Below are 144179 nucleotides of genomic sequence, written 5' to 3'. Positions count from 1 at the left end.
TTGAGTAGCTGGGAATACAGGCATGCACCACCATGCCCGGCTAATTTTGTATTTTTAGTAGAGACGGTGTTTCTCTATGTTAGTCAGGTTGGTCTCAAACTCCCGACCTCAGGTGATCCACCCGCCTGGGCCTCCCAAAGTGCTGGGATTACAGGCATGAGACAACGTGCCTGGCCTAATACATTATTATTAATTACAGTCTATATTCAGATTTCCTTTGGTTTTACCTAGTATCCTTTTTGTGTTCTAGGATTCCATCAAGAGGACCACATTATGTTTGGTCATCATGTCTTGGCTCCTCTTGGCTGTGACAGTTTCTTAGACTTTTCTTGTTTTTGATGATCTTGACAGTTTTCAGGAGTGCCGGTCAGGTATGTTGTAGAATCTTGCTCTACTGGGATTTGTTTGATGATTTTTCGGTTATTAAACTGGAGTTGTGTGTGTTTTTGGAGGAAGACCACTAAGGTAAAATGCTATTCTTATCATATCAAGGACGCATTTATACTGCTGATGTTAATCTTGATCACCTGGCTGAGGTAGTGTTTGTCAGGTTTCCCCACTGTAAAGTACTCTTTTTCCCCTTTCCATACTGTATTTTTTGGAAGGAAGTCACTCTGCACAGCCCACACATAAGGAGTGATATGTTATGCTTCACCTCCTTGAGGACAGAATATCTACATAACTTATTTGGAATTCTTCTGCATGGAAGATATTCTTCTTCCCCATTTATTCATTTATTTTTATGAGTTTAAACTCATACCTTGCTTTATCCTTTAGTACTATATTTTGTTGAAATTGTTCCAGTTTTAGACATTGGTAGCTTTTTCAGTAAACTCCTGTGTCCCTTTGACATATTCCCATCATTGTCATTGTGGGTTTTCTATTTTTATTTTATTTTATATATTTTATTTATTTTATATTTTATTTTATTTTATTATTTTTATTTTTTATTTTATAATTTTACTTTATTTTATTTTATTTTATTTATTTTATTTTATTTTATTTTTGAGCACTTCCTTCCTGGCACTACGAAGATGTTCCGGGCTTGTGTTGTATATTTCCTTCCCCAGTCCTGGAATCTGCCATTTCTCCAAGGAACCTGGTTCCTTTTATTGAAGAATGGTATTATAAACCAAGGTCTGGCCACTAGGTTCACTCATTGCTACTGACGTTTCATTGCCTCTAGGCCTTTTCAGCAGACAGATCAAGGAAATACATATGTTCATACTAACCTGTGCATTTATGCCTAAGTGTAAATATGTAACATCTGTATTTCTATTAAATGAAACATGAGTTCATACTGATGTTCAATCCATTACCACATAGATCATTCTAACATCTTCCCTTTGCATATCTGTAAACCTCCATTCCAACTGAGAAACCCGACTCCCACCATCCGCTCTCTTCTTGCTTCAGTTGTTTAATTACAGTATACATATAAACTGGCTTCAGAATTGTTAACCCTTTCCCCCACAAGAAACAACTAGAGCACAGTGATTATGTGGCTTTATTGGTTGTTCATTTGCCGCCATTAGTTTCACAGACTACTCATTTTGAAAGTTACTTAGGTCAGCACCTTTTCCCTCACCTCCTTCGGTGAGATTGTTTCATAAATTTGTGATAAACTTAGATTGTTTTGTCACATTCTACGTTCTATTTTGGTATCCCCCTGACCTCCCAAATGGTTTTTTTAAATGTGTGTACATTAAGGTTCACTTTTTGCTTTTGGAAGTTCAGTGGGTTTTGATGGATTCATAATGTTATGTATCCACAATTGCATTATCATATAGAATAGTTTCACAGCCATAAGAATCCCTGTGCTTCACATATTTATCCCTCCCGCCCCTTCTCCTGAGCCTCTGTTAACCACTGATCTTTTTAGTGTCTCTATAGTTTTGCCTTTTCCAGAATGTCATGTGGTTGGAATCATGCAGTATGTAGTCTTTTTAGACTGGCTTCTTTCACTTAGCAATATGCATTCAGGCTTCCTCCATTTCTTTCTGTGGTTTGATAATTCATTTCTTCTTATCTCTGAATAATAGTTTTTATTGTATGAATGTTCCCACACTGTGTTTATCCATTCACCTATTGAAGGACATCTTGGTTGCTATGGATAGTGCCAGGAAGTTAAGAGGTAGTTTTGTTGTATATTATCTTTTATGAGCTCAATTTTTCAGGTCTGAGATTTCTGTCTGGTTTATCATTTTACTTTATGAAATAATAATTTCCTAGAAACTGCAGAGTACAGTGATGTCCCTGTGGGGGTGATGAAATGCATCTGTTTTGCAGCTCAACCATTTAATTTGCAAGTTTCAGAAATCATGACATCATGTGAGATTTTTTTATGTGAAACCACTTAATTTGGTTTCCAGATGCTACGTCATTTGCGATGTCCATGAGGAGAAGATGGAAGTGGTCAAACTCCACCTGATGATTCCTTGTCAAAATCTGCTCCACCAGAGGTTATGAACATTGCAGGATATGGTATTCTACCCAACTAATTGAATTATCTGTTTAATGAATTAACTAGTCTCAGCAAATATAGGCTGATTCAGAAAGCTGGTAGTAGTGTGCACTTTTCGGTCTTATGTGTGCTTGCACCCTCAATTATCTCTGTATTTGCTAGAGGGTATCTTTCCATGAGAATTCATTTTTCATTAAATTTTTAAATTGTGGGAAAAATACATGGCATACAATTTAACATCGTAACCATTTTTAAGTGTGCAGTTCAGTAGTGTTAAGTATATTAACATTGTTGTGAAACAGATCTCCAGAAATTTTTCAACTTGCAAATCTGAAACTTTACCCATTAGAAAAAAAAAAAAAAGATTTACCCCTCCCCTAACCCCTAGCAACCACTGTTCTACTTTCCGTCTCTATGGATTTAACTAATTTAGGCTGGGTGCAGTGGTTCACACCTGTAATCCCAGCACTTTGGGAGGCCAAGGTGGGCAGATCACTTGAGGTCTGGAGTTGGAGACCAGCTTGACCAACATGGTGAAACCTTGTCTCTACCAAAAATACAAAAAACTTAGCCAGGTGTGGTGGTGGGTGCCTGTGATCCCAGCTACTCAGGAGGCTGAAGCACAAGGATCGCTTGAACCCGGGAGGCAGAAGTTGCAGTGAGCCGAGATTGCATCACTGCACTCCAGCCTGGGTGACAGAGTGAGACTCTGTCTTAAAAAAAAAAAAAAATTAGCTAGTTTATAAACCTCATGTAAGTGGAATCATATAATATTTATCTTTTTGTGACTGACTCATTTCCCTTAGCAAAATGTCCTCAGTGTTCATCCATGTTGTAGTCTGTGACAAGATTTCCTTCCTTTTTAAGGCTAAATAATATTCTCTATGTGTATACTGCATTTCATTTATCCATTCCTCTGCTGATGGACATTTGGGATGCTTCCACGTCTTGGCTGCTGTGAATAATGCTGCTATGAACATGGGTATGCAAATATTTCTTTGAGATCCAGTTTCAATTCCTTTGGATATATATCCAAGTGGGATTGCTGCATCATATGGTAGTTTTATTTCATTTTTTGAGGAACCTTCATAATATTTTACACAGCCACTGCATCAATTCTATCCACAGTGCAGAGCTGTTCTAATTTTTCCACATCCTTAGCAGCACTTGTTATAGCCATGCTAATGGGGGTGAGGTTTTCATTGTGGTTTTGATTTGCATTTCTTTGATGATTAGTGATGTTGAGCATCTTTTCATATACTTGTTAAGTATTTATATATCATCTTTGGAGATATGCAGATATGTTTATTCAAGTCATTTGTTTGTGCTACCCTAGAACATGTGAAACTTTCCCCCACTTTTAACTTAAGTTATTTTATTTTATTGTTACTGTTGCGATGCAGTGGCAAGATCTTGGCTCGTGGCTACCTCCACCTCCTGGGTTCAAGCGATTCTCCTGCCTCAGCATCCTGAGTAGCTAGGACTACAGCCTCGCAACACCACTTCCGGATAAGGAGCTCTTTACATATTCTGGATATTAACCCCTTATTAGATATATAATTTGCCAATGTTTTCCCTCATTTCATAGGTTGCCTTTACATTCTGTTGATTATGTCCTTTGATGCACAAAACTTTTTCAGTTCATGTAGTCCCATTTGTCTATTTTTGCTTTTGGTGTTGTATTCAAGAAATCATTGCCAAGTCCAATATCGTGAAGCTTTTCCTGTATGTTTTCTTCTGGGAGTTTTATAGTTTTAGGTCTTACATTTAGGTCTTTAATCCTTTTTGAGTTGATTTTTGTATAATTTTTGTATATGGTGTAAGGTCCAACTTCAATAGTGAGGGGTGACACTTTCATTTCCACACCTTGATTGCAGGAACTGTGAATGCAAGCTATGGGAGAAACAGCACCATATATCTATGCATATAAATGCTTGGATAGAGCATTACCATCTTCTAAAGGCTGTTGCCTCTCAAGTTATTGCCACCTAACCAAAAACATAACTGAGTCTTCCAAAGGTCATTACGCTTCAGGATGAGGGGAAGCATAATAAGACCAGTGAGTTCTATGAGTATTGCTCCATTGCCACACTCATTTTCTGTGAGGTGAGTTCCTTGTTTAGAAGTGATGCTGTGTGGAATATCATGATGGTGGATAAGATATTTTTCAAATCCAAAATATTGGTTTTCTCAAAAGCACTGCAAGTGGGAAGGAAAATCCATATCTAGACTAAATGTCTGTTCAGGTAAGAAGAAAGCACTTCTCTTTTTATAATAGAAGTGATCCACTGTAATCCACATACCAACTAGTGGCTGGCAGATCATTCTGGAGTCTGGGGCCAAATTGAGGGCTTAGTGTTGGTCTCCATTCCTGGAAGATTGTTCACTCAGCAATGACCGTAGCCAGGTTTGAAATGGTGAGTGGAAGTCCATGCTACTGCGCATAATCTCCATCCCTGCCAGTTTGACCACTTTGTTTGTTGAGCCCATAAGATTGTGACACAGGTGTTGGGGAAAGGGGCTGATTAATATCTAGATAATAAGTACCTTATCCATCCAATTATTAAAATTCTGCTCTGCTGAGGATACCCTTTGCTGAGAACTCTCATGAGACCCCGATATCTTCACATTGTATGTCCGTTTGGAAAGGTCTGTCCACATATGTTTTTTTCTCAGACCTCCTTGTCACAAATTTTTAATCATGTGTCCTCAAAGTCCCTGACAAATCAGCTAATAAGTGGGACACAGCCTATGCATGATACATACTTACACGTTTGGATATGTCTCCGCCAAGAAGGTGCACTGCTCAAAGTTCTTCCCTCTGGGAGGATGTCCCATCACCACTGTCCTTCAGGGCTGTCCCAGTCAGGACTGTCATATGCAGCTGTCCACTTGTGGCTTGTGTGGTAGGCAGGATTTTAATTATGCCCCTCCAAGAATCCAGTCTCATGGTTATTCAATCAAATACGCATATGAGTACTGCTGTGGTGGGATTTTTTAATGCAAAAAAGAGTATTTTATTTTGGTAGCACTAGAATAAACAAACAAAACAACTGTGTTCCTACATCGAAGTGAAAACAATGTTTAAGCTTCCTTGTCAATCAAATATATTCCAAAAGAAAATATGTTCTGTGAAGGTTCTGCAGCACAGGCAAATATTAACACGATAGGCTAGGAAGCTGTAATACTGAAAATGACTCTCTTCTGACAGGGTACTTAACGAACATAACTTTTTAATTTTAATTTTAATTAATTTATTTATTTTGAGATGGAGTCTCCCTTTGTCACCCAGGCTGGAGTGCAGTGACGCAATCTCTGCTCACTGAAGCTTGCACCTCCCAGGTTCAAGCGATTCTTCTGCCTCTGCCTCCTGAGTAGCTGGGATTACAGGTGCCCACCACCATGCCTGGCTATATTTTTTAATTTTAATCTTAATTTTTTTATAAACATAACTTTGAATTACAAAACCAGTGAAATAATCCCTTCTAAATAATTGTGTCAAGAGTGAAACTGCTTGTTCCATTAAAACTCTAAAAATTTTGCTGTAATATTTTTTACCACTATGAACATTTCAGGTAAATTTTGCTGCACTTAAAATAAGTTGTGAAAGTGGAAAAATGGGCTGGGCACGGTGGCTCACACCTGTAATCCCAGCATTTTGGGAGGCCAAGGCAGACGAATCACTTGAAGTCAGGAGTTTGAGACCAGCCTGGCCAACATGGTGAAGCACCGTCTCTATTAAAAATACAAAAATTAGCCAGGCATGATGGTGCACACCTATAATCCCAGCTTCTCGGGAGGCTGAGGCAGGAGAATTGCTTGAACCTGGGAAGTGGAGGTTGCAGTGAGCCAAGATCATGCCACTGCACTCCAGCCTGGGTGACAGAGCCAGACTCTGTCTCAAAAAAATTTTTTAAAAAAGTGGAAAAATATACAAAGTTCCAGATTAAAATGATTAATAGGTGTAATATAATAAGGTTTCCCCTCCTTTCTTTTTTTCTGTCTTTTTGTTTTGTTTTGTTTTTTAGACAGTCTCACTCTGTCACCCAGGCTGTAGTGCAGTGGTGTGATCAAAGCTCAATGCAGCCTCAACCTCCTGGTCTCAAGCCTCCCAAGTAGCTGGGACCACAGGTACACACTCAGCTAATTTTTGTATTTAGTGTAGAGAGGGGGTTTCACCATGCTGCCCAGGCTGCTCTTGAACTCCTGAGCCCAAGGAATCCACCCACCTTGACCTCCCAAAATGCTGGGATTACAGGCATGAGCCACCGCACTGGGGCCCTCATTTTTCTTATCAATTAACAATAATGATTACCTTTAACAGATAGAGGTTGACTTTATTTATTTTTATTTATTTATTTATTTTTATTTTTAGACAGAGTCTCACTCTGTTGCCCAGGCTGGAGTGCAGTGGCTGATCTCAGCTCACTGCAAACTCCGACTCCCTGGTTCAAAATTTCTCCTGCCTCAGCCTCCCAAGTAGCTGGTGGGACTACGGGTGCGCGCCACCATGCCAGGCTAATTTTCTGTATTTTTAGTAGACACGGGATTCACCATGTTGGCCAGGCTGGTCTCGAACTCCTGATCTCAGGTGGTCCAGCCGCTTTGTCCTCCCAATGTGCTGAGATTACAGGCGTGAGCCACTTGCCTGGTCGGGGTTGACTTTAAAACACAACTCCCTCAAATGCAAATTTCAGTTTGTTGTTGTTTTTTCTTTTTTTTTTTTCTTTTTCTTTTTTTCTTTTTTTTAAGATGGAGTCTCCTCTATCGCCTGGACTGGAGTGCAGTAGCGCGATCTCGGCTCACTACTACCTCCGCCTCCCGAGTTCAAGCGATCCTCCCACCTCAACTTCCCAAGTAGTTGGGACCACAGGCGCGCGCCACCATGCCCGGCTGATTTTTGTGTTTTTCTTTTTCTTTCTTTTTTTTTTTTTTTTTTAGGTTGGTTGGTTGCTTTGCAGAGTCGGGGTCTCACTATGTTACCCAGGCGATTTCAACCCGCTGTGTGAGAAGATTCTGCGTTTCTCCGCTTATGTTGCTGTGCAGTTGTTACTGAAGGTGGCCTGTAGAGGGCGCCAGAGTCAGCGAAGGGGAGGGCTGCGCTTCCTGGTTCTCTGGGGCATGAGGCTTCTCCTCAGGACTCTGGCGCCCCCAACAGGTTCCCAGTGTTCGGCTGGGGCAGGCACGCTGTGGCTGGTTATTTCCCCTCCTTCTATCCCCCTTGGGCCGAACGGAATCGATGCTTCTGGTGAGACGCCTCGCCATGCACATCACTCCCAGGTGCCCTAGGGGGCACATTTCCCACAACTCCCAGAGGGCAAGTTTCTAGAAACTGCCACCACTAGGGAGGCGCCACAGCTTCACTGCCATTTTGTGAGGTGCCGCCGTCACTCCTCCAGCGAGGTCAGGACTTCAGGACTGTGAGTGGGCTGTTTTTCCCTGGATGCTTTAATTTCACCCCGGAAAGCGTCCTTTTTCCTCGGAAAGCGTCTTTTCTGTGGCGTTCTCTGTCCGGTGTGTGGTAGGGCTCCCTTGGGAAAGTGGCTCCGCTCTGGGGACACCGCCATGGGCACCTGTGTTAGCCATGGGGGAGCGTTTTCCTTGGGCACCCCGTCTCGGCTATGTTGTGGGGCCAGGGGGCTTTTCTTGGGGACTCCCTCTCGGTGATGTGAGGGACTTTTCCTACTGAAATGACCTAAGCCCAGGGGTGGGGGGCATGCCTTGGTTGCCTGTGTTGGCCTCGGGTGCGGCGGTGTTTCTTTCCTGCTCAGTTGCAGGCCTGAGGGGGGACTCTGCCTTGGGGACCCTGTCTCTGCTCATGGAACGTGGTGGGGGTGGCTGTGCCTCGGACGCATGATCTCAGCCCTGTGGGGTCACTGTTGGGGGCTTTATCTCGACCCCCGAGGGACTCTTCCTTGGGTGCTGATGTTGGCCGTGAGGCACATTTGTCCTTGGATGTCGCTCGCTCTCAGCTATAATGTGTTGGCTTTTCTTTGGTTCTACTTATCCCCATGTAGATGCTTACCGGATGCTTTCTCTTGATGCTGGGTTTTTAAAATTATTATTTGTGGGTGCTCTCTCCCGGTGTCCCGGGCGAATGGGGATTCCTTGGATTCTCTAAGCCTATGGTGGGACTCAGGGAGTGTCAGCCATGAGGGAGGCCACGTGACCTTGGGAACTCGGTCTCGCCCCGGGTTGGGATGCTTTTCCTCGGTTGGTTGATCTCGATTCTGAAGGAACTCTTTCCCAGGATTCTGTCTGACCTTTCGGTCACAGCCTCAGGTGTCTGTGTGGGAATGGGGGTCCAGAAATATTCGAAGGTTCCAGCTGTGCCACATTCGAACACTTGCTGTACAGTTAGTCTTTCATTCCAGGCACTCTGATGGCTGTGCAGTGATCCCTCCTTATGTCTAGACTCGCATTTTTCTGCTGATTAATGAGCTTGAGCACCTTTTTTAATATTGTTTTTATTTATTGATTTTTGTTTGTCTTTTGAAACAGGGTCTCCGTCTGTCGCCCAGGCTGGCTTGCAGTGCCACCACACCCAGCTATTTATCGTTTTTTTTTTTTTTTTTTCCACCATTTTATGTGTTTATTGGTCATTTAACTTTGTCTTTTATGAAGTTCCTTTTCAGGTATTTTTCCCCAGCTTTTACTAAGATGTTTGCATTTCAAAAATGGATTTGTAGTTTCCATATAATCTGTATTTGAGTTATACACCCATGCACACAGGCATATATGTACATATATAAAAATGCATGTACAATTTTAGTATCTTCTATAAATATTTTTTGCTTTTACAAGATCTCAATAATGTGTTTTAGATGAACAGATTCTCTTAATTTTATTAATCAGTGTATTATTTATGGCTAGTGCTTTTTATTTTTTTAAGAAATATCTTTGCTTCACCCGATGCCATTATGATCATATTTTTTTATTATTATTGTACTTTAAGTTCTGGGATACATGTGCCGAATGTGCAGGTTTGTTACATAGGTAGACACAAGTCATGGTGGTTTGCTGCACCCATCAACCTGTCAGCTACGTTAGGTATTTCTCTAATGCTATCCCTCCCCTCCCCCCTCCCGACCCCTGTCAGGCCCGGCTGTGTGATGTTCTCCTCCCTATGTCCATGTGTTCTCACTGTTCAATTCCCACTTATGAGTGAGAACATGTGGTGTTTGGTTTTCTGTTCCTGTGTTAGCTTGCTGACACCGGTACCTTCAAAGGACATGAACTCATTCTTTTTTATGGCTGCATAGTATTTCATGGTGTATATGTGCCACATTTTCTTTATCCAGTCTATCACTGTTGGGCATTTGGGTTGGTTCCAAGTCTTTGCTGTTGTGAATAGTGCTATAATAAACATACTTGTGCATGTGTCTTTATAGTCGAATGATTTATAATCCTTTGGGTATATACCCAGTGATGGGATTGCTGGGTCAGATGGTATTTCTGGTTCTAGATCCTTGAGGAGTCACCACACTGTCTTCCACAATGGTTGAACTAATTTACACTCATGATGATAATATTCTAAGTTTTCTTCTAGATCTTCTAATCATCTGAAATAAATTCTCATGAAATGGAGTAAAGTCATAGACCAGGTATATTCGATGTGCTTATTAGCCATTTGAGTATGACTCCTATGAAGTGCATATTCAGCTTTTCCCCCAAATTTTATTGGGATGTTTGTTTTTTAGAAATTGATTTGTAGTTCTGGATATATTCTGGATTCCACTCATTTGTTGCCAGATATATATGTATATATGTGTGTAACTACTATATATTTTTATGTATAACCTATACTATATACTACATAATGTATAATCTACAAACATGCTTTGGTTTTTCAGTCTCTTAATAGTGTCTTTGAGAAACGGAAGTTTTCCATTTAATTATGTCTAATTAAACAATTCATTCTTTATGGTTAGTGCTTGTTTATCCTCATTAAAAACATCTTTGTCTATTCTATAGTTGTGAAGACAATATCTTAAGTGTTTACTAGATTGTCTATTCATCTTTAGTAAAGTTTTATGGAGTGGGAAGAGGTAAGAGTCAAGGTTTGTATTTTCCTTGCATTTATCAAGTGCATTTATTAAAAGCACTGTCCTTTCCACAATGATTTACAGCTCTTCTGTATTTTGTATTTCCATATTGTTTCTGGCCTCTGTGTCCTCTTCCCTTGGTGTATTTGCCTGTCATTGCTCCAATACCACACTGTTTTAATTATTCTACCTTTATAGTAAATTTCCTATATAGTAGTACATTTCTACTAACTTAGTTCTTTTCTTTAAAAAAAAATTGTCTTTCCCTTGGCTTAAAAAACTTGGCTTTTCCAAATCTTTAATTTGCATATACTTACAAAATGATCTGCTTGTCAATTTTCAGAAAAGCTTTTGTTAACATGGTGGAATTTTAAATATGATTGCTATGATCATTCTGAGAGACTTGACAATAATGTCTCTTAATAATGTCTTCTGGCCGGGTGTGGTGGCTCACGCCTGTATTCCCAGCACTTTGGGAGACCGAGGTGGGCAGATCACTTGAGGTCAGGAGTTTGAGACTAGTATGGCTAACAAAGTGAAACCCCTTCTCTACTAAAAATACAAAACATTAGCCAGGCATCATGGCAGGCGCCTGTAATCTCAGCTACTTGGGAGGCTGAGGCAGGAGAATCGTTTGAATCCTCCAGGAGGTGGAGGTCGCAGTGAGCAGAGACTGTGCCACTCCACTCCAGCCTGGGTGACAGAGCAAGGCTCCGTCTCCAAAAAAAGAAAAAAAAAAAAAAGATGTCTTCCAACACATCGAAATAATATTTTTCTCCATTTACTGCAGTCTTTTTTTTTTTTTTTTTTGAGACGGAGTCTCGCGCTGTGTCACCCAGGCTGGAGTGCAGTGGCGCGATCTCGGCTCACTGCAAGCTCCGCCTCCCAGGTTCAGGCCATTCTCCTGCCTCAGCCTCCGAGTAGCTGGGACTACAGGCGCCCGCCACCACGCCCGGCTAGTTTTTTGTATTTTTAGTAGAGACGGGGTTTCACCATGTTAGCCAGGATGGTCTCGATCTCCTGACCTCGTGATCCGCCCGCCTCGGCCTCCCAAAGTGCTGGGATTACAGGCTTGAGCCACCGCGCCCGGCCATTTACTGCAGTCTTGAATTTCTCTGAGTGATGTTTTATAATTTTTGTGTAGTACTCTAGCACATCTTGATTAGATTTATTCCTAAATATTTGATGATTTTGGTACTGTTTTTAATGACATTTGAAATCTCATATTCTAATTATTTGTTGCTATTAATTATACAGAAATGCCATTGGTTTTTATTAGATCTAGTATGTTGACTAAATTTGCTTATTAACCATAATGATTTTATTCTTCTGCATTATGTACAGAACAATGTCATCTGTGAATGGCATGTAAATCACAACATGCCATGTCGCTCCTGAAAACCCATCCTCAAGTCTCCTAAGCACTCAGAACCAACTGTGAACCAGCTTTGGTCTGCGAGGTTACTTCTTTCCAAATTTTAAACATATTATATTTTCCTGATGCTATGGCACTTTTTAGAACCTCCAGTAAATTGTTGAATGGATAGTGGACATCTTTGTCTTGTTTTCAAACTCAGGGAGAAAATACTGATACGTCACTATGAAGTATCGCATTTACTATTTTTTTGTACATATGCTAACCAGAATAGGAAAGTTGCCCTTTTTTCTAAGTTGGTGATAGTTTTTATCACGAATGGACTTTAAACATTGACCCATGTATGAAAATAATCATGTGGTGTTTCCGTTTACTTGTTGTTGTTAATATGGTGCATTACATTTATTGATTTTCAAATGTTAGATCAGTGTTGCCTTTCTGCAATATACTCCACCATGGCTGATGTATGTCCTTTTTAAGTACTATTGCATTTTACTTGCTCACGTTTAGTTTGAATTTTTTGTGTCTAAGTTCAGGGGTGATCTTGGCTTGTAATTTGGCCTGATCTTGTAGTTTTTCTTTCTTCTAAAGTCCTTGTCAGATGTTGTTATCAGTTTTGTATCAATCTTCTACAATCCTTTTCTTTGTCCTCATTTTTCCTAATAAGGGTTAATACAGATTTGTTTATACATCCATTTGAATATATAAGTATATATACTTATGTATTAAATATATGTGATGTATAATATAATGTATAATATATGTAGTTTAAAATATAATGTATAATAAGGGTTAATACAGATTGGCTTATACATCTATTTTTCCTAATAAGGGTTAATACAGACTGGCTTATACATCTTCAAATAGGTAATAATATTTTCATCTATTTTTGGTTGATGGCAGCTGCTTATTCCACAGGCATTCTGATTGATTTGTTTGTACCATTTTTCTTCTTTTTTTACTTAGTGTTCAATAAAATTAGGTTTCTTTTCCTGAGAACAGAGTGTTTGTTGAGACTTGGTAAATCTTGCCTCCTGATTAAAAGTGAAATTAATGTAAAAGTGAAATTAATGATTCAAAGTCTTGGTTGTATACACATATGCAAACTGTTTGCCATTTTGTGATTGTTAGATTTTTGTCATGAATGGAATATGTTCACTGATGTTTTTCAGGAAACAATGACCGATAAAACAGACAAAGTGGCTGTAGATCCTGAAACCGTGTTTAAACGTCCCAGGGAATGTGACAGTCCTTCATATCAGAAAAGGCAGAGGATTGCCCTATTGGCAAGGAAACAAGGAGCAGGAGACAGCCTTACTGCAGGCTCTGCCATGTCCAAAGAAAAGAGTAAGTAAGCCTGTCGTCACCTCCTCTTCATGCTGTATCCAGTGCAGTCAGCCTCCTGCCTCACCCCCTCCAGAGAAACTGTCCTTGTCAAGGTCAACGGTTTCAGCTGACACTGCCATTAATTTCTCTGCAGCATTTGACAGTTGTTCACTCGCTTCTTCATGAAAACCTTCTAGCATTTCCATTTTCCACAATTTTTTTTTTAAATTTCTTGTCCGTATTGGTGAATCCCTATCATTTTTTTCTTGAGATGGAGTTTCATTCTTCTCGGCCAAGCTGGAGTCCAGTGACATGATCTCTGCTCACTGAAACCTCAGGCTCCTGGGTTCAAGTGATTCTCCTGCTGCAGCCTCCCGAGTAGCTGGGATCACAAGTACCAGCCACCGCACCCAGCTAATTTTTGTAATTTTAGTAGAGATGGAGTTTTGCCATATCAGCCAGGCTGGTCTCGAACTCCTTACCTCAGGTGATCTACCCACCTCAGCCTCCCAAAGTGCTGGGATTACAGGCACGAGCCACTGCATCCGACCCCTGTCATTCTTTTTTTTCTGTCTTTCTTTTTCTTCTCTTCTCTAAATACTCTAAAAAAATTTCTGAACCCCAGCATCTCTCTCTCTCCTTCTGTTCCAGTCTGCCATGATCAATCACTGAGGTCCCGTGATACCTCCACATTTCCCATTATTGTCCCCATCGAATACATACGCTCCAACCCGGCAGCCAGATCATCATGTTGGCATGTAAATCACATCATGCCATGTCACTCCTGAAAACCCATCCTCCACTCTCCTTAGCACTCAGAACCGACTGTGAACCAGCTTTGGTCTGCGAGGTTCTGCATGGCCTGGCCTCCATCACCCTCTCCTCACACGGGCCTGATCCATCTCCTGACTCTGTCTGCTTCTGTCCTTCACCCCGTAGTGCCTGGTCCATCCCCACTCCAGCCCATACCCTTGGCCTCACAGCAACCTGGAACTCCCCCTCTGCCTCTGCGCAGGCAGCTCTGCTTCTTCCTTCAAGCCCTGCCCAAGGGTACATCCACAGAAGGCTCTGCCCAACCAGTGGCAACTCCTGGGGCTCCCTCTGCTGCTGTTGCCCACAGGCCTGTGGACTGCTTCGCTACCACTAGCCCAACACTGTTTGTTTCATTTGCTCATTCATTGTGCACGTACTGTCTGACTGCCCCACATGAGGATGTGAGCTCCACAAGGGCAGGGAACGTTGCTCTCTGGGCTGTTTACTGCTGATCCCTACTACTGGCATGCTGCCTGCCACAGACGATGAATAAATGAGAGGTGTCAGACCTGGAGTGAAAAGAAAGTCACTTTTCTGAGACAGAAAGGAAGGATGAGGAAAATCATACACTAAAAGGGATTTTTTGGTGATGGAGTGCGTATAGAACTTTCAGCAGTAATGGCCACCTCTATTTTCTGAGAACATATTTGATGTAGAGAGAAGGCTGCTTGAGGTGTTTCCAAGCTGTCTGGCTTCCAGCTCAGTAAAGCCTGGTGGTTTGTAAGTGAATTTGAGAAATCGTGATATCAAGTGAGACTTGCTGCTTTCAACTTGTAAAGCATAACAAACTGAAACTATCCCATGAGTACCAGGGATCTGTGAATGTTGCTTTAGAGTTGTACTGTCTTACTTGGTTTCCATATCTATTCATAGGACCAGAAAATAAGAGGTGGTTTTATTGTATTATGTGTCCTGGCCTCAGTTCATCAGGTCTGAGATTTCTCCCGGTATATCCTCCCATTTATGAAAGATATAATTCCCTAGAAACAGAGGAGCACATAGATGTACCCAGAGGGGTGATGAAACACATATTTCTCACAGCTCAGCTTCTCAGTTTGGTTTCCAGATCTGTCATTCATGATATCTATGTGGAGGGGAAAGAAAATGGTCAAACACCAACTGACGGCTTTTTGTCAAAATCTGTTTCACCAGAGCATAAGACAGGAGATGGTATTCCACCCATCCAATTGGATTCTCAGATTGATGACTTCGCTGGTTTCAGCAAAGATGAGCTGATTCAGAAACCTGGTAGCAATGCACCTGTAGGAGGAATCATTACCAGCAATTTCTCTGGAGATGACCTAAAATGCAGAGAAATAGACCCTATTCCCAAAAGCCAAGAAGAAATTAATGCTGATATAAAACGTCAATTAGTGAAGGAAATCCGAAGCATTGGACGAAGTAAGTAGTATAAGAATATCTGTTTCATAAAACTATAGGAAGTCTCTCTTTCTATGATTCAGAAGATATTCATGTTACCTGTTGAGGCTCATTCTTTGCCAGAGTTGAGTTTGCCCATAGTTTATGGTGGTTCCTCTTTTCTTTGACTAAAGCATAGTACACCTTTTGCTTTTCTTTTCTTACTTGGTTATGGTTAAAAGAGTTTCATTCATACGTATGTGCAGGTGTCTTTTTTATTATTTAGTTTTTGTATGTGCGGGTATCTTGATTTAAGCATTTAAAACATTTTAGCCTATGAAGCATGATTGCTGAGGTATAGATTCACTTCTATTCTTCTTTATATTTGATAATACTGAAGGTTTTTTTTTTAAAACATCTTCAGAATACGAAAAGATCTTCAAATTGCTTGAAGGAGTGCAAGGACCTATAGAAGTCAAGAAACTATTTTTTGAATCCATCATCAAGGAAGCAGCAAGGTGGGTAGAAACAGGAACTGTCCAATTTCTTTAAGCACTTGGACTCAATAGAGTACTGGGGGTGAGCGTGGGGGAACAGCCCCTGTCTTGAGTTTCTCAAACCCTGGTCCTCACTCATAGTTACGGCTGTCTCCACAGTTACTTAGGTAATGTTATCTGAATCTAACTCATTCTTCGAAGACTATGGAGACTCCCATTCCTACCATAGTCTGAGGTGCGCATTGTCCCTCGATTGACACTCTTTGTATTTGCTAGACTACCTCTTTTTAAAAAATTTTTGTACGGACATAGCAGATGCATATATTTCTGGGGTATATGAGATGTTGTGATACAGACAACAATGTGTAATAATCACATCAAGGTAAATGGGGTATCTATCACCTCAAGCTTTTATCCTTTGTGTTACAGACAATCCAATTATACTCTTCACTATTTTTAAATGTACAATTAAATTATTACCGACAATAGTCACCCTGTTGGGCTATGAAATACTACATCTTATTTATTCTATTTTTCTACCTATTAATCATCCCCACTTCCCACACCGTCCACCCCCACTAACCTTCCCAGCCTCTGGTAACCGTCATTCTACTCTCTTTTTTTTTTTTTTTTGAGACGGAGTCTCGCTGTGTCACCCAGGCTGGAGTGCAGTGGTGCGATCTCGGCTCACTGCAAGCTCCGCCTCCCGGGTTTACGCCATTCTCCTGCCTCAGCCTCCGAGTAGCTGGGACTACAGGCGCCCGCCACCGCGCCCGGCTAGTTTTTTTTTTGTATTTTTTTTTAGTAGAGACGGGGTTTCACGGTGTTAGCCAGGATGGTCTCGATCTCCTGACCTCGTGATCCACCCGCCTCGGCCTCCCAAAGTGCTGGGATTACAGGCTTGAGCCACCGCGCCCGGCCATCTACTCTCTATCTCCATTAGTTCAGTTGTTTTACATTTTTGCTCCCAGAAATAATTGAGAAAATACAAAGTTTGTCTTTCTGTGCCTGGCTTATTTCACTTAACATCATGACCTTTGATTCCATCCATGTTGTTGCAAATGTCTGAATCTCATTCTTTTTTATGTCTGAACAATACTCTATTGTGTATATGTACCATATTTTTTTATCCATTCATCTGTTAGTGGACACTTCAGTTGCTTCCAAATCTTGGCTACTGTGAATGGTTGTGCAACAAACATGGGAGTGCAGATATCTCTTCGGTACCCTGACTTCCTTTCTCTTGGGCATATACCCAGCAGTGGGATTGCTGGACCATATGATAGCTCCGTTTTTAGTTTTTCGAGGAACCTCCATACTGTTCTTCGTAGTTATTGTAGTAATTTTTATTCCCACCAACAGTATATGAAGGTTCCCTTTTCTCCAGACCCTCGCCATCATTTGTTATTGCCAGCTAGACTACCTCTTACCATGCAGTTGAATTTCTATTTCCATGCTGACTGTAACTTCATCTTTCTATCCTTCACAGTGCTTCCTACAGCATAGGTTCTTTGGCTATCTTGTAGTTAATGGCATGTCTCTGTCTTTTCAGATGTATGAGCCGAGACTTCGTTCAGCTCCTTGAGAAGAAACTGGAGCATATGATTTGGGAGTACTTGTCCATGGAGGATTATGACAACTCAAATGCATAATCTCATTAATGATTGAGGAGAGAAAAGGATCAGATTGCTGTTTTCTACAGTGGAGCAGGATATTGCTGAAGTCTCCTGGCATATGTTACTGAATCAAATGGCTTTTTAGAGGCTAAGAAATGTCTGTTAGTAAAAGTTGTTCTTTTTCCCTAAGCATTTCATTTGAAAGAATAACTTGTTTTTTGGTTGTTTTGTATTCCCACCTATGCTGGTAGATATTATTAACCCATTAAGTAAACACTATTACAGTCGTGGTTTCTGCAGCAGCTCACATTGCTGAAGCTGGTATTAAAGCCTTCTTTCACTACCCATTTCACATTCCCTTTGCCCTAAGATAGCATGTCAGTTGGTTCATGGAGCTTGGCCTGGCAGGATGGCTCAAACCTTCATTATGGAAGAGTCTGAACCATTAGATGTCCTGCCTGGATGGGGTTGCTGTGATTTTCCATTAACTCTAATCACAAAACACGGGAGGACTAAGAAGCTCTCTAGACATATCAGACTTACTTTTACTTAGCCCCTGGTGTAGTAGGAACCTGATCTCCTTTTTTTTTTTCAGTTTCCATCACCCAAGCCAGTAACAGAATCCCTACTTTGTCTCTTGGTTGAGAGGAATGAAGAGTTCAAAGTGGTCAGCTGTCAGACACAATTTTCATTTCAATGGAATCATTTTTTATTCCCCCGTTGAAAAAATTTCTCAATTTGTAACTAAGACCTCTAGTCCAGCAGAGCCAAAAGTTTGCTTCTTGAGAGCAAAGTTTGCTTCTTGAGCACAAAAAGAAAAATTTTGCTACTAGATACCCAAGAGTAATAGTGAGAGGAGGCCCGCATCTTGGCTCTTTCATTCTTGAAGACATAGATGTGGCTATGGGAGAAATAGTTCCATATACTTGATGCTGGGATCCAGCATTGCCACCTCTGAGATTGTCAGCCAAGCCCCTCAAGGCACTGCCACAAAGCTAGAACTACAACTCAGGTTTTAAAGATCACTCCACTGTTCTATTGAGCCAGCCACTTCAGGATGTTGAGGAACATCACCAGACTAGTGAAATCCATTACCATGAGCCCATTCCCATACTTCATTTCCTGTAAAGTGAGTTTCATGTTTAAAACTGGTGCAGTGTGGGCTGTTTCCGGTTCCAAGATGGCCGAATAGGAACAGCTCCAGTCTATAACTCCCAGCGTGAGCGATTCAGAAGATGGGTGATATCTGCATTTCCAACTGAAGAACCAGGTTCATCTTACTGGGGCTTGTTGGACAGTGAGTGCAGTCCACGGAGTGTGAGCTGAAGCAGGGCAGGGCATCGCCTCACCCGGGAATTGCAAGGGTTCAGGGAATTCCCTTTCGTAGCCAAGGGAATCCATGACAGATGTTTCCTGGAAAATTGGGATACTCCCACCCTAATACTGCACTTTTCCAACAGTCTTAGCAAATGGCACACCAGGAGGTTATATCCCATGCCTGGTTCAGAGGGTCCCATGCCCACAGAGCCTTGCTTACCACTAGCACAGCAGTCTGAGATCGAACTGCAAGGTGGCAGTGAGGCTGGGGGAGGGGTGTCCGCCATTGCTGAGGCTTGAGTAGGTAAACAAAGTGGCTGGGAAGCTCGAACTGGGTGGAGCTCAAGGAGGCTGCAGCTCAATGAGGCCTGCCTGCCTCTGCAGACTCCACCTCTGGGGGCAGGGCATAGCTGAACAAAAGGCAGCAGAAACTTATGCAGACTTAAACATCCCTGTCTGACAGCTTTGAAGAGAGTAGTGGTTCTCCCAGCATGGAGTTTGAGATCTGAGAATGGACAGACTGCCTCCTTAGTGGGTCCCTGACCCTCGAATAGCCTAACTGGGAGACACCTCCCAGTAGGGGCCGACTGACACCTCATACAGCCAGGTGCCCCTCTGAGAGGAAGCTTCCAGGGGAAGGATGAGGCAGCAACATTTGTCGTTCTGCAATAGTTGCTGTTCTGCAGCCTCTGCTGGTGATAACCAGGCAAACAAGGTCTGGAGTGGACCTCCAGCAAACTCCAAGAGACCTGCAGCTCAGGGTCCTGACTGTTAGAAGGAAAACTAACAAAGAGAAAGGACATCCACACCAAAACCCCATCTGTATGTCACCATCATCAAAGATCAAAGGTAGATAAAACCGCAAAGATGGGGAGAAACCGGGGCAGAAAAGCTGAAAATTCTAATCAGAGTGCCTCTTCTCCTCCAAAGCAATGCAACTCCTTGTCAGCAACGGAACAAAGCTGGATGGAGAATGACTTTGACGAGTTGAGAGAAGAAGGCTTCAGACGATCAGTAATAACAAACTTCTCTGAGCTAAAGGAGGATGTTCAAACCCATCGCAAAGAAGCTAAAAACCTTAAAAAAAGATTAGACGAATGGCTAACTAGAATGAACAGTGTAGAGAAGACCTCAAATGACCTGATGGAGCTGAAAACCATGGCATGAGAACTACGTGATGCATGCACAAGCTTCAGTAGTCAATTCGATCAAGTGGAAGAAAGGGTATCAGTGATTGAAGATCAAATGAATGAAATGGAGCGAGAAGAGAAGTTTAGAGGAAAAAGAGTAAAAATAAATGAACAAAGCCACCAAGAAATAGGGGACTATGTGAAAAGACCAAATCTACATCTGATTGGTGTACCTGAAAATGATGGGGAAAATGGAACCAAGTTGGAAAACACTCTTCAGGATAGTATCCAGGGGAACTTCCCCAACCTAGCAAGACAGGCCAACATTCAAATTCAGGAAATACCGAGAACACCACAAAGATACTCCTCGAGAAGAGCAACTCCAAGACACATAATTGTCAGATTCACCAAAGTTGAAATGAAGGAAAAAATATTAAGGGCAGCCAGAGAGAAAGGTTGGGTTACACACAAAGGGTAGACCATCAGACTAACAGCGGATCTCTCAGCAGAAATTCTACAAGCCAGAAGAGATTGGGGGCCAATATTCAACATTCTTAAAGAAAATAATTTTCAGTGCAGAATTTCATATCCAGCCAAACTAAGCTTCATAAGTGAAGGAGAAATAAAATCCTCTACAGACAAGCAAATGCTGAGAGATTTTGTCACCACCAGGCCTGCCCTACAAGAGCTCCTGAAGGAAGCAGTAAACATGGAAAAGAACAACCGGTACCAGCCACTGCAAAAACATGCCAAATTGTAAAGACCATTGATGCTAGGAAGAAACTGCATCAACTAACAAGCAAAATAATCAGCTAACATCATAAAGACAGGATCAAATTCACACATAAAAATATTAACCTTAAATGTAAATGGGCTAAATGCTCCAATTAAAAGACACAGACTGGCAAACTGGATAAAGAGTCAAGACCCATCAGTGTGCAGTATCCAGGAGACCCATCTCACGTGCAGAGACACACATAGGCTCAAAATAAAGGGATGGAGGAAGATCTACCAAGCAAATGGAAAACAAACAAATGAAAAAAGGAGGGGTTGCAATCCTAGTCTCTGACAAAACAGACTTTAAACCAACAAAGATCAAAAGAGACAACGAAGGCCATTACGTAATGGTAAGGAGATCCATTCAATAAGAAGAGCTAACTATCCTAAATACATATGCACCCAATACAGGAGCACCCAGATTCATAAAGCAAGTCCTTAGAGACCAACAAAGAGACTTAGACTCCCACACAATAATAATGGGAGACTTTAACATCCCACTGTCAACATTAGATAGATCAACGAGACAGAAAGTTAACAAGAATATCCAGGAATTGAACTCAGCTCTGCACCAAGTGGACCTAATAGACATCTATAGAACTCTCCACCCCAAGTCAACAGAGTATACATTCTTCTCAGCACCACATTGCACTTATTCCAAAATTGACCACATAGTTGGAAGTAAAACAATCCTCAGCAAATGTAAAAGAACAGAAATTATAACAAACTGTCTCTCAGACCACAGTGCAATCAAACTAGAACTCAGGATTAAGAAACTCACTCAAAACCACCCAACTATAAGGAAACTGAACAACCAACTCCTGAATGACTACTGGGTACATAACAAAATGAAGGCAGAAATAAAGATGTTCTTTGAAACCAATGAGAACAAAGACACAACATACCAGAATCTCTGGGACTTATTTAAAGCAGTGGTGTCCAGGGAAATTTATAGCACTACATGCCCACAAGAGAAAGCAGGAAAGGTCTAAAATTGACACCCTAACATCACAATTAAAAGAACTAGAGAAGCAAGAGCAAACACATTCAAAAGCTAGCAGAAGGCAAGAAATAACTAAGATCAGAGCAGAACTTAAGGAGATAGAGACACAAAAAAACCCTTCAAAAAAATCAATGAATCCAGGAGCTGATTTTTTGAAAAGATCAACAAAATTGATAGACTGCTAGCAAGACTAATAAAGAAGAAAAGAGAGAATAATCAAATAGACACAATAAAAAATGATAAAGGGGATATTACCACCAATCCCATAGAAATACAAACTACCATCAGAGAATACTATAAACACATCTATGCAAATAAACTAGAAAATCTAGAAGAAATGGAAAAATTCCTGGACACATACACCCTCCCAAGACTAAACCAGGAAGAATTTGAATCCCTGAATAGACCAATAATAGGTTCTGAAATTGAGGCAATAATTAATAGCCTACCAAACAAAAAAAGTCCAGGACCAGATGGATTCACAGCCGAATTCTAACAGAGGTACAAAGAGGAGCTGGTACCATTCCTTCTGAAACTATTCCAATCAGTAGAAAAAGAGGGAATCCTCCCTAATTCATTTTATGAGGCCAGCGTGATCCTCAATAAAATACTGGCAAACTGAATCCAGCAGCACATCAAAAAGCTTATCCACCACGATCAAGTTGGCTTCATCCCTGGGATGCAAGGCTGGTTCAACATATGCAAACCAATAAATGTAATCCATCATATAAACAGAACCAAAGGCAAAAACCACATGATTATCTCAATAGATGCAGAAAAGGCCTTTGACAGAATTCAACAGCCCTCCATGCTAAAAGTTCTCAATAAACTAGATATTGATGGGACGTATCTCAAAATGATGAGCTATTTATGACAAACCCACAGCCAATGTCATACTGAATGGGCAAAAACTGGAGGCATTCCCTTTGAAAACTGACACAAGACAGGGATGCCTTCTCTCACCACTCCTATTCAGCATTGTGTTGGAAGTTCTGGCCAGGGCAATCAGGCAAGAGAAAGAAATAAAAGGTATTCAATTAGGAAAAGAGGAAGTCAAATTGTCCCTGTTTGCAGATGACATGATTGTATATTTAGAAAACTCCATCGTCTCAGCCCAAAAAGTCCTTAAGCTGATAAGCAACTTCAGCAAAGTCTCAGGATACAAAATCAGTGTGCAAAAATCACAACCATTCCTATACACCAATAACAGGCAAACAGAGAGCCAAATCATGAGTGAACTCCCACTCACAATTGCTTCAAAGAGAACAAAATACCTAGGAATCCAACTTACAAGAGATGTGAAGGACCTCTTCAAGGAAAACTACAAACCACTGCTCAGTGAAATAAAAGAGGACACAAACAAATGGAGGAACATTCCATGTTCATGGATACGAAGAATCAGTCTCATGAAAATGGCCATACTGCCCAAGTTAATTTATAGGTTCAATGCCATCCCCATCAAGCTACCAATGACTTTCTTCACAGAATTGGAGAAAACAACTTTAAAGTTCATATGGAAGCAAAAAGAGCCCGCATTGCCAAGACAATCCTAAGGAAAAAGAACAAAGCTGTAGGCATCATGCTACCTGACTTCAAACTATACTACAAGCCTACAGTAACCAAAACACCATGGTACTGGTACCAAAACAGAGATATAGACCAATGGAACAGAACAGAGCCCTCAGAAATAATACCACACATCTACAACCATCTGATCTTTGACAAACCTGACAAAAACAAGAAATGTGGAAAGGATTCCCTGTTTAATAAATGGTGCTGGGAAAATTGGCTAGCCATAAGTAGAAAGCTGAAACTGGATCCCTTCCTTACACCTTATACAAAAATTAATTCAAGATGGATTAAAGACTTAAATGTTAGACCTAAAACCATAAAAACCCTAGAAGAAAACCTAGGTAATACCATTCAGGACATAGGCATGGGCAAGGACTTCATGACTAAAACACCAAAAGCAATGGCAACAAAAGCCAAAATAGACAAATGGGATCTAATTAAACTAAGGGGTTCTGCACAGCAAAAGAAACTACCATCAGAGTGAACAGGCAACCTACAGAATGGGAAAAAGTTTTTACAATCTACCCATCTGACAAAGGGCTAATATCCAGAATGTACAAAGAACTTAAACAAATTTACAAGAAAAAATCATAACAACCCCATCAAAAAGTGGGCAAAGGATATGAGGAGACACTTCTCAAAAGAATACATTTATGCAGCCAACAGACACATGAAAAAATACTCGAAATCACTGGCCATCAGAGAAATGCAAATCAAAACCACAATGAGATACCATCTCACACCAGTTAGAATGGCGATCATTAAAAAGTCAGGAAACAACACGTGATGGAGAGGATGTGGAGAAATAGAAACACTTTTACACTGTTGGTGGGACTGTAAACTAGTTCAACCATTGTGGAAGACAATGTGGTGATTCCTCAAGGATCTAGAACTAGAAATACCATTTGACCCAGTCATCCCATTACTGGGTATATACCCAAAGGATTATAAATCATGCTGCTGTAAAGACACATGCACATGTATGTTTATTGTGGCACTATTCACAATAGCAAAGACTTGGAACCAACCCAAATGTCCATTAATGATAGACTGGATTAAGAAAATGTGGCACATATAGACCATGGAATACTATGCATCCATAAAAAAGGATGAGTTCGTGTCCTTTGTAGGGACATGGATGCAGCTGGAAACCATCATTCTGAGCAAACTATCGCAAGGACAGAAAACCAAACACCGCATGTTCTCTCATAGGTGGGAATTGAACAATAAGAACACTTGGACACAGGGTGGGGAACATCACACACTGGGGCCTGTCGTGGGGTGGGAGGATGGGGGAGGAATAGCGTTAGAAGATATTCTTAATGTAAATGATGAGTTAATGGGTGCAGCACACCAACATGGCACATGTGTACATATGTAACAAACCTGCACGTTGTGCACATGTACCATAGAACTTAAAGTATTAAAAAAAAAACAAAACAAAAACAAAAAACTGGTGCAGTGTGGGATACCACGATGGTGGATACAGGCTTTCCTAATAACGCAGTATTGGTTTCCTTGAAGTACCGTGGGTGGGAATGAAAATCCATATGCAGAATAAGTGTCTATTTGTGCAAGATCAAAGTTATGCCCCTTCAATTGTGGAAGCAGACCCAAGTAATCACAGTGCTGCCTGGAACCTGACTGATCACTCTGGGACACGGTGCCATAATGGGGACTCAGTGTTGGTCTCTGCTGCTGGCAGACTGAATAGTGAGCAGTGGCTGTAGTGAGATGGACCTGGTAAGTGAAAGTTCATGTTGCCAAACCCATGAATAATCTTTATGTCAGCCGCCATAATCATTATGCACCATTACCGCTTAGAAGATAGAGGGGTGCACCTAAGGAGGTATGGAGGTGGCTCAAGTAGCTTAGAGTGGTCTCAGCCAAGACCGCAAATATACGGCTACCTCAGTTCTACAACTTTAAGAAGTTAGACCTGCCTGTAACCCAAATGAGCTTGAAAACGGTTTCTCTCTGAGTCCTCAGTTAGTAAGCAGCCTAGTTGATACCTTAACTTTGATTTTGTGAGATCCTAAGCAGAGAAAACAATCCAGGCTGCATGGATTTCTGATCTACAGAACTGCTTATATATTTGTGTTGTTTTAAGCTGCTAAATTGGGGATAATTTGTTTTGTAGCGTTAACAAATTAATACATGTTGTGCCTGAGTATTCTGAAGTAACAAATGAAAATCAGGCATGATTTTTTTTATTTTCTAGTCAAGTGGTCACAGGGAACTCCACATGAGACCACAGGTGCAGGATCAGAGAAGTTTCTCTTTTTCTGGGCCCAAATCCATGCTAGCAGGGTTTCAGGCACTTGTCAATGGATCATGGTACTGCACAACATTGAGGTATATGTGAAAACAAGCATCTATTATACAATTCGTTTCTGTGTTCCTTATTTAGTGGTAAGAAAGGCAAGATGTAGGAACCTGCTGTTCACCTTATAAACACCATCTTGACATACAGACTACTAGATCATTATACGTTTCACTCAGTCAGAAGGCCCCTGATTTTGTGTGAGAATTATTTCTCACATAATGTCTTGCAAGTGTGTTACTAATGCGTCTGGATTAGTTGCTACCTCCCACTCAGTCAGCATAGTGTCATCAGTGCAAAGAATGGTGTCACATCTAGTATAAGGAATCGGTGGTCAAGGTCCCTTAAGGACTCGCTTAGGATGTAAGCCTAGAGAGTTGATATAAGCTTGAAATAGGAGGTGATAGTACATTGCTGATCTTTCCAGCCGAACCCAAACTCGTTTGTCATAATTACTGAAAGAGAAAAAAACCATTCACCTAATTGATATTATATGTCAGGTTCCCAGGGATGTCACAGTTACTAAAGCAACAAAACCACCTGTAGCACAGCAGCTGCAGTACCTCCTGGGTCCAAGCAATTCTCCTGCCTCAACCTCCTGAGCAGCTGGGACTGTAGTTGTGCACCATCACACCTGGCTAATTGTTTGTATTTTTTAGTAGAGACAGGGATTCACCATGTTGGTCAGGTTGGTCTTGAACTCCTGACCTCAAGTGATCCACCTGCCTCGGCTTCCCAAAGTGCTGGGATTATAGGCATGAACCACTGTGCCTGGCCACAAATCCATGTATTTCTGCACAGGAGAAATAGTTCAGTTGAAAGGGATGGCTGAAGAATCACCAGCCTGTGTCCTTCAAATGCTTGCTGTTATCACCAGTTACTGCAGTCCCTCCAGGAAAGTAGTGCTGCTTGTGGATTATGATTTTAATAATTAGGGCAGTTCTAGTGGCTTCAACTTGGCCTCTCCATCCATAGCATCCCTCACGCCACAGGTCAGAGAACCAATATGGGGATTCTGCCAGTCACTGTGTATGTTCCCAACTATGCATTCTGAAACTGGGAAACAACCAGAGGGTGGATTCATGGACCAACTTAGTCCAGTGTACATTGAACCTGATGTAAAACCACATGGATTCGCTGATGTAAAACCACATGATTAACAGAACTCTTATTAGGAGAGCATAGAGACATTTTGGATATCCTGGAATTAGTACCAGTTCAAAGCCTTTATCAAACAATCCCTGAGAATTCTGATTACTTTTCCACCATGCACTGCCACAGTAAGAACTGGGCACAGATCTGTTGAGGAAGGTTGGGACAATGATTAACAGCAAGTTATTAGGCAGTGCAGCATCATCTTTCCTGAAGGGCAAGCCTGCAGTAATGTCTGAGTAAAGAAGAGAGCTACGGCAAACTCCTCACAGATTTCTGGGCTCCCCATACAAAGTAATTTCTTGCAGCCTTGGTGAAAGTCATGTCCTCTGGACCTACCAGCGTGGCTGAGCAGTTCTTCCATGATAAATTCACTCTAACATTCCAGTGTCCTTAAGCCTTTGGAGTATACAAAGGAAGTCCTTGAATTTCCTTAATTGAGGATAGTCAACATTTGCTTCCTTATTTTAGTCAACCAACCAAGCAAACTGCTAGAGCCATCCTTATCCTCTCAAAGAGAAACACTGAATCCAGAGCCTTGGGTTGATGAATCTATATTGATAAATTTGGCGTGTATCAAACTTATTTTTTTCTACCTTCATATCCCACCCTCAAGGAGCATTTTCACACAAAGTCCCTAGGTTTCTGCCTATTAGCATTGGAAAAAAAATCAGTAGTTGTTATAGTAAATTCTACCCCTACTAAAGGGTCACGCTACGTACCCTCTAATTTGGGGCTGGTGGAAACTTGAGTCTTACAGGGTTTTAAAGGAAATAAAGGTGGTAGGTGCAGTTTCTCAGGAGGATCAGCAGTGTCCTGCAAGGCCACTACCTTAAATGAGACTATTGCAAGTTCTTCAGGCAGAGGAGAAATAAACTCCTCAGACGGGAGTGAAGGTGTTTTTTGTTTGTTTGTTTGTTTTTTACTTTTTTACACCTTTTTTAGGTGTCTGAAAGACATATCTCACAGAATTGAGGGGTTCAAGGTACCCAGCTTCATCAAAGTCTGCATATATGTCACATTAAAATGTTCAGGATCCCATTCATTCCCAATCAGTGCTCTAACATGAACAGAAGAGACCTTGAGAGATTAGGAAGTGCATTCGTGTCGTAATTCAGTCAACCACAGGATTCAGCTTTGGATTTGGTTTTCCCAAATATCAGTTCTGCGGCTACAGGAGATAATGGGTTCTTTCACAGATGCTTTCTAGTCCTTTTGTGGATCTTGATATGGATAACGCTGTAAGGACCTGAGATAATAATTTTCTTTTCCTATGTTCTCCAGCACATTTAGAGGCAACCAGTCATCTCCATTAGACTCCTCATTTTCACTACAATGTTATTTTTTTCTACTTCATTTACTTATCCATTTATTTAGATTTTGAGAAAAGGTGTCTTTCTGTTGCCCAGTTGGAGTGCAGTGGCATGATCCCGACTCACTGCAACCTCCGCCTCCTGTGCTGTGGGCGTCAAGCCACCCAGGCGCGGAGGCAAGAGACCAAAAGCACAAGCTGTTTCAGTATAATAAAGGAAATACATACAATAAGAATAGTTATTCTAGAAATAGATTATAGATGTGATTATATATGAATATTACTAATCATTAGTTTGTAGCATTACTCTTTATTCCAATATCATAATAATATTTGTTCTACAATGATAACCTAGGAAAAACCAGGCCATACAGAGATTGGAGCTGAAGGGACACGGTGAGAAGTGACCAGAAAAGTGTGAGCCCTGTTATGCCCGGACAGGGCCACTAGAGGGCTCTCTGGTCTAGCGGTATCGCCAGTGCCTGGGCCTTACTCTGCCCCCTTGCCTTGCATCCAGTGAATAACAGCGCAGCCAGGCAATCGGAGCCACTACCGGTCTCCGCGTCTGGGTGGCAGTGGTCCCCCAGGCCCAGCTGTCTTTTCTTCTATCTCTTTGTCTTGTGTCTTTGTTTCTACGATCTCTCATCTCTGCAAACGAGGAGAAAACCCCACAGGCCCAGTAGGGCTGGACTCTACACTGAGCCCAAGCAACCTCCCCACCTCAGTCCCCAGAGTAGCTGGGACTATAGGCCTGCACCACCATACTAGACTATTTTTGTACTTTTTAAATTTTTATTTTATTTTACGTTCCGGGATACTTGTTTACGGAAATCACCTACTTGGTCACCTATACCCTGGCATTCTTATAGGTGCTTGAGTGCAAGTAACTAAACGTGATAATTTAAGAAAAGCCCTTGCCACTTGTTGCCGTAGACTACCAGTGCACTTTTACCATTAGAAACAGGGTCATGAAGGCCTTTAAAACAAATCAGATAAAAGAGAGAACTCCAGAAACCCAGAACAATTTCAGAGAATTTCTTCTTAAAATTTTGTTCTTCTGGAATCACACTTAATACCAAAATCTATGTCAATCAAACTTCAACCAGGAAAGCAGAACCAGTAGGCGATAATATCTGTGTATACAGATTTTTCATAATGAAAGGGCCTTCTGTAATGGTAGGAGCTCATTAAGCAGTCTCTGTAAGATTGATGTCTCCTAATCTGGTGCTGGAGCAGGGCAGACATTCAGACGAAAAGATTACATGCAGACTGCACCCACAGATATGAGCTGGAAACCCTTAAGAAGACTTACTAAAATCTGTGTCCCTCCTTTTTCTCTGACCTTGGGGTCTCTGACCTTGGGGGAGAGGGGACTCTGCAGAAGCTGAGCCCTTCAGAGCTGAGCTAAATGCACAAGGTTCTTTACTCCTGTCTCAGCTTAGATGTCTCTTCCTCAGAGAGGCCTTCCTTGACTACCAAGCTCAAAGTACCATCCACTCTTGTTCCATCGCTTCACCTGATTTCTGCTTTGGGTGAATAACATGTTCTGTAGTTGCTCTGGTTGTTTAGTGCATTTCCCCTCCACTGGAATGTAAGATCCACAAGAACAGTTTAGTTCACTGTTTTTTTCTTTTTTCTTTTTTTTTCTTTTTTTTTTTTTTTTGAGACGGAGTCTCGCTCTGTCGCCCAGGCTGGAGTGCAGTGGCTGGATCTCGGCTCACTGCAAGCTCCGCCTCCCGGGTTTACGCCATTCTCCTGCCTCAGCCTCCTGAGTAGCTGGGACTACAGGCGCCCGCCACCTCCCCCGGCTAGTTTTTTGTATTTTTTAGTAGAGACAGGGTTTCACTGTGTTAGCCAGGATGGTCTCGATCTCCTGACCTCGTGATCTGCCCGTCTCGGCCTCCCAAAGTGCTGGGATTACAGGCTTGAGCCACCGCGCCCAGCCTGTTTTTTTCATGCCTAGATTAGTGTCTGGCACTTAGAGGGTTTTTAGTCAATATTGAATAAACGAATTAATTCTTTTACTATTCACAACAATCCTAGGAAATAGCTGCTGTTATCACCCTCTGTTTACAGAAGAGGTATGGAAACACAGAGAGGTTAAGTAACTAGTGTCATGTCATAGGCACATAAGTGCATACCCATAACTGAACCTCATCTCCAGCTCTGTCTTGAACCCAAAGCACTTTCCACTTGTCCAGTGCAGCCTCATCATACTCTCCAGCTTTAGACTCCTCCTGATACACAGCCTCCCATTGTGTTCTACTCATCACATGACGCTGACTCCAGAACTTTCTCTACTCACTGGTCATCTCTTACAGCGTCTCTCAGGAGAAGGAGGGCTTAGCTCCCAACTTCCGCTTCTGCCTCTGCCTTAGTCTGTCAGCTCTGAGTACTCCTAGGAGGGTGTCTCCTGTCAGGGCCCAGTTACCCTCATTCAGCTTATTGCTGGCTTCCGGGCTAGTCTTCACTCTGGTTACCCTAGAACAGATCACTGAAAATTAGCAAATGACCCAGTTTGAACTTCGTTCTGCCCCAGAGTTGCAACATCTACTAGGTACTAGGCCATGTCCGCTTCCTATATGCCGTACCAACCCAGGGAGGACGTCGCATGAGCAATGAAAACGTGCTAGACACTGCCTATGACTTCTTACATTCATGCTCACCTTCAATCCCCACACAACCTTTTGAGATAGGAGCTATGGTTTCTACTTAACACCTGAGGAGACTGAGCCACGAGAGATTAAGTCACTTGCCCAAGGTCAGACAACTAGCTGGTAGCTAAACCCAGATTTAAACCCAGGTGTTTCTAACTCCACTGCCAATGCTCTAAGAACTCTACTGCAATGTGACTGTGCTACACAAAAGGGCAACTAGATTCCTTAGTAAACTGAGATCCCCAAACTAAAAAGTACAAAGATTTTGCTTCACCAAGTGGAGCAGTCCATGGCAAAAACCCCTTTCATCTTAAAATATGATGCAACTCTGTATCAGGTTCAAGAACCCGTAATACAAGGCTAAGTGTCCCTTGGCAGACGCTTGATATTCCTGCAACACGGAGCTTGTATAAAACGGGATGTCCTTTCCTTTGAAAACCTGCACCTAGAACAACAGTCTCTTTTCCGGGGGAGATACTCAGAAAATCAATTCACACTAGACAGTGGAGATTCTGCTTAAAGCTCACGCAGAGCATCTTTTTTTATATATATACTTTAAGTTCTACGGTACATGTGCACAACGTGCAGGTTTTTTACATATGTATACATGTGCCACGTTGGTGTGCCGCACCCATTAACTCGTCATTTACATTAGGCATATCTCCTAATGCTATCCCTCCCCCCTACTCCCTCCCCACAATAGGACCCGGTGTGTGATGTTCCCCTTCCTGTGTCCAAGTGATCTCATTGTTCAATCCCCACCTATGAGCGAGAATATGCAGTATTTGGTTTTCTGTTCTTGCGTTAGTTTGCTGAGAATGATGGTTTCCAGCCGCATTCATGTCCCTATGAAGGACACGAACTCATCCTTTTTTATGGCTGCATAGTATTCCATGGTGTATATGTGCCACATTTTCTTAATCCAGTCTGTCACTGATGGACATTTGGGTTGATTCCAAGTCTTTGCTATTGTGAATAGTGCCACAATAAACATACATGTGCATGTGTCTTTACAGCAGCATGATTTATAATCCTTTAGGTATATCCCCAGTAATGGGATGACTGAGTCAAATGGTATTTCTAGTTCTAGATCCTTGAGGAATTGCCATACTGTTTTCCACAATGGTTGAACTAGTTTACAGTCCCACCAACAGTGTAAAAGTGTTCTTATTTCTCCACATTCTCTCCAGCACCTGTTGTTTCCTGATTTTTTTAATGATTGCCATTCTAACTGGTGTGAGATGGTATCTCATTGTGGTTTTGATTTGCATTTCTCTGATGGCGAGTGATGATGAGCATTTTTTCATGTGTCTGTTGGCTGTATGAATGTCTTCTTTCGAGAAATGTCTGTTCATATCCTTTGCCCACTTTTTGATGGGGTTGTTTGTTTTTTTCTTGTAAATTTGATTGAGTTCTTTATAGGCTCTGGATATTAGCCCTTTGTCAGATGAGTAGATTGCAAAAATTTTCTCCCATTCTGTAGGTTGCCTGTTCACTCTGATGGTAGTTTCTTTTGCTGTGCAGAAGCTCTTTAGTTTAATTAAATCCCATTTGTCAATTTTGGCTTGTGTTGCCATTGTTTTTGGTGTTTTAGACATGAAGTCCTTGCCCATGCCTATGTCCTGAATGGTATTACCTAGGTTTTCTTCTAGGGTTTTTATGGTTTTAGGTCTAACATTTAAGTCTCTAATCCATCTTGAATTAATTTTCATATAAGGAGTAAGGAAAGGATCCAGTTTCAGCTTTCTACTTATGGCTAGCCAATTTTCCCAGCACCATTTATTAAATAGGGAATCCTTTCCCCATTTCTGGTTTTTGTCAGGTTTGTCAAAGATCAGATGGCTGTATATGTGTGGTATTATTTCTGAGGGCTCTGTTCTGTTCCATTGGTCTATATCTCTGTTTTGGTACCAGTACCATGCTGTTTTGGTTACTGTAGGCTTGTAGTATAGTTTGAAGTCAGGTAGCATGATGCCTCCAGCTTTGTTCTTTTGGCTTAGGATTGTCTTGGTAATGCGGGGTCTTTTTTGGTTCCATATGAACTTTAAAGCAGTTTTTTCCAATTCTGTGAAGAAAGTCATTGGTAGCTTAATGGGGATGGCATTGAATCTATAAATTACCTTGGGCAGTATGGCCATTTTCACAATATTGATTCTTCCTATCCATGAGCATGGAATGTTCTTCCATTTGTTTGTGTCCTCTTTTATTTCACTGAGCAGTGGTTTGTAGTTCTCTTTGAAGGGTCCTTTACATCCCTTGTAAGTTGGATTCCTAGGTATTTTATTCTCTTTGAAGCTATTGTGAATGGGAGTTCATTCATGATTTGGCTCTCTGTTTGTCTCTTACTGGTGTATAAGAATGCTTGTGATTTTTGCACACTGATTTTGTACCCTGAGACTTTGCTGAAGTTGCTTATCAGCTTAAGGAGATTTGGGGCTGAGACAATGGGGATTTCTAAATATACAATCATGTCATCTGCAACAGGGACAATTTGACTTCTTCTTTTCCTAACTGAAAGAGCATCTCAAATCAGGCTATATTCCTGCCTCCAAAGTGCATGTTGCCCTGTACACAGGCTGTGCTCCATGGCCGACATCTCTGTACCTTTTCAGTTTCTTCTGGGGGTTAGGGGTCACCAGAGTCTGTCTCCCTGTAGGTGTCACACAGCACTGATGAGCCCAGCCAGTATCATTCATCTTTGCCCTCATCGTTAGCCCACAAATTTTCTGAGTGTCACCTATGCCCTGGCATGGTACAGACTCTTGGAATGTTACACCTCCTTCACTCCTGCTGAGGATTCCAGGGAGTAGAAATTGCTCACCCCATTTTACTGGTGAGGAAGTTAGACCAAAAAAGATGAGGTGATGACCCAAGTCCCACAGTCAGTAAATGGCAAATCCAAATCTTGATAGTTGAGGACAACCAGACAGGGCCACCAGAGCCAGCCAATGATTTTAAGAGCCTTGGTGAGGGGGGAATGACAATAACTTGTGTTCTAATGTCCCTGCCCCTGCTGCCATGCCAAACACAACCTGATGATTCTCAAAAGAGCTTTTGCTTTAAAATAGGTCTTCTCTGATGGTGGAAAGCATGGTTGCCACAAGGTTTTGCCCACAGATCTGTAGGTGGTCCATGAATATACTTGATATTCTGCTTAAAGCTGACTTTCACAAGTGGCATATGCAATGTATGTAATGCATTAGTCTCAGAACCAGAATGAAGAAGTTTCTGAACAAGTTGTTACAGATCATAAAATTATGTATACAGAGATCTTTCCATTTGAGAAAGTTCCAAGTGCTCTGCAAGTCTTGTGAGGGAGATTAGTAAAAGTGATTCCCAAGGAAATGTAAAAAGGGGAATATAGATATTTGCCTTTTCCCAGTGTCTGCTGTGCAGCCAGCAGTGGGCTGTACAAAACTGTGTTTGAACTCAGACAGGTAGTGCCTGCATCAGAATTCAGCTTAGCCACTGCGGGTTTTCTCTGAACTGGGAAGGAAGGCCTTAGGATGGACTGGTGCCCATGGGACACTGGAATCTGTCATCTACAAGGCCGGAGCTTGCTAGCAGGTCCTAGAGCCTCAACATTGTAGTTTCCAAGGGGAGAGCCTAGAGCCCAAGAAGGAGTCTTACTGGAAGAGTCCAATCCAAGGGGCACCAACGTGCCCCTTGGCCAATCTCTTTAAGAAAGGGGGAAGAAAAGGAGATACAAAGAGCAGGTTTGGGCCTCCTATGGAAAAATACGTGCAAGATTTTGTAAACTGAGGGATTTGGAAAAATACATGGAAGGTTCTGTAGACTCCAGGTTTTACAGGGTCCAGGAGTGCTTTTCAAGGAAACTGAGCAGAAGTGCAGTCCCACAAAGCTGGCCCATGTCTAGGTAAAAGGGCTTTAAGGAATTCTGTGAACACAGGCTGAGGGCTCATCCCCTGTGCATCAGCTAGCAGGTTGGCAGCAAGACCAATCCCAGGCTGTGGCTGCTGAAGGAACTGGAGGAATAATGGGCTTCTGCCTTGGCCACCGCCAACTCCAGGATCGGCAGGGAGGATATTGTGGATGGAGGCCAAAAAACAAAAACAAAATCCCAAATCATATTCTTAGACTTTTCATCCAAGAAGGACTGATGATGTGATCACAGAAGAGGCAGTTGGAAGAATGTTTCATGCTGAGGCCCCTGCTTCGTATTCCCAACCACACTTGGTGCCACCCACCTGTCCCTGTCCCATCCATCCCTGTGCTGAAGCCACTCTGGCCTCTTTGCCGTTCCTCAAACATGGCAGGCATGTATCTATTTCTGGGCCTTTATAGTTGCTCTTTCCTCTGCCCAAATAACTGCTTCCCATTTTGTTCATTTTTCTTCATTTTATCTTATTTTTATTTTTATTTGTAGAGATGGAGTCTTTTTGTTTTGCCTAGGCTAGTCTTGAACTCTTGGTCTCAAGTAGTCCTCCTGTCTCGGCCTTCCGAAGTGTTGGGTTTACAGATGTGAACCACTGCTCCTGGTCATCTTTTTCATCTCTTTTGTCATCCAGTCTAAAGTAAGACCCTCTGTAATTTCAGCCCCTTGTTTTCACCATAGCACTACAACTTGCAGACAGTCTAATTGAGTCATGGTTCAGTATCTCATTTGTGGGCAGGCATTGCTACCTGACTACCTACCATCCATTCCCCTTTCTTCCTCTCTATTGGAACCCTGATTTTGTTTTGAGCAGTCTTTTAAAAAAATATTTTCCGCCTTGAACTCCTTTTCAGTAAGGGCGGTCCTCTGACCCAGTTGTTGACAGTGAGATGTCAGCTGAGATGGTGTGGGAAGACCTCTGCTTTCAGAGCCACCCCACCTTCTTCCACTTCTCTCCTTTTTATATTCCGGGAAGAGTCACTCACGATGCCTGGATGTGGAGAGCGCTAATCCCGAGCCCTTACTTAGTGCTATGCAGTCACACTGGAGCCCAAGGCACGGGGGAAATGTGCACCTCAATAAACATATTTTCATAAATTTTTTTAACAATTAGTGTTTTCAGAACATTAAAGTTGTTGCAAAGATATTGAAAAATTGGAAAGTAGGTGCATAAACCTTACAATATTATTTTAAATTTATTTTTATTTACTATATAGCTATAGTATATAACTGTATTTTTGTTATTTACTATATTTATTTTTGTTATTTACTATATATAGTAGATATATCATATATAGTACTATATATAGTACTATATATAGTAGATATATGATATATAATATACGGTAAATATATAATATATATATTTTATATATAAAGTAAATATATTATATATATATTATATATATATATATATATATATATAATGTTGAGACAGGGTCCTGCTCTGTCACCAAGGCTGGGGTGTAGTGGCATAATGTGGCTCACTGCAGAGTCAAACTCACGGGTTCAAACAATCCTCCTACCTCAGCCTCACAAGTAGTTGGGATTACAGGTGCACACCACCACACCTGGCTAGTTTTTATATATTTTGTAGAGATGGGATTTGCCATGTTGACCAGGCTGATTGGTCTTGAACTCATGGGCTCAAGCTGTCCACCTGCCTCGGCCTCCTGTAGTGCTGGGATTATAGGTGTGAGCTACTGTGCCCTCTTGCAAGATTATTTTAAATTGGAATATTTTATTTATGCTCCAAATATAATTTATTAACATCTTACTTTCTGGCTCTAATGCAAACAAACTTGTGATATTTTCAAAATATACTACTTTGTCGATCTCATTTTCAATGAGAAGAATTGCCATGTGTGACAATTTCTCTTGACCAAGTGATAATCTCAAGGGATTTTTATTCAGCTTCAGCTTACTGAAAGTTCTTTTTGCAGGATGCCACTGTGACTGGTATTGTTCAATAAAAATCTTAAGGCTAAACTTGGATAAGACTGTGCAAAGAGAGATTAGTGACTCAGTTTTACAAGATCCAAATGTGATGTTGTTGTGTTACAAAGTATTGATACTCTGTTCTGTTTTAAACCAATTATTGCAGATGAAACTCTACAAGACATATCAGCAGAATACTTATAAGTACATAAGTGGCTTCCTTTGTAGATCAGATGTATTCATAGAAAGTAATATTTCTCCAGTTAAAGAGTCCAAACACTTTGTTTACTTTGTCATATCTCCCTTACTAATATGAAATTATGGCATTTATAAACTTCTGCCTCCCAAATCCTGGGATTACAGGCATGAACCACTTATGAAAGCCACCAGTGAAAACTTCACTTTTAAGTAAAACGCAGAAGCATTAGCCGATAATCAGAAAATGAGATACAGCACGTTCTCATTCATATGTGGGAGCTAAACAATGGGTACACATGAACATAAAGGTAGAAACCATTGACTCTGAGGACTCCAAAATGGAGGTGGAGGGGAGGAAGGGAGCAGGTCGGAGGGTTGAGAAACTGCCTATTGGATACTCTCTTCACTATTTGGGTGATGGGTTCAGTAGAAGCCCAAACCCTGGCATTATGCAATTATACCCAGGTGAGAAACCTGTACATGTATCCTTTCGGCATCAAAATTTTAAAAAGGTTGAAAAAGAAAGCTTCAGTTTTAAATCTTAAGCAGATATACATAAAAAGGATTACTATACTGAGACACCTTTACAGGTTTCTATGTTAGTTTTTGGTATTAAGGCAGAAACCTGTTCCTCAAGCACTTTATTAATTATATAATCCTCTTTGTACAAACATCCAAAATAGAAGACTGTCACTTTTCGTTCTGTAACTGTGATTCTTCACTGCAGTCTTCTACAGCTTTTACAGAGTTAATGGTCCCTAATATCTGCCATTCTCCAATTGTCCTGGGTGGCAAAATGGCTGCCATAGTAAACTTTTCACTGATAAATAGAGTTTCTGGAAACATGCAGGGCTCGTTATTTAAGAGTGACTCCATTTGGGCACTCGAGTGGATAGCCTACAGGTTTTCTTGCAGTGTATACTAGAGTCTCCAGAATAACCCTAGGAAGTTGAGGAACTAGCATTTTCCAGAATTTTGGAAGCCAAAATACAAATATTGGTTTTCTCAAAAGCACTGCAAGTGGGAAGGAAAATCCATATCTAGACTAAATGTCTGTTCAGGTAAGAAGAAAGCACTTCTCTTTCTATAATAGAAGTGATCCATTGTAATCCACATACCAACTAGTGACTGTCAGATCATTCTGGAGTCTGGGGCCAAATTGGTGGCTTAGTATTGGTCTCCATTCTTGGAAGATTGTTCACTCAGCAATAACTGTAGCAAGGTTTGCCATGGTGAGTGGAAGTCCATGCTACTGCACATAATCTCCATCCCTGACAGTTTGACCACTTTGTTTGTTGAGCCCATAAGATTGTGACACAAGTGTTGGGGAAAGGGGCTGATTAATATCTAGATAATAAGTACCTTATCCATCCGATTATTAAAATTCTGCTCTGCTGAGGATACCCTTTGCTGAGAACTCTCATGAGACCCCAATATCTTCACATTGTATGTCCATTTGCAAAGGTCCGTCCACATATGTTTTTTTCTCAGACCTCCTTGTCACAAGTTTTTAATCATGTGTCCTCAAAGTCCCTGACAATTCAGCTAATAAGTGGGACACAGCCTATGCATGATACATACTTACACGTCTGGATATGTCTCCTCTAAGAAGGTGCACTGCTCAAAGTTCTTCCCTCTGGGAGGATGTCCCATCACCACTGTCCTTCAGGGCTGTCCCAGTCAGGACTGTCATATGCAGCTGTCCACTTGTGGCTTGTGTGGTAGGCAGGATTCTAATTATGCCCCTCCAAGAATCCAGTCTCATGGTTATTCAATCAAATACGCATATGAGTACTGCTGTGGTGGGATTTTTTAATGCAAAAATGAGTATTTCACTTTGATAGCACTAGAAGAAACAAACAAAACAACTGTGTTCCTACTTCGAATGATAACAATGTTTAAGCTTCCTTATCAGTCAAATATATTCCAAAAGAAAATGTGTTCTATGAAGGTTCTGAAGCACAGGCAAATATTAACACAATAGGCCAAGAAGCTGTAATACTGAAAATGACTCTCTTCTAACAGGGTACTTAACAAACATAATTTTTAATTTTTATTTATTTATTTATTTTGAGGTGGAGTCTCCCTTTGTCCCCCAGTGACAATGGATCTCTGCTCCTTTGAAGTGCAGTGACGTGATCTCTGCTCACCAAAGCTTGCACCTCTCAGGTTCAAGTGATTCTCCTGCCTCTGTCTCCCGAGTAGCAGGGATTACAGGCACCCACCACCATGCCTGGCTATATTTTATAATTTTAATTTTAATTTTTTTACAAACATAACTTTTGAATTATAAAACCAGTGAAGTAATCCCTTCCAAATAATTGTGTCAAGAGTGAAACTGCTTGCTCCATTAAAACTCTAAAAATTTTGCTGTAATATTTTTTTGCCACTATAGACAATTCAAGTAAATTTTGCTGCACTTAAAATAAGTTGTGAAAGTGGAAAAATGGTCCAGGCGCAGTGGCTCACACCTGTAATCCTAGCACTTTGGGAGACCAAGGCAGACGAATCACTTAAAGTCAGGAGTCTGAGACCAGCCTGGCCAACATTGTGAAATACCATTTCTACTAAGAATACAAAAATTAGCCAGGCATGATGGTGCATGCCTGTAATCCCAGCTTCTCGGGAGGCTGAGGAAGGAGAATCGCTTGAATCTGGGAGGCAGAGGTAGCAGTGAGCCAAGATCATGCCACTGCACTCCACCCTGGGCGACAGAGCCAGATTCTGTCTCAAAAAAATAAAAAAGGTGGAAAAATATACAAAGTTCCATATTAAAATGATTAATAGATGCAATATATTAAGGTTTCCCCTCCTTTCTTTTTTTCTTTCTTTCTTCTTTTGTTTGTTTGTTTTTTACAGTCTCACTCGGTCACCCAGGCTGTAGTGCAGTGGTGCGATCGAAGGTCAATGCAGCCTCAACCTCCTGGTCTCAAGCCTCCCAAGCAGCTGGGACCACAGGTACACACTCAGCTAATTTTTCTATTTTGTGTAAAGACAGGGTTTCACCATGCTGCCCAAGCTGCTCTTGAACTCCTGGGCTCAAGGAATCCACCCATCCTGGCCTCCCAAATTGCTGGGATTACAGGTGTGAGCCACTGCACTGCGGCCCTCATTTTTCTTATCAATTAACAATAATGGTTACCTTTAACAGATAGAGGTTGGCTATTTATTTATTTATTTATTTATTTATTTATTTATTTTTATTCGTAGACAGAGTCTCACTCTTTTACCCAGGCTGGAGTGCAGTGGTGTGATTTCAGCTCACTGCAAACTCTGCCTCCCCAGTTCAAGTGATTCTCCTGCCTCAGCCTCCCAAGTAGCTGGTGGGACTACAGGTGCACACCACCATGCCTGGATAATTTTCTGTATTTTTAGTAGAGACGGAATTCACCATGTTGGTCAGACTGGTCTTGAACTCCTCACCTCAGGTGTTCTAGCCACTTTGGCTTCCCGAAGTGCTGAGATTACAGGTGTGAGCCACTGTGCCTGGTCGGGGTTGACTTTAAAACACAACACCCTCAAATGAAAATTTTGGTTTCTTGTTGCTGTTTATTTGTCTTTGCTTTTTTTTTTTTTTTTGAGATGGAGTCTCCTGTATCGCCTGGGCTGGAGTGCAGTGGCTCACTGCTACCTCCATCTCCTGGGTTCAAGCGATCTCCCCACCTCAACTTCCCGAGTAGTTGGGACTACAGGCGTGCGCCACCATGTCGGGCTGATTTTTGATTTTTGCGTCTTTCTTTCTTTCTTCTTCTTTTTTTTTTTTTATTGGTTGATTGCTTTGTAGAGCCGGGGTCTCACCATGTTACCCAGGCGATTTCATCCCGCTGTGTTGAGAAGGTTCTGTGTTACTCTGCTTATGTTCTGTGCAGTTGTTACTGAAGGTCGCCTGTAGAAGGCGCCAGAGTCAGCGAAGGGGAGGGCTGCGTTTCCTGGTTCTCTGGGGCACGAGGCTGCTCCTCAGGACCCTGGCGCCCCCAACAGGTTCCCAATGTTCGGCTGGGGCAGGCACGCTGTGGCTGGCTATTTCCCTTCCTTCCATCCCCCTTGGGCCGAACGGATCGCTGCTTCTGGTGAGACGCCTCCTCATGCACATCACTCCCAGGTGCCCTAGGGGGCACATTTCCCACAACTCCCAGAGGGCAGGTTTCTAGAAACTGCCACCACTAGGGAGGCGCCACAGCTTCACTGCCATTTTGTGAGGTGCCGCCGTCACTCCTCCAGCGAGGTCAGGACTTCAGGACTGTGAGTGGGCAGTTTTTCCCTGGATACTTTTAATTTCACCCCAGAAAGTGTCCTTTTTCCTTGGAAAGCATCTTTTCTGTGGTGTTCTCTGTCCGGTGTGTGGTAGGGCTCCCTTGGGGAAGTGGCTCCGCTCTGGGGACACCGCCATGGGAGCCTGTGTCAGCCATGGGGGAGCGTTTTCCGTGGGCACCCCATCTCGGCTATGTTGTTGGGCTGGGGGTCTTTTCTTGGGGGCTCCCTCTCGGTGATGCTAGGGACTTTTCCTGCTGAAATGACCTGAGCCCAGGGATGGGGGGCATGCCTTGGTTGCCTGTGTCGGCCTTGGGTGCCGCGGCATTTCTTTCCCGCTCAGTCGCTGTTCTGAGGGAGCATTCTGCCTTGGGGACCCTTTCTGTGCTCATGGAACGTGGTGGGGGTGGCTGTGCCCCAGACGCATGATCGTAGCCTTGTGGGGTTACTGTTGGGGGCTTTATCTCGACCCCCGAGGGACTCTTCCTTGGGTGCTGATGTCGGCCGTGGGGCGCATTTGTCCTTGGATGTTGCTCGCTCTCAGGTAGAATGTGTTGGCTTTTATTTGGTTCTGCTTTTCCCTGATGTAGACGTTTACTGTATGCTTTCTCTTGGTGCTAGGTTTCTAAAATTATTATCTGTAGGTGCTCTCTCCTGGTGCCGCAGGGGAATGGGGTGCTGTTCCTTGGATTCTCTAAGCCCATGGAGAGACTCAGGGAGCTCTGTGTCAGCCATGAAGGAGGTCATGTGACATTGAGAACGCTGTTCTGCCCAGGGTTGGGGTGCGTTTCCTCGGTTGGTTGATCTCAATTCTTTTTTTTTTTTTTTTTTTTTTTTTTTGAGACGGAGTCTTGCTCTGTCGCCCAGGCTGGAGTGCAGTGGCGCGATCTCGGCTCACTGCAAGCTCCGCCTCCCGGGTTCACGCCATTCTCCTGCCTCAGCCTCCCAAGTAGCTGGGACTACAGGCGCCCACCACCGCGCCCGGCTAATTTTTTGTATTTTTAGTAGAGACGGGGTTTCACTGTGTTAGCCAGGATGGTCTCGATCTCCTGACCTCGTGATCCGCCTGCCTCGGCCTCCCAAAGTGCTGGGATTACAGGCGTGAGCCACCGCGCCCGGCCCGGTTGATCTCAATTCTGAAGGAACTCTTCGCGGGGATTCTATCTGACCTTTCAGCCACAGCCTCAGGTGTCTGTGCAGGAATGGGAGTCCAGAAATATTCGAAGGTTCCAGCTGTGCCACATTGGAACACTCGCAATACAGTTAGTCTTTCATTCCAGCCACTCTGATGGGGGTGCAGTGATCTCTCCTTATGTCTACACTCGCATTTCTCTGCTGATTAATGAGATCGAGCACCTATTTAAAAATTGTTTTTATTTATTGATTTTTGTTTGTCTTTTGAGACGGGGTCTCCGTCTGTCGCCCAGGCTGGCTTGCAGTGCCACCACACCCAGCTATTTATCGTTTTTTTTTTTCCCACCATTTTATGTGTTTATTGGTCATTTAACTTTGTCTTTTATGAAGTTCCTTTTCAGGTATTTTTCCCCAGCTTTTACTAAGATGTTTGCATTTCAAAAATGGATTTGTAGTTTCCATATAATCTGTATTTGAGTTATACACCCATGCACACAGGCATATATGTACATATATAAAAATACATATACAATTTTAGTATCTTCTATAAATCTTTTTTGCTTTTACACGATCTCAATGATGTGTTTTAGATGAACAGATTCTCTTAATTTTATTAATCAGTGTATTATTTATGGCTAGTGCTTTTTATTATTTTAAGAAACATCTTTGCCTCACCCAATGCCATTACGATAATATTCTTTTTTTATTATTATTATACTTTAAGTTCTGGGATACATGTGCAGAATGTGCAGGTTTGTTACATAAGTAGGCACATGCCATGGTGGTTTGCTGCACCCATCGACCTGTCAGCTACATTAGGTATTTCTCTAATGCTTTCCCTCCCCTAGCCCCCCAACCCCTGACAGGCCCCGCTATGTGATGTTCTCCTCCCTGTGTCCATGTGTTACTCATTGTTCAACTCCCACTTATGAGTGAGAACATGTGGTGTTTGGTTTTCTGTTCCTGTGTTAGCTTGCTGACACCGGTACCTTCAAAGGACATGAACTCATTCTTTTTCATGGCTGCAGAGTATTCCGTGGTGTATATGTACCACATTATCTTTATCCAGTCTATCATTGATGGGCATTTGGGTTGGTTCCAAGTCTTTGCTGTTGTGAATAGTGCTATAATAAACATACATGTGCATGTGTCTTTATAGTCGAATGATTTAAAATCCTTTGGGTGTATACCCAGTGATGGGATTGCTGGGTCAGATGGTATTTCTGGTTCTAGATCCTTGAGGAATCACCACACTGTCTTCCACAATGGTTAAACTAATTTACACTCATGATGATAATATTCTAAGTTTTCTTCTAGATCTCCCAATCATCTGAAATAAATTCTCATGGAATGGAGTAAAGTCAGAGACCAGATATATTTGATGTGCTTATTAGCCATTTGAGTATGACTCTTATGAAGTGAATCTTCAGCTTTTCCCCCCAAATTTTATTGGGATGTTTGTTTTTTAGAAATTGATTTGTAGTTCTGGATATATTCTGGATTCCACTCATTTGTTGCCAGATATGTATGTATATGTGTGTGTAATTAATATATATTTTTATATATAACCTATACTATATAACACATAATATATAATCTATAAACATGCTTTGGTTTTCAGTATCTTAATAGTGTCTTTGAGGAATGGAAGTTTTCCATTTAATTATGTCTAATTAAAGAATTCATTCTTTATGGTTAGTGCTTGTTTATCCTCATTAAAAACATCTTTGCCTATTCTATAGTTGTGAAGACAATATCTTAAGTGTTTACTAGATTGTCTATCCATCTTTAACAAAGTTCTGTGGAGTGGGAAGAGGTAAGAGTCAAGGTTTGTATTTTCCCTGCATTTATCAAGTGCATTTATTAAAAGCACTGTCCTTTCCACAGTGATTTACAGCTCTTCTGTATTTTGTATTGCCAGATTGTTTCTGGCCTCTGTGTCCTCTTCCCTTTGGTATTTGCCTGTCATTGCTCTGATACCATACTGTTTTAATTACTCTACCTTTATGGTAAATTTCATATATAGTAGTGCATTTCTACTAACTTAGTTCTTTTTGTTGTTGTTGTTGTTGTTGTTTGTTTGTTTGTTTGAGACAGAGTCCCGCCCTGTCGCCCAGGCTGGAGTACAGTGGCGTAATCTCGGCTCACTGCAAGCTTTGCCTCCTGTGTTCATGCCATTCTCCTGCCTCAGCCTCCTGAGTAGCTGGGACTATAGGTGCCCGCCACCATGCCCAAGTAATGTTTCGTATTTTCAGTGGAGATGGGGTTTCATCATGTTAGCCAGGATCTCCTGACCTTGTGATCCGCCCGCCTCGGCCTCCCAAAGTGCTGGGATTACAGGCATGAGCCACTGCACCTAGCCAGTTCTTTTTCTTAAAAAAACTTTGTCTTTTCCTTGACTTAAAAAAACTTGGCTTTTCCAAATCTTTAATTTGCATGTACTTAAAAAATGATCTGCTCGTCAATTTCCAGAAAAACTTTTGTTAACATGGTGGAATTTTAAATATGATTGCTATGATCATTCTGAGAGACTTGACAATAATGTCTCTTAATAATGTCTTCCGGCTGGGGGCGGTGGCTCACGCCTGTAATCCCAGCACTTTGTGAGGCCGAGTCGAATGGATCACTTGAGGTCAGGAGTTCGAGACCAGTATGGCTAACATAGCGAAACCCCGTCTGTACTAAAAATACAAAAATTAGCCAGGCGTCATGGCAGGCGCCTGTAATCTCAGCTACTTGGGAGGCTGAAGCAGGAGAATCGCTTGAACCCAGGAGGTAGAGTTTGCAGTGAGCAGAGACGGTGCCATTCCACTCCAGCCTGGGCGACAGAGCGAGGCTCCGTCACCAAAAAAAAAAAAAGAAAAAAGAAAAAAAAGTCTTCCAATGCATGGAAAGAATATTTTTCTCCATCTACTGCAGTCTTGAATTTCTCTGAGTGATGTTTTATAATTTTTGTGTAGTACTCTAGCACATCTGGGTTAGATTTATTCTTAAATATTTGATGTTTTGGTACTGTTTTTAATGACATTTGAAATCTCATATTCTAATTTTTTGTTGCTATTAATTATACGGAAATGCCGTTGGTTTTTATTATATCTAGTAAGTTGACTAAATTTGCTTATTAAACATAATGATTTTATTCTTCTGCATTTTCTATGTACAGAACAATGTCATCTGTGAATATTGACAGTTTTATTTCTTTCCAAATTTTAAACCTATTAAATTTTCCTGATGCTACTGCTCTTTTAGAACCTCCAGTAAATTGTTGAATGGATAGTGGACATCTTTGTCTTGTTTTCACACTCAGGGAGAAAATACTGATACGTCACTATGAAATATGACATTTACAATTTTTTTGTACATATGCTAACCAGAATAGGCAAGTTGCCCTTTTTTCTAAGTTGGTGATAGTTTTTATCACCAATGGACTTTAAACATTGACCCATGTATGAAAATGATCATGTGGTTGTTTCCCTGTTTTTGTTGTCATCGTTGTTAATGTGGTGCATTACATTTATTGATTTTCAAATGTTAAATCAATGTTGTCTTTCTGCAATATACTCCACCATGGCTGATGTATGTCCTTTTTAAGTACTATTGCATTTTATTTGCTCACCTTTAATTTGGAATTTTTGTGTCTAAGTTCAGGGGTGATCTTGGCTTGTATTTTTGCCTTGATCTTGTAGTTTTTCTTTGTTCTAAAGTCCTTGTCAGATGTTGTTATCAGTTTTTTATCAGTCTTCTAATAAGAGTTCCTAATAAGGGTTAATACAGATTGGTTTATACATCTATTTGAATATATAAGTATAAATACTTATATATTAAATATATATGATGTATAATATAATGTATAATATATATAATTTAAAACATAATGTATAGTAAGGGTTAATACAGATGGCTTTATACATCTATTTTTCCTAATAAGGGTTAATACAGATTGGCTTACACATCTTCAAATAGGTAATAATATTTTCATCTGTTTTTGGTTGATGACAGCTGCTTATTCCACAAGCATTCTGACTGATTTGGTTATACCATCTTTCTTCTTTTTTTACTTAGTGTACATTAAAATTAGGTTTCTTTTCCTGAGAACAGAGTGTTTGTTGAGACTTGGTAAATCTTGGCTCATGATTAAAAGTGAAATTAATGATTCAAAGTCTTGGTTGTATACACATATGAAGACAGTTTGCCATTTTGTGATTGTTAGATTTTTGTCATGAATGGAATATGTTCATTGATGTTTTTCAGGAAACAATGACCGATGAAACAGAGAAGGTGGCTGTAGATCCTGAAACCGTGTTTAAACGTCCCAGGGAATGTGACAGTCCTTCATATCAGAAAAGGCAGAAGATGGCCCTGTTGGCAAGGAAACAAGGAGCAGGAGACAGCCTTACTGCAGGCTCTGCCATGTCCAAAGAAAAGAGTAAGTAAGCCTGTCCTCACCTCCTCTTCATGCTGTATCCAGTGCAGTCAGCCTCCTGCCTCATCCCCTCCAGAGAAACTGTCCTTGTCAAGGTCAACGGTTTCAGCTGACATTGCCATTAATTTCTCAGCAGCATTTGACAGTTGTTCACTCGCTTCTTCATGAAAACCTTCTAGGCCGGGCGCAGTGGCTCACGCCTGTAATCCCAGCACTTTGGGAGGCCGAGGCAGGCGGATCACGAGGTCAGGAGATCGAGACCACCCTGGCTAACACGGTGAAACCCCGTCTCTACTAAAAATACAAAAAACTAGCCGGGTGTGGTGGCGGGCGCCTGTAGTCCCAGCTACTCGGGAGGCTGAGCCAGGAGAATGGCCTGAACCTGGGAGGCGGAGCTTGCAGTGAGCCGAGATCGCGCCACTGCACTCCAGCCTGGGCAACAGAGCGAGACTCTGTCTCAAAAAAAAACAAAAAAAAACCAAAATGAAAACCTTCTAGCATTTCCATTTTCCACAATTTTTTTTTTAAATTTCTTGTCTGTATTGGTGAATCCCTATCATTTTTTTCTTGAGATGGAGTTTTGCTCTTTCCGGTCAGGCTGGAGTCCAGTGGTGTGATCTTGGCTCACTGAAACCTCAGTCTCCTGGATTCAAGTAATTCTCCTGCCGCAGCCTCCCAAGTAGCTGGGATTACAAGCACCAGCCACCACACCCAGTTAAGTTTTGTAATTTTAGTAGAGATGGGGTTTCGTCATGTTGGCCAGGCTGGTCTCGAACTCCTCAACTCAGGTGATCCACCCACCTCAGCCTCCCAAAGTGCTGGGATTATAGGCACGAGCCACCGCCCCCGACCCCTATCATTCTTTTTTTTCTACCTTTCTTTTTCTTCTCTTCTCTAAATACTGTAAAAATTTTCTGAACCCCGACATCTCTCTCTCTCCTTCTATTCCACTCTGCCATGATCACTCACTGAGCTCCTGTGATACCTCCACGTTTCCCATTACTGTCCCCATCTAACTCATACGCTCTAACCCTACAGCCAGTTCATCATGCTGGCATGTAAATCACATCATTGCATGTCACTCCTGAACATCCATCCTCAACTCTCCTAAGCACTCAGAACTGACTGTGAACCAGCTTTTGTCTGCAAGGTTCTGCATGGCCTGGCCTCTGTCACCCTCTCCTAACAGGGGCCCATCATCTCCTGACTCTCTCTGCTTCTGTCCTTCCCAGTCCATCCCCACTCCAGTCCATCCCCACTCCAGTCCATACCCTTGGCCTCATGGCAACCTGGAACTCCCCCTCTGCCTCTGCGCAGGCAGCTCTGCTTCTTCCTTCAAGCCCTGCCTAAGGGTACATCCACAGAAGGCTCTGCACAACCAGTGAGAGCTCCTGGGGCTCCCTCTGCTGCTGTTGCCCACAGGCCTGTGGACGGCTTCCCTACCACTAGCCCAGTGCCATTTGTTTCATTTGCTTATTGTGCTTGTACTGTCTGACCGCCCCATGAAGATGTGAGCTCCACAAGGGCAGGGAACGTTGTTATCTGGGCTGTTTATTGCTGATCCCCAGCTACTAGCATGCTGCCTGCCACAGACGATGAATAAATGAGAGGTGTCAGACCTAGAGTGAAAAGAAAGTCATTTTCTGGGACAGAAAGGAAGGATGAGGAAAATCATACACTAAAAGGGATTTTTGGTGATGGAGTGCATATAGCACTTTCAGCAGTAATGGCCGCCTCTATTTTCTTGGAATATATTTGATGTAGAGAGGAGGCTGCTTGTGGTGTATCCAAGTTGTCTGGCTTCCAGCTCAGTAAAGCATGGCAGTTTGTAAGTGAATTTGAGAAATCACAATATCAAGTGAGACTTGCTGCTTTCAACTTGTAAAGCATAACAAGCTGAAACTATCCCATGAGTACCAGGGATCTGTGAATGTTGCTTTAGAGTTGTACTGTCTTACTTGGTTTCCATATCTATTCATAGGGCCAGAAAATAAGAGGTGGTTTTATTGTATTATGTGTCCTGGCCTCAGTTCGTCAGGTCTGGGATTTCCCCCTGGTATATCTTCCCATTTATGAAATAAATAATTCCCTAGAAACTAAGTAGCCCATAGATGTACCCAGAGGAGGGATGAAACACACATTTCTCACAGCTCAACTTCTCAGTTTGGTTTCCAGATCTGTCATTCATGATATCTATGTGGAGGGGAAAGAAAATGGTCAAACACCAACTGATGGCTTTTTGTCAAAATCTGTTTCACCAGAGCATAAGACAGGACATGGTGTTCTACCAAGCCAGTTGGATTCTCAGATTGATGACTTTGCTGGTTTCAGCAAAGATGAGCTGATGCAGAAACCTGGTAGCAATGCACCTGTGGGAGGAATCATTACCAGCAATTTCTCTGAAGATGACCTAAAATGCAGAGAAATAGTCCCTTTTCCGAAAAGCCAAGAAGAAATTAATGCTGATATAAAATGTCAATTAGTGAAGGAAATCCGAAGCATTGGACGAAGTAAGTAGTATGAGAATGTCTGTTTTATAAAACTATAGGAAGTCTCTCTTTCTATGATTCAGAAGATATTCATGTTACCTGTTGAGACTCATTCTTTGCCAGAGTTGAGTTTGCCCATAATTTACGGTAGTTCCTCTTTTCTTTGACTAAAGCATAGTACACCTTTTGCTTTGCTTTTCTGCTTGGTTATGGTTAAAAGAGTTTCATTCGTATGTATGTGCAGGTGTCTTTTTATTATTTAGTTTTTGTATGTGCAGGTATCTTGATTTAAGGATTTAAAACATTTTAGCCTGTGAATCATGATTGCTGAGGTATACATTCTCTTGTATTCTTCTTTATATTTGATAATACTGAAGGTTTTTTTTAAACATCTTCAGAATACGAAAAAATCTTCAAATTGCTTGAAGGAGTGCAAGGACCTATAGAAGTCAAGAAACTATTTTTTGAATCCATCATCAAGGAAGCAGCAAGGTGGGTAGAAATAGGAACTGTCCAATTTCTTTAAGCACTTGGGTCCAATAGAGTACTGGGGGTGAGTGTTGGGGAACAGCCCCTGCCTTGAATTTCTCAAACCCTGGTCCTCACTCATAGTTACGGCTGTCTCCACAGTTACTTAGGCTAATGTTATCTGAATCTAACTCATTCTTCGAAGACTATGGAGACTCCCATTCTCACCATAGTCTGAGGTGCGCATTGTCCCTTGATTGACACTCTTTGTATTTGCTAGACTACCTCTTTTTTAAAAATGTGTGTAGGTACATAGCAGATGCATATATTTCTGGGGTATATGAGATATTGTGATACAGACAACAATGTGTAATAATCACATCAAAGTAAATGGGGTATCTATCACCTCAAGCTTTTATCCTTTGTGTTACAGACAATCCAATTATACTCTTCATTATTTTTAAATGTACAATTAAATTATTACCTACAATAGTCACCCTATAGGGCTATAAAATACTACATCTTATTTATTCTATTTTTCTACCTATTAATCATCCCCACTTCCCACACCGTCCACCCCCACTAACCTTCCCAGCCTCTGGCAACCATCATTCTACTCTCTATCTCCATTAGTTCAGTTGTTTTACATTTTTGCTCCCACAAATAAGTGAGAACATATGAAGTTTGTCTTTCTGTGCCTGGCTTATTTCACTTAACATAACGACCTTCGGTTCCATCCATGTCATTGCAAATGACTGAATCTCATCCTTTTTTTATGCCTGAAGAATACTCTATGGTGTATGTGTACCATATTTTCTTTATCCATTCATCTGTTAGTGGACACTTAGGTTGCTTCCAAATCTTGGCTACTGTGAATGGTGCTGCAACAAACATGGGAATGCAGATATCTCTTCAGTACACTGACTTCCTTTCTCTTGGGCATATACCCAGCAGTGGGATTGCTGGATCATATGACAGCTTCGTTTTTAGTTTTTTGAGCAACCTCCGTACTGTTCTTCATAGTTGTTGTAGTAACTTATATTCCCACCAACAGTGGGTGAAGGTTCCCTTTTCTCCACACCCTCGCCAGCATTTGTTATTGCCAACTAGACTACCTCTTACCGTGCAGATACATTTCTGTTTCCATGCTGACATGTTACTTCATTTTTGTATCCTTCAAAATGCTTCCTACAGCATAGGTTCTTCAGCTATCTTTTGGTTAATGACATGTCTCTTTATTTTCAGATATATGAGCCGAGACTTCGTTCAGCTCCTTGAGAAGAAACTGGAGCATATGATTTGGGAGTACTTGTCCATGGAGGATTATGACAACTCAAATGCATAATCTCATTAATGATTGAGGAGAGAAAAGGATCAGATTGCTGTTTTCTACAGTGGAGCAGGATATTGCTGAAGTCTCCTGGCATATGTTACTGAATCAAATGGCCTTTCAGAGGCTAAGAAATGTCTGTTAGTAAAAGTTGTTCTTTTTCCCTAAGCATTTCATTTGAAAGAATAACTTGTTTTTTGGTTGTTTTGTATTCCCACCTATGCTGGTAGATATTATTAACCCATTAAGTAAACACTATTACAGTCATGGTTTCTGCAGCAGCTCACATTGTTGTAACTGGTATTTATAACTGCCTTCTTTCACTACCCATTTCGCATTCCCTTTGCCCTGAGATAGCATGTCAGTTGGTCATGGTGCTTGGTCTGGCAGGATGACTCAAACCTTCATCAAACCTTCATTATGGAAGAGTCTGAACCATTAGATATCCTGTCTTGATGGGGTTGCTGTGATTTTCCATTAACTCTAATTGCAAACACGGGAGGACTAAGAAGCTCTCTAGACATATCAGACTTACTCTTCCTGAGCCCCTAGTGTAGTAGAAACCTAATCTCTCTTTTTTTTTTTTTTTCGGTTTTCATCACCCGAGCCAGTAGTGGACCCCCTACTTTGTCTCTTGGTTGAAAGGAATGAAGAGTTCAAAGTGGTCAGCTGGCAGACACAATTTTCATTTCAATGGAATCATTTTTGGTTCCCCTGTTGAAAAAATGTCTCAATTTGTAACTAAGACCTCTAGTTCAATAGAGCCAAAAGTTGGTTACTTGAGAGCAAACTTTGCTTCTTGAGCACAAAAAGAAAAATTTGGCTACTAGATACCCAGGAGTAATAGTGAGAGGAGGCCCGAATCTTGCCTCTTTCATTCTTGAAGACATAGGTGTTGCTATGGGAGAAATAGTTCCTTATACTTAAGGCTGGGATACAGCATTGCCACCTCTGAGATTGTCAGCCAAGCTCCTCAAGGCACTGCCACAGAGTAGAACTACAGTCAGGCTTTAAAGATCACTCCACTGTTCTACTGAGCCAGCCACTTCAGGATGTTGAGGAACATCACAAGGCTAGTGAAATCCATTAGCATGAACCCATTCCCATACTTCATTTCCTGTCATGTGAGTTTCATGTTGAAAACTGGTGCAGTGTGGTATACCATGATGGTGGATACAGCCTTTCCTAATACCACAGTATTGATTTTCTTGAAGTACCATGGGTGGGAATGAAAATCCATATGCAGAATAAGTGTCTATTTGAGCAAGAACAAAGTGATGCCCCTTCAATTGTGGAAGCAGACTCAAGTAATCACAGTGCTACCTGGAAGCTGAGTGACCACTCTGGGACATGGTGCCATACTGGGGACTCAGTGTTGGTCTCTACTGCTGGCAGATTGAATAGTGAGCAGTGGCTGTAGTGAGATGGACCTGGTAAGTGAAAGTTCATGTTGCCAAACCCATGAATAATCTTTATGTCAGCCACCATAATGATGATGCACCATTACTGCTTAGAAGATAGAAGGGTGCACCTAAGGAGGTATGGAGGTGGCTCAAGTAGCTTAGAGTGGCCTCAGCCAAGACCGCAAGTATACGGCTACCTCAGTTCTACAACTTTAAGAAGTTAGACCTGCCCATAACCCAAATCAGCTTGAAAACAGTATCTCTCTGAGTCCTCAATTAGTCAGCAGCCTAGTTGATACCTTAACTTTGATTTTGTGAGATCCTAAGCAGAGAAACCAATCCAGGCTGCATGGATTTCTGATCTGCAGAACTGCTTATATGTTTGTGTCATTTTAAGCTGCTGAATTGGGGATAATTTCTTTTGCATTAGTTACAAACTTAATACATGTGGTGCCTGCGTATTCTGAAGTAACAAATGAAAATCAGGCATGATGTTTTTTATTTTCTAGTCAACTGGTCATAGGGAACTCCACATGAGACCACAGGTTCTTCTCTTTTTCTGGGCCCCGATCCATGCTAGCAGGGTTTCAGTCACTTGTCAGTGGGTCACGATACTGTACAACATTGAGGTATACGTGAAAACAAGCATCTGTTACACAATTTGTTTTTGTGTTCCTTATTTAGTTGTAAGAAAGGCAAGATATAGGAACTTGCTGTTCACCTTATAAGCACCATCTTGACATGCCAGACTACTAGACTGTTAAACGTTTCACTCAGTTAGAAGGCCCCTGATTTCATGTGAGAATTATTTCTCACAAAATGTCTTGCAAGTGTGTTGCTAATGTGTCTGGATTAGTTGCTACCTCCTGCTCCGTCAGCATAATGTCATCAGGGCAAAGAATTGTGTCACATCTGGTATAAGGGAATGGTGGTCAAGGTCCCTTAAGGACTCAATTAGGATGTAAGCCTAGAGAGTTGATACAAGCTTGAAATAGGAGGTGAAAGTACATTGCTGACCTTTCCAGCCGAACCCAAACTCTTGTTTGTGATAATTATTGAAAGAGAAAAAAAATTCACCTAATTGATATGATATATCAGGTTCCCAGGGTTGTCACGATTACTAAAGTAACAAAATCACCTGGAGCACAGCAGCTGGAGTTGTAACAACAATTTAATTAAGTGATCTCAGCTCACTGCAACCTCCACCTCCTGGGTTCAAGCAATTCTCCTGCCTCAACTTCCTGAGCAGCTGGGACTGTAGTTGTGCACCATCACACCTGGCTAATTGTATTTTTTAGTAGGGACAGGGATTCACCATGTTGGTCAGGCTGGTCTTGAACTCCTGACCTCAAGTGATCCACCTGCCTCGGCTTCCCAAAGTGCTGGGATTATAGGCATGAACCACTGTGCCTGGCCACAAATCCATGTATTTCTGCACAGGAGAAATAGTTCAGTTGAAAGGGATGGCTGAAGAATCACCAGCCTGTGTCCTTCAAATGCTTGCTGTTACCACCAGTTACTGCAGTCCCTCCAGGACAGTAGTGTTGCTTGTGGATTATGATTTTTATAATTAGGGCAGTTCTAGTGGCTTCAACTTGGCCTCTCCATCCATAGCATCCCTCACTCTACAGGTCAGGGAAGCAATGTGGGGATTCTGCCAGTCACTGTGTATGTTCCCAACTATGCATTCTGAAACTGGGAAACAATCAGAGGGTGGATTCATGGACCAACTTAGTCCACTGTACATTGAACCTGATGTAAAACCACATGATTAACAGAAACAGCTCTTATTGGAAGAGCATAGTGACATTTTGGGTATCCTGTAATTAGTACCAGTTCAGAGTCTTTATCAAGTAATCCCTGATAATTCTGATTACTTTTCCACCAAGCACTGCCGCAGTAAGAAGTGGGCACAGATCTGTTGAGGAAGGTCAGGACAATGATTGACAGCATAGTTATTAGGCAGTGCAGCATCATCTTTCCTGAAGGGCAAGGCTGCAGTAATGTCTGAGTAAAGAAGAGAGCTACGGCAAACTCCTCACAGATTTCTGGGCTCCCCATACAAAGTAATTTCTTGCAGCCTTGGTGAAAGTCACGTCCTCTGGACCTACCAGCGTGGCTGAGCAGTTCTTCCATGATAAATTCACTCTAACATTCCAGTGTCCTTAAGCCTTTGTAATATACCAAGGAAGACCTTGAATTTCTCCTTAATTAAGGATAGTCAACATTTGCTTCCTTATTTAAGTCAACCAACCAAGCAAACTGCTAGAGCCATCCTTATCCTCTCAAAGAGAAACACTGAATCCAGAACCTTGGCTTAATGACTCTATATCAATAAATTTGGTGTGTATCAAATTTATTTTTTTTCTACCTTCATACCCCACCCTCAAGAAGCATTTCCACACAAAGTCCCTAGGTTTCTGCCTATTAACATTGGAAAAAAAATCTGTAGTTGTTATAGTAAATTCTACCCTTACTAATGGGTTGCACTATGTACCCTCTAGTTTGGGGCTGGTGGAAACTTGAGTTTTACAGGGTTTTAAAAGAAGTAAAGGTGGTAGGTGCAGTTTCTCAGGAGGGTCAGCAGTGTCCTGCAAGGCCACTATCTCAGACGAGACTATTGCAGGTTCTTCAGGCAGCGGAGAAATAAACTCCTCAGGCGGGAGTGAAGGTGTTTTTTGTTTGTTTGTTTGTTTTTTACTTTTTTACACCTTTTTTAGGTGTCTGAAAGACATATGTCACAGAATTGAGGGGTTCAAGGTACCCAGCTTCATCAAAGTCTGCATATATGTCACATTAAAATATTCAGGATCCCATTCATTCCCAACAAGTGCTCTAACATGAACAGAAGAGACCTTGAGAGATTAGGAAGTGCATTCGTGTCGTAATTCAGTCAACCACAGGATTCAGCTTTGGATTTGGTTTTCCCAAATATCCGTTCTGCGGCTATAGGAGATAATGGGTTCTTTCATGGACACTTTCTAGTTCTTTATGTGCATCTGGATATGGATAAGGCTTTAAGGACTTGATGTCATAATTTTCTTTTCCTATGTTCTCCAGCACATTTAGAGGCAACCGGTCATCTCCATTATACTTCTCATTTTCACTACTACGTTATTTTTTGTAATTTATTTACTTATCCATTTATTTAAATTTTGAGAAAAAGTGTCTTTCTGTTGCCCAGGCTGGAGTGCAGTGGCATGATCCCGGCTCACTGCGACCTCCGCCTCCTGATCCCAAGCGACCTTCCCACCGTAGCCCCTACAGTAGCTGGGACTATAGGCCTGCACCAATATAGTAGGCTATTTTTGTACTTTTTAAAATTTTTATTTTATTTTACGTTCCAGGATACTTGTTTACGGAAATCACCTACTTGGTCACCTAGACGCTGGCATTCTTACAGGTGCTTGAGTGCGAGTAACTAAAAGTGATAATTTGAGAAAATCCCTTGCCACTTCTTGCCGTAGACTACCAGTGCCCTTTTACCATTAGAAACAGGGTCATGAAGGCCTTTAAAACAAATCAGATAAACGAGGGAACTCCAGAAACCCAGAACAATTTCAGAGAATTTCTTCTTAAAATTCTATTCTTCTGAAATCACACTTATTACCAAAATCTGTATCAATCAACCTTCAACCAGGAAAGCAGAACCAGTAGGCGATAATATCTGTGTGTGAAGATTTTTCATAATGAAAGGGCCTTCTGTAATGGCAGGAACTCATTAAGCAGTCCCTGTAAGTTTGCTGTCTCCTCATCTGGTGCTGGAACAGGCAGCATGCAGAAGAAAAGATTACATGCAGACTGCACCCACAGATATGAGCTGGAAACCCTTAGGAAGACTTACTAAAATCCGTGTTCTTCCTTTTTCTCTGACCTTGGAGGACAGGGGACTATGCAGAAGCTGAGCCCTTCAGAGCCGAACTAAATGCACAAGGTCCTTTAGTCCTGTCTCAGGTTAGATGTCTCTTCCTCAGAGAAGCCTTCCTTGACTACCAAGTTCAAAGTACCATCCTCTCTTGTTCCCTCTCTTCACCTGATTTCTGCTTTTGGTGAATAATATGTTCTGTAGTTGCTCTGGTTGTTTAGTGCATTTCCCCTCCACTGGAATGTAAGATCCACAAGAACAGTTTAGTTCACCGCTTTTTTTTCATGCCTACATTAGTGCCTGACACTTAGAGGGTTTTTAGTCAATACTGAATAAATATATTAATTCTTTTACTTTCACAACAGTCCTAGGGAATAGCTGCTGTTATCATCCTCTGTTTACAGAAGAGGATTTGGAAACACAGAGAGGTTAAGTAACCAGTGTCAGCTTATAGGCACATAAATGCATACCTGTAGCAGCACCTCATCTCCAGTTCTGTCTTGAATCCAAAACACTTTCCACTCGTCCAGTGCAGCCTCCTCATACTCTTCAGCTTTAGGCTCCTCCTGATACACAGCCTCCCATTGTGTTCTGCTCATCACATGACGCTGACTCCAGAACTTTCTCTACTCACTGGTCATCTCTTACAGCGTCTCTCAGGAGAAGGAGGGCTTAGCTCCCATCTTTTGCTTCTGCCTCCACCTCAGCCTGTCAGCTCTGAGTACTCCTAGGAAGCTGTCTCCCATCAGGACTCAATTACCCTGATTCAGCTCATTGCTGGCCTTCCGGGCTAGTCTTCACTCTGCTTACCTCAGAACAGATCACTGAAAATTAGCAAATGACCCACCTTGAACTTCGCTCTGCCCCAGAGCTGCAACATCTACTAGGTACTTGGCCATGTCCACTTCCTATATGCCGTACCAACCTAGGGAGGACATCGCATGAGCAATGAAAGTATGCTGGACATCGCCTATGACTTCTTACTTTCATGCTCACCTTCAATCCCCACACCTTTTGAGATAGGAGCTATGGTTTCTACTTAACACCTGAGGAGACTGAGCGTCAAGAGATTAAGTCACTTGCCCAAGGTCAGACAACTAGCTGGTAGCTAAACCCAGATTTAAACCCAGGTGTTTCTAACTCCACTGCCAATGCTCTAAGAACTCTACTGCAATGTGACTGTACTACACAAAAGGGCAACTAGATTCCTTAGTAAACTGAGATCCCCAAACTAAAAAGTACAAAGATTTTGCCTCACCAAGTGGAGCAGTCCATGGCAAAAACCCCTTTCATCTTAAAATGTGATGCAACTCTGTATCAGGTTCAAGAGCCCGTAATACAAGGCTAAGTGTCCCTTGGCAGACGCTTGATATTCCTGCAACACGGAGTTTGTATAAAAAGGGACGTCCTTTCCTTTGAAAACCTGCACCTAGAACAACAGTCTCATTTCCAGGGGAGATACTCAGAAAATCAATTCACACTAGACAGTGGAGATTCTGCTTAAAGCTCACGCAGAGCATCTTAAATCAGGCTATCTTCCTGCCTCCAAAGTGCATGTTGCCCTGTCCACAGGCTGTGCTCCACGGCCGACATCTCTGTACCTTTTCAGTTTCTTCTGGGGGTTAGGGGTCACCAGAGTCTGTCTCCCTGTAGGTGTCACGCAGCACTGATGAGCCCAGCCAGTATCATTCATCTTTGCCCTCATCGTTAGCCCACAAATTTTCTGAGTGTCACCTATGCCCTGGCATGGTACAGACTCTTGGAATGTTACACCTCCTTCACTCCTGCTGAGGATTCCAGGGAGTAGAAATTGCTCACCCCATTTTACTGGTGAGGAAGTTAGACCAAAAAAGATGAGGTGATGACCCAAGTCCCACAGTCAGTAAATGGCAAATCCAAATCTTGATAGTTGAGGACAACCAGACAGGGCCACCAGAGCCAGCCAATGTTTTTAAGAGCCTTGGTGAGGGGGGAATGACAATAACTTGTGTTCTAATGTCCCTGCCCCTGCTGCCATGCCAAACACAACCTGATGATTCTCAAAAGAGCTTTTGCTTTAAAATAGGTCTTCTCTGATGGTGGAAAGCATGGTTGCCACAAGGTTTTGCCCACAGATCTGTAGGTGGTCCATGAATATACTTGATATTCTGCTTAAAGCTGACTTTCACAAGTGGCATATCCAATGTATGTAATGCATTAGTCTCAGAACCAGAATGAAGAAGTTTCTGAACAAGTTGTTACAGATCATAAAATTATGTATACAGAGATCTTTCCATTTGAGAAAGTTCCAAGTGCTCTGCAAGTCTTGTGAGGGAGATTAGTAAAAGTGATTCCCAAGGAAATGTAAAAAGGGGAATATAGATATTTGCCTTTTCCCAGTGTCTGCTGTGCAGCCAGCAGTGGGCTGTACAAAACTGTGTTTGAACTCAGACAGGTAGTGCCTGCATCAGAATTCAGCTTAGCCACTGCGGGTTTTCTCTGAACTGGGAAGGAAGGCCTTAGGATGGACTGGTGCCCATGGGACACTGGAATCTGTCATCTACAAGGCCGGAGCTTGCTAGCAGGTCCTAGAGCCTCAACATTGTAGTTTCCAAGGGGAGAGCCTAGAGCCCAAGAAGGAGTCTTACTGGAAGAGTCCAATCCAAGGGGCACCAACGTGCCCCTTGGCCAATCTCTTTAAGAAAGGGGGAAGAAAAGGAGATACAAAGAGCAGGTTTGGGCCTCCTATGGAAAAATACGTGCAAGATTTTGTAAACTGAGGGATTTGGAAAAATACATGGAAGGTTCTGTAGACTCCAGGTTTTACAGGGTCCAGGAGTGCTTTTCAAGGAAACTGAGCAGAAGTGCAGTCCCACAAAGCTGGCCCATGTCTAGGTAAAAGGGCTTTAAGGAATTCTGTGAACACAGGCTGAGGGCTCATCCCCTGTGCATCAGCTAGCAGGTTGGCAGCAAGACCAATCCCAGGCTGTGGCTGCTGAAAGAACTGGAGGAATAATGGGCTTCTGCCTTGGCCACCGCCAACTCCAGGATCGGCAGGGAGGATATTGTGGATGGAGGCCAAAAACAAAAACAAAATCTCAAATCATATTCTTAGACTTTTCATCCAAGAAGGACTGATGATGTGATCACAGAAGAGGCAGTTGGAAGAATGTTTCATGCTGAGGCCCCTGCTTCGTATTCCCAACCACACTTGGTGCCACCCACCTGTCCCTGTCCCATCCATCCCTGTGCTGAAGCCACTCTGGCCTCTTTGCCGTTCCTCAAACATGGCAGGCATGTGTCTATTACTGAGCCTTTGTAGTTGCTCTTTCCTCTGTCCAAATAACTGTTTCCCATTTTGTTCACTTTTCTTTATTTTTCTTATTTTTAACTTTTTTTTTTTTTTGTAGAGATGGAGTCTTTCTATTTTGCGTAGGCTAGTCTTGAACTCTCAGTCTCAAGTAGTCCTCCTGTCTCGGCCTTCCGAAGTGTTGGGTTTACAGATGTGAGTCACTGCTCCTGGTCATCTTTTCCATCTCTCCTTAAATGCCACTGTCTCAGAGAGACCTTTTTGTCATCCAGTCTAAAGTAAGACCCTCTATAATTTCAGCCCCTTGTTTTCATCATAGCACTACAACTTGCAGACAGTCTATCTGTGTCATGGTTCAATGTCTCATTTGTGGGCAGGCATTGCCACCTGACTACCTACCATCCATACCACTTTCTTCCTCTCTATTGGAACCCTGATTTTGTTTTGAGCAGTCTTTTAAAAAAAATATTTTCCGCCTTGGACTCCTTTTCAGTAAGGGCGGTCCTCTGACCCAGTTGTTGACAGTGAGATGTCAGCTGAGATGGTGTGGGAAGACCTCTGCTTTCAGAGCCACCCCACCTTCTTCCACTTCTCTCCTTTTTATATTCCGGGAAGAGTCACTCACGATGCCTGGATGTGGAGAGCGCTAATCCCCAGCCCTTACTTAGTGCTATGCAGTCACACTGGAGCCCAAGGCACGGGGGAAATGTGCACCTCAATAAACATATTTTCATAAATTTTTAAACAATTAGTATTTCCAGAACATTAAAGTTGTTGTAAGGATATTGAAAAATTGGAAGGTAGGTGCACAAACCTTACAATATTATTTTGCTTTTAAATTTATTTTTGTTGTTTACTCTCTCTCTCCATACACACACACACACACACACACACACACACACACACACACATATATATGTATGTATATAAAATTTTTGGACAGAGTCTTGCTCTGTCACCCAGACTGGGGTGTAGTGGCATAATGTGGCTCACTGCAGAGTCAAACTCACAGGTTCAAACAATCCTCCTACATCAGCCTCCCAAGTCGTTGGGATTACAGGTGCACACCACCACACCTGGCTAGTTTTTATATATTTTGTAGCGATGGGATTTGCCATGTTGACCAGGCTGGTCTTGAATTCCTGGGCCCAAGCTATCCACCTGCCTCAGCCTCCCGTAGTGCTGGGATTATAGGTGTAAGCCACTGCGCCCTCTTGCAAGATTATTTTAAATTGGAATATTTTATTTGTGCTCCAAATATAATTTATTAACATCTTACTTTCTGGCTCTAATGGAAACAAACTCGTGATATTTTCAAAATATACTACTTTGTCGATCTCATTTTCAATGAGAAGAATTGCCATGTGTGACAATTTCTCTTGACCAAGTGATGATCCCAAGTGATTTTTATTCAACTTCAGCTTACTGAAAGTTGTTTTGCAGGATGCCGCTCTGACTGGTATTGTTCAATAAAAATGTTAAGGCTAAATTTGGATAAGACTGGGCAAAGGGAGATTAGTGAGTCAGTTTTACAAGATCCAAATGTGATGTTGTTGTGTTACAAAGTATTGATACTCTGTTCTGTTTTAAACCAATTATTGGAGATGAAACTCTACAAGACATATCAACAGAATATTTATGGGTTATGTAAGCGGCTTCTTTTGTAGATCAGATTTATTCATAGAAAGTAATATTTCTCCAGTTAAAGAGTCCAAACACTTTGTTTACTTTGTCATATCTCCCTTACTAATATGAAATTATGGCATCTATAAACTTCTTACTTTCTGTTTGAATTGTACTTTGCCCAAAATAATTTGTATTCTTATCTGGTGATTTGGACATTTCTGATTTCTCTACTTTTCTGTTCCCTACATTCTCAAATTAAGGAAATGCATTCATTTATCTTGTTAAACTTTCACCTCCATCAAACATACTTCCAAAGATACTTTCTTCCACTTTCTGTAAGCAAAGATAGTTTTGCTTTTTTGTACGTATAGTTATGTGTGTTTTTCTTGAGACAGGGTCTCGCTCTGTTGACCAGGCTGGTGTGCAGTGGCACAATCACGGCTCACTGCAGTCTCGACCTCTTGAGCTCAAGCGATCCTTCCCCATCAGCCTCTCTAATAGCTGGTGGGACGACAGGTGTATGCCAACACACTTGGCGAATTTTTATATTTCTTTTGTAGAGATAGGGTTTCACCATATTGGCCAGGCTGTTCTTGAACTCCTGGGCTCAATCGATCCACCCACCTCAGGACCACACCTGGCGTAGATATGCTTTCTTTTTTTTTTTAATTGTAGAGCTTTATTAACTTTTTCTACTTGGTAGAAAATACTATTAAACCATAATGTTACACAAATATTTGTCATCTGCATGTACAAAGACACTTTGTACTTGGCATAATGTTTTATGTTGTTTCATATTATGTCTTTTAATATTTGATAACCATCTTTAATTAGTTTCTAGTTTCTTTATTGCATGTTATCTTGAAGCCCAGTATGTCTCCATATAAATATATAATTTTCCAGATACATTTTGATATATTATTTTGAACAGATACAAGAACTTCCCTATGCTCATTGAATTCACGCACACAAAAATGAACCCAATGAGCCTCATGTTTGGCATAATGATTTTTGATTAAATTCTGGCAGGTATGTACCCTTGTATACACCCGCCACAGATGCTCCGAGAGGAGGGAGAGTATTAGGACAAATACCTAATGCATGTGGGGCTTAAAACCTAGATGACAGGTTGATAGGTGCAGCAAACCACCATGGCACATGTATACCTATGTAACAAATCTGCACATTCTGCACATGTATCCCGGAACATAAAGTAAAATTTTAAAAAGTGAGAATACACAGTTTGCTTGTTTGCTTCTCAAAAGATTTGGCATGATTTCCCAGAAGCATTAAGTACTTGTTTTGAATTTTTAAGACCAATCAGACACATGATCATCGCTCTATGGTATAGCAACATTATAAACACCTGTAAGTTCATCTAAATTTAGAAATATTAAAGCATTTGGACTTTCAATAATTTCCTGTTATGTTTTATGAGGTAAATTATTTCATATACAAATGTATCGATACCTAATCACATTGATGATGAATGGTTCACTGATGGAAGTATTTTTATGGAAAATGGAAAAAGGAGTTCAGGATATAATGTGGTTAGTCTACAGCGAACAGTAGATGCCCAGGCACTGCCACCTAATGCCTCAGCACAAAAGGCGGAGCTAATTCTCCTTGCTAGGGCCCTGGCTGTAGGTCAGGGAAAGATACTAAACCTATATATTGACTCCAAGGATGCCTGCTTTGTCCTTCATGCACATGCTGCTATCTGTAAAGAACGGGGTCTTCTATATGCAAGGAATTCCCACATTGAACATAGTAAAGAAATACTGCAGCTTTTAGAGGCTGTGAATGATCCTAAGCAAGTGGTGGTCATTCACTGTCAGAGACATCAAAAAGGAAACTCCTCAGTCTCACTGGACAATGCAAGGGCTGGCAGGGAAGATAGCAGGGCAACTACGGAAGCTGTAGCCCATCCGGCCTTATTCCTCTCTGCCCATTGTCTTTATTTTATCTTATTTTTTATTTTTATTTTTTGAGACCGAGTCTTGGTCTGTCACCCAGGCTGGAGTGCAGTGGCGTTATCTCGGCTCACTGCATCCTCTGCCTCCTGGGCTCAAGCAGTTTTCCAGCCTCTGCCTACTGAGTAGCTGGGACTACAGGCGTGTGCCATCACACCACTGATTTTTGTACTTTAGTAGAGAAGGGGTTTGCCATGTTGTCCAGGCTGGTCTCAAACTCCTGGCCTCAATTGATCAGCCTACCTCAGCCTCCCAAAATGCTGGATAACAGGCATAAGCCACTATGCCCGTCCCATTGTCTTGATATAAATCCATCCTATACTATAGAAGAAAGAGAATGGGTTAAAGAAAATCAGGGGACCATAACAGCTGAGGGTTGGTGACTCATACGCCAAATGCTATTGCTTCCTCAGTCCCACCTTGGCAAACTGTTAAAAGTTTACATAATTCCCTCCATATGGGCAGGACGCTATGACCCACCTGGATGAACCAGGTTTTTACAGGTAAAGGCCTGGCAACCACAATAAAAAAGGTCACTTGGGCTTGTGAACTTTGCTGTCAAAATTACCTTGGGGGCAAACAAAACAAACAAACAAACAAACAAACAAAAAACAAGGGTGCCCTCCTTTCCTCACCTCAGTCCAGTGGTGAGGAACCTATCCTGGTGAAGAATGGCAAATTCACTGCACCCAAATGCCCTCCTTTCGGGTTTTTAAATACCTTTTAGTTTTTGTAGACACCTTTATCCAATGGGTAGAAGCTTTCCCCACCGGAACAGAGAAAGCTACAGAAGTGGCCAAGGCACTGCCAAAAGAGGTCATACCAGGATTTGGCCTCCCCTGCTCCTTGCGGAGCGACAAAGGCCCCTGTTTTCTTGCAACTGTAACCCAATAGATAGCTCAAGCTTTGGAAATTAAATTTCATCTCCACTCCTCATGGAGGCCACAATCCTCCCGCAAGATTAATAGGACTAATCAAACTTTAAGGCAGATCCTGGCAAAACTGTGCCAACTTTTGAGTCTTGGTACATTCTGTTGCCTATAGCCATCATGAGAATACGAGTGGCACCTAAAGAAAAGACAAAACTTAGTCCGTGTGAGATGACTTCTGGGAGACACTTCCTTACCTTAGACCTGTTAATCAAACTAGAAATCCAGTCTACTACAATATAATCAAAATCTGAGCCAGGGGCCATGTGCGGTGATTCACATCTGTGCTTTACCACTTTGGGAGACCGAGGCGGGCGGATCACTTGAGGTCAGGAGTTCAAGACCAGCCCAGACAATATGGTGAAACCCCCAAAATACAAAATGAGCCGGGCATGGTGGCCATCCTGTAATCCCAGTTACTAGGGTGGCTGAGGCAGGAGAATCGTGGAGGTTGTAGTGAGCCGAGATTGCACCACTAGACTCCAGCCTGGGTGACAGAGCAACAGTCTGATGTCAAAAACAAACAAACAAACAAAAAACAAAACAAAAAACTAACCTGGGTACAGTAAGCTATCCAGGAGTATGGCAATGCAGCGCTGCCCTCACCTGGACAAGTGAAAAATATCCTCCAAATCCTACCTGCAGACAGAGTCATATTAAAAACTTGGAAGGAAGGCCCCCTGGCAGATCCACTTCTTCCCAAATGGAAGGGACCTTAGTAAGTACTACTAACCACCCCAATGGCTGTCGATTGGGTTCACATGATCAGAATTCAGCTTTGCAATAAACATTTACAGGAACCAGAGGAAGCTACTAATTACACCTGCCAGCCCATAGAGGCTCTGAAGTTTCTATTCAAGAACACAATTCCAGATAAAGCCAATCTGGAAGACAGGTAACGTCCTCATTTTCTTGGTACTTGACTGCCATACTCTGATGGCTTTTAGAGACACTGGCCTATCTGCAGGGGAAGTAATTAACCATACTGTTAGTCTATTAAACTTAACTCAGGCCTGGGCATGGTGGCTCATGCCTGTAATCTTAACACTTTGGGAGGCCGAGGCAAGTGGATCAGCTGAGGTCAGGAGTTCGACACCAGCCTGACCAACATGGTGAATCCCCATCTCTACTAAAATTACAAAATTAGCCAGGTGTGGTGTCACATGCTTCTATCCCAGCAACTTGGGAAGCTGAGGCAGGAGAATGGCTTGAACTCAGGAGGCAGAGGTTGCAGCGAGGCGAGTTTGTGCCATTGCACTCCAGCCTGGGCAACAAGAGTGAAACTCCGTCTCAAACAAAACAAAACAAAACAATGCAAAATCAACACACACACACACACACACACACACAAAAGAAAAAAAAACTTAACTCAGCCTTGATGATTTTTCGTAACTACTAAAGGTTGGGGGTATGCCAGACCTGGGCCCTTAGAAGACTGGTCTGGCATCCCAGCACATCTCCAGGGACGAACTCGCTGGCCCACAGAATGGGGATATCAGGCCCAACAGTCAATACAAAGGGATTTTACTGGGTCAGGTCCTGGGGTCCTTAAGCTCCTCCTCTTAATTATCAGCAGCAGTTCAAATATCCCAAAAGGAAAAATTGCTTTCTTACATACCTTTTATCCAGAGCAATTCCTCTTCTGCCTTTACATTAATCATGGCAGTTCTGCCACTTTCGTAGAACTCCAAGAGAGTCAGTGTAGCTGAAACTTTATCACTGTCACATATTTTAGTCAATACCTCTACAGGAGTTAAACTAATAATAAATGGACACCTCACCCAGACAACCAATTTTTTGCTCTATTATGTCCCCGGACTGGCACCACCTCTATTTCATATCAACCAAACTACAACCTCTCGTTTTTGCTGAGGCCATCCTCTCACCGGAAACCCTTATCTCAATACATCCCCGAAGGACTGTCAACATATCCTATCACAAGATAACTATGTCCTTTGGTGGAACCCTAAAGGGGAACTGTATTTAAAAAACTTATTAATGCCACCATCCAACTCTACCATTCATTAATAGACCCAGTAACCACTGCCAATTTATCTGCACAAAACCTTTCACTTATAGGCCAGAAAATAGGAGACCCCTTTTATAGAACCTTCACTGTATTCACCACTTTAATGCAAAATACTTTTGCATCAGAAATTTCACCATCACAAAAAAATTGGGGGTTTTGTGGATCTTCAGCATATCTACAATTACCTCTACTGTGGAAGGGGCGATGCTCCATCGCTTACATTTCCCCTTATCTAACTTTTGCATGGGCTAACACATCTCTCCCTGTCCCCATGTACCAACATAGCAAGATTCACCTCTGAGCAAGACCCCGTATTCCCTAAATTTCAGTACTGCCCTGTCTATAGGGATTATCAGGGTCAGCTACAGGAGGTGGAGCTTTGGGAATCTAGCATAAACTGTTTTAGGAGATCATGGTGGCTCTCCAACAAATGGAAGGGGGCCTCACTGGACTTCAACAACAGCTGGACTCCCTGGCCATTATAGTCCTACAAAACCGAAAAGCCTTAAATCTTCTCACAGCTGGACAAAGAGAAACAAGTTTTTATTTGAAAGAGGAATGCTCTTTTTACATCAATCAGTCTGGTTTAGTCCAAGAAAATATTAAAAATATCATTACCCAGGCAAACAAAATTAACACTTTAGGAACTTCCATGGGAATTTGGAAGCAATAGCTATTGTCTGCCTTGCACCCTTTAATGGTGCCAGTCATTAACATACTTTTAGCTTTAACTTTTGGTCCAACTTTGTTTATAATGCTGATATCTTACTCTCCTGCTTACAGCGACTTCAAGTCCACATGATGGTTTCACAAGGCTTTCAACCTTGGGCTGCTAATGAGCTATCTCACGTCTTGCCCACCAGTCCCGTGAACTACATGGTTCACACAGCGTTAGATCAGGCAGGAAGAGACTTTAGGGCCCAGGCTAGGCAGGGACAACCCCACACTCAGCAGGAAGCAGCTTCAGAAGAAATGACCTAGCCCCTCCACCTCCCATATGATTATAGACCCTAAGATCTCTTAGGGGAAAATTGAGACAGGGTAGGCAGTCAACGAAGTGACCATGTCCTTGGCACGCAGCAACCGTGGGGATTGTACAGTCAAAAAATAAGCCTCAGCATTCACATTGTAGTTAAGCTCATTCAAGCACAGCTATCTTCAGTAGGGAATGTCCTCTGCAGAGAATACATGCACTTTGATTTTACCTGTCCTCAAACTGACCCTTTGCTCATTATAATAGTAAAAACCACACCCCTGGGTGGAGATTTAAGATGCTGATGAGATATGTGATGTATCAACACGCATGGGTAGCTACTGGGCATGTGGACCCAGAGGACCACCCAGAACATGCTTCCTAGTAACAGTTCTTCCCACCTCCTTCTGAATAATCATGTAAGACTCCCATAAAGGGAGTTTCCCCAGTAATAATCAATGCTGTCTCATCCTTATGACCAGCCAGCCCTGAATCCTCTCTGTCTCTCTCAGGGTGTATTCTCCTCTTAACTTTCAAAATATCCTTTTTCCTTTGCAATAAATTTCTCCATGCTGCATCTCCTTTCCTGTGTGCCTCTTGTTTAATTTCATTTAAACTAAGAAAACAAGAACCAGTGTCTCAGAACAGCCGTCAACAACACTCCAAAATATTCTATCACTTTTGTTGATTTTATCACCTTCTGCAAACCGTTGTCTATTAAGCTATGAGTCTGCATATATATATATACCATAAAACACTTCTATTTTGGAAAAGCATCGTGCTGGAACAGGAAATTCTCATGTTTCCAAATTCTATTTCAATTCTTCCAACTATGATCCCCCTTTTTTTGAGTTTCATACATCTGATTCTGTCACATTGCTGCTACAAAGTATTCACAAAGAACCAGATAAAGACAAACGTTATTTGGAATAAACGATCCAGTCAGGATGAATCCACTCTCTGCTAGTTGTTAGCGTATTTTCTTATATCCATTTTTTTTTTTTTTTTTTTTTTTTGAGAGAGGGACTTGCTCTGTTGCCCAGGCTGGAATGTACCATTGGGATGTGGGATGACATCCCACTGCAGCTTTGATCTCCTGAGCTCAAACGGTCCTCCTACCTCAGCCTCCTGAGTAGTTAGGGACACAGCTGTGCACCACCCCACACAGCTAATTTTCATATCTTTTGTAGAGATGGGGTCTTGCTATGTTGCCCAGGCTGGTCTCATACTCCTGGGCTCAAGTAATCCTCCTGCCTTAGCTTCCCAAATTGCTGGGATTATAGGCGTGAGACACTGTGCCCAGCCATACACCCATCTTTTTAAAAATCTCTGGTCATCATATGAATATGTTGGAATTTGCATGTTGTTCTTGGTCTTGTTCATATTCTGTCTATTAAAGCCTCTTCTGTTTTATTAGCCCAAACTCATGACTACGTGTTTCTGAAATATCTAACACTTCCCTTCAATTTCTTGTTACCATTTCAGAAAGTTTCCTTAGTTTTCAGTGGATTTGAGGGTAACTATATTCTAATAATGTCAATGATAGGAAAACATTTATCTTGAGCAGCTGCAATACTTTTTCTAGTCAACCTTATAACTGAATGACTCCCATAATTTTGATAAATTTCCACATGCATTTTACTTCTTTCTTGAACATTACACCACTTACCTTTGGTGCCTTAATTGTCTAATTAATTTTAGTATAATTTACAATTATATTTACTTTCAATTAATAGAATCCATTTAGAGTAAATGTGCTAATACATAATCAAGTAATTTATATTAGTTATGGATACTTGTGTGATTTACAATATGAAGTCGTTACAGAGATGTCCATAAAAATTTATATAAAGATAAAAAATAAATAGTTATAAAGAGTAAAAAAGTTCACACCAGGCTTCTTATCAAATCTGACTTTCAAAAACTCTTGAAAATTAATTTTTTAAAAATGAAGTGAACACCAGTGTAATTTTCATAACTGTCTTCAGTGGATAAAGTATAAAGGTAGTTTGATAATTGCTATTTTCCTGGGAAAGAATACTATTTCAGAAAATGTTTGATATTTGATGAAATTCCATTTCTGAAAAGTCAAATATTTTAATGAATAAAATTTGCATGACCTACTTGAGTGTTCTTTAGAATATTTTCAAAAATTGCACAGAGATATTTGTAATTAAATCAAACTATTTCTTTTTTCCACCCTGTGGCACTATGGATTGCATGAGCATAGAAAGGGAACAATTGCCAGCTTCCCTCAGAAGGAAGCAGTGGTCACACAGAAAACTGCAAGTGCGACGTTTTTAAATCAGAGGCCTGTGGCACCCACAAGTCTCCTCCACATGCATGACGCTCAGGGCTCTGCAGGTGCAACGACAAATCTTGCCTTTATTTTAAATTTCAATATTTTGCTCATTGTGGAAGTTTTGTATTAATTTTGATCTTTAAAAAATTATGGGCAGGATGTAGTGGCACAGGCCTGTAATCCCAGAACTTTTGGAGTCCAAGGCGGGTGGATCACCTGAGGTCAGGAGTTCGAGACCAGCTTGGCCAATATGGTGAAAGCCTATCTTTATTAAAAATAGAAAAATTAGCTGGGTGTGGTGGTGCGCACCTGTAGTTCCAGCTACTCAGGAGGCTGAGGCAGCAGAATGGCTTGAACCCGGGAGGTGGAGGTTGCAGTGAGCAGAGATCGCATGACTGCATTCCAGTCTGGGCAACAGAGCTAGACTCTGTCTCAGAAAAGAAAAAAAAGATTATGGCAAACTACAATTCATCTTCATTACCAAGTGCCTTGTTTTCCCTCAAAATTTTGCCTCATTCATCTGAACCAAGTCCTGGCCCTACTCTGCTTGCTTCCCTGCAGACTTCTCACTGTGTGACGCCCTGGGCCACTCCCACAGGCAGGCAGATTCTCTGCTCATTGCAATCAGAGGTACCCTGATGCGTAAGATGGTGAAATGCCAACCATGTGAATTTTTCACCATCATCTCCCCAACGTCTAGGAGAGAACCAGCACTAGAAAACCCTCAAGGAACATTTGTTGAATGAAGGAAACATCATAATGAGTCTCTGAGGATTGTTTTAAGCTCCTGATGGGAAATGATTGGTATTCCAACAAAGTGGCTTTCAAAAGTCTTTAGAATAAAGGAATTACGGAAACACACCACTCTTGTGGCCAGGGAAAGCAATTTACCCAGACACGACTGTCAAGGAGGCAGGAAACATCAGAGATCAGTTATCCCAGGATTGTCCTTTTCCAGAGATACAAATGAGGCCCCAAGAAGGAAAAGACCCATCCCAGGTCATAGGCAGCTAGAGTTGGAATAGAGTTTAAGGAGCCAAATATCCAGCCTGCCTGCTGCACAGGGCTGCTCCTTGCCCAGATCCAGGAGCCTCAAATATTTGGGGTGAGAGCCTCTCTGCTTACTGAGGGCAGTATTTCGGCAAACGCACCCTCACCAGGTGCTTCCACTCTATTCTTCTAGCACAAAATATGGTTTGGCAAGTCCAGAAATGTTTGCCTCTTATTCAGTATTATACGTGAGATAAGAGCCTAAGAGCCTTATAGAGATGGAATAGTCATGTAAACATACTATATCAGACCAATTCTACATAACAACTCCCTTTTATGTAGACAGAGATATGTTTAAAATTAGATAGGTATTTAACATTATATATGCATATATACACATATATCTGTGTGTGTGTGTGTGTGTGCACGTGTATGTGATCATGTGAATGCCTTTTTCTTTATACGTGTTTTTTAAAGATCATGAGGAACTGTTTGCTTTCATCTGGCAAGACCAGCAAAACCCCTTTTCCTTCCTACCTCAGTCTTATATTAGCTCTCTAACTGATAGAGGCAGGAGGCAGAGAAACTCTAGGCAGACAAGGGTGGTTCTTTGGTGAAACCCCATCTTCAAGCTGAAAAACCTGGAGTGAGAACTTCTACCCCAGTTTGGCTGCTCTCTGTCAATTGTTCTTTCTGAATAATGTCTTTTTACCAATCGAATGTTGCCTTTTCCAAAACTACCTACAGCCTGCCCTGCTCCCCATCCCATGCCTATAAAGACTCCAGATTCAGCCAGTAGAGAGGAGAAGTAGCTGGACATCAGGGAGAGTTGACTTCACTTCAGAGGCGATGGCTGTACGTCCAGGAGAAGCAACTTGACTTCGGAGAAGTGAGGCAGAGAGGCGACTTGACTTCAGGGGAGAGTGACCTGCCCTTCCCATACGCTTTCCAGCTCCCCTCTCTGCTGAGAGCTGCTTTCATTGCACAATGAAATTCTCTGCACTCGCCATCCTTCAGTTCATCTGTGTGGCCTCATTCTTCTTGGGCACCAGACAAGAATTTGGTACCCACGACGTGTGGGTACCCAAAAAGGCTGTCGCACTGGCCCTTTGCCCTTGCTGACAGAGGGCAGCCACCCCACGCAATGAGGCAAAGGTACCACTGAGCTGATAACACACTGCTGTCCGTGGATAGTGGAGCTAAGAGAGCATTGTAACATGCACTCTGGCACCTTCGGGTCGCAGGCACTCCTATCTGGATGCTGCCACAGAGCCTGGACGGAGTTTGCTCCTGCCAGTGCCAAAGCAGCTGGCCAGTTCCCACACTCACTTGCCTATGTGCTCCCTCCCATGAGGGGTGCGGTGAGGCGGACCCTAGGAAAAGGTGTTTGCTTCTGCTGGTGCCAAAGTGGCTGGGCACCCCTGTCACGAGTCTTGTGAAGGGGTCAAGAAAGTATCCTGCATCATAAATTTATGACCCAAACTAGTCCTTAGGGATCTTGATCTCCTTTTCTTCCAACCATGTGACACCATTACTTTGCATTGATGATATTATGCTGATTGGGCAGGACCTAGCAACTACTCTAGACACACTGGTAACATACTGACATGACAACCTAAGTATCGATTCGCACAAAAAATCAGGGGCCTTTAAACTCAGTGAAATATTTAGTGGTCAAGTGCTCAGAGGCATGTCAACATAGTACTTATCAGGTGAACAGCAACTTGGTACATCTCACCCTTCCTGTCACTCAAAGGGGACACAAGAAATAGTGGGCCTCCTTTGTTTGTGATGGTGGTAACATGTACCTCATTGGGGTGCGCTGCTGTGACTTATCTGCTAATGACTGGAAAATCTGCTACTTCTGAGTTTGGCCTAGTACAAGAAAAAGCTCTCTGAACCCACACCTATGGCTCCGAGGGGGGTTCCTTATGAACAGAGTTATCTCAAAAACAAACAATAAAAAAATCTCTAGGCCTGGCTTACTTACTATTTTTTCTTTATAATGGGCTGGCAGCACCTGTATTAGTTTTCTATTGCCACATAACAAATTACCCCAAATTGGGCAGCCTAAAATAACACACATTTATTATCCACAGCTCTGCAGATCAAGACCGGGAAGGCTCAACTGGCCTCTCTGCTGAGTGTCTCCCAAGGCCAACTCAAAATGTCAGGCCAACTGGGTGCTGATGTGGAGACTGTGGAATAATCCATTTCTAAACTTATTCAGGTTATTGCCCATTTAGATCTAGTTCCTTGAGGTGGTAGGAAAGTGGCTCCCACGTTTTCGCTGGCTGTCATCCAGGGACTGCTCTAAACACCTATTGCCACCCTATATACCTTTTCAGGAGCACGGTATTATCCTGAAAGCGGGCCTACTGTGTCACATCCTTCTTGTGCTTTGACTCTCTTACCTCTTCTTCTGCTCCTTGGTAAGAAAAATGCTCTGCTTTTCAACGATTCCCCTGCCAGGTCTGGCCCACCCACACCACTTCCATGTCTCAAGGTCAACTGACTTGAGACTTTAATTATCCACCAAAATCCCACCATAGTAGTATTTGGATTAATGCTTGATTGAGTATACAGGAGATGGGAACCTGGGGAATCAGACTACAGCTGTCTCAGTTTGAGCAGCTACCACGGAATACCACAGACTGGGTGACTTCATCACCAGACATTTCTTTCTCATAGTTTTGGAGGCTAGAAGTCCAAGAACAGGGTGCCAGCATGCTCAAATTCTGGTGAGCGTCCTCTTCCTAACTTGCAGTCAGCCACCTTGCTGTATCCTCAAATGTTGAAGAGGCATGGAAGAACAAGTTCCCTTTTCTGTAATTATAAGGGCACTAATCTCATCATAGGGACCCAAACATCATGACTACATCTAAACCTAATTACCTTCCAAAGGCTCCACCTCCAAATATCATCCCATTGGGAGTCAGGGTTTCATCGTATGAATTCTCAGAGGACACAAATATTCAGTCCGTCTATAATGCCTGCCTACCACAAAAGCCAGAAGTGGACAGCTGTGTAGTCCTGAAGGACAGTGGTGAAGGGAAATCTTCCCAGAGGGAAGAACGTTGAGCAGTACTCTTGTGTGGAGGAGAGATGGCCAGGGCTATGAGATATTTGGGTCTCATGAGAGTTCTCAGCAAAGGGTAACCTCAGCAGAGAAGAATTTTAATAATCTGAAGGATAAGGTACTTATTATCTAGATATTAATCAGCCTCTTTCCCCAACACTTGTGTCATAACCTCATGGGCTCACAAAGTGGCCAAGGTGACAGGGATAGAGATTATGCTTCAGCAGCATGGACTTCCATTCACCAAGGCCAACCTGGCTACAGTTGATAGAGATATGAGACAGCCAAGGATTCCCGGTGAAACCTGCCTTCAAGCCTAAAATGGCCTGAAGGTTGAAAAACCAGACTGCTGGTCCCAAATGTAACTCGTGATCCACAGGGAGAATCGCCACTGTTTGCTCGCCCTTTTCCAACTGATTCTTTCTTAATAATGGTGACATGTGTACTGGGGGAAGGATGTGGAGCCACAGAAAGTTTGCAGCTAGTGCAGGGGTGGTGGTAGGGAGCCTGGTCTCTTCGGTTCCTGTGTGGTGGTCCAGAATCAATCTGTGAGATGGGGACTTGTTAGCAGGACTCCCTCCTGCTTTGCTGAGAGATATTTTTTCCTTCCTATTTTTCCTTTTCAACCAATAAATTCCGCTCCTCACCCTTCAATGTGTCTGCGAACCTAATCTTTCCTGGTCGTGTGACAAGAACTTGGTTTTAGCTGCACCACAGTCATTGCTGAGTGTACAATCTGCCAGAAACAGAGAGCAACACTGAGCCTCTTATATGACACCTGCCTGCAGAGTGATCAGCCAGCTACCAGATGGCAGATAATTACATTGGACCACTTCCACTATGGAAGGGGCAGGGCTGTGTTCTTACTCAAATAGACACTTATTCTGATTATGGATCTTCCTTCCCACCCACAGTACTCTGAGAAAAGCAACATTTGTGCACTTAGAAAAATGCCTTATTTACCATCATGGTATTCCACACAGCATCACCTCGAAAAAAGGCACTCTCTTCACAGAAAATTAAAAGTGCAGCAATGGGCCCATGCTCACAGAAATTCACTGGTCTTATTATGTATATGCCCCTATCCCCCATCATTTTTTTAAGAGATAGTAGTGTTTTTCCCACCTTGTCTGGAACTCCACATCAGCCTCCCAAAGTGCCCCCCATTATCTTAAAGTGACTGGATCAACAGAACAGTGGAATGGCCTTGTGGAACTCAGTTATAGTACTAGCTAGGTGGCAATACCTTGCAGGTCTGAGAAATTACTTTTAGGAAGAAGTGTTTGCTGTTTATCTGCATCCAACATAGTTTGCTTTCTCTCCCATAGTCAGGATTCATGGGTCCTAGAATCAAGAAGTACAATTGGGAGTGTCTCTACTCACTTTTCACCCCAGTGGTTGACTAGCAAAAATGCTTCTTATTTTTCTGACTTGAGGCTCTGCTGAACTAGAAGTCTTAGTTCCAAAGGAAGAAATGCTTTCGCCAAGGGACATAACAGTAATTCCATTGAGAACAGATAGATACTGTCAGCTGGCCATTTTGGTCTCTTCATCAATTTCCATCTAGAGTCAAAGGAGGGGGTCATCTACTGGTTGGGGGTGATGAACTTGATAATGAAAGGGGGATGAATTGCACAGGGGCTAAAAGAGAGTATGTCTGACATGTCTAGAGAGCTTCTTAGACCTCCCTTTTTTTGTTGTTTGTTTGTTTGTTTTGAGATGGAGTCTCACTGTGCCACCCAGGCTGGAGTGCAGTGGCGTGATCTCGGCTCACTGTAACCTCCACCTCCCAGGTTCAAGCAATCCTCCTGCCTCAGCCTCCTGAGTAGCTGGGATTACAACCACGGGCCACCATGCCTGGCTACTCTTTTGTATTTTTAGTAGAGACAGGGTTTCACCATGCTGGCCAGGCTGGTCCTGAACTCGTGACCTCGTGATTCGCCTGCCTCGGTCTCCCAAAGTGTTGGGATTACAGGAGTGTGCCACTGCTCCCTGCCCCTCCCATGTTTTTTGATTGCACTTAATGGAAAATTACAGCAACCCAATCCAGGCAGGATATCGAATGGTCCAGAATGTTCAGTAATGAAGGTTTGAGTCATCCTGCCAGGCCAAGCACCATGACAGGCTGACATGCTACCTCAGGGCAAAGGGAATGAGAAATAGGTAGTGAAAGAAGGCAGTTATAAATACCAGTTATAGCAATGTGAGCTGCTGCAGAAACCAGAACTGTAATACTAAATACCTTGGTGAGTTATTAACTCATATACCTCCTCAAGTGGAAGAAGAAACCAACAAACAAGAAAAGTGCAGCTTTTACTAACAGTGATTTATTAAATTTAAACAGCTCCCTTTTTCGTAGCTTTTGGAAGGGAAATCACTTCAGAATTATAGAGAGCTTCAGCAATAACCTGTTCCATCCTACAGCATATGTTCTTGTTTCTCCTTGGTCTTTGCACTAACACAATTATTTTTTTCTCATGTGCTTAACTTTTCTGAGATGGCAGTGGGAATCTATTTCTTTAAGCACCTTCTCAAGTTGCTGAATTAAGACAACTTTTTTAAACCTGAAATTAAAGAGGAATTCCATTCACCAGATGATATCTACAGGATCTATGAGATGTAAGAGGTAGAGTGGATACAAAATAGAGTTTACCATCTACATGCAAATAGAAAATGCATCCTCATGGAAAGATACAAACTAGAAAAATACAAAGTGAGTCAACTGAGGGTCCATGCACACTCCCAGATTTTGATAAATTTGGAAGGCCCCCTGGCATTGGAAGAAAGTGTTAGAATAAGATAATATCAACCTAAATGCCTGTGGAAATAGCATGAACTATGATTGAGAGCCAGAGATTAGGAGGAACAAACATGATTTGTCCCTGCCCCTGTCCCAAATTGGGCACAAATGCTTAAAATAGCAGAGTTCCTTTTTGCACTCACCTTGCTGCTTCCTTGATGGTAAATTCAACAAATTGTCTCTTGACCTTCATAGATCCTTGTACCTCTTCAAGCAAAATGAAAATTCTTTCATAATCTGAAGATATTTTAAAAATTAGTATTTCTACAATTACGAACATGAAATATACCTCAATCTTAGTGCATCCACTACCACAGTATACATTTTTCATGGGCTAAAATGTTACATAGTGTTTGTGTTTTGAATGCTTAAATCACAACATCTGTATATTACTAAGGAACTATTGTGAAAAACAAAACACTTAAGCAGACATATTAGCAATTTCCAGTGAAAATTAAGTGAAGCCATGCTAAATTATATACAGATCCAATTCAGCCAAACAATGAGCTCAAGAGGCAGCTGACTTCTGTTCTAAATCATAGAATGAGAGACTTCTCATGCTTTCACTGATAAGACATTCTTGCATTACTTACTTTGCCCAAACCTTCGAACTTCTTTCATTAATTGATATTTTATATCATCATTAATTTTCTTTGCCATGGCAGGAGATATCTGTAGTGTATTTGGCACAGTTTCCACTGAAGACATTGCTGTGACTGGTGGGTCACCTGCAGAGACACTGTAGTTTTTGATGCCTACAGCAAATTCATTACTATCAGGTTTGTAAACCAGCTCATCTTTGCTGAGACTTGTGAAGTCGTAAGAGAAAGAATCCGATGCCTCGGGTGGCATACGATGTCCTGTCATATTTATAAGCTCTGGTGAATCAGAATTTGACAGGAGGCCATCAGGAGGGATTTGACCATTTTCCATTTCCTCCTCCTGGATATCGTGAATGACAGTAGAATCTGGAATCCAAATGAAAAAGTTGAGCTGTGAGGTAAGTGCATTATGTCACCCCCACAGTATATCCCTCTGATGCCCGGTTTCTAGGAAGTCATCTCATGAAGCAAGAGGATATACCAGGTAGCGATCCGAGACCCCTCAAACTAAGTTCAAGTAAGATAATACAACAAAACCACCTTCTTCCCTGCAGGACACTATGCAGGGATATGGAAACCAAGCAGGACAGTACAACCAATACACAAACATACACAGACCCCTGGTGCTCCTGGATGAAATATCAGCTCCTGACAGATTAGTACACCCTGGTGGAACTGCTGACAAGGAGTTATCAGGTGCCTGTTGGTCATTTTTCATCTTCGCTTCATGGACATTGTGAGTGGCGGTGACATCTGGAAACAAAATGAAGAGGTCGAGCTGTGAGGTAAGTGCATAATGACAACCCCACAGGGATATCCTACTGATGCTCAGTTTCTAGGACATTATCCCATAAAGCAGGAGGATATACCAGGTGGCAATCAGAGACCCCTGAAATTGAGGCAAGCAAAGGTAATACCGCAAAACCACCTTCTTCCCTTGATGACACTATGCATGCATATGAAAATCAAGAAGGACGGTATAAGTAAAAAACACACATACACCACAGATCCCTGGAACTCATTGCCGGAATACTAGCTCCTGCCACATTAATAAACCCAGATAGAACATTTGACAAGACGTTATCCTGTTGTGGTTGGCCATTTTCCATCCTTGCTTCATGGACATGGTGATTGACAGTAGCATCTGGAAACCAAATAAAGAGGTCGAGCTGTGAGGTAAGTGCATTATGCCAACCACACATGTATATATCCCTCTGATGCTCAGTTTTTAGGAATTTATCACGTAAAGCAGGAGGATATACCAGGCAGTGATCTGAGACCCCACAACTTCACCTACAAAAGACAATACAATAAAACCACAAGCTCCTGCCACATTAATAAGCCCTGTGGAAGCAGTTGACAAGACGTTATCAGGTTGGGGTTGGCTCTTTTCCATTTTCTCCTTGGGGACATTGTAAGTGATGGTAGCATCTGGAAGCCAAATGAAGAGGCTGAGCTGTTAGTTAAGTGTGTTATGGTAACCACACAGGTATATCTCTCTGATGCTCACTTTCTAGGAAATTATCTCATAAACAGGAGGATATATAAGGTTGCCATATGAGACCGCTGAAAGCCAGGAAAGACAATACAACAAAACCACCTTGTATGATTTTTGACACTGTGCATGCACGTGGAAACCAAGTAGGACAGTAATACAAATGAACAAACTTACACGGATCCCTGGTACTCATGGTTGAAATACCAGTGGCTGCCATATTAATAAGCTGTGGTCGAAGAGTCAACAACACGTTATCAGGTGCTGGTTGGACACTTTCCATCTTCTGTTCACGGCCATTGTGAGTGACTGTAGCATCTGGAAACCAAAGGAAGAGGTTGAGTTGTGAGGTAAGTGCATTATGCCAACTCACAAGTATATCCCTCTGGTGCTCAGTTTCTATGAAATTATTTCATAAAACAGTAGGATATATCAGGTGGTGATGTGAGACTCCTCAGATTTACGCCAGAAACGATAACACAACAAAACCACCTTACTCCCTTCATGGCACCATGTATGCATATGAAAACCAAGTAGGACAGTACAACTTATAAGTGGACATACAGAGATCTCTGGCACTCGTGGCTGGAATAGGAGTTGCTGCCATATTAATAAGTCCTATGGGACCAGTTGACAAGATGTTATCAGGTTGGGGTTGACCATTTTCCATTCTCTCTTCACGGATATTGTGAGTGACGGTAGAATCTGGAAACCAAATGAACAGTTCAAGTTGTGAGGTAAGTGCCACAGGTATGTCCCTCTGATGCTCAGTTGCTAGGAAATTATCCCACCCATAAACCAGGAGGACATATCAGGTTGTGATTTGAGACCCCATGGTTTTAGGCCAGAAAAGATAATAAAACAAAACCACCTTCTTCTCTGCATGACACTGCATGTGTATGAAAAACAAGTAGGATAGTACAACTAGTAAACATACACTGATCCCTGGTACTCATGAGTGAAATACCAGCCCATGTGAAATTCATAAGCCCCGCTGTAATAGTAGACAAGAATTTATCAGGTGCTATTTGTTCATTTTTTATCTTCTATTCACAGATAGTGTGAGGAACAGTTGAATCTGGAAACCAAACGAATAATTTGAACTGTGAGGTAAGTCCACTATGTCAGCCCAACAGGTATATCCCTCTGATGTTCACTTTCTAGGAAATTATCTAGGAAATCAGGGGAGGATATGCCAGATGGCCATCTGAGACTCCACCAATTGAGACCAGGAAAGTATATACAACAAAAGCAACTTCTACCCTTCATGAAAATACGCATGCCTATGGAAAACAAGTATGACAGTACAACTATTAGCGGACATACACAGATCTCTGGTACTCATGGATGGAATACCAGCTGCAGCCATATGAACAAGCCATGGGGAAACAGTTGAGAAGACTTTATCAGTTTGGGATTGGCCATTTTCCATCCTCTCTTCACAGATGTTGTGAGTGATGGTAGCATCGGGAAACTGACAGAACAGGTTGAGTTGTGAGGTATGTGCATTATGACAATCTCACCAGTATATCCCACTGATGCTAAATTTCTAGGAAATTATCCCATAATGCAGGAGAATACATCATATAATGATTTGAGTCCACTCAAGTTGAGGTCAGGAAAAATTATTCAACAAAACCACCTTCTTCCCTTCATGACACTACGCATACATATGGAAACCAAGGACACTACAACTAATAAACAAACATACACAGATCCCTGGTACTCCTCGCTGGAATACCAGCTCCTGTCATATTAATAAGCCCTGATAGAACATTTGACACGACATTGTCTCGTTGGGGTTGACCATTTTCCATCCCCTCCTCATGGACATTGTGATTGACGGTAGCGTGTGGAAACCAAGTGAAGAGGTTGAGCTGTGAGGTAAGTGCATTATGTCAACCCCACAGGTATATCCCTCTTTGTGCAGTTTCTAGGAAATTATCTGAAAAATCAGGGGAGGATATCCCAGGTGGCCATCTGATACCCCTCAAATTGAGGCTAGGAAAGAATATACAACAAAACCACCTTCTATAATTCATGAAAATATGCCTGCTTATGGAAACCAAGTAGGACAGTACAATTAATAAGCAGACATACACAGATCTCTCGTACTTGTGGACGAAATTCCTGCTGCTGCCATAGCACCAAGCCATGGTGGAGCAGTTGACAAGATGTTATCAGCTGCTGGTTGGCTGTTATTTATCCTCTCTTCATGGACGTTGTGAGTGACTGCAGCATCTGGAAACCAAGGGAAGAGGTTTAGCTATGAAGTAAGTGCATTATGCCAACCCCACAGGTATATCCCTCTTTGTGCAGTTTCTAGGAAATTATCTAAAAAAGCAGGGGAGGATATCCCAGGTGGCCATCTGATACCCCTCAAATTGAGGCTAAGAAAGAATATACAACAAAACCACCTTCTATAATTCATGAAAATATGCCTGCTTATGGAAACCAAGTAGGACAGTACAATTAATAAGCAGACATACACAGATCTCTCATACTCGTAGACGAAATTCCTGCTGCTGCCATAGCACCAAGCCATGGTGGAGCAGTTGACAAGATGTTATTAGTTGCTGGTTGGCTGTTATTTATCTTCTCTTCATGGATGTTGTGAGTGACTGCAGCATCTGGAAACGAAATGAAGTGGTTGAGCTGTGAGGTAAGTGCATTATGTCAACTGCACAGGCAAACCCCACTGATGCTCAGTATGTCACAAAGAAGGAGGATATACCAGGTAGCAATCTGAGAACCCTAAAATTGAGGCCAGAAAAGATAATACAACAAAATTACCTTCTTCCCTCATGACACTATGCATATATGGTGCATAGTAGAATCCTCGTAGGACAGTATAACAAGTGAGCAAACTTACACTGGTCCCTGGTACTCATGGATGAAATTCCAGCTGCTGCCATATTAATAAGCGCTGTTGGAACAGTTGCAATGACATTATTGTGTGCTGGTTGGCCATTTTTTATCTTCTCTTCATGGACATTGTGAGTGACGCTAGCATCTGGAAACCAAATGAAGAGGTTGAGCTGCAAGATAGGTGTGTTTTGTCCCATCCTCCTCCAGAGGGACAGCTATGTATTCATCAGTTTCTAAAGAATTATTTATTTCATGAAACAGATTTACCACGTGGAAATCTCCGATCTTGCGAACAGAGATCAGGTCAGATAATACGATAAAACTACCTTTTTACCTCTTGGCGTAATGAATACATGCAGTAAAGAAGTACGACAGCAGAATAAACATTCACAGGTTTTTGTATTCATTATTTTGTATCATCTATCTGCCCTTTACAATTCTCACTTGATATTATTTGTATAGTTCACCTATAAATACCATGCTGTGTGCAGCAGGAAGCCAGACTAAGTGACCCTCCTTAACCTGCTTCCTTTCTACCCCAAATATTCTGAGAAAATAGACGTGGCTATTGGAGTTGAACACTCTTATCTCTACTCCATCCTCACACATCTGCGGTTTTATATGATTCTATAGATCCTGCCCTTTTGTCTAGAAAAAGTGACTTTCTTTTCACTCCAGGTCTGATGTCTCTTTCATTTATTCATCATCTGTGGCAGGCAGCATGCCAGGAGCTGGGGATCAGCAGTAAACACCCCAGAGAGCAATGTTCCCTGCCCTTGTGGAGCTCACATCCTCATGGGGCAGTCAGACAGTACATGCACAAAGAGCAAATGAAACAAGCAGCATTGGGCTGGTTTGGAAAAGCAGTCCACAGGTCCGTGGGAGAGAGCAGCAGAGAGAGCCCCAGGGGCTGTGGCTGGTTTGGCAGGGCCTTCTGAAGAGGTGCCACTGGGCAGGGCTTAGCGGAAGAAGCAGAGCCTCCTGTGCAGAGGCAGAGGGAGAGTTCCAGGCTGCGGTGAGGCCAAGGGTAGGGATGGAGTGGGGATGGACAGGGCACTACAGAGCTGAAGGACAGAGGCAGAGAGAGCCAGGAGGAAATGGATGGGACCTGTGTTAGGAGAGGGTGACAGAGGCCAGGCCATGCAGAGGCTTGCAGACCAAAGTCAGTTCAGGGTCTGTTCTGAGTGCTTAGGAGAGTTGAAGATGGGTTTTCAGAAGGGACATGGCATGATGTGATTTACGTGCTGACATAATTATCTAGCCACAAGGTTAGAGAGTATGCGATAGATGAGTGAAGATTAGAAACACAGAGCTAAGAAGATATTGTACTAGCCTGGACAGAGATCACGGCAGTGTGCACTGGAGGCATAGAGAGAAACGGTTGGATGCAGAATTTATACTGGGCATTGACTGCTGGACTTGCTAAGAGATGGGAAATGAGAGAGCAATAAAAGAATCATAAGATAACTCATAAGTGACTTTAAGTATTTTGACTTGAACTACTAAGTGAAAGTACACCAGGGGTATTCAGGAGATGTTAGGAAACTGACTGTGAGAGCCGAGTGCTGCCAACTCTTCCTGAATCTGGTTCAGTGACCTTATGTTGACAGCTTGAACTAGGCCATGGTGGGATTACTTGCACTATGGATAGCTGCAAACTATGAAAACCAGCACTCCTCAGTTCCCCATACCTGTGAACAGCTGGTTGTTACACCTTTGTGGATGTTTCACCCAATGGATAGTGTCTTTAACTGAAATAGTGAAGGCTAAAAGTATAGTATTTTTGGAGAGAGGGAGGTCAGAAATTTGAGCATGTAGAGGGAGTTGAATTTTAGATGCCTATTAGACAGCCAGTAGAGATATCATGCGAGTAGTTGTATTTGAGTCTGGATTTCAGGAACAAGTTGTAGTGTAGAAGTATAATGGTGAGAGTTCTTTTAGTGTGAATCATTTAAAATTCTAAGACAGCATGGCATTACCTTAAGAGATACTATATTGAAGAGAAGAGACCCTAGGATCAAGCTTTGTGGCTCTGAAATATTTAGAGGTGGGAAGGCAGAGGAGAAAAACAAAAAAGAGAAGGAAAATGAGTCTCTAGTAACAGGGTAACAAATCCAGGTGTCTGGGGACCCAAGAAACTTTCCGTGCAGGAGGAAGTAAACAACTGTGTTGCATGCTGCTGAGACATTAATGCCAAAATGCAGCAAACACTGGTGACCTTGATGATAGTAGTTTCATTGGAGTACATTAAGAAGCCAGACTGCACTGGGTTAGAGCGGAGTGTGAGGACAGGCAGAAAGTGAGTAGACCCAAACTCTTGTTGAGCCCACCATCTCCTTCTGCCTCAGGAACCTCCTTCATTCATCTAATGCTTGCAGCAACTCCAAATTGTTGCACCTAATTAGAACCTTGCCCTTCCACTTGTAAATGTGCTCATATCTGTTGATCCCTCAAGGACAAATGTCCTTTGACATGGTTGAGGCCCAAAGATTGGATTCCCCCTCACCTTCCTGTTTGTCTAACCACAGGGACATACTCTTCCTTCTCTTAGATGAAGAGTGTCTCTTAGATTTTCTGGAATGTTTCTTTTTGCTTTGATGTCCTTTTGCAACCGGATTTACTTCATCATTCCTCATTTGCTGAAAAACATCAGTGAACATATTCCATTAAAGACAAATCCAACCATTGCAAAGTCATAGCCTTCATATGCATACACAGTCATGCATTTATATCATTAATGTAAGTTTTAGTCATAGGTCAAAGATTTCTCATCACTGAACACACACAATGCTCTTAGAAAAGGCAAGCTAATTTTAATCTAGTCTCAGTGAAACAAGGGAAGGTAAAATACAAGGTGTTATCCAAAGTCAAACATGGTCCAGTCATGATAAATCAGAATGCTTGGGGAATGAGTGGCTTTCATCATACAAAGGAATAAACATATGGTTCTCTCTGTCATGAAGTACACATCATTTTGTCTCAGCACTTGTTAGGGGAGGAAAGAAAAAATAAATACCTTATTTTATCTTTTACTGCCTTTCTTTTTATGAGACAGAGTCTCGCTCTGTCGCCCAGGCTGTATTGCAGTGGCGCGATCTCGGCTCACTACAGGTGCCTGCCACCACGCCCGGCTAATATTTTGTATTTTTAGTAGAGACGGGGTTTCACCATGTTAGCCAGGATGGTCTCGATGTCCTGACCTTATGATCCTCCCGCCTCGGCCTCCCAAAGTGCTGGGATTACAGGTGTGAGCCACCGCGCCTGGCCTCTTTTAGTGCTTTAAAGTTATGTATTAGCAAATACTGATTAATACTTTATTAGATAATACATAAAGATAGTGAAGGGTAGGATAGTTTGAAAAGGTAAATTTTCCCACCTCCAACCTTATGGAGATTCCAATATGTTGATCTTGGACTCAGGTAGGGGTAGGGCGTGCTTTGCAAGGTTAGTGGTAGATAAAACGTGAAATTGAAGGGTATAGTATATTAACTAAAAGCTGTTTTCATCAAAGGATAACCGAAGAATACGCTCCTGATACCAGAGGTACCAAGAAGAGCTGGTAATATTACTACTGAAACTATGCCAAAAAATTAAAAAGGAAGGACTCCTACCTAACTCATTTTATGAGACCAGCATCGCCCTGATACCAAAACGTGGCAGAGATACAACAAATAAAAACTTCAGGCCAGTATTCCTGATGAACATCGATGCAAAATCCTCAATAAAATACCGGAAAACTGAATCCAGCAGCACATCAAAAAGCTTATCCCCCATGAGCAAGTTGGCTTCATACCCGGGATGCAAGGTAGTTTCAAAATAGGCAAATCAATGAATGTAATTCATCACATAAACAGAACTAAAGACAAAAACCACATGCTTATCTCAATAGATGCAGAAAAGATCTTTGATAAACCTCAGCATCCCCTTACATTAAAAGCTCTCAATAAACCAGGTATTGAAGGAACATACCTCAATATAATAAGAGCCATATATGACAAACCCACAGTCAATGTCATACTGAATGGGAAAAACCTGGAAGCATTCCCGTTGAAACTGGCACAAAACAAGGATGCCCTCCCTCACCTCTCCTATTCAACATAGTATTGCACGCTCTGTCCAGGGCAATCAGGCAAGACAAAGAAATAAAGGGTATTCAAAAAGAGGGACAGGAAGTCAAATTACCTTTGTTTGCAGATGACATGACCCTATATCTAGAAAATCCCATTGTCTCAGCCCAAAAGCTTCTTAAGCTGATAAGCAACTCCAGCAAAGTCTCAGGATACAAAATTCATGTGCAAAAATTGCTAGCATTCCTCTGCACCAAAAACAGGCAAGCAGAGAGACAAATCATGAATGAACTCCCATTCACAATTCCTATAAAAAGAATAAAGTACCTAGGAATATGGCTAACAAGGGAAGTGAAGGACCTCTTCAGAGAGAACTATAAACCACTGCTCAAGGAATCAGAGAGTAAACAAACAAATGGACAAACATTCCATGCTCATGGATAGGAAGAATCAATATTGTGAAAATGGCCATATTGCCCAAAGCAATTTAGATATTCAATGCTATTCCCATTAAACTATCAAGGACATTCTTCACCAAGTTAGAAGGAGCTTTTTAAGAATTCATATGGAACGAAAAAAGAGCCAGAATAGCTAAGACAATCCTAAGCAATAAGAACAAAGCTGGAGGCATCACACTACGTAACTTCGAACTATACTATGGGGCTACAGTAACCAAAACAGCATGGTACTGGTAGAAAAACAGATACATGGACCAATGGAACAGAATAGAGAACTTAGAAATAAGATTACACAGCGATAATCATCTGATCTTTGACAAACCTGACAAAAACAAGCAATGGGGACAGGATTCCCTGTTTAATTAATGATGCTGGGAGAACTGGCTAGCTGTATGCAAAAATTGAAACTGGGCCCCTTCCTTACACCTTATACAAAAATTTACTCAAGATGGATTAAAGACTTAAAGTAAAACCCCAAACTATAAAAACCCTAGAAAAAAAAATATAGACAATATTATTCAGGACATAGGCACGGGCAAAGATTTCATGACAAAAATACCAAAAGCCATGGCAACAAAAGCAAAAATTGACGAATGGGATCTAATTAAACTAAAGAGCATATGCATAGCAAAATGAACTATCATCAGAGTGAAGAGCCTACAGAATGGGAGAAAACTTTTGCAATCTGTCCATCTGACAAAGGTCTACTATCCAGAGTCTACAAGAAACTTAAACTAATTTACAAAAGAAAACCAAACAACCACATTAAAAAGTGGGCAAAGGACATGAACAGACACGTCTCAAAAGAAGATATTTACGCAGGCAACAAACATGAAAAAAAGTGCAACATCACTGATCATTAGAGAAATGCAACTCGAAACCACAATGAGATAACATCTCATGCCGGTCAGAATGGCAATTACTAAAACGTCAAAAAACTACAGATGCTGGCAAAGTTGTGGAGAAAAAGGACTGCTTTTATACTGTTGGTGGGAGTGTAAATTACTTCAACTATGTGGATGACAGTGTGGTGATTCCTGAAAGATTTAGAGGCAGAAATATCATTTGATCCAGTAATCCTATTACTGGGTATATACCAGGAGAAATAAAACTCATTCTATTATAAAGTATGCACAAGTATGTTCATTGCAGCACTATCCACAATAGCAAAGATGTGGAATCAACCCAAATGCCCATCAATCATAAACTGGATAAAGAAAATGTAGTACATATACACCACAGAATACTATGCAGCCATAAAAAGGAATGAGATCATGTCCTTTGCAGAAATATAGATGGAGCTAGAAGCCGTTATCGTCAGCAAACTAACGCAAGAAAAGAAAACCAAACAGCACATGTTCTTACTTACAAGTGGGAGCTGAATGATGAGAACACATAGACACGTCGGGCAGGGCAACACACACTGGGGCCTGTCGGGGGAGGAGTGGGGGGACGGAGTGCATCAGGAAAAATAGCTACTGGGTGCTGGGCTTAATACCAAGGTGATCGGTTCATAAGTGCAGCAAACCACCATGCCACACGTTTACCTATGTTACAAACCTGCATATCCTGCACATACCCCAGGACTTAAAATAAAAGTTGAAAAAAGAAAGAGTATGCTCCTGCATATTTAATGAAATTATATATTTCGGTATAATTTTCATTAAATTATACCGAAATATATAATTTTGATTAAAAATTTTTCCAAACCATTTTCATTTCCTGTAAAAGCGGAGTGGAGAATGTGTGAAAACATTTTCACTGAACATTTACTACCCTCCAGGTACTGTTCTAAATGCTTTACATGTATTAACTCAATCCTTGACCAATCCCTATGAGTGAGGTGTGATTCTTATGTCTATTGTTAAAAAAGAGAAAATAAAGGCACAGAAAATTAAGGAAAAGCCTAATTGAGGAGTTTGGGAAATGTGGGAGAATTACTTTAGTCTGGTTTTGTTACAGAAGAGGTTATTGTCTATTTGCGTCCTTATACCAACGGTCTTTTCCACGAGTGCAGATGCAATTCCCTTTGTCTTCATGTTTTAATAGTGAAGTTAGTATGTCTCTCTCATACACAACACATTAAGATCTCCATTAGGACAATCCAATCATGGCAACATCACCTAGTGCTTCATATTCCACGAGAAATACTTAGTCATTGTTTTAGACAGAGCACTAGTGACTTGGATAACGGAAACAGAGACTATAGAATGCAATCTTGATACTAAAGTAGTTATTGCGGGGAGTGGGAAAGAATATAGACTCTGGAGTGAGAAAGATATGCGTTCAAACCTTGGCTGTATCTCCTATCATGTGTCACGTGGGGCAAGCCTTTTGACCACTGTCAGCCTTGATTTCTTATTAAACGGTAAATAGTAATACACATCCGCAGAACAACTATGACCATTCAATGTGATAATTAAAAACATCAGTTTGGCCAGGCGCGAAGGCTCATGCCTGTAATCCCAGCACTCTGGGAGGCAAGGTGGGTGGATCACCTGAGGTCAGGAGTTCGAGACCAGCCTGACCAACATGGAGAAACTCTGTCTCTACTAAAAATACAAAAAATTAGCCGGGTGTGGTAGCGTATGCCTGTAATCCCAGCTACTCAGAGGCTGAGGCAGGACAATCACTTGAACCTGGGAGGGGGAGGGGGAGGTTGTGATGAGCCGAGATCGTGCCATTTCACTCCAGTCTGGGTAACAAGAGCGAAACTCCGTCTCAAAGAAAAAAAAAAGAAAGAAATAATAAAATAAAATTCCATTTAATTTAAAAACATCAGTTCCTGGTACAATCAATCCACTCTTGGATCAAAAAGTTCCCATTTTATGTTCACATAAGTTTTCCTGTGTCATATTGTATCTTTTAAATCAAGAGAATTAATACATATAGTTTATATTCATGTTTCCAATGAGAAAATAATTATACCAAGAATGTCACAATTAGGGCAGAAATAGATTTATCTTACCGGCCCACCATTTGTAAACACATAGGCAACAGTATGAAGTTCTTCAGGTGGAGTTAGTTGACTCATTCGAAATGGAGAAGCCTGCATCTGCAGATAGTCCTCAGGACTAACTATGTGTGTTATTAGAACATTTTGATTTATAACTGGAACATAACTGGCACATAAATTGGCACTACACAGCTGAAATATATGATCCTCTTGAGAGTACATGATCACAGACTGTCTTAGCAATATGCGCCTTGGTACCAAACAGAGTTTAGAATCTCATGTCTAGAATCTATATCATGTTCCGTGATCTAGAATCATCTCCCTTTATCCATCAGTCCACCATCACTACTTCCTGTAGGTTCACACCACTAGGTTAAACGACTCCCTTATGCTTCCACCACAGTTGGAGAACTGGCTGACCTTCCTCATACCACCATCCCAACTAAAAATCTATAATTCTAAATATTAAAACTTTAATATTTATAATGTCAATTTTCAATGAATTCCACAAGTTCATTTTTTTTTTCAGGCTTAAAGGAGAAGTACGTATTAATGAGCACATACACTGTCCTAGTTATCCTACCTGCCCATCATTTATAAACACATAGTTCAAAGTATAAAGTTCTTCAGCTGGAGTTGGCTGACTCGTTTGAAGTGGAGGAACCAGCATCCGCAGATACTCCTCATAGTTAACTATGTGTGTGTGACTAGAACACTCTGATTAAAAACTAGAACATAAATGACAAAGAAATCGACACTATTCTTCCCACTGGAAGGGTATAGGCTCCATGGCATTCTCTTATCATCCAGGGAATGCTGGGTAGTGGGCCTAACCCTCTTTTGATAATTTGATTACATCTACAGATATTTTTCCCTGGGAAAGTACCTTTACATACAAACTTGGTGTACAATTTCAGAAGTGTGACCAGCCTAAGATCTGATTAATTTAGTGGACAGATGACCTCACTTAAAATCACCAAAATGGGGGTAAAAAGGGTTTGTGAACTGTTGCCAATTATCCTGGATACTATCAGTTTTGTTATTTCTGTGTAAACAAGGAATTCTCTGCTGAACTCACAGCAGTAAGCAGTGTGATATAGTATTTGTGTGTGCAATCTCTGGAATCTGAGAGACCTAGGTTCCGTCACTTTTCCAACTGGTTATACCTGGGAGAGCTACTTAAATGTACACTCTAAGATTCTATTTCCATAAAAAGGGCATAAAACAGTATCTAACTCGTGGTGCTCTTATAAGGATTAACAGAGACAAAGCACAAAGAGGATAGTGTATGTGCTGGTTAATACATACATTCCTTTAAGCTTGGAAAAAAAAAAAACTTGTGGGATTTAGTGAAAATCGGCATTCTATATATTAAAACATTAAAAAATTAACTGCTCATGCAATAAACAGCTTCCTACAAACTAGACTTGATACTTTCAAAATCAATAAAAGCCCGGCACACAAAAAAAAACGTGTTTGGTTTCAGCATACCAAATTTCCTTCTGGTTAACTAGTCGAAATGACTGCTACTTGCAATATCATAAGCATTTCTACGTGTCTAAGGTTTCAAATCTTCCTTTATGAAACAAATCATTTGTTATTCCTGAAGTTTTAAAATGGTGTATTTAATACAAGCAAGCAGAAGGAGGGGAATGATGAAAATTAGAGTAGAAGAAAATCAATGAAATTAAAAACAGAAAAATCAATGAAATCAAAAGTTGGTTCACAGAAAAGGTGAAAAAAATCTAACAATCTTTTAGCTTGACTGACCAAGAAAAATAGAAAGGCCTACACCGATTATCAAAATCATAAATGATAGAGGGGTTATTAATACTGACCTTATAGAAATTAAAAGGAATACATTTTGAACAACTTTACGTCAACAAACTAAACAACTTAGATAACATGGAAAAATTTCTAGAAGACAAATTACTGACTCAAGAAGAAACAGGCTGGGCACAGTTGCTCACGCCTGTAATTCCAGCACTTTGGGAGGCCGAGGCGGGTGGATCACCTGAGGTCGGGAGTTTGAGACTAGCCTGACAAACATGGAGGAACTTCGTCTCTACTAAAAATACAAAATTAGCCAGGCGTGGTGGCACATGCCTGCAATCCCAGCTACTCGGGAGTCCGAGGCAGGAGAATCACTTGAACCCGGGAGGCGGAGGTTGTGGTGAGTGGAGATTACGCCATTGCACTCCAGCCCGGGCAAGAAGAGCGAAACTCCGTCTCAAAATAAATGAATAAATAAATAATTAGTAATTAGAAAATCGAATTAGGACTATAGCATGAAAAGGGATTTAATTAGTAATTTAAAATCTCCCCAGAAATACGAAGCAAGCCAAGATGGCTTCGCGTGTAAATTCTAACAAACATTTAAGGAAGAAATAATACCAGTACTTAGCAATGTCTTCCAAAAAATAGCGGAGGAACACTACTTCATTCTGTGAGGCCAATATTACTCTGATATCAAAGCCAGAGAAATATATGACAAGATATATTTGCATGTCAGCTCCAAATTCACCTTTTTATCCTGCTGTGTGAGAAGGTTCTGCGTTCCTCTGCCTCTGTCCGCTGTGCAGTTGATAGTGAAGACCGCCTAAAGAGAGCACCAGAGTCAGCTAAGGGGAGGGCTGCGCTTCCTGGTTGTCTGGCTGGCACCCACGGTCCTGCTGAGCGCGAAGCTTCTCTTCCGGACTCTGGCGCCCCACACAGGTTCCCAGTGTTAGGCTGGAGCAGGGTACGCCATGGCCGGCAGCTTCCCTTCTTTCCACCCCCTTGAGCCATACCGGATTGGTGCTTCTGGTGAGACGCCTACCCATAAGCATCACTCCCAAGCGTTCGAGGGGGCACATTTCCCATAACTCCCAGAGAGCAAGTTTCTAGAAAGTTCCACCAGTGGGGAAGCACCACAACTTCACTGCCATTTTGTGAGGTGCTGCCGCTGCTCCTCCGGCAAGGTCAGAACTTCAGGACTGTGAGTGGGGCAGTTTTTCCCTGGATGCTTTAATTTCTCCCCGGAAATTGTCCATTTTCCTCAGAAAGTGCCTTTTCTGAGGTGTTCTCTGTCGGGTGTATGGTAGGGCTCCCTGGGAAAGTGGCTCCGCTCTAAGGACACTGCCATGGGCGCCTGTGTCAACCGTGGGGGGCGTTTTCCTTAGGCATCCCATCTCGACTATGTTGTGGGGCCGGGGGGGGGCATTTCTTGGGGGCTCCCTCATTGATGCAAGGGAGTTTTCCTGCTGAAATAACCTGAGCCCAGGGTTGGGGACCCTGCCTTGGTTGTCTGTGTCAGCCTCGGGTGTGGCAGTGTTTCTCGTTTCTTCCCCGCTCGGTCGCAGCCCTGAGGGGGGACTCAGCCTTGGGGACTCTATGTTCAGAGACCGGGGTGGTAGTGGCTGTGCCCTGGAGGCATGATCGCCACCCTGTGGGGTCACTCTCCGTCGCGGGCTTTATCTCAGCCTGCGAGGGACTCTTTCTTGGGTGATGTTTTCGGCCGTGAGGCGCATTTGTTCTTGGATGTCGCTCGCTCTCAGGATGTGTTGGCTTTTCTTTGGTTCTGCTTATCCTTGATGGGGACGCTTACCAGACGCTTTCTCTTGGTGCTGGGTTTTTAAAATTATTATCTGTGGGTGCTGTCTCCCGGTGCCGCGGGGGAGTGGGCTGCTGTTCCTTGGATTCTCTGAGCCTGTGGTGGGACTCGGGGAACTCTGTGTCAGCCATGAGGGCGCCCAGCTGACCTTGGGAACTCTGTCTCACTCCGGGGTTGAGTGCTTTTCCTTGGTTGGTTCTCAGTCCTGAGGGACCTCTTTCCCAGGGTTGTATCTGACCTTTCAGCCACAGCCTCGGATGTCTGTGCAGGAATCGGGGTCCAGAAATGTGTGAAGATTCCAGATTCACCACATGCACACAACTCACTGTGCAATTATTCTTTCATTCCAGTCATTCTGTGGGTGTGCAGTGATCTCTCCTTATGTCTACACTTGCAATTTTGTGCTGATTAATGAGATTGAGCACTTGTTTTAAAAAGTGTTTGTTTATTGCTTTTTGATAGTTTTTTGGGATGAGGTCAGGCTGGAGTGCAGTGGCGTGATCTTGGCTCACTGCAACCTCGACCTCCCAGGCTCGCTCGATTCTCGTGCCTCAGTAGCTGGGACAACAAGCGCATGCCACCAAGCCTGGCTAATCTTTGTATTTTTTGGTAGAAACAAGGTTTCCCCAAATTGCCCAGGCTGGTCTCGAACTCCAGGACTCAAGTGATCTGCCCAATTCGGCCTCCCAAAGTGCTAGGATTACAGGCGTGAGCCACCGTGCCCAGCTATTTATTGATTTTTTTCGAAGCACTTTTTTATGTGTTTATTGGTCATTTAACCATGTCTTTTAGGAAGTTCCTTTTCAGGTCTTTTCTGCCAAATTTTTTTGAGGTGTTTGTATTTTAAAAATGGATTTGTAGTTTACATATATTCTGGGTTTCAGTTATACACACATGCACACAGGCATATATGAAAATACATATACAATTTTAATGTCTTGTACAAATCTGTTTTGCTTTTACACTATCTCAATAATGTGTTTTAGATGAACAGATTCTCTTAATCTTATTAATCAGACTATTGTTTATGGCTAGAAATTTCTATTATTTTAAGAGAAAACCCTTGTCTCCTCCAATGCCATGACGATAATATTCTAAGTTTTCTTCTAGATCTCCTATTCACCTCAAATAAATTTTCATGGAATGGAGTAAAGTCAGAGTCCGGGTATATTTTATGTGATTATTAAAGATATATTTGAGTATGACTCTTATGAAGTGCATATTCAGCTTTTCCCCCCAAATTTTATTGCGATATTTGTTTTTTAAAATTGATTTGTAGTTCTGGATATACTCTGGATTCCACTCAGTTGTTGCCAGATATATGAATATTATATATAATATATAATATAAATAATACATATAATATATAATTATATATATTCATATATCTGACAATTACATATAATATATAATTATATATTTATATAAATATAAATATATTATATATTAGGTTTATTATATATAATTATATATTATATTTATGTATCTGACAATTATATATAATTATATATTAATATATATTTATATATTAATATATTTATATGATTGATGTATATTTTTATATATAACCTATACTATACATTATATAATATGTAATCTACATCTATACTTTGCTTTTCCACTCTCTTTTTTTTTTAATTTATTTATTATTATTATACTTTAAGTTGTAGGGTACATGTGCATAACGTGCAGGTTTGTTACATATGTATACTTGTGCCATGTTGGTCTACTTCACCCATCAACTCGTCATTTACATCAGGTATAACTCCCAATGCAATCCCTCCCCCCTCCCCATGATAGGCCCCGGTGTGTGATGTTCCCCTTCCTGAGTCCAAGTGATCTCATTGTTCAGTTCCCACCTATGAGTGAGAACATGCGGTGTTTGGTTTTCTGTTCTTGTGATAGTTTGCTAAGAATGATGGTTTCCAGCTGCATCCATGTCCCTACAAAGGACACAAACTCATCCTTTTTTATGGCTGCATAGTATTCCATGGTGTATATGTGCCACATTTTCTTAATCCAATCTGTCACTGATGGACATTTGGGTTGATTCCAAGTCTTTGCTATTGTGAATAGTGCTGCAATAAACATACGTGTGCATGTGTCTTTATAGCAGCATAATTTATAATCCTTTGGGTATATCCCCAGTAATGGGATGGCTGGGTCATATGGTACATCTAGTTCTAGATCCTTGAGGAATCGCCATACTGTTTTCCATAATGGTTGAACTAGTTTACAATCCCACCAACAGTGTAAAAGTGTTCCTATTTCTCCACATCCTCTCCAGCACCTGTTGTTTCCTGACTTTTTAATGATCGCCATTCTAACTGGTGTGAGATGGTATCTCATTGTGGTTTTGATTTGCATTTCTCTGATGGCCAGTGATGATGAGCATTTTTTCATATGTCTGTTGGCTGTATGAATGTCTTCTTTTGAGAAATGTCTGTTCATATCCTTTGCCCACTTTTTGATGGGGTTGTTTGTTTTTTTCTTGTAAATTTGTTTGAGTTCTTTGTAGGTTCTGGATATTAGCCCTTTGTCAGATGAGTAGATTGCAAAAATTTTCTCCCATTCTGTAGGTTGCCTGTTCACTCTGATGGTAGTTTCTTTTGCTGTGCAGAAGCTCTTTAGTTTAATTAGATCCCATTTGTCAATTTTAGCTTTTGCTGCCGTTGCTTTTGGTGTTTTAGACATGAAGTCTTTGCCCATGCCTATGTCCTGAATGGTACTACCTAGGTTTTCCTCTAGGATTTTTATGGTATTAGGTCTAACATTTAAGTCTCTAATCCATCTTGAATTAATTTTCGTATAAGGAGTAAGGAAAGGATCCAGTTTCAGCTTTCTACTTATGGCTAGCCAATTTTCCCAGCACCATTTATTAAATAGGGAATCCTTTCCCCATTTCTTGTTTTTCTCAGGTTTGTCAAAGATCAGCTTTTCCACTCTCTTAAATGTCTTTTGAGAAATAGAAATTTTACATTTAATTATGTCTAATTAAAGAATGTACTCTTTATGGTTAGAGCTTTTTTATCCTAATCAAAAACACCTTGGCCTATTCTAAAGCTGTAAAGCTAATATCTGATATTTTTTACTGGATTCACTATCTTTAATAACGTTTTCTGAAGTGGGATGGAGTAAGAGTCAAAGTTTGTATTTTCCCTACATTTATGAAGTGCATTTATTAAAAGCACTAGTCTTTCCACAATGATTTACAGGAGCTCTTCTGTGGTAAATCTAGCTATTTTCCATTTCCAGATTGTTTCTGGCCTCTGTGTCCTCTGTTGTTGGTGTATTTGCCTGTCATTGCTCCAATACCACACTGTTTTAATTACTCTACCTTTATAGTAAATCTCATATTTAGTGGTGTATATCTACCAACTTAGTTCTTTTTCTTAGAGATTGTCTTAGCTTTACCAAATCTTCAATTTGCATATACTTAAAACAATTGTCTGTCAATTTCAGAAAAAATTTTGTTAACGTGGTGGAATTTTAAATATGATTGCTATGATCATTCTGAGAGAATTAACTATAATGTCTCTTAATAATGTCTTAGATTCCATTGAAAGAATATTCTCTCCATTTACTGCAGTCTTGAATTTCTCTCAGTGATGTTTTATAATTTTTGTGTAGTGCTCTAGCACATCTTGATTAGATTTATTCCTAAGTATTTGATTTTTTAACTTTTTATGACATTTGAAATTTCATATTCTAATTATTTGTTGCTATTAATAATAAAGAAATACCATTGGTTTTTATTATATCTAGTGACTTGATTTTATTATTTTACATTTTCTATGTACAGAACAATGCCATCTGTGAATAATGAAGGTTTTATTTCTTTCCAAATTTTAAACCTATTATATTTTCCTGATGCTACTGTACCTTTTAGAACCTCCAGTTAATTGTTGAATGGATAGTGGACATCTTTGTCTTGCTTTCAACTCAGGGAGAAAATACTGATATTTCACTATAAATTATGGCATTCACTATTTTCACTATTTTTTTTGTACATATGCTTACCAGAATGAGAAAGTAGCCCATTTTTCTTTTCTTTTCTTTCTTTCTTTTTTTTTTTTTTTTTTTGAGACAGAGTCTCGCTGTGTCACCCAGGCTGTAGTGCAGTGGCATGATCTTGACTCACTGCGACCTCTGCTTCCTGTGTTGAAGTGATTCCCCTGCCTCAGCCTCTCAAGTAGCTGGGACTACAGGTGTATGCCTCCATGCCCAGCTAATGTTTTGTATTTTTAGTAGAGACACGGTTTCACCATTTTAGCCAGAATGGTCTCAATCTCCTGACTTTGTGATCTGCCTGCCTAGGCCTCCCAAAATGCTGGGATTAGAGGCATGAGCCACCATGTCCAGCACTGCCCTTTTTTCTAAGATGCTGATCGTTTTTATCATGAATAGATTTTAAACATCCACCCATCTATAATAATGATCATGTGGTGCTTCCCTGTATCTTTGTTGTTTTTAATGTGGTGCATTACATTGATTGATTTCAAATGTTAAAATCGTTCTTGCCTTTATGCAATATACTCCACCATGGCTGATGGAGTCCCTTTTAAGTATTATTGGATTTTATTTGGTAACCTTTAGTTTAGAACTTTTGTGTCTGAATTCAGGGGTGATCTTGGCTTGTATTTTTGGCTTGATCTTGTAGTTTTTCTTTAATATCCTTGTCAAATGTTATCAGGTTTGTATCAATCTCCTAGAATGAGGACAAAGAAAAGGAATTATTTTTCCTAACAAGGATTGATACACATTGGTTTATCCATCTTCAAAGAGGTAATAATATTTTTATCTACTTTTGGTTGATGAGAGCTGCTTATTCCACAAGCATTCTGATTGGTTTTCGTTTTGTCATTTTTCTTCTCTTTTTTTTTTACTTAGCATGCATTAAAATTAGGTTTCTTTTCCTGAGAACAGAGTGTTTGCTGAGACTTGGTATTTTGGCTCATGATTAAATGTCAAGTTAATGATTCACATTCTTGGTTGTATACACATATGCAGACTGTTTGCCATTTTGTGATTGTTAGATTTTTGTTATAAGTGGAATATGTTCATTGATGTTTTTCCAGAAACAATGCCTGATAAAGCAGAGAAGGTTGCTACAGAACCTCAAAACGTGTTTAAACCTCCCAAGGAATCTGATAGTTCATCATCTCAGAAAAGGCAGAAGATGGCTCTGTTGGTAAGGAAACAAGGAGCAAGAGATAGCCTTATTGAAGGCTCTGCCATGGCAGAGGAAAGGGGTAAATAAGCCTGTCCTCACCTCCTCTTCATGATCTATCCAGTGCAGTCAGCCTCCTGCCTCTTCTTCTCCACTGAAACTGTCCTAGTCAAGGTGAACAGTTTTGGCTGACATTGCCACTAATTTCTCAGCAGCATTTGACAGTTGTTCACTCGATCCTTCATGGAAATTTTCTAGGATTTTCATTTTCCAAAATCTTCTTTTAAAATTTCTTGTCCTTAATCCTTATCTTTTTTTTTTTTTTTTTTTTTTTAAGATGGAGTTTCTCTCTTGTAGGCCAGGCTGGAGTGCAGTGGGCCATCTTGGGTCACTGCAACCTCCGTCTCCAGGGTTCAAGCAATTCTCCTGTCTCAACCTCCAGAGTAGCTGGGGTTATACGCACCAGCCACCAGGCCCAGTTAATTTCTGCATTTTTAGTAGAGATGGGGCTTCAACATGTCAGCCTGTCTGATCTCAGACTCCTCACCTAAGGTGATCCACCCACCTCAACCTCCCAAAGTGCTGGGATTACAGGCATTCTTTTTTCTACCTTTCTTTTTCTTGTCTCCTCTATATATTTTAAAAATTTTCTGAATCCAAGCATTTCTCTCTCTTCTTTTCCACTCTACTACTACTATCACAGTAGCCATGATCAATCACTGAGCTACTGTGATATCTCCGTGTTTCCCATTATTGCCCCCATCGAACACATACCCTCCAACCCTGCAGCCAGGTCATCATGTTAGCATGTAAATCACATAATGTCATGTTGGTCGTGAGAACCCATTCTCAACTCCCCTAAGCACTCAGAACAGATGGTGAACCCGCTTTAGTCTGGGAGGTTCTGCATGGCCTGGCCTCCATCACCCTCTCCTAACAGGGGCCCCATCCATCTCCTGGCTCTCTCTGCTTCTCTCCTTCACCCCATAGTGCCCGGTCCATCCCCACTCCAGCCCATACCCGTTGGCCTCACCGCAGCCTAGAGCTCCCCGTCTGCCTCTGCATAGGCGGCTCTGCTTCTTCCTCCAAGCCCTGCCCAATGGCACCTCTTCAGAAGACTCTGTCCAACCAGTGGCAACCCCTGAGGCAACCTCTGCTGCTGTCTCCTGCAGGCCCGTGGACGGCTTCCCCAACACCAGCCTAGCGCTGCTTGTTTCATTTGCTCATTTGCTCATTTACTCATTGTGCACGTACTGTCTGACTGCCCCATGAGGTTGTGAGCTCCACAAGGGCAGGGAACGTTGCTCTCTTGGCTGCTTACTGCTGATCCCCAGCTCCTGGCATGCTGCCTACCGCAGATGATGAATAAATGAAAGAGGTGACAGGCCTGGAGTGAGAAAAAAGTCACTTTTCTGAGGCAGAAAAGAAGGATGATGAAGATCATATACTAAAAGGGATTTTTGGTGATGGAGTGCTTATAGAACTTTCAGCATTAATGACTGCCTCTATTTTCTCAGAATATATTTGATGTAGAGAGGAGGCCGCTTGAGGTGTATCCAAGTTATCTGGCTTCCAGCTTAGTAAAGCATGACAGGTTGTATGTGAATTTGAGAAGTCATGATGTCAACTGAGACTTGCTGCTTTCAACTAGTAAAGCAGAGCAAGCTGACACTAACCCATGAGTACCAGGGATCTGTGTTTGTTAGAGTTGTGCTGTTTTACTTGGCTTCCATATGTATTCATAGGGTCAGAAAATAAGAGGTGGTTTTATTGTATTAGGTATCCTGGCCTCAGTTCGTCAGGCCTGGTGTTTCCCCGTGGTATGTCCTCTCGATTATAAAATAAATAATTCCCTAGAAACTGAGGAGCACATAGATGTACCCGTAGGGGTGATGAAACACACATATCTCACAGCTCAGCTTCTCAGTTTGGTTTCCAGATCTGTCATTCATGATGTCTATGTGGAGGGGAAATAAAGTGGTCAAACTCCAACTGATGGCTTTTTGTCAAAATCTGTTTCAACAGAGCTTGTAGCAGGAGATGGTATTTCACTCAGCTAATTGGATTGTCGGATTGATGACTTCACTGGTTTCAGGAAGATGCGCCTATGTGGAAACCTGGTAGCGATGCACCTGTAGGAGGAATCATTACCAGCAAATTCTTTGGAGATGACTTAAAAGTCACAGAAATACTCCCTTTTTCAAAAATCCAAAAAGATATTAGTGCTGAAATAAAAGGTAAATTAGTGAAGGATATTCTACACTCTGAACTAAGAAAGTAGTATAAGAATGTCTGTTTGGGGCTGGCCGCTGTGGCTCACATCTGTAATCCCAGCACCTTGGGAGGCTGAGGCGGGTGAATCATGAGGTCAGGAGTTCGAGACCAGCCTGACCAACATGGTGAAACCCCCATCTGTACTAAAAATACAAAAAATTAGCTGGGTGTGGTGGCACACATCTTTAATCCCAGCTACTTGGGAGGCTCAAGCAGGAGAATCACTTGAACCCTGGAGGCGGAGGTTGCAGTGAGCCGAGATCGCAACAATGCACTCTAGCCTGGGTGACAGAGCAAGACTGCATCTCAAAAAAAAAAAAAAAAAAAAAAAAAAAGTCTGTTTTTTAAAAAAAAATCTCTAGGAAGTCTCTCTTTCTGTGATTGAGAAGATATCCATGTTATCTGCTGAGGCTCATTCTTTGCCAGAGTTGAGTTTGCTCATAATTTATGGTGGGTCCTCTCTTCTTTGACTAAAATATGGTACACCTTTTCTTTTATTTTCTTACTTGGTTTTGATTAAAAGAATTTCATTCCTATGTAAATGCAGGTGTCTTTTTTAAATTTAGTTTTCGTATGTGCAGGTATCTTTAAGCATTTAAAACATTTAGCCTATGAAACCTGATTGCTGAGGTATAGATTAACCAAGATTCACTTCTATTCTTCCTTATATTTTATAATACTGAAGTTTTTTTTAACATCTTCAGAACATGAAAAAATCTTTAAATATCTTGAAGGACTGCAAGCACCTATAGAAGTCAAGGGACAATATTTTGAATCCATCATCAAGGAAGCAGTAAGGTGGGTAGAAATAGGAACTGTTCAATTTCTTTAAGCACTTGGGCCCAACACAGTACTGGGGGTGAGCGTGGGGGAACAGCCCGTCTCATGAATTTCTCAAACCCCGGCCCTCACTCATAGTTATGCCTGTCTCCACAGTTACTTAGGTTAATGTTATCTGAATCTAACTCATTTTTTTAAGCCTATGGAGACTTCCATTCTTACCATAGTCTGAGGTGTGCATTCTACTTCAGTTGACACTCTTTGTATTTGGTCGATCACCTCTGGGGTATATGAGATACTGTGATACAGACAACAATGTGTAATAAACACATCAAGGTAAATGGAGTATCTATCACCTCAAGCATTTATCTTTTGTGTTACAGACAATCTGGTTATATACTTTTCATTATTTTTAAATGTACGATTAAATTATTACTGACTATAGTCACTCTGTTGTGCTATGAAATACTGCATCTTATTTATTCTATTTTTCTACCTATTAGTCATCCCCACTTTCCCCCACCCCCACTAACTTTCCCAGCCTCTGGTAACCATCATTCTACTCTCTATCTCCATTAGTTCAGTTATTTAACATTTTTACTCCCACCAATGAGTGAGAACATGCGAAGACTGTCTCTTTGTGCCTGGCTTATTTCACATAACATAATGACCTTCAGTTCCATCCATGTTATTGCAAATGACTGAATCTCATTCATTTTCATTGCTGAACAGTACTCCATTGTGTATATGTGCCACATTTTCTTTATCCATTCATCTGTTAGTGGACACTGAGGTTGCTTCCAAATCTTGGCTACTGTGAATGGTGCTGCAACAAACATGGGAGGGCAGATATCTTTTCAGTACACTGACTTCCTTTCTCTCGGGTATATACCCAGCAGTGGGATTGCTGGATCATATGATAGCTCCATTTTTAGTTTTTTGAGCAACCTCCGTACTGTTCTTCATAGTTGTTGTAGTAACTTATATTCCCACCAACAGTGGGTGAAGGTTCCCTTTTCTCCACACCCTCCCCAGCATTTGTTATTGCCAGCTAGACTACCTCTTACCATGCAGGTACATTTCTATTTCCATGCCGACTGTTACTTCATCTTTTTTATCGCCCACAGTGCTTCCTACAGGATAGATTGTTTGGCTATCTTTTGGTTAATGACATGTCTCTTTCTTTTCAGTTATATAAAGACGAGACATAATTCTGCACCTTGAGAAGAAACTGAAACGTATGATTTGAGAGTACTTGTCCATGGAGGACTATCACATCCCAAATGCATAATCTCATTAATGATTGAGGAGAGAAAAGGATCAGATTGCTGTTTTCTACAGTGGAGCAGGATATTGCTGAAGTCTCCTGGCATATGTTACTGAATCAAATGGCCTTCAAGAGGCTAAGAAATGTCTGTTAGTAAAAGTTGTTCTTTTTCCCTAAGCATTTCATTTGAAAGGATAACTTGTTTTTTGATTGTTTTGTATTCCCACCTATGCTGGTAGATGTTATTAACCCATTAGATAAATATTATTACAGTCGTGGTTTCTGCAGCAGCTCACATTGTTGTAGCTGGTATTTATAACTACCTTCTTTCACTACCCATTTCGCATTCCCTTTGCCCTGAGATAGCATGTCAGTTGGTCATGGTGCTTGGCCTGGCAGCATGACTCAAACCTTCATTACTGACAAGTCTGAACCATTAGATATTCTGCCTGGATGGGATTACTTTAATTTTCCATTAACTTTAATCGCAAAACATGGGAGGACTAAGGAGCTCTCTAGACATACCAGACATACTCTTTTCTTAGCCCCTAGTATAGTAGGAACCCAATCTCAGCCAGTAGCAGACCCCCTACTTTGTCTCTTGGTTGAGAAGAATGAACAGTCCAAATTGGTCAACTTGCAGACATGACTTCCCCCCCCCCCCCAGAATCTCTGTCTGTCACCCCAGCTGGAGTGCAAACTTGGCTCACTGCAGCCTCTGCCTCCCAGATTCAAGTGTTTCTCCAGCTTTAGACTCCGGAGTAGCTGAGACTACAGGCACACACCACCGCATCCAGCTAACTTTTGTATTTTTCGTAGAGATGGGGTTTCACCATATTGGGCAGGCTGGTCTCCAACTCCTGACCTCAGGTGATCTGCCCACCTTGGCCTCCCAGAGTGCTGGGATTACAGGTGTGAGCCATGGCACTTGGCCAGACACAACTTTCATTTTGATGGAATCACTTTGGTTTCCCCTGTTGAAAAAATTCCTCAATGTGTAACTAAGTCCTCTAGTCCAGCAGAGCCAAAAGTTGGCTGCTTGACAGCACAGTTTGCTTCTTGAGCATAAGAAGCAACATTTTGTTACTAGATACCCAGGAGTAATAGTGAGAGAAGGCCCACATATTGCCTCCTTCATTTTTGAAGTCATGGATGTGGCTGTGGGAGAAAGAGTTCCATATATGTGATGCTGGGATTCAGCTTTGCCACTTTCTAGATTGTCAGCCAAGCCCCACAAAGCACTGCCACAAAGCTGCAACTACAACTCGGGCTTTAAAAGATCCTTCAGTGTTCTATTGAGCCAGCCACTTCAGGATGCTGAAGAACATCACAAGACTAGTGAAATCCATTAGCATGAGCCCATTCCCATACTTCATATCCTGTAAAGTGAGTTTCATGTTTAAAACTGTTGCAGTATGGGATACCACGATGGTGGATACAGCCTTTCCTAATATCACAGTATTGGTTTTCTTGAAGTACCATAGGTGGGAATGAAAATCCATATGCATAGTAAGTGTCTATTTCAGCAAGATCAAAATGATGCCCCTTCAATTTTGGAAGCAGATCCAAGTAATTACAGTGCTACCTGGAAGCTGAGTGACCACTCTGGGACGTGGTGCCATATTGGGGACTCAGTGTTGGTCTCTGCTGCTGGCAGATTGAATAGTGAGCAGTGGCTGTAGTGAGATGGACCTTGTAAATGAAAGTTCATGTTGCCAAACCCATGAATGATCTTTATGTCAGTCACCACAATCATGATGCACCATTACTACTTAGAAGATAGAAGGGTGCACCTAAGGAGGTATGGAGGTGGCTCAAGTAGCTTAGAGTGGCCTCAACCAAGACCACGAGTATACGGCTACCTCAGTTCTACAACTGTAAGAAGTTAGACCTGCCCGTAACTCAAATGAGCTTGAAAACAGTTTCTCTCTGAGTCCTCAGTTAGTCAGCAGCCTAGTTGATACCTTAACTTTGATTTTGTGAGATCCTAAGCAGAGAAACCAATCCAGGCTGCATGAATTTCTGATCTACAGAACTGCTTATATATTTGTGTTGTTTTAAGCTGCTAAATTGGGGATAATTTCTTTTGCAGTAGTAACAAACTTAATACATGTAGTGCCTGCATATTCTGAAGTAACAAATGAAAATCAGGCATGTTTTTTATTTTCTAGTCAACTGGTCACAGGGAACTCCACATGAGACCACAGGTGCAGGACTAGGGAAGCTTCTCTTTTTCTGCACCCGATCTATGCTAGCAGGGTTTCAGGCACTTGTCAATGGGTCACGATACCGCACAACATTGAGGTACATGCTAAAGCAAGCATCTATTATGCAACTTGGTTGTGTGTTCCTTGTTTAGTGGTAAGAAAGGCAAGATGTAGGAACTTGCTGTTCACCTTATGAGCACCATCTTGACATGCCAGACTACTAGATTGTTAAATGTTTCACTCAGAAGACCCTGATTTTGTGTGGCAATTATTTCTCACATAATGTCTTGCAGGTGTGTTTCTAATGTGTCTGGATTAGTTGCTACCTCCTGCTCAGTCAGCATAGTGTCATCAGGGCAAAGAATGGTGTCACATCTGGTTTAAGAGAAAGGTGGTCATGGTCCCTAGGGACTGATTTAGGATATAAACCTAGAGAGTTGATACAAGCTTGAAATAGGAGATTTAGTACATTGTACATTGTACATAGGAGAGTACATAGTACATTGTACGTAGGAGAGTACATAGTACATTGCTCTCCTCTCTAGCTGAACCCAAACTCTTGTTTATGACAATTACTGAAAGAAAACAAAACATTCACCTAATCAAGATTATATATCAGGTTCCCAGGGATGTCACAGTTGCTGACACAACAAAACCACCTATAGTACAGCAGCTGCAGTTGGAACAACAATTTGATTAAGTTTATGGTGCGATCTTGGCTCACTGCCACCTCCACCTCCCAGGTTCAAGCAATTCTCTTGCCTCAGCCTCCTTGTGTAGCTGGGATTATAGTCACACACTATCACGCCTGGCTAATTGTTTGTATTTCTTAGTAGAGATGGGGTTTCACCATGTTGGTGAGGCTAGTCTCAAACTCTTGACCCTCGAATGATCTGCCTACCTCAGACTCCCAAAGTGCTGGAATTACAAGCGCAAGCCACTGCGCCAGGCCCCAGCTATTTTTTGCATTTTTGGTAGAGCTGTAGTTTCGTCATGTTGACCAGCCTTGTCTGGAACTCCAGACCTCAAGCCATCCACCCACTTCTGCCTTCCAAATCCTGGAATTACAGGTGTGAGCCACTGTGTCCGGCGAAAACTTCAGTTTTAAGTGAAACGCAGAAAGAAAATCAGATAGTCAGAAAATGAGATACTGCATGTTCTCATTCATATGTGGGAGCTAAACAATGGGTACACATGAACATAAAGGTAGAAACCATTGACTCTGAGGACTCCAAAAGGGAGGTGGAGGGGAGGGAGGGTGCGGGTTAGAGGGTTGAAAAACTACCTATTGGATACTCTCTTCACTATCTGGGTGACAGGTTCACTAGAAGCCTAAACCGGCATTATGCAATTATACCCAAGTGAGAAACCCAAAAGCAAGCTTCGGTTTTGAATCTTAACCAGATATACATGAAGAGGATTACTTACTTGGACACCTTTACAGGTTTCTATGTTAGTTTTTGGTATTGAAGCAGACACCTGTTCCTTGACCACTTTATTAATTGTATATCCTCTTTGTACAATATCCAAAATAGAAGACTGGCACTTTTGGTTCTGTAACTATGATTCTTTACTGCAGTCTTCTACAGCTTTTACAGAGTTCATAGTCCCTAATATCTGCCATTCTCCAATTGTCCTGGGTGGAGAAGTGGCTACCATAGTAAACTTCTTCCTGACAATTAGAGTTTCTGGAAACATGCAGGGCTCATTGTTTAAGAGTGACTCCACTTGGGCATTCCAGTGGATGGCCTACAGGTTTTCTCGCAGTGTATACTAAAGTCTCCAGAATGAATAACCCCTAGGAACTTGAGGAACTGGCTCTTTCTAGAATTTTGGATGCCAAGATACAAATATTGGTTTTCTCAAAGCACTGCACGTGGGAAGGAAAATCCATATCTAGACTAAATGTCTGTTCAGGTAAGAAGAAAGCACTTCTCTTTTTATAATAGAAGTGATCCACTGTAATCCACATGCCAACTAGTGGCTGTCAGATCATTCTGAAGTCTGGGGCCAAACTGGGGGCCTTAGAGTTGGTCTCCATTCCTGGAAGTTTGTTCACTCAGCAATGACCATAGCCAGGTTTGAAATGGTGAGTGGAAGTCCATGCTACTGCACATAATCTCCATCCCTGACAGTTTGACCACTTTGTTTGTTGAGTCCATAAGATTGTGACACAAGCGTTGGGGAAAGAGGCTGATTAATATCTAGATAATGAGTACCTTATCCATCCAATTATTAAAATTCTGCTCTGCTGAGGATAACCTTTGCTGAGAACTTTCATGAGACCCCAATATCTTCACATTGTATGTCCATTTGCAAAGGTCTGTCCATATATTTGTTTTTTTTTTCTCAGACCTCCTTATCACAAATTTTTAATCATATGTCCTCAAAGTCCCTGACAATTCAGCTAATAAGTGGGACACAGCCTATGCATGATACATACTTACACGTCTGGATATGTCTCCTCTAAGAAGGTGCACTGCTCAAAGTTCTTCCCTCTGGGAGGATGTCCCATCACCACTGTCCTTCAGGGCTGTCCCAGTCAGGACTGTCATATGCAGCTGTCCACTTGTGGCTTGTGTGGTAGGCAGGATTCTAATTATGCCCCTCCAAGAATCCAGTCTCATGGTTATTCAATCAAATACGCATATGAGTACTGCTGTGGTGGGATTTTTTAATGCAAAAATGAGTATTTCATTTTGATAGCACTAGAAGAAACAAACAAAACAACTGTGTTCCTATATCGAAGTGAAAACAATATTGAAGCTTTCTTATCAATCAAATATATTCCAAAAGAAAATGTGTTCTATGAAGGTTCTGAAGTCCAGGCAAATATTAACACAATAGGCTAGGAAGTTGTAATACTGAAAATGACTCTCTTCTAACAGGGTACTTACCAAACATAATTTTTAATTTTAATTTTAATTAATTTATTTATTTTGAGACGGAGTCTCCGTTTGTTGCCCAGGCTGAAGTGCAGTGACGTGATCTCTGCTCACTGAAGCTTGTGCCTCTCAGGTTCAAGTGATTGTCCTGCCTCTGCCTCCTGAGTAGCAGGGATTACAGGTGCCCACCACCATGCCTGGCTATATTTTTTAGTTTTAATTTTAATTTTTTTACAAACATAACTTTTGAATTACAAAACCAGCGAAGTAATCCCTTCCAAATAATTGTGTCAAGAGTGAAACTGCTTGTTCCATTAAAACTCTAAAAATTTCACTGTAATATTTTTTACCACTATGGACAATTCAAGTAAATTTTGCTGCACTTAAAATGAGTTGTGAAAGTGGAAAAATGAGCCGGTCATGGTGGCTCACACCTGGCATCTCAGCACTTTGGGAGGCCAAGGCAGACAAGTCACTTAAAGTCAGGAGTTTGAGACCAGCCTGGTCAATGTGGTGAAACACCGTCTCTACTAAAAATACAAAAATCAGCCGGGCATGGTGGTGCATGCCTGTAAGCCCAGCTTCTCAGGAGGATGAGGAAGGAGAATCGCTTGAATCTGGGAGGCGGAGGTTGCAGTGAGCCAAGATCATGCCACCATACTCCAGCCTGGGCGACAGAGCCAGACTCTGTCTCAAAAAAATAAAAAAGATAGAAAAATATACAAAGTTCTAGATTAAAATGATTAATAGATGCAATATAATAACGTTTCCCCTCCTTTCATTTTTCTTTCTTTCTATTTTTTTAAGACAGTCTCACTCTGTCACCCAGGCTGTAGTGCAGTGGTGTGATCAAAGCTCAATGCAGCCTCAAACTCCTGGTCTCAAGTCTCCCAAGTACCAAGGACCACAGGTACATGCTCAGCTAATTTTTGTATTTTGTGTAGTGACGGGGTTTCACCATGCTGCCCAGGCTGCTCCTGAACTCCTGGGCTCAAGGAATCCACTCACCTTGGCCTCCCAAAGTGCTGGGATTACAGGTGTTAGCCACCGCACTGGGGCCCTCATTTTTCTTATCAATTAACAATAATGGTTACCTTTAACAGATAGAGGTTGACTTTATTTATTAATTTATTTTTATTTTTATTTTTAGAGAGAGCCCGTTACCCAGGCTGGAGTGCAGTGGCGTGATCTCAGCTTACTGTAAACCCCACCTCCCTGGTTCAAGCGATTCTCCTGCCTCAGCCTCCCAAGTAGCTGGTGGCACTAGAAGTGCACGCCACCACACCTGGCTAATTTTCTGTAATTTTAGTAGAGACGGGATTCATCATGTTGCCTAGGCTGGTCTCGAACTCCTGACCTCAGGTGATCCAGCCGCTTCGGCCTCCAAATGTGCTGAGATTACAGGCGTGAGCCACTGTGCCCGATCAGGGTTGACTTTAAAACACAACCCCCTCAAATGAAAATTTCAGTTTGTTGTTGTTGTTTCTTTTTCTTGTCTTTTTTCTTTTTTATAGATGGAGTCTCTTCTTTTGCCCAGGCTGGAGCGCAGTGCCACGATCTTGGTTCACTGCTACCTCCGCCTCCTGGGTTCAAGCGATCCTCCCACCTCAACTTCCCTAGTAGTTGGGACCACAGGCGCGCGCCACCATGCCCAGTTAATTTTTGTTTCTTTCTTTTTTTTTTTTTTTTTTCGGTTCATTGATTGGTTGCTTGTAGAGCCGGGATCTCACTATGTTACCCAGGCGATTTCATCCCACTGTGTGAGAAGGTTCTGCGTTCCGCTGCTTATGTTGCTGTGCAGTTGTTACTGAAGGTCGCCTGTAGAGGGCGCCAGAGTCAGCGAAGGGGAGGGCTGCGTTCACGAGACTTCTCCTCAGGACTCTGGCGCCCCCAACAGGTTCCCAGTGTTGGGCTGGGGCAGGCACGCTGTGGCTGGTTATTTCTCTTCCTTCTATTCCCCTTTGGCAGAACGGGATCAGTGCTTCTGGTGAGACGCCTCCCCATGCACATCACTCCCAGGTGCCCTAGGGGGCACATTTTCCACAATTCCCGGAGGGCGGGTTTCTACAAAGTGCCACCAGTGGGGAGGCGCCACAGCTTCACTGCCATTTTGTGAGGTGCCACTGTCTCTCCTCCAGCAAGGTCAGGACTTCAGGACTGTGAGTGGGCAGTTTTTCCCTGGATGCTTTAATTTCGCCCCAGAAAGTGTCCTTTTTCCTCGGAAAGCGTCTTTTCTGTGGTGTTCTCTGTCCGGTGTGTGGTAGGGCTCCCTTGGGGAAGTGGCTTTGCTCTGGGGACACTGCCATGAGCACCTGTGTTAGCCATGGGGGAGCGTTTTCCTTGGGCACTCCGTCTCGGCTATGTTGTGGGGCAGGGGGGTTTTCTTTGGGGGCTCCCTCTCGGTGATGTTAGGGACTTTTCCTGCTGAAATGACCTGAGCCCTGGGGTTGGGGACCATGCCTTGGTTGCCTGTGTTGGCCTCGGGTGCAGTGGTGTTTCCTTCCTGCTCAGTCGCAGTCCTGAGGGGGGACTCTGCCTTGGGGACTTTATATTTGCTCATGGAACGTGGTGGTGGTGGTTGTGCCCCAGACGCATGATCGCAGCCCTGTGGGGTCACTGTTGGGGGCTTTATCTCAACCCCCAAGGGTCTCTTCCTTGGTTGCTGATGTTGGCCGTGGGGCACATTTGTCATTGGATGTCGCTCCCTCTCAGCTAGGATGTTTTGCCTTTTCTTTGGATCTGCTTATCCCCGATGTAGATGCTTACCAGATACTTTCTCTTGATGCTGGGTTTTTAAAATTATTATCTGTGGGTACTCTGTCCTGGTGCCACGGGGGAATGGGGTGCTATTCCTTGGATTCTCTAAGCCTATGGTGGGACTCAGGGAACTCTGTGTCAGCCATGAGGGAGGCCACGTGACCTTGAGAACTCTGTCTCGTCCCGGGTTGGGGTGTTTTCCTTAGTTGGTTGATCTCAATTCTGAAGGAACTCTTTGCCGGGATTCTATCTGACCTTTCAGCCACAGCCTCAGGTGTCTGTGTGGGAGTGGGGGTCCAGAAATATTCGTAGGTTCCAGCTGTGTCACATTCGAACACTCACAATACAGTTAGTCTTTCATTCCAGCCACTCTGATGGGTGTGCAGTGATCTCTCCTTATGTCTACACTCGCATTTCTCTGCTGATTAATGAGATCAAGCACCTTTTTAAAAAATTGTTTTTATGTATTGATTTTTGTTTGTCTTTTGAGATGGGGACTCCCTCTGTCGCCCAGACTGAATTGCAGTGCCACTGCACCCAGCTATTTATTGTTTTTTTGGAACACCATTTTATGTGTTTATTGGTCATTTAACTATGTCTTTTATGAAGTTTCTTTTCATGTATTTTCCCCCAGCTTTTACTGATATGTTTGTATTTTAAAAATGAATTTGTAGTTTCCATATATTCTGTATTTCGGTTATATACACATGCACACAGGCATATATGTACATATATAAAAATACATATAAAATTTTAGTATCTTCTATAAATTTTTGCTTTTACACGATCTCAATAATGTGTTTTAGATGAACAGATTCTCTTAGTTTTATTAATCAGTGTATTATTTATGGCTAGTGCTTTTTATTATTTTAAGAAACATCTTTGCCTCACCCAGTGCCATTATGATAATATTCTCTTTTCTAATCATACTTTAAGTTCTGGGATACATGTGCAGAACGTGCAGTTTTGTTACACAGGTAGACACATGTGATGGTGGTTTGTTGCATCCATCAACCCATCATCTACATTAGGTATTTCTCTTACGCTATCCCTCCCCTAGCCCCTCACCCCCCGACAGGCCCCATTCTGTGATGTTCTTCTCCCTGTGTCCATGTGTTCTCATTGTTCAACTCCCACTTGTGAGTGAGAACATGTGGTGTTTGGTTTTCTGTTCCTGTGTTATCTTGCTGACACATGTCCCTTCAAAGGACATGAACTAATTCTTTTTTATAGCTGCATAGTATTCCATGGGTACATGTGCACATTTTCTTTATCCAGTCGATCATTGATGGGCATTTGGGTTGGTTCCAAGTCTTTGCTGTTGTGAATAGTGCTACAATAATAGCTACATAATCAGCGCTCTGTGTCTAACTAAAGGTTTGTAAATGCACCAATCAGCACTCTGTAAAAATGCACTAATAATAGTGCTACAATAATTCTCTTTATAGTAGAATTGAGAGGTGAAGCTGGCTGGGCTTCTGGGTCAGTTGGGGACTTGGAGAATTTTTCTGTCTAGCTAAAGGATTGTAAACGCACCAATCAGTATTCTGTGTCTAAGTAAAGGATTGTAAATCCACCAATCAGCACTCTGTAAAAATGTACCAATCAGCACTTTTTGTCCAGCTAAAGATTGTAAATGCACCAATCAGCACTCTGTAAAAAGGCACCAATCAGCACTCTGTGTCTAGCTAAAGGTTTGTAAATGCACCAATCAGCACTCTGTAAAAACGCACCAATCAGTGCTCTGTGTCTAGCTAAAGGTTTGTAAATGTACCAATCAGCACCATGTAAAAATGCACCAATCAGTGCTCTGTGTCTAGCTAAAGGTTTGTAAACGCACCAATCACCTCTCTGTAAAAATGCACCAGTCAGTTCTCTGTGTCTAGCTAATGGTTTGTAAATGCACCAATCATCACTCTGTAAAAACGGACCAATCAGCACTCTGTAAAATGGACCAATCAGCAGGATGTGAGCGGGGCCAAATGCAATAAAAGCTGGCCACCAAAGCCAGCAGCATCAACCCACTTGGGTCCCCCTTCCATGCTGTGGAAGCTTTGTTCTTTCGCTCTTCACAATAAATCTTGCTGCTGCTCACCCTTTGGGGCTGCACCATCTTTAAGAGCTGTAACACTCATTGCAAAGGTCTATAGCTTCACTCCTGAAGTCAGTGAGACCACAAACCCAGTGGGAGGAACAAACAACTCCAGATGTGCCACACTTAAGAGCTGTAATACTCACTGTGAAGGTCTGCAGCTTCACTCCTGAAGTCAGCAAGACCATGAATCCATCGGAAGGAAGAAACTCTGGACACATCTGAACATCAGAAGGAACAAACTCCTGACACACCATCTTTAAGAACTATAACACCATGAGGGTCTGTGGCTTCATACTTGAAATCAGTGAGACCAAGAATACACTGGGAGGAACCAACTCTGGACACATTTTGGTGACCACGAAGGAACTATCTCCAAGCGGTGAGTACCATCGAACCCCTTTTGCCTGCTATTCTGTCCTATTTTTCCTTAGAATTCAGGGGCTAAATACTGTGCACCTTTCAGTCAGTTAAAAGCGACTAGAGTGGCCATAGGACTAAAGACACGGGGGTCAGGCTTTCTGGGAAAGGGCTGTCTAACAACCCCGACTCTTCAGAGTTGGGAGCGTTGGTTTGCCTGGAATCAGCTTCCACTTTTTCTGTACTTCTGGGCTGAGCCAAGGGTCGACAGAGAGGAAAGCCATTCAGTTCTGGGGTCCTGACAGCAAGTTGGTTGACTCTGCGGTCATGAGAAGAACTCTCAAAGTCGTGTCGCCCAAGTGAGACTTGCCCATCTATCCTATCTATCCTGACCCTTGCCTCCTGGGTCCTAATGCCTGTCAGACAAACTTCCTCTCGCCTCTCTTCTCCAAGGCTAGTCCCACTTCTAAAAACCACTCCCTGTCACTGGTGCTTTTCTAGTTTCTCCTATAAGAATGATTTCTAGCATAAACTTCAGGACTCTGTTACCTTCTTTAGGCACCTGGGCTCACCAATCAAGAAAGACATAATTTTTGCCCAAAGCCCCGTCAGTTGGAGGGGGGTGTACTATCCGGAATTTTAGGATCCCTCCTTAGACTAGCAGGCCTAACAAAAGCTATTCCTGAAGCTAAATGGGGAGCTTCATAAATGGTATCTTTCCTATTCATATAAGTGAGGACAAAAGGCATCACTTTTCCAACTCTGGAGATCCCTTCCCTCCCTCAGGTTATGGCCCTCCACTTCATTTTGGGGGCATAACATCTTTATGGGACAGGGGTAAAGTCCCAATACTAACAGAAGAATGCTTAGGACTCTTAACAGATTTTTGAGAATGCATTGGTAAGGGCCACTAAATCCGATTTTTCTTGGTCCTCTTTGTGGTCTAGGAGGACAGGCAAGGGTGCAGGTTTTCGAGAATGTGTTGGTAAGGGCCACTAAATCTGACCTTCCTTGGTCCTCCTTGTGGTCTAGGAGGAAAACTAGTGTTTCTGCTGCTGTGTCAGTGAGTACAACTATTCCAATCAGCAGGGTCCAGGAACCATTGTGGGTTCTTGGTCAAGAGGTGTTTCTGCTGCTGTGTTGGTGAGCACAACTATTCTGATCAGCAGGGTCCAGGGACTGTTGCAGGTTCTTGGGCAAGGGGTGTTTCTGCTGCTGTGTTGGTGAGCACAACTATCCCACAATCAGCAGGGTCCAGGGACTGTTGCGGATTCTTGGCAGGCAGGGGAAACAAACGAAAACCATGGGCAGTTTTGTCTTTCACATGGGAAACACTCAGGCATCAACAGGCTAACCCTTGAAATGCATCTTAAGGCACTGGGAGCAATTTGACCTGCAAACCATGAGAAAGAGGCAGCTCATTTTTTTTCTGCACTATGGCTTGGCCCCAATGTTCTCCCTCTGATGGGGAAAAATGGCCACCTGAGGGAAGTATAAATTACAATACTATCCTGCAGCTTGACCTTTTCTGTAAGAGGGAAGGCAAATGGAGTGAAATACCTTATGTCCAAGCTTCCTTTTCGTTGAAGGAGAATCCACAACTATACAAAGCTTGCAATTTACATCCCACAAGAGGACCTCTCAGCTTACCCCCATATCCTAGCATCACCATAGCTCCCCTTCCAATTAATGATAAGCCTCCTCTAATCTTATTACCGACTATAGTAACCCCATTGGGCTATGAAATACGACATCTTATTTATTCCATTCATCTACCTATTAATCATCACCACTACCCACACCCTGCACCCCCACTAACCTTCCCAGCCTCTGGTAACCATCATTCTACTCTCTATCTCCATTAGTTCTGTTGTTTTACATTTTTGCTCCCACAGATAAATGAGAATATGTGAAGTTTGTCTTTCTGTACCTGGCTTATTTCACTTAACATAATGACCTTCGGTTCCATCCATGTTGTTGAAAATGAATCTCATTCTTTTTTATGGCTGAACAGTACTCTATGGTGTATGTGTACCATATTTTCTTTATCCATTCATCTGTTAGTGGACACTTCAGTTGCTTCCAAATTTTGGCTACTGTGAATGGTTGTGCAACAAACATGGGAGTGCAGATATCTCTTCAGTACACTGATTTCCTTTCTCTTGGGTGTATACCAAACAGTGGGATTGCTGGATCATATGATAGCTCCATTTTTAGATTTTTGAGCAACCTCCAAACTGTTCTTCATAGTCGTTGTAGTAATCGATATTTCCACCAACAGTATATGAAGGTTCCGTTTTCTCCACACCCTTGCCAGCATTTGTTATTGCCGGCTAGACTACCTCTTACCATGCAGATATATTTCTATTTCCATGCTGACTGTTACTTCATCTTTCTATCCCTTACAGTGCTTCCTACAGCATAGGCTCCTTGGCTATCTTTGGTTAATGACATGTCTCTTTCTTTTCAGATGTATAAGATGAGACTTTGTTCAGCACCTTGAGAAGAAACTGAAACGTATGATTTGAGAATACTTGTCCATGGAGGATTATCACACCCCAAATGCATAATCTCGTTAATGATTGAGGAGAGAAAAGGATCAGATTGCGTTTTCTACAGTGAAGCAGGATATTGCTGAAGTCTCCTGGCATATGTTACTGAATCAAATGGCCTTCCAGAGGCTAAGAAATTTCTGATAGTAAAAGATGTTCTTTTTTCCTAAGGATTTTATTTAAAAGGATTTTATTTGTTTTTTGGTTGTTTTATATTCCCACCTGTGCTGGTAGATATTATTAACCCATTAGGTAAATACTATTACAGTCATGTTTTGTGCAGCAGCTCACATTGTTGTAGCTGGTATTTATAACTGCCTTCTTTCACTACCCATTTCGCATTTCCTTTGCTCTAAGATAGCATGTCATTTGGTCATGGTGCTTGGCCTGGCAGGATGACTCAAACCTTCATTACAGAAGAGTCTGAACCATTAGATATCCTGCTGGATGGGGTTGCTGTGATTTTCCATTAACTTTAATTCCAAACACGGGAGGACTAAGAAGCTCTCTAGACATATCAGACTTACTCTTCCTTAGCCCCTGGTGTAGTAGAAACCTGATCTCTTTTTTTTTTTTTTTTTCAGTTTCCATCACCCGAGCCAGTAGCGGACCCCCTACTTAGTCTCTTGGTTGAGAGGAATGAAGAGTTCAAAGTGAAACCTCTGTCTCTAACACAACAGTTTTTAAAAATTAGGTGGGTGTGGTGCTGCATGCCTGTAGTCCCAGCTACTTGGGAGGCTGAGGCGAGAGGATCACTTGTACTCAGCAATTTGAGGCTACAGTGAGCCGTGATCACGCCACTGCACTCCAGCCTGGGAGACAGAGCAAGACCCTGTCAAACAAACAAACAAACAAACGAACGAACACCACCACCAATGCCCCCCCCACCCCAATAAAAACATGTAAAAGCACAGATTTCTCCACCAGAGAGCAGAAAAAGAAGTACAAGATAGTCAAAGGACAAGGAGATTTGATTGGGCTTTCCTGTTTTGAAGATGTAGGAGTACACAACGAAGCTATACTGGAGGGCCTAGGAGCTGAGAGTGGTCCCTGGCTGTCTCAGGGACCACCCAGGAAAGAAACCAGGACCTCATTTCTACAACCTTAAACACAGGAATAGATCATCAATGTCCTCAGTCATTAAGGGAATGGAAATCAAATCCACAAGGAGATACTAATTCACCTCACTGGGATGAATATTAACAAGTACTTAACAAGTGTTGTAGAGGATGTGGAGAAATTGGAACCCTCCACCATTGCTGCTGGGAATGTAAAATGGTGTAGCATCTTTGTAAAATAGTCTGGCATTTCATGAAAAATTGATAGTTATCAAATGACCTGGAAATTCCACTTCTAGCTAAATATCCAAGAGAAATACAAGCATATATCCACAGAAAAACTTGCACACAAATATTTGAAGCCAGATTCAATATTATATTTTGTCCACCTTCACACCCCAGCCTTAGGAACTATTCTCACACGTTTATCACAGACTACTATATAAACTTTGTATTGGAAAAATCATACAGTTGTTTTGGTGACTATCACACCTCCTGACAGGGCTCAGTTTTTAACTCACTGATTTGCCCAACAGGAACTTGAGTTTAAGTGTAGGTTAAGAAGCAATGAGGGGTGGTGGTGTTAGTTCCAGAGGAGGAGCAGCAGTGTCCTTCAAGGCAACAATCTTAGCTGAGACCCTTACAGGCTCTTCGGACAAAGGGGAACCTCCGGCAGGAGAAGTGGGAGGGCTGCCTCTATTGACGAAGACACCAGGAGAATTCAGGGATTTGCAATGGACTGAACGTTTGTGTTCCCTGCCACATTCATTTGTTGAAATCCTAACTCCTATTGTGTTGTCCTTAGGAGGTGGAGCCATTGGAATGTGATTAGGTCATGAAAGTGGAGCCCTAATGAATGCAAATATTGTCCATATAAAAGGGACCCCAGCGAGTTCTCTGTGCCCTGGCAACATGGAAGAAGGCCCTCACCAGAACCCAACCATGCTGGCACCTTTATCTCAGACTTCCAGCCTGTAGAAATGTGAGAAATACAATTTCTGTTGTTTATGTGGTACCTAGTATATGGTATTTTATTATAGCAGCCCTAACTGACTAAAACACGGTTCAAAGTGCTCAGATTCATTAGCATAAACCTATACATTTCCATTCCAGTTTTCAGTATCTGATTTCTCCATATTAGTGCCCTAACGTTAACAGAAGAGACCCTTTTGAGGTTGTAAATTCAATTTGTGTTGTAATTCAGCCACTCACAGGAGTAGACTTTGGATTTTATTTTCCCAAATCTTGGCCTGGTGGCCATAGGAGATGACGCTTTTTTTCAGGCCAGTCATAGATGTTTTCAGGTCCTTCATTCAGACCTTGAGCAAGAACTTTAACGACTTCTTTCTTCATGTTCCACAGTACATTAGAAACAACAAATCAACCACTTAGTACTCCTTATTTTGACCGAACTATTCTAAGATATCAAAGCACAAGAAAACCAACCAGGTCAGGGCCGGTGGCTCACGCCTGTAATCCCAGCACTTTGGGAGGCTGAGACAGGAATATTGCTGGAGCCCAGGAGCTAGAGACTGGACAAAAAATTTACAGTTAGTCACCCAGAGACTTGTCTTTTATAGGCACTTGATTATAGGACTCCAAAGGTGTAAATTTGAGTAATTCTTTTGCTATTTCTTACTGTTCACTAGCAGTGCTCATTTTACTACTGCAAACTGTTGGGGAGATCAGACCCAGCACCAGGTCATGGGGGTGACAAAGTCGAGCAAATTGAGGCTTTTCAAACCTTCAATTCGCACTGTACAGTTGGGTCCACTAGATGCTGTGGCTCATGATAATCTTCATCTGTTTTGTGGGCACCCACACAGGCACCCGATTGTTACCTGGAGAGACACAAGCAAATCCTCTTCCCTGTATAATTATCTTTCCTTTTTCCCAGTTCTTTGTATGTGCATCCCTCCACCATATATCTTGTCCAACCTTTTTATTTTCCTTTTCTCCTCTTAGGTGTTGTACCACTGCAGTTATGGGTTGATCTTTTTGTACATTAAAAAAATTTAATGTTAATAAAGCTAGATGCAATTGCATATGTGGTGTTTTATATTCCTGGTCTCCTGCCTTCTGCTTTTGTATTTGAGTTTTTAAAGTACGATTAGCTGTTTCCGCTATTGCCTGTCCTTGTGAGTTATATGGAATACCCATAATGTGGGCAATATTTCATTGTTGAAAGAATGCTACAGTATCCTGGGCCGTTATCAGTTTTGATTTTCTTCTGGGATTCCCATAACAGAAAAGCAAGATAAAAGATGTCTTTTAACATGAACTATAGTCTCCCCTGTTTGACATGTGGCCCAGATAAAATGTGAATAGGTATCTACTGAAACATGAATAAAGGACAATTTTCCAATAGCAGGAATATGTGTTACATCCATCTGCCAAATGGAATTTGAAGATAAACCTCTAGGGTTGACTCCTGTTCCTTGATGTGGCAAATGCAGGACTTGGCAGGCAGAACAGTGTTGCACAATTTCTTTAGCTTGTTTCCATGATAGACCATATCTTTTTCTAAAGCCCGCAGCATTAAGATGGGTTAAAGAATGAAATATTTGTGCATCAGCAAAAGCTGCAGACACCAATGCATCCTCCCTTTGATTAAGTTTAGTTAAAGGGCCAGGGAGGTTAGTATGTGCTCTCATATGAATGACATAGAAAGGTGAATGCCTTTGTTGCACTGCTGGCTTTAAAGAATGAAATAGAAGATTAAGTTGTTCATCAGTCACATTTCGAATTAAGGCACATTCAATATTTTGTGTGGCTTCCACTACATACGCTGAATCGGAAACAATGTTTACTGGCTGTTTAAAAGTTTTAATACTGTTATCACAGCCATAAGTTCAGCCCTTTGAGCAGAAGCAAAGTCAGTTTGCAAAACTTGTTATTGAGGTCCTGCAAATAAGGCTTTTCCATTACTAGATCCATCAGTAAAAACGGTAATGGCCCCTTTAATAGGGGCTTTTTGCGTAATAGAAGGCAATATCCAGGATGTTAATTTTAGAAACTGAAATATCTTAGATTTAGGATAATTATTATCAAGAATGCCAACAAAATCTGCCAAATTAACTTGCCATTCTTGGGAATTAACATAGGTTTGTTGAATTTGTTGTTTAGTTAATGGAACTATAATCTGATTTGGATCACATCCCATTAGCTTTGTTGTGTGCAGCCTGCCTTGTCCTACTAGCACAGCAATTTGATCCAAGTACAGAGTGAACGTTTTGGTTGTATTGTGAGGTAGGAAAAGCCACTTAACTAGATCATCTTGTTGAACTATAACTCCTGTAGGCTAATGCTTAGTAGGACGAACTAATAACTGTAATGGCTGCATCAGATTAATCCGCTCTATGTGTGCTTGCTGAATTTTTTTCTCAATTAATTGAAGTTCCTCCAATGCTTCTTTGGACAAGGAGCATTTACTGTTAAGGTTAGAATCACCATGTAAAGTGGAAAAGAGGTGAGACATAGCATAGGTAGGAATGCCTAAAGTTGGATGAATCCAATTAATGTCTCCTAATAATTTTTGGAAATCTTTTAAGGTTTCTAAATTATCTCTTCGAATTTGAACCTTGTGAGGCTTAATAGCACTTTGCTCTACCTTCATTCCTAGATATTGAAAGGGAGCAGAAGTTTGGATTTTATCGGGGGCCATAATCAACCCTGCCATATTTACAGCCTTTTCTAACAGTTTGTAGCACAACATGAATTCTTCCCTAGTTTCAGCTGCACACAAAATATCATCCATGTAATGGATAATAACATTTTAAAAACTGTTCTCTAACTGGCTTAATAGCTTTCCCAACATAAGTTTGGCAAATAGTCGGGATATTTAGCATGCCTTGTTATTGAGGTCCTGCAAATAAGGCTTTTCCATTGGTACTTTCCAATGCTATCTGTCCGCTGGTTATTTGTTATTTATGGCAGGAACAGTAAAAGCAAATTTTTCATAATCTTGGGCAGCTAAAGGAATGGTGAAAAAGCAATCCTTTAGATCTATCACTATAAGAGGCCAGTATTTTGGGATCATTGTTATGGAGGGTAACCCTGGTTGTAGTGCACCCATGGGTTGAATTACAGCATTAACAGTCCTTAAATCTGTTAACATTCTCCATTTCCCTGACTTTTTCTTAATGACAAATATGGGAGAATTCCAAGGGGAGAAAGTAGGTTCTATATGACCCTTTTGCAATTGTTCCTGCACCAGCTCTTTTAAAGCCTCCAGTTTTTCCTGTTTCAGCGGCCATTGCTTTAGCCAAACAAGAAGAATGGGAGCTAGAGGCTCAACAATGGCTGCTCCTAAAAATGACACCCCAATCCAGTCCAATCTGTTTGTCCTTTTCATTCTAAGGATTCTGATTGGCCATTTTTATCTTTTCCTAGTCCTTTTCCCAGGCAATATCCCATATTTCTCATCATTTGCCTACTATTATTACTACTATATTGATCCATAGGAATAGGTATTTCAGCATCCCATTGTTGCAATAAGTCTCTATCTCATAAATTGACAGGAATAGGTGTAATGATAGGCTGAATTGTCCCTTCCTGACCATCCGGCCCTTGACATGGTAAAATTAAGGAACTTTGAAAAACTTCTGAGGCAGCTCCTACTCCAACAATACCAATGGATGCCTTTTGCTTAGGCCAATGCCGGGGCCATTGCTTTATAACAATAATAGAGACATCAGCTCCAGTATCTACTAGTCCTTCAAAATCTTTTCCTTGAATAGTTACTGTGCAAATAGATCTTTTGTCAGACACTTGATTAACACAACATACAGCCTTTACTGTTGGATTAGGTCTCCTAAAGCCACCTGTTCTCTTCACTGTGCTGTTTCCTAGTTTTATGTAAGGTAACAGCAACAACTGAGCAATTATTTTTCCTGGGGAAGCAGATCATGGAGTTGAAGACCTAATAACTAATTGAATTTCTCCGGTATAATCAGAATCAATTATTCCCATAGGCACAGTGACACCTTTCAAATTTAGACCAGACTCTCCAAGTAATAGACCAACTGTTTCTGCAGGTAAGTGTCCCCTAACTCCTGTAGGGACCTTTTTTGGTGGCTCCCCAGGAAGTAAGGAGATGGGAATTTTGCTGCAGAGTCTACAACAGCACCACCTGCTGTGGCTGGGGGCAATTGTTGTACATTTGTAAGGGCACTGGCTGTGCCGGGTATGCCTCGGTTTGTTGAGGGGCTCGAGGCAGGCTTCTCTTCCCATTTCCCGAGAGAGATTGTCCATCTTTACTAATTTTAGAATCACACTGACTTGTCCAGTGATGGCCTTTTTCACAATGGGGGCATACACCGGGACTTTTCTGTTGTTTGATGGTAGCTCTTGCCTTTTGATTTCCTTTTCTACATTCCTTTTGTGTGTGTCCAAATTGTCCACAATTAAAGCAAGAGCCTGAGAAACAAAGCATTTGCTTTCCAACGCTTAATCCAGCCATAGTCTGAGCTAAAAGAATAGCCGTATGTAAGTTACCTCCAATGCTATTGCAAGCCTTAATATATTCAGCTAAATGAGCCTTCCCTCTCAGGGGTCTAATAGCAGTTTGACACTCTGCATTAGCATTATCGTATTCAAGAAGCTGTTTACAATATCTTGAGCTGTTTTATCAGTTATGGCTTTATACACAGCCTCTTGGAGCCAAGCAATAAAATCAATATATGATTCTTTAGGTCCTTGTCGGACAGAACTGAAAGGATATTTTTTCCCCTGTAACATTTATCCTTTGCCATGCCTGTGAGCATACAGAGCGCAGCTGAACAATGGCAACATCCTCCATTACTGCTTGATATTCTAATTGATCCCAATCAGGTCTGATTTCCCATTAACTGTTCAAAGGAAACAGGCACAGGTGGTTGTGCTTGTGTATTTTCCCTTGCCCGAGTTTGAGCTTCGTCAGCCCACCAGGTTTTAGACTGCAAGTACTGAGATGGAATGAGAACAGATTTTGTTAACTTATTCCAATCATATGGTATTAATCTATTATCAAGAGAAACGTTTTGTAATAAAGTTTGCACAAAAGGAGAGTTTGGCCCATATTGACTAACGGCTTGTTTGAATTCCTTTAACAGCTTAAAAGGAAAGGTGGTCCAATTAGCTATATTCTGTACTCCCTGCCGGATTATAGTTATGGAAAATTGCCATGCTTCAAGGTCTCCCTCGGCTCTGGCCTTTTGAATAGAATTTTGTATAGCACCACCAATTTCTCCAGATTTTAATGTTGCAACTACAGGAGTAGTAAGTTTTGTAGCTAATTCATCTTCTTGCCCATTAAGGAGAGAGCGAGGAGGTGGCCTTTTACTTAATTCAGCAGGTGGAGCTGACGGGCTAGTAAAACATACTTTTTCAGTTTCCCTTTCTTTTCTTTAATTTCCTCCATTTCCTGTTCCTCACATTCAGAATCTGAAGTTACTTTTTTACACTCGTCCTCCTCTTCCTCACCTGAATCTGCCTCACCATCTGTTTGAAATGGTTCAAGAGCTGCTTTTGTTAGAGCCCACACTGACCAAACCAAGACTGGAATTTTTGCTCCATCTGTATACACTTTTTAAAAATCTCTGCCAATTCTCTTCCATTCATCCATCTCCACAGTCCCTTGTTCTGGGAACCATGGGCAAAACTGCTTTACTGCACTAAAGAGTGATAACAAATTCTGAGTACTAACTTTCACCCCCCCCCCCCCCCGTAATAAATGCCTTAAGAAATTTAAATAAGCAGAATGCCTGCTTTCACGTTGTCCCATTGTTACCCTAGTTCTTCTGAGCCCTCAGCTTTCCTGCCCAGCTTCTTTTAGACATCCTCTGCTTTCACACACTCTAGCGTTCTTTCACTGGGGTCTTTGTCACCCTGCGCTGGACAGCCAGGAATGTTGGGATGATCAGACCTGACACCAGGTCATGGGGGTGACGATGTCCAGGAGAGTCAAAGGATTGAGAAAAAGACAGTTTGAGAAGGAAAGTGAGACCAGAGGACCATTAGCAATTGTGGAGGCTGCAAAGGCCCTGAGCGCTGGGAGCCCTCACTATTTATTGGTAATCCAACAAAGAGCCAGGTGGTGAGAATGTGGGGGTCAAAAGGGCAGGTGCATGACCTACAGCTGTGATGGTTTAGCATTTATATGGAACATGTTCTGCTACTTGAAATAATGGGAATAGAATTGATCTAGGAGCCTAGGAGGGCTAGAAGCAAGGAGCCAGTAAGTCTAGACACATTCCAGAGGATATTATGTCCATTATGCAAGCCCTGCCTCAGTTTTTTTCCCAACATTCAGGTTTTTCCCAACAAAAACAGGTTCATTAAAGCCTCTAACTTTAATAAGAATTAAGAAATATTCCAGAAAACCCAGAATGAATTCCAGGAAGGTGTCATTAAGAATTTCTTTGGAACCACTCTCAGTGTTGAAGTCTGCATCAGTCAGCCTTCAACAAAAAGGCAGAACTAATGAGAGATTTTAATGTGTGTGTGTGTGTGTATACACAAACACATTGAAATCTCCCATTTACACACACACTTCAAAATACATACACACACACACTTTAAAATCTCCCATTATACATGTAATACACATTACACCTGTGTGTGTGTGTGTGTGTGTGTGTGTGTGTTGGTCGGTGGTATATATACATAAACACACACACTTTATAATCTCTCATTATACATATAATACACATTATACACATTACACGTATATATACACCCCCATATATATATACACACACATATATACACATATGTGTGTGTTGGGGGGTATATCCAATATATATAATAAAGGTAGTTCCTAGATAGAATTGGCCTGATACAATAATTTGGAGCTGCAGCAGCAGTCCCTGTAAGGCTGTTGTCTCCAGATATGACTTGCACATTCCATGCTTTTTTATTTTATTTTTTTAAAGACAGGATCTTTCTCTGTTGCCCAGGCTAGGGTGCAGTGGCACGATCACAAGTCACTGCGACCTCCACCTCACCCTGGTTCAAGCGATTCTTGTGCCCCAGCCTCCAAATTAGCTGGGATTACAGGTGCGCCACAGGTTCCATTACAGGTGCCATCATGCTGCTAATTTTTGTATTTTTAGTGGAGATGGGGTTTTGCCATGTTGGCGAGGCTGGTCTTGAAACCTGGCCTCAAGTGATCTGCCCATCTCAGCCTCCCAAAGTGCTGGGATTACAGGCGTGAGCCACTGCACCTGGACCATTCTATGCTTTTAAAGCACAAAAGGAGCAAAATATTGTGTGGTTTTACATTTTAATATTTTACAAAGGTTTACATTTATAAGTAATGTTTTGTTTTTTATTATTTTTCAAACATTTTGTGTACAAAAAGATTTCAACTTTTCACATATACAAATAAAACATTTTATTAATTTTCACAAGTCCATTAATGCTGGAGAAATTTCTAGTTGTCTTTCTTTTCTTTCCTTTTTTCCTTCCTTCCTTCCTTCCTTCCTTCCCTCCTCTCTTTCTCTTTTTCTTTTTCTTTTTTTCTTTCTTTCTTTCATTCTTTCTTACTTTATTTTATTTCTTTTCTTTTCTTTCATTCCAACAGAGTTTTGCCCTGTTGCCTAGGCTGGAGTGCAGTGTCAGGATCTTGGATCACTGCAGCCTTGGCCTCCCAGGCTCAGGTGATCCTCCCACTCAGCCTCCTGACTAGCTGGGACTACTGGTGCACACCACCATGTCTGGCTAATGTTTGTATTATTATTATTTTTTGTAGAGCTGGGGTCTCGCCATATTGCCCAGTGTGGTCTCTAACTCCTCGGATCAAGCAATCCCCCTGCCTCAAGCAATCCTCCTGCCTCAGCCTCCCAAAGGGCTGGGATTACAGGCATGAGTCATCACGTCCAGCCTAGTTGTTTTTCTTGTGCTCCGCTATTCCTTCGTAGAAAAGTAAATCGTACTATTTTCTTTAAGAATATTAAGATAAGAACATGAGAATTTAGACTTCAAAACTGCACTCACTGTCAGCAGTGGTATTTGTTCATGCTTTATTATGAAATATTGACCTTAACAGCAAGGAAATTTTTAAAAATGGATTTCAGGACAGGCCGTGTGTACTAGTTATCAGCATAGAGTAAAACTATGCAACTCGATAAGCAGGTGATACAATGAGGCTTAATAAAGGCAGTGGATAGATACACAGATTGAATGATTGATTTGTTAAAAAGAATTGGTCTTACGCAATTGTGAAAGGTGGTAACGCAGTCTCTATAAGGCTTTTGTCGTCTCTACTGAGGATGGTGACATAACAAACAGGCTGAAACCCACAAAGAGGATCTGGAACATTGTGAGGGCAGATGGAGGTACATGTTCATTTTTGTTGCCTCTGATCTTGGTGATGAGGGTGTCCTGCAGTAGCCAGGAAGGGCTCTTTCAGAGCCTAACAGAGCTAAACACATAACAGAGCTAAACACATACACCTGGCCTAGAAGATGGAGAAGGTGAAAGAGCATCCAGGGGAAGGAAGAGAAATTGCAATAAGGTGAATCCACAGAGCAGCAACAATGTGTGTAGCTACAAATGGCTGCTGCCTCCTATCCAATGCCCTGCACAATTTTCAAAGAACCTCCATGGGGAACACCAGACACTTCCCAGAAAGAGAACTGTGGCTAATATAATTCGGCCTAGCCAAGTTGAAAAATTGCATGTATATCCTTGTCACTTGATGACACGAACTCTTCTCCAAAAGAGGGCACTAAAGCCCCACGTTTTTCTTAAATCTTGTTCAACCTGCTGCTACCTAATTCACACTGTGCCTTTAATATCCTGCATCTTAAATACTGAAAAATAAAGTTAACTTAATAACACATCTTGTGCTAGGAGATCAGGGGATGTCAGGAAGTCAAAACCAAAAATATTTAGTTTATATATATATATAAAATAAAACATGTGGGCTGTGCGTGGTGGCTCACACCTGTAATCCCAGCACTTTGGGAGGCCGAGGTGAATAGATCACGAGGTCAGGAGATCGAGACCATCCTGGCTAACACGGTGAAACCCCATCTCTACTGAAAAAACAAAAAATTAGCCGGGCATTGTGGCAGGCGCCTGTAGTCCCAGCTACTTGGGAGGCTGAGGCAGGAGAATGTTGTGAACCCGGGAGGTGGAGCTTGCAGTGAGACGAGATCGTGCCACTGCACTCCAGCCTGGGCGACACAGCAAGACTCCGTCTAAAATAAAAAAAATAAATAAAAAGAAAAGCAAAAAAAACCATGCATGTGACACATATAATATTAATATATATGCAAATGAATTCATATCAAAATAAGGAAGTGATACTCTTTATTCTGAAACAGAAACAGAAACGAGGACTTATGATAGTCTTTGTATCGGCCTATGGTCACGTAGTCACTTCTCCCACTACCCATTTCATATTCCCTTTGTCCTCAGCAAGCACCTTTCCTGGTGACAGACGTTTTCCTAGTGGGGTGACTCAAACCTCCAATCTTAAGTTTCATGGCCATAAGCAGTCCTGATTGAATTAGGCTGTTGTAGTTTTCATCGACTTTCATCACTGGACACAGGAGTATTAAGAGATGCTCTGTAGGATCTCTTGAATTTCAGACATATCCCTCCTTAACCCCAGGATGACTGAAGGGTTATGCCTCAATCAACTTGCAGACTTGACTAGTTTATAGACCTAAAACCTCATGAATTAAGACAAGGCCTCTTGAGGAGGGTCCTTTCTAGAATGAAAAAGTTTATACCATCACTCTTTCTCCCATTCTTACTCAAAGAAGTCCTGTAGCCCTTCACTAAGGTGAAAGTACATGCGGAAGAGAAATTATTAGATTTCTCAATGACTACAGGACCCCAGTTCTGAATTGAGATGAGTTTCTTGAAGACACAAACATCATGCTGATCCTTTTGAAAAATATGTGATTTGTTACTGAGCCTTAGGTGACATTCAATGCTTGATCATGGATGCCAAATTATAATGCTACTTAGACATGCCTGTCTTATCCTAGGCACTTTCTGACCCACCAAGTTACAGCAATGGGTATGCAGAGAAGCAGCCCATCATTAAATGGAAGTGGTATGTACAAGATCAAGCATGTCCTGAAGGCAAAAGTAAGTTCCACGATGAAGCGGCCAAAATACGCATGGATCCTATTCCTGCTACATAACTTTCTCCATCTACGATTGGCAGAATACTAAAATGGTCCCCATGAATTTCACCCCCTGATTACATTACACAGCATGACAAAAGTGATTTTGCAGATGCAATTAAGGTTACTAAGCTGTTAATCTAAATATAGAGGAATTCTCCAGGTGGGCCTAACCTACACACATGAGTCTCTAAAAGCACAGCCTTTTCTCCAGCTGGTACCACAAGAGGATGAGACAGTTATGAAGAATGAGAAGAATTTGACATGCTGATGCTGGCTTGAAGATAGGGAAGGGACCTCGTGAAAAGACCTGGCAAGCCCCTTTATAAGTTGAGAGTGAGCCCCAGTTCACAGCCAGTCAGAATCAAGGATTTCAGTTCCTCACGGCAAGGAATTGGATTCTGCCAATAATCTGAATGAATTTGGAATTGCATTCCACCTCAAACTTTTCAGATGAGAACACTGCTTGCATACAATTTTGATTTTGGTCTTTTGAGACTCCAAGTAGAGAACCAAGTCAAGACCTCCCAGATTTCTGAACTGCAGAATGGTGAGATAATAAATAATAATTTGGTGTTGCTTTTAGCCATTTAATTTGGAGTAGTTTGTTACAGGGTAATAAAACAAATACATTCTCTCAATCTGTACCTATATCCCTATGGGGAGTACACTATAACCAGTTGAATGAAGAAGAAGTACCTCAGGGCTAGCTTACCAATACAGGTGAATGATATGCAGGCACCACCTATATTAGTTTGCATACAGGAAAAAGAGAGAGTATAAATTGATTAAAATCTCATTTGTTGTATTTATAGTTAGGTTAAAATGTAACATATAGGAGAAGACTACGGGAATCACAGAGTAAAGTCCAGTGAAAATCCACGCCTTTAGTTTTAAAAAGTGGCAAATATTGCCAACATAAAGATTCTTGGAATTCTGGGAATTCAACAGTCCGAAGAATATTCAAGAAAAATGGCTAAATCACACTACAAACCGTAAGTTTTGTGGTGTTTTAACTTGTTGTATTCCCCCACACCCCTCCTCCGCTCCGTATTAGCCTTTAAACTTACACGCTCACAACTCTGGTAGCTCTGAATACCAGCAAATTATCAGCCACTGCGGGAAGCTACTGGTTGGAGCTTCCCTAAAATCTCTATTTCCAGAAAATCACCACTATTAATACTAATATTATTATTATGTTTCAGACAGGGTCTCGCTCTCTCTTCTAGACTGGATGGCAGTGGTGCAATTATGGCTCACCGCAGCCTCAACCTCCTGGGTTCAAGTGATCCTCCTGCCTCAGCCTCCCAGGTAGCTGGAACTACAGTCATGAGTCAGCTAATCACCACTATTTAGCATGTCACAAAACTCCCTGAGAAGCACGATTTTCAGAGCTTATGTTTAATTAAACTATCTGATAGCTGACTTTTTGTGAATACCCCATCCACTATCTTCAGGTGTAAGCTAGGAATTCCCATAGGACTGTGTTGCACACAAGTGATGGCAGTGGGCAATTCTCTCCTGTTTTGGTTTTACAAGGTATGCATCTAAGATTTCTCCCCTAGGAATAATGTGTGCAGTGGATTTCAGATAGACCCACAGCTAGTATAATACTGAATCATAGAGACCTTTCTTAAATGCTTTTACATTTTTTCTCATGAATAGGTTGTTGCATTTTTAACATGGTTTATGCTTTAAATGCAATGGTAACATACATTTCTTTTTCTTCTTCCTTCTCCTTCTCCTTCTCCTTCTTCTTCTTTTTTGTTAATATAGTGTGCCAGCCATGAACTTACTGGCCGTCAGGTACAAATTCACTGTATTGTTTTTGAGACAGGGTTTGCCTCTGTCGCCCAAGGGGGAGTGCAGTGGCACGATCTCGGCTCATGGCAACCTCTGCCTCCCAGGTTCAAGTGATCCTCCCACGTCAACTTTCTGAGTAGTTGGGGCCACAGGTGCGCGCCACCACTCCCAGCCAATTTTTGTGTTTTTCTTTTTGTTTTTGGTTGATTGGCTGTTTTGTACAGCCAGGGTCTGACTATGTTACCCAGGCGATTTCATCCCGCTGTGTGAGAAAGTTCTGCGTTCCTCTCCCTATGTAGCTGTGCAGTTGTTACTGAAGGCCGACTGTAGAGGGCGCCAGAGTCAGCCAATGGGAGAACAGGGCTTCCTGGTTCTCCTGGCTGCCTCCTGCGGTCCTACAAAGTAGGAGGCTTCACCTCCGGACTCTGGCGCCCCCAACATGTTCCCAGTGTTCAGCTGGGGCAGGACAAGTGGTGACCTGCAGCTTCCATTCCATCCCCCTTGGGCTGTAAGCGATCGGTGCTTCTGGTGAGACGCATCCCATGCACATCATTCACAGGTACCCTAGGGGGCACATTTCCCCACAACTCTCAGTTTTCTAGAAAGTTCCGCCAGGGTCTGACTATGTTTGTACAGCCAGGATCTGACTATGGTTTGCCTCTGTCGCCCAAGGGGGAGTGCAGTGGCACTTTACGCTGCCATTTTTTGAGGTCCCGCCTCCGCTCCTCCGGCAAGGTCAGGACTTAAGGACTGTGAGTGTGGTAGTTTTTCTCTGGATGTTTTAATTTCACCCCCGAAAGTTTCTTTTCTGGGGTGCACTGCATCGGGTGTCGGGTGTGTCCTATGGCTCCCTGCGTGATGTGGTTCCACTCTGGAGACACCACCGTGGGTGCCTGTGTCAGCCGTGGGGGAGCGTTTTCCTTGGGCACCTTGTCTCGGATATGTTGTGGGGCCATAGGGCTTTTCTTGGGGGCTCCCTCTTGGTGATGTGAGGCACTTTTCCTGCTGAAATGACCTGAGCCCGGGTATAGGGACCCTGCCTTGGTTGCCTGTGTCAGACTCGGGTTCAGGGGTGTTTCTTCCCCGTTGGGTCACGGCCCTGAGTGGGGACTCTGCCTTGGGGACTCTGTCTGGCTCAGGAGCTAGGGTGGGGCTGCCTGTTCTCTGGATGCATGATCGTTGCCCTGTGGGGTTACTCTCCGTCGGGGCTTTATCTCAGCCCGCAAGGGAGTCTTCCTTGGGTGCTGATGTCGGCCGTGGGGCACATTTGTCCTTGGATGTCGCTCGTTCTCAGCTAGGATGTGTTCGCTTTTCTTTGGATCTGTTTATCCCTGATGTGGACGCTTACCGGATGGTTTCTCTTGGTGCTGGCTTTTAAAATAATATTATCTGTGGGTTCTCTCTCCCGGTGCCATGGGACGGTGGGGTGCAGTTCTTTGGATTCTCTAAGCCTATGGTGGGACTTGGGGAGCTCTGTGTCAGTCATGAGGGAGGCCACCCGAACTTGGGAGTTCTGTCTTGCCCTTGGGTGGGGTGCTTTTTCTCGGTTGGTTGATCTCAGTCTTGAAGGAGCTCTTCGGGGTTCTGTCTGAACTTGGGCCGTGGCCTTGGGTGTCTGTGTGGAAATCGGGGTCCAGAAATATTCAAAGGTACCAGCTGTGCCACTTTCACTCAATCCCTGTACAGTTACTCTTTCATTCCAGCCACTCTGATGGGTGTGTAGTGATCTCTCCTTATGTCTACACTTGCATTTCTCTGCTGATTAATGAGATTGGGCACCATTTTTTAAAAAAAATGGTTTTTATTTATTGATTTTTGTCTTTTGAGATGGGGTCTCACTCTGTCGCCCAGGCTGGAGTGCAGTGGCATGATCTCGGCTCACTGCAATCTCAACATCCCTGGGCTCAATTGATTGTCTTCCCTGAGTCTCCCCAGTAGCTGGGACTGTAAGTGCACGCCACCAAGCCTGGCTAATCTTTGTGTTTTTGGTAGAGATGGGGTTTCACCAAGTTGCCCAGGCTGTTCTCCAACTCCTGGGCTCAAGTGATCCACCCCCTTGGCCTCCCAAAGTGCTGGGATCACAGGCATGAGCCACCGCGCCCAGCTATTTATTGATTTTTTTTTTGAGTACCTTTTTATGTGTTTATTGGTCATTTAACTACAGCTTTTCGGAAGTCCCTTTTCAGGTCTTTTCTCCCAAATTTTATTGAGGTGTTTGTATTTTAAAAATGGATTTGTGGTTTACATATATTCTGGATTTCAGTTATACACAGGCATGTATGTACATATGTTCAAATATGTATACAATTTTAGCATCTTCTACAAATCTGTTTTGCTTTTACACTATCTTAATAATGTGTTGTAGATGAACAGATTCTCTTAATTTTATTAATCAGTGCATTATTTATGGCTAGTCCTTTTTATTATTTTAAGAAACATCTCTGCCTCACCCAATGCCATGATAATATTCTAAGTATTCTTCTAGATCTCCCATTCATCTCAAATGAATTTTCATGGAATGGAGTAAAGTCAGAGTCCAGGTATATCTGAGGTGTTTATTAGTTATTTGAGTATGACTCTTATGAAGTGCGTATTCAGCTTTTCCCCCCAGATTTTATTGAGATGTTTGCTTTCTAAAAATTGATTTATAGTTCTGGATATATTCTGGATTCCACTCAGTTGTTGTCAGATGTATATACAGATGTGTATATATGTGTGTGTGTAATTAATATATATTTATATGTATAACCTATACATATATACTGTATAATATATAATCTACAAATATACTTCATTTTTTCATTGTCTTAATAGTGTCTTTTGAGGAACAGAAGTTTTCCATTTAATTATGTGTAATTCAACAGTTCATTCTTATTTATTTATTTATTTATTTATTTATTTTTGAGACAGAGTTTTGCTCTTGTTGCCCATGCTGGAGTGCAATGGCACGATCTCAGCTCACTGCAACCTCCACCTCCCGTGTTCAAGCCATTCTCCTGCCCCAGCTTCCCGATGAGCTGGGATTACAGGCACCCACCACCACGCCCAGCTAGTTTTATATTTTTGGTAGAGATGGGGTTTCTCCATGTCAGTCAGGCTGGTCTCAAAATCCTGACCTCAAGTGATCTACCCACCTCAGCCTCCCAAAGTGCTGGGATTACAGGTGTGAGCCACCATGCCCGGCAAACAATTCATTCTTTATGGTTAATGTGTTTTTATCCTCGTTAAAAACATCTTTGCCTATTCTATACTTGTGAAGATAATATCTTAAGTGTTTACTAGATTGTCTATTCATCTTCAGTAAAGTTTTTGGAGTGGGGTGAGGTAAGATTCAAGGTTTGTATTATCCCTGCATTTGTCACATTTATCAAGTGCATTTATTAAAAGCACTGTCCTTTCCACAGTGATTTCCAGGAGCTCTCCTGTGGTAAATCTAGCTATTTTGTATTTCCAGATTGTTTCTGGCCTCTGTGTCCTCTTCCCTTGGTGTATTTGCCTGTCATTGCTCCAATATCACACTGTTTTAATCACTCTACTTTTATAGTATATCTCATATTTAATAGTGTATATCTACCAACTGACTTCTATTTCTTTCTTTCTTTTCTTTCTTTCTTTTTTTTTCAGATGGAGTTTTGCTTTCGTTGCCCAGGCTGGAGTGCAATGGCGTGGTCTCGACTCACTGCAAATTCAGCCTCCCAGGTTCAAGAGATTCTCCTGCTTCAGCCTCCCGAGTAGCTGGGATTACAGGAACCTGCCACCATGTCTGGCTAATTTTTATATTTTTAGTAGAGATGGGGTTTCACCATGTTGGCCAGGCTGGTCTTGAACTCCTGACCTCGTGATCCGCCCACCTCGGCCTCCCAAAGTGCCGGGATTTCAGGCATTAGCCACCGCGCCCGGCCACTTCTATTTCTTAAAGATTGTCTTGGGTTTTTCCAAATCTTAAATGTGCATATTCTTTTTAAAGAAAATTATCAGCTTGTCAATTTTCGGATATTTTTGTTTTTACTTGGTGGAATTTTAAATAACATTGCTATTATCATTCTGGGAGAATTAACAATAAAGCCTCTTAGTAATGTCTTCCATTCCATGGAAAGAATATTTATTCTCCATTTACTGTAGTCTTGAATTTCCCTCAGTGATGTTTTATAATTTTTATGTAGTGCTCTAGCACATCTTGATTTGATTTATTCCTAAATATTTTATGTTTTTGGTACTGTTATTAATGACATTTGAAATTTCATATTCTAACTATTTGTTGGTGTTAATTATAAAGAAATACCAGTGGCTTTTCTAATATTTAGTAACTTGACTAGATTTGCTTATTAACCATAAAGATTTTATTCGTTTACATTTTCTAGGGACAGAACAATATCATCTATGAATAATGACAGTTTTATTTCTTTCCAAATTTTAAACCTATTATATTTTCCTGATGCTACTGCCACTCCCAATGTCTGTGAAGAGAAGATGCAAAATGGCCAACCAGTACCTGATAATGTCTTGTCAATAGTTCTACCAGGGATTATTAATATGGAAGCAGATGGTATTTCATCCCTAAGTACCGGGGATCTGTGTATGTTTGCTTGTAAGTTGGATTGTCCTACTTGGTTTTCACATGCATACATAGTGTCATCAAGGGAAGAAGGTGGGTTGGTTGTACTTTCTTTCGTGAGCTCAATTTGAGTGGTCTCAGATCGCCACCTGGCACATCCTCTCCTTCTTTATGAAATAATTTCTTAGAAATTGAGCATCAGAGGGATATACCTGTGTGGGGTTGATATAATGCACTTACCTCAGAGCTCAACCTCCTCATTTGATTTGCAGATACTACAGTCACTCACAATGGCTGTGAAGAGTAGATAAATAATGGCCAACCAGCACCTGATAACCTCTTGTCAGCCATTACACCAGGGCTTATTAATCTGTCGGGAGCTGATATTCCACCCATGAGTACCAGGGATCAGTGTATGTTTGTTTACTAGTTGTTTCTACTTGGTTTCCATATGCATACAGTGTCATAAGTCAAAGAAGGTGGTTTTATCGTATTATCTTTCGTGATCTCAGTTTGAGGGGTCACAGATCGCCACCTGGGGTATCCTTCTGCATTGTGAGATAATGTCCTGAGAACTGAGCATGAAAGGGATACGCCCATGTTGTTGACATAATGCACTTACCCTGCAGCTTGACCTCTTGTTTTGGTTTCTAGATGCTACTGTCACTCACAGTGTCCATGAAGAGAAGATGGAAGATGGCCAACGAGCACCTGATAACATCTTGTCAGCTATTCCACCAGGGCTTATTAATATGGCAGGAGCTGGTATTCCAGCCATGAGTACCCATGATCTGTGTATGTTCACTTATGAGTTGGACTGTCCTCCTTGGTTTCCATATGCATGCACAGTGTCATGAAGGGGAGAAGGTGCTTTTGTTGTATTATCTTTTGTGAGCTCAACTTAAGGGTTTTTCAGATCGCCACCTGGCATGTCCTCCTGCTTTGTGCAATAATTTCCTAGAAACTGAGCATCAGAGGGATATACCAGTGGGGATGACATAATGCACTTTCTTCACAGCTCAACCTCTTCATTAGATTTGCAGATGCTACCATCACTCACAATGTCGGTGAAAAGACTATAAAAACAGCCAACCAACACCTGATACCTTGAGGTCCACTGTTCCACCGGGGCTTACTACTTTGGCAGGAGCTGGTATTGCGGCCATGAATCCCAGGGATCTGTGTATGTCTATTTACTAGTTGTACTGTCCTACTTGGTTTCCATATGAATGCGTAGTGTCATAAAGGGAAGAAGGTAGTTTTGTGGTATTATCTTTCGTGAGCTCAATTTGAGATGTCTCAGATCATCAGCTGGCATATCCTCTCCTGTTTTATGAAATAATTTCCTAGAAACATAACATCAGAGGGATATACCTGTCAGGCTGACACAATTCACTTACCTCACAGCTCAACGTGTTCATTTGGTTTCCAGATGCTACCATCACTCACAATGTCCGTGAAGAGAAGATACAAAAAAGCCGACCAGCACCTCATAACTTCTTGTCAGCTGTTGCATCAGGGCTTATTATAATGGCAGGAGCTGGTATTACAGCTATGAGTACCATGGATCTGTACATGTTGGCTTTTAAGTGGTACTGTCCTAACTTTTTTCCATATGCATTCATAGTGTCACCAAGGGAAGAAGGGGGCTTTGTAGTATTATCATTTCTCCCCTTAATTTTAGGGCTGATTGCCACCTGGTATATCCTAGTTCTTTAAGGGATAATTTCCTAGAAACTGAGCATCAGTGGGATATACCTGTGGGGTTGTCATTATGCATTTACCTCACAGCTCAATCTCTTCAGTTTATTTCCAGATGCCACTGCCACTCACAATGTCCATGAGGAGAGGATGAAAAATGGCCAACAAGCATCTGATAACTCCTTGTCAATGGTTCCACCAGGGCGTATTAATCTGTCAGGAGCTGGTATTTCATCCAGGAGTACCAGGGATCTGTGCATGTTTGTGTATTGGTTGTACTGTCCAACTTGGCCTCTATATGCATGCATAGTGTCATGCAGAGGAGAAGGCAGTTTTGTTGTATTGTCTTTCTTGAGCTTAGGTTGAGGGGTCTCGGATTGCCACCGGCATATCCTCCTGCTTTATGAGATAAGTTTCTAGAAACTGAGCATTAGAGGGATATACCTGTGGGGGCGACATAATGCACTTACCTCACAGCTTAACTTTTTCATTTGGATTCCAGATGCTACTGTCATTCACGACATCCCGGAGGAGGAGATGAAAAATGGTCAAACTCCTCCCGATGACTTCCTGTCCAATTCCGCTCCACCAGAGCTTATAAATATGACAGGAGATTGTATGCCACATAACACATTGGATACTTTCTCTTACGACTTCACTAGTCTCAGCAAAGATGACCTGCTTTACAAACCTGATAGTAATGAATTTGTGGTAGGCATCAAAAACTACAGTGTCTCTACAGGTGACCCACCAGTCACAGGAATGCCTTCAGTGGAAACTGTGCCAAATACACCACAAATGTCTCCTGCCATGGTAAAGAAAATTAATGACGATATAAAATATCAATTAATGAAAGAAGTTTGAAGGTTCAGGCGAAGTAAGTAGTGCAAGAATGTCTATCAATGAAAGTATGAGAAGTCTCTCATTCTATGATTTAGAACAGAATTTAGCTGCCTCTTGAGCTCATTGTTTGGCTGAATTGGATCTGTATATAATTTAGCATGGCTTCTCTTTAATTTCACTGAAAATTTCTCATATATCTGATTAAGTGTTTTGTTTTCCTTTGTTAGTTTTCACAATGGTTTCCTTAGTAATATACAGGTGTTGTGATTTAAGCATTCAAAACACAAACACTATATAACATTGTAGTCTATGAAAAATGTATACTGTGGTAATGGATGCACTAAGGTTGAGGTGTATTTTATTTTCATAATTGGAGAAATACTAATGTTTTTAAATATCTTCAGATTATGAAAGAATTTTCATTTTGCTTGAAGAAGTACAAGGATCTATGAAAGTCAAGGGACAATTTGTTCAATTTACCATCAAGGAAGCAGCAAGGTGAGTGCAAAAAGGAACTCTTCTATTGTTTTAAGTGCTTGCGCCCAATTTGGGACAGGGGCAGGAACAAATCATGCCTTGTTCTTCCTAATCCCTAGCCTTCAATCATAGTTCATTCTATTTCCACAGGCATTTACGTTGATATTATCTTATTCTAACACTTTCTTCCAATGCCATGGAGCCTTCCAAATTTATCATAATCTGGAAGTATGCATGGGCCCTCAGTTGACTCACTTTGTATTTTTCTAGTTTGTATCTTTCCATGAGGATGCATTTTCGATTTGCCTGTAGATTGTAAACTCTATTTTGTATCTACTACTTGCTCTTACATCTCATAGATGCTGTAGGTATCTTCTGGTGAATGGAATACCTCTTTAATTTCAGGTTTAAAAAAGTCATCTTAATTCAGCAACTCGAGAAGGCGCTTAAAGAAATAGATTCCCCTGGGATCTCAGAAAAGTTAAGCACATGAGAAAAAAATAATTGCGCTAGTGCAAAGACCAAGGAGAAACAAGAACACACGCTGTAGGATGGAACAGGTTATTGCTGAAGCTCCCTATAATTCTGAAGTGAAGAGAATTACCTTCCAGAAGCTAGGAAAAAAAGATGGAGCTTTTAAAGTTGCATAAATCTCTGTTAGTAAATGCTGTACTTTTGTTGTTTGTTGCTTTGTTCTTCCGCCTGACGAGGGGGATGAGTTAATAACTTACCAAGGTATTTAGTATTACAGTCCTGATTTCTGCAGCAGCTCACATTTTTGTAGCTGGTATTTATAATTGCCTTCTTTCACTACCCATTTCTCATTCCCTTTGCCCTGAGATAGCATGTCAGCCCATCTTGGTGTTTGGCCAGGCAGGATGACTCAGACCTTCATTACTGAACAGTCTGGACAATTAGATATCCTGCCTGGATAGGGTTACTGCAATTTTTCATTAAGTGTAATCAAAAAACATGGGAGGACTAAGAAGCTATCTAGACGGAGGAGACATACTCCTTTTTAGCCCCTGGTGTAGTGCAATTAATCCCCCTTTGATCATCAGGTTCATCACCGCCAGGTAGTAGATGATCCCCTCCTTTACCTCTAGATGGAAAGTGATGAAGAGACTAAAGTGGCCAGCAGGCAGTATCAATTTCTTTTCAACGGAATAACTGTTGTGTCCCTTGGCGAAAGCATTTCTTCCTTTCTAACTAAGACTTCTAGTTCAGCAGAGCCTAAAGTCAGAATGATAGGAAGCATTTTTGCTGTTGGACCATTGGCGTGAATAGTGAGTAGAGATACTCCAAGTTATACTCCGTGATTCTAGGACCCATGAATCCTGACTATGGGAGAGAAAGCAAACTATGTTGGATGCAGATAAACAGCAAACACTGCTTCCTAAAAGTAATTTCTCAGACCTCCAAGGATTGCCACCTAGCTAGTACTATAACTGAGATCCACAAGGCCTTTTCATTGTTCTGTTTATCCAGTCACTTTAAGATAATGGGGCACACTTTGGGAGGCTGAGCTGGTGTTAAAGACCAGCGTGGGAAATATAGCACCATCTCTAAAAGAAAAAAAAAGAACAAGGGGGGGATAGGAGAACATAAAGAATAAGACCAGTGATTTCCCATGAGCATGGGCCCATTGCTGCACTTTATTTTCTGTGAAGTGAGTGCCTTGTTTAGAGGTGATACTGTGTGGAATACCAGAATGGTAAATAAGCTATTTTTCTAAGTGCACAAGTGTTGATTTTCTTAAAGTGCTCTGTGTGAGAAGGAAGATCTGTATTCAGAATAAGTGTCTATTTCTGTAAGAACACAGCCCTGTCCCTTCCATAATGGAAGTGGTCCAATGTAATCACCTGCCATATGGTAGCTGGCTAACTCTGGAGACAAGTGTCATATAAGAGGCTCAGTGTTGCTCTCTGTTTCTGGCAGATTGTACACTCAGCAATGACTATGTTGCAGAATTTTGCTCCTTAATTCAACTAAAACTGAGTTCTTGCCATGTGACCTGGAAAGATTACATTCGCGGACACATCGAAGGACGAGTAGCGGAATTTATTGGGTGAAAAGGAGAAAAAGGAAGGAAAAAAACTCTCAGCAAAGCGAGAGGGAGTCCTACTAGCAGGCCCCCACCTCACAGATTGATTTCAGGCCACCACACAGGAAGTCAAGAGACCAGGCTCCCCACAACCACCCCTGCCCAAGGCGCAAACTTCCTGTGGCTCCACCCCATTCCCCCTGTGCGTATGTGGGCATTCTTAAGAAATACTTAGTTGGGAAATGGCGAGCAAACAGTGGCAGTTCTTCCTCTGGGTCGCTGGTTTCATTCAGGACCAGTAGTCCGATTTTTCAACCTTCATGCCGTTTTAGGCTTGAAGGCGGGATTTCGCCAGGGACCCTTGTCTGTCTCATGGCTCTATCAGCTGTAGTCAGGTCGGCCTTGGTGAGTGGAAGTCCGTGCTACTGCAGCGTAATCTCTATCCCTGTCATCTTCATCACTTTGTGAGCCCGTGTGGTTTTGACACAAGTGTGGGAGATAGAGGCTGATTAATGTCTAGATAATAGGTATCTTATCCATCAGATTATTACAGTTCTGCTCTGCGGAGGTTACCCTTTGCTGAGAACTCTCATGAGCCCCAAATATCTTCACATTGAATGTTCAATTGGGCAGGTCTCTCCACATATTTTTCCCCAGACCTCTTTGTCACAAATTTCCAATCATGTGTCCTCAAAGTCCCTGATCATTCAGCTAATAAATGAGACACCGCCTATATATGGATACATACTCATAGGTCTGGCCATCTCTCCTCCACACAGGTGCACTACTCAAAGTTCTTTTCTCTGGGAGGATTTCCCTTCACCACTGTCCTTCAGGGATATCCCAGTTGGGCCTTTTGTAATGCAGCTGTTCATTTCTGGCTTGTGTGGTAGGCAGGCATTATGGATGGACTGAATATTTGTGTCCTCTGGGAATTCATACGATGAAACCTTAAATCCCAGTGGGATGATATTTCGAGGTGGACCCTTTTTAGGTCCACCTTTTACGTGGATCCTAAATACCTTTGGAAGGTTATTAAGTCTAGATGTGGTCATGATGGTTGGTCCCTATGATGAAATTAGTGCCCGTACAATTAGAGAAAAGAGAATTTCTTCTTTTGTGCCTCTTCAACATGTGAGGATACAGCAAGGTGGATGACTGCAAGCCAGGGAGGGGATGCCTACCAGAGTTTGAGCATGCTGGCACCCTGATCTTGGACATCTAGCCTCCAGAAGCATAAGAAAGAAATGTCTGGTGATGAAGCCACCCAGTCTGTGGTATTCTGTGAGAGCAGCTCAAGCTGACTGAAACAGCTGTAGTCTGTTTCCCAGACTCCCCAGACTCCCATCTCCTGTATACTCAATCAAACACTAATCCAAATACTGCTGTGGTTGAATTTTGCTGGCTAATTAAGGTCTCAAGTCAGTTGACCTTGAGACATGGAGGTGGTGTGGGTGGGCCTGACCCTCACAGGGGAATCCTTGAAAAGCAGAGTATTTTCCTTATAAGGAGCAGAAGAGGTAAGAGAGTCGAAGCACAAGAAGGATGTGACACAGCAGTCCCGCTTCGAGGATAATGCCGTGCTCCTGAGAAGGTATAGGGTGACTCTAGGCATTTAGAGCAGTCCCTGAATGACAACCAGCCAAAAAACAGGAACCACTTTCCTACCACCTTAAGGAACTAGATCTAAATGAGCAATAACGTGTATAAGCTTAGAAGTGGATTATTTCACAGGCTCCACATCAGACCCAGCCGGCCTGACATTCTGAGTTGGCCTTGAGAGACACTCGGCAGAGAGGCCGGTTGAGGCTTCCTGGTCTTGACTTGCAGAAATGTGGATAATAAATGTGTGTTGTTTTAGGCTGCTCAAATTGGGGTAATTTGTTATGTGGCAATAGAAAACTAATACAGTTGCTGCCAGCCCAGTATAAACAAAGACCAGTAAGGAAACCAGCCCTAGGGATTTCTTGATTGTTTGTTTTTGAGACAACTGTTCATAAGGAAGCCCCCTTTGAGCCATAGGCATGGGTTCAGAGAGCTTTTTTTTGTACTAGGCCAAATTTAAAACTAGCAGATTTTCCAGTCATTAGCAGATAAGTCACAGACGCAACCCCAATGAGGTACACGTTACCACCAACAGAACCTAAGGAGACCCACTATTGTTTGTGTCCACTTTGAGTGGCAGGAAGGGTGAGATGTACCAATTTGCTGTTCACCTGTTAAGTGCTATGTTGACATGCCTCCGAGCACTTGACCACTAAATATTTCACTACATTAAAAGGCCCCTGATATTTTTGTGCGAATTGACACTTCGGTTGTCATGTCAGTATGTTACCAGTGTGTCTAGGGAAGTTGCTAGGTCCTGCCAAATCAGCATAATGTCATCAATGAAAAGAAATGGTGTCGTGTGGTGGGACGGAAAGGTGATCAAGATCCCTAAGGACTAAGTTTATGATGCAGGGTATTTTCTTAACCCCTTCACTCGTGACAGCGGTACCCTGTTTACTCAGCCTGCCATGCTCAACCCCTTATGGGAGGGAGGTCGTGGGCAAATGATTGTGCTAACCAGCCAGACGCTTTGGTACCAACTGGAGCAAACTCTGTTTCTTTGGGGCTGCCGCACCCCATCCCTCATGAGAGGGAGCACGTAGGCAAGTGAGTGTGGGAACTGGCCAGCTGCTTTGGCACTGGCAGGAACAAACTCCGTGCAGCCCCCATGGCTGCATCCAGGTAAGAATGCCTGCGACCCCAAGGCCCCAGAGGGAATGTTACAATGCTCTCTTAGCTCCACCATCCACGGACAGCAGTGTGTTATCAGCTCAATGAGACCTTTGCCTCATTGTGTGGGGTGGCTGTTCTCTGTCAGCAAGGGCAAAGGGCCAGTGTGACCTCCTTTTTAGGAACCCACACTTGGTGGGTCACAAATTCTTGTCCAGTGCCCAAGAAGAGCGACGTTATGCAGATGAATTGAAGGATGGTGAATACAGAGATTTTTATTGAGTGATGGAAGTGGCTCTCATCATAGACGGGAGCTGACAAGGGAATGGGAAGGGCAGGTTGCTCTCCCCTGAAGTCAGGTTGCCTCTCTGTCTCTATCCTCTGAAATCAAACTGCCTCTCCCCGACGTCCAGCCATCATCTCTGAAGTTAAGTCACCTCTTCCCCACGTCCAGATGCTTCTAATCTCTACTGGCTGACTCTGGGGTCTTTGTAGGCATGGGATTGGGAGTGGGGCAGGCCTTAGGTAGTTTTGGAAAAGGCAACATTCAATTGTTAAAAATACATTATTCAGAAAGAACCAATTGTCAGAGAGTGGCCAAACAGGGATAGAAGTTCTCTGTTATGGGACCCCAAATGGAGGGACCAGCTGGAGCCATGGCAGAAGAACATAGATTGTGACGATTTCATCTTAATATGGACATTTATCAGTTCCCAAATAATACTTTTATAATTTCTTTTGCCTGTCTTTAATCTCTTAATCCTGTTATCTTCATATGCTGAGGATGTACGTCACCTCAAGACCACTGTGATAATTATGTTAGCTGTACAAATTGATTGTAAAACGTGTGTTTGAAAAACATGAAATCAGTGCACCTTGAAAAAGAACAGAATAACAGCCATTTTTATGGAACAAGGGAAGACAATCATAGGGTCTGACTGTCTGCAGGGTTGGGCAAAAAGAGCCGTATTTTTCTTCTTGCAGAGAGCCTATAAATGGACGTGAAAGTAGGAAAGATGTTGCTAAATTCTTTTCCTAGTAAGGAATATTAATATTAATACCCTGGGAAAAGAATGCATTCCTTGGGGGAGGTCTATAAATGACTGCTCTGGGAATGTCTATCTTGTGCAGTTGAGATAAGAACTGAGATAAGCCCTGGTCTCCTGCAGAACCCTTAGGCTTACTAGGGTTGGGAAAACTCTGCCCTGGTAAATTTGTGGTCAGACTGGTTCTCTGCTCTTGAACCCCGTTTTCTGTTGTTTAAGATTTTACCAAGACAATACATGCACCGCTGAACATAGACCCTTATCAGTGGTTCTGCTTTTGCCCTTTGCCCTCTGATCTTTGTTGGACCCTTATCAGTGGTTCTGTTTTTGTCCTTTGCCCTGTGATCTTTGTTGGACCCTTATCAGTGGTTCTGCTTTTGCCCTTTGTCCTGTTCCCTCAGAAGTATGTGATCTTTTTTAGACCCTTTTCAGTGGTTCTGCTTTTTGCTCCTTGAAGCATGTGATCTTTGTACCTACTCTCTGTTCTTACACCCACCCCCCCTTTTGAAACCCTTAATAAAAACTTGCTGGTCTGAGACTCAGGTGGGCATCATGGTCCTACCAATATGTGATGAAACCTCTGGCAGCCCAGCTGTAAAATTCCTCTCTTTGTACTGTCTCACTTTATTTCTCAGCCAGCCGACACTTATGGAAAATAGTAGGAACCTACACTGAAATATTGGGAGTGGGTTCCCCCAGTAGTTCTCACTTCAGGCTTTTCAGCTTGAAGGTGGTGTTCCACCAGGGACACACGTTTTTCTGCCTAGAGTTTCTCTGCCCCTGCCTCTATCACTAGACAGTTGATATAAGACTGAGGCAGGAAAGAAAAGGGGTTTTGCTGGCCTTGCCTGCTGAAAGCAAACAGTTCCTCAGGATCTTTAAAAAACATGTGAGGGGCGGAGCAAGATGGCCGAATAGGAACAGCTCCAGTCTCCAACTCCCAGCGCGAGCGACACAGAAGACAGGTGATTTCTGCATTTTCAACTGAGGTACTGGGTTCATCTCACTAGGGAGTGCGGGACAATCAGTGCTGGTCAGCTGCTGCAGTCCGACCAGCGAGAGCTGAAGCAGGGCGAGGCATCGCCTCACCTGGGAAGGGCAAGGGGGAAGGGAATCCCTTTTCCTAGCCAGGGGAACTGGAAAAGGGTAACACCTGGAAAATTGGGTAACTCCCACCCCAATACTGCGCTTTACCAAGGATCTTAGCAAACGGGCACACCAGGAGATTATATCCCACCCCTGGCCGGGAGGGTCCCATGCCCACGGAGCCTCCCTCATTGCTAGAATAGCAGTCTGCGATCTACCAGCAAGGCAGCAGTGAGGCTGGGGGAGGGGCACCCGCCATTGCTGAGGCTTAAGTAGGTAAACAAAGCGGCTGGGAAGCTCAAACTGGGTGGAGCTCACAGCAGCTCAAGGAGTCCTGCCTGTCTCTGTAGACTCCACCTCTGGGGACAGGGCACAGCTAAACAACAACAACAACAACAACAACAACAAAAAGCAGCTGAAACCTCTGCAGATGCAAACGACTCTGTCTGACAGCTTTGAAGAGAGCAGTGGATCTCCCAACACGGAGGCTGAGATCTGAGAATGGACGGACTGCCTGCTCAAGTGGGTCTCCTAGGGGGAGACAGAACTCCCAAGGTCAGGTGGCCTCCCTCATGGCTGACACAGAGCTCCCCGAGTCCCACCATAGGCTTAGAGAATCCAAAGAACTGCACCCCACCCTCCCGTGGCACCGGGAGAGAGAACCCACAGATAATATTATTTCAAAAGCCAGCACCAAGAGAAAGCATCCAGTAAGCGTCCACATCAGGGATAAACAGATCCAAAGAAAAGCGAACATATCCTAGCTGAGAACAAGCGACATCCAAGGACAAATGCACTCTACGGCCGACATCAGCACCCAAGGAAGACTCCCTCACGGGCTGAGATAAAGCCCCGACGGAGAGTAACCCCACAGGGCGACGATCATGCATCCGGAGAACAGACAGTCCCACCCTAGCTCCTGAGCCAGACAGAGTCCCCAAGGCAGAGTCCCCACTCAGGGCTGTGACCCAATGGGGAAGAAACATCCCCGAACCCGAGTCTGTCACAGGCAACCAAGGCAGGGTCCCTATACCCGGGCTCAGGTCATTTCAGCAGGAAATGTCCCTCACATCACCGAGAGGGAGCCCCCCAAGAAAAGCCCCATCACCCCCACAACATATCCAAGACAAGGTGCCCAAGGAAAACGCTCCCCCACGGCTGACACAGGCACCCGCAGTGGTGTCTCCAGAGCAGAACCACATCACGCAGGGAGCTGTACCA

At 42.1% G+C, this 144179-nt stretch overlaps 4 protein-coding genes across 9 annotated transcripts; 3 read left to right on the top strand and 1 right to left on the bottom strand.

Moving 5' to 3' along the window:
* Nucleotides 1-7628: 7628 nt before the first annotated feature.
* LOC112615610 (cancer/testis antigen family 45 member A2-like) lies at nucleotides 7629-18039 on the top strand. Of its 3 annotated transcripts, none has more exons than XM_025372413.1 (5): nucleotides 7629-7867; nucleotides 13057-13231; nucleotides 15176-15424; nucleotides 15807-15900; nucleotides 17432-18039. In XM_025372413.1, the coding sequence occupies exons 2-5, from the start codon at nucleotides 13063-13065 to the stop codon at nucleotides 17529-17531; spliced, it is 612 nt and encodes a 203-aa protein (XP_025228198.1). In that variant the 5' UTR covers nucleotides 7629-7867; nucleotides 13057-13062; the 3' UTR covers nucleotides 17532-18039. The 3 variants fall into 3 exon arrangements, with proteins under 3 accessions (XP_025228198.1, XP_025228197.1, XP_025228199.1); XM_025372412.1 differs by having other exon boundaries at nucleotides 7635-7712; XM_025372414.1 differs by having other exon boundaries at nucleotides 7722-7884; nucleotides 17432-17991.
* Nucleotides 18040-40758: 22719 nt separating this feature from the next.
* Nucleotides 40759-114692, top strand: CT45A10 (cancer/testis antigen family 45 member A10). 4 transcript variants are annotated; one of them, XM_025372417.1, is made up of 5 exons: nucleotides 40759-40994; nucleotides 46406-46580; nucleotides 48839-49087; nucleotides 49465-49558; nucleotides 114423-114692. In XM_025372417.1, the coding sequence occupies exons 2-5, from the start codon at nucleotides 46412-46414 to the stop codon at nucleotides 114433-114435; spliced, it is 525 nt and encodes a 174-aa protein (XP_025228202.1). In that variant the 5' UTR covers nucleotides 40759-40994; nucleotides 46406-46411; the 3' UTR covers nucleotides 114436-114692. The 4 variants fall into 4 exon arrangements, with proteins under 4 accessions (XP_025228202.1, XP_025228200.1, XP_025228201.1 ...); XM_025372415.1 differs by lacking the exon at nucleotides 114423-114692 and adding an exon at nucleotides 50780-51029; XM_025372416.1 differs by lacking the exon at nucleotides 114423-114692 and adding an exon at nucleotides 50780-51029 and having other exon boundaries at nucleotides 40851-41011.
* LOC112615609 (putative SAGE1-like protein) lies at nucleotides 75629-88667 on the bottom strand. The gene is given in 11 exon segments (XM_025372411.1): nucleotides 75629-75886; nucleotides 76266-76359; nucleotides 76716-77090; nucleotides 77337-77477; nucleotides 78397-78537; nucleotides 78784-78924; nucleotides 79157-79297; nucleotides 79546-79693; nucleotides 80366-80460; nucleotides 83594-83726; nucleotides 88581-88667. Coding segments are annotated over 11 exon segments (1596 nt in total). The 3' UTR covers nucleotides 75629-75786.
* An 18224-nt stretch (nucleotides 114693-132916) lies between the features above and the next one.
* On the top strand, nucleotides 132917-136568 carry LOC112615280 (sarcoma antigen 1-like; the record flags this gene model as incomplete). The annotated part of the gene is given in 9 exon segments (XM_025371859.1): nucleotides 132917-133064; nucleotides 133316-133456; nucleotides 133698-133838; nucleotides 134476-134620; nucleotides 134849-135000; nucleotides 135247-135621; nucleotides 135992-136085; nucleotides 136470-136525; nucleotides 136528-136568. Coding segments are annotated over 9 exon segments (1293 nt in total), but the record flags the coding sequence as incomplete, so codon positions are not given.
* Nucleotides 136569-144179: the final 7611 nt, after the last annotated feature.

The sequence above is a fragment of the Theropithecus gelada genome, chromosome X, assembly GCF_003255815.1.
Source record: "Theropithecus gelada isolate Dixy chromosome X, Tgel_1.0, whole genome shotgun sequence".
NCBI lineage: Eukaryota > Metazoa > Chordata > Mammalia > Primates > Cercopithecidae > Theropithecus > Theropithecus gelada.
The sequence above is the reverse complement of the archived record's forward strand: the minus strand, read 5'-3'. Positions and strand labels throughout refer to the sequence as shown.

Excerpts from the sequence above, each read along its gene's own strand:
- CT45A10 (XM_025372415.1), top strand. The coding sequence starts at position 46,412 with ATGACCGATGAAACAGAGAAGGTGGCTGTAGATCCTGAAACCGTGTTT. Across the intron at positions 49,088-49,464 it reads AATCCGAAGCATTGGACGAA|AATACGAAAAAATCTTCAAA; the intron begins GTAAGTAGTATG and ends AAACATCTTCAG. Across the intron at positions 49,559-50,779 it reads ATCATCAAGGAAGCAGCAAG|ATATATGAGCCGAGACTTCG; the intron begins GTGGGTAGAAAT and ends CTTTATTTTCAG.
- LOC112615610 (XM_025372412.1), top strand. Across the intron at positions 13,232-15,175 it reads TGCCATGTCCAAAGAAAAGA|AGCATAAGACAGGAGATGGT; the intron begins GTAAGTAAGCCT and ends CTGTTTCACCAG. Across the intron at positions 15,425-15,806 it reads AATCCGAAGCATTGGACGAA|AATACGAAAAGATCTTCAAA; the intron begins GTAAGTAGTATA and ends AAACATCTTCAG.